Consider the following 142796-nt stretch of genomic DNA (forward strand, 5'->3'; position numbering starts at 1 on the left):
AAAAAAAACCTTGGTAACCTTCTTCGTCGTCTTCTATATTTCATTGATTGTTCACAAAAATTTCACAAAAATTTCACATTATTTCTACCATGATTCATGTATATGCTTCATGTGGTGTTTGGGAATTGGTTGTATCTTCAGGTTGGAGTTTTAATGTTGATAAAAAGAAAGGGGGAAGGTTACTTGCATTGGAATTGAAGTCCTCTCTGGAACAATTACAGAAAAACGTTATAGAGGATTTTGGTTTTGAAGAAACGGATGCCGATTTGGAGTTGAGTTACCTTCCTATTGGGTTGATCAATTCATCAGAATTTCCACCGGTGATCATTGGAAACTCATGGCAAGTTCAAAATTTTCTAGGATTTTGTAAGAAGCATCTGTCAACTCAATTGTGTGTTAGCTATAAAGCAAAGCAAGGAAATCCAAATAAGGTCGACATTGATCTTAATATGATGCCAACTGATGCAAGTACTAGTGAAGAGAACGAGCGAAATCCTTGTGACATTGGGGCCGCTTCAAGTATTGTTAAGGGGCCTAAGCTTAACGAGAAGAAGAAAGGGAAGATGAAGCAAAGTGAAGTTGATGGAGATGATTATGATGCTGACAAGCATAACGAGAAGAAGAAAGGAAAGATGAAGCAAGACGAGGTTGATGGAGATGATTATGATGCTGACAACATCAACTCTGAAAAAGAAAACAAAGAAAAATTGGCAAAGAGTCTGGTGGTCGAATTGGTTAAGACGAGAGATCTTTTCCTCAACAAAACAGTTTTGAAAGCGAGGTTTGAGTTATGTGCAATGAAGCATAACTTTCACTGCACAGTTACCAACTCCAATAAATCAGTTTGGTGTATTAGATGCGCTGATAAGGTGTGCTTTTCGGGTGCTCAAGCAGAGTGTTTGAAGGGCTCCACATATTTTATTATTAAGAAGTATGTCGGTGTACATTCCTGCGCACCTTCAAGCAAAACCAGTGCCGGAAAGACAGCTTCAGCGAAAACGATAGGCGGTCTGATCATGCATAAATATGAAGGTATCAAGGAAGGGCCTAAAGCGAAAGATATTGTTCAGATTATGCGTAATGATTATGGATGTGAGATCTCTGATTCTTTAGCATGGGATTCCCGTGAATATGCAGTCAATGCTGTAGAGGTATTCCAGAGGAAAGTTATGGGAAAATACCAAAATACTTGCACATGCTCCGAGAGGCCAATCCGGGTAGACATTCCTCTTATGCGACTGACGTCAATGGTAGATTTTGATATCTGTTTATAGCGTTTGGTCAATCGATCAGAGGCTTTAGCAAAGTCATGAGGCGTGTCATTGTTGTCGATGGAACATTCTTGAAGAGTAAATTCAAAGGGTGCTACTGGTTGCAACTGCTATAGATGGAAATTCAAATTTTTATCCTATTGCATTTGGGATAGTAGACTCTGAGAATGAACAGTCTTGGGAATGGTTTATGAGACAATTAAAAGTTGTTGTTGCTGATGATAATGGTTTGGCTTTTATTTCGGATAGACAAGTGTCAATAGCAAAGGCACTGGAGAAAGTGTATCCGCTAGTGAGACATGGTATTTGTATTCATCATTTGTTGAATAATGTGATATCATATTTCAAGGGGAAGGGATTAGCTGGGTTAATTTCTAAGGCTTCGAAGGCTTATAGAGTGGTTGATTTCAAGAAGACGTTTGCTCATGTTTGCAATATCAGTCCAGCAATTGGAAATTATCTTATGGAAGCGGATGTCAAAAAGTAGGCTAGATGTCAATTTCATGGATACAGGTATGATATTAGGACAAACAATCCTGCAGAGTCGATAAATTCTGCGTTGCGTTCGCCAAGAGAGTTTCCCGTAATTCCTTTGTTGGACAGTATTAGAGAAATGTTGACACCCTGGTTTTTTAAGCGTAAGAAGTTGATTTCAAAGCACACCCATCGTTTGACCATAGATGTGGAGGAAAATATCGATAGGAGAATCGAAAAGGGGAAAACTTTCGGATTTTACCCTGTAACCGATAGCCAGCTGCTTGTTAAAGGCGATACAATTGACTGCTTTGTTGATTTGGACAAACAGACTTGTTCTTGTGGGAAGTACGACCTCTTGAAGATCCCTTGTAGACACTCAATAAAAGCCGGTTTCTTTGTTGGTAGAGAACCATATACATTGACTGATTTTTTGTATACCACGGGAGCTTGGAGTGAAGCTTATCAAGAAAGCATAAATCCCATTCCAGTTCCTGAAGATGGTTGGTCCGTCCCACAAGTTGTGGAAAATTCTGAGGTGCTACCGCCTGAGACAAGAAGATCTCTTGGAAGAAATAGAAAACGCAGATATAAAACTGTTGAAGACATAATCCGATCATCACAAGGATAACAGGGGGGGGGGGGGGGGTCAGCTTCGCAAGTGCAGTAGATGTGGTGTTGGTGGTCATAATAGAGCAACTTGCAAGATGCCAATATAGTCGATTTGTTTGTTGTGTTCTTCACAATTTAGTGAAAGCTTTTCAGACTTCAATTGCTTGATTTCTAGTAACTTTGTTTCCGTTTGTGACAACTTTGTTTCAGTCTTTCAGACTATATTTGCTTGAATTTTAGTAACTTTGTTTCAGTTTGGGAGAACTTTGTTTAATTTTCATGATGTATTAACTTGGTTAGAAGATCTGAGTCAATCGATCCCTTTAACAAACTGTGATGTCCGATCCGTCGGGATCGATCAATCTATAGACTAACCGGTCGATCCTGATCAATATGCAGAACAAACAAAAAACACGGACTATCTTTTGATCGACCTGGTACAATTCTCTCGATCGGCAAAGCTCGATCTCGTACCGATCGATCGATCGACTATTTGGATCGATCGATCCCAGACTCTGATAAATCTCTACGACAGATTTCCCCACTTGATTTGAACCGAATTTAACTCATCAAAATAGAGAGAATAGGATAAAAACCTGCATTTATCTTCTCCTTCATGACTATACTTAATAGAATGGTAACTCACTATAGGTTATGTAATTAATAAAAGTTATAATCCAAACTGGGTATATAAAACATGAAAACAACCCAGATCCGAATTCGAAATGCGCAGAAAATTAAAAAAAAACGGTGGAATACAATGGCAAGATATAACTGATACTGATCATTGGTGGTCGTCAGGACTGCAGCTCCTACTCTGTCCTGGTGCTCGTCTGCTCCATGGAGGCGTGAACCTCGCTCTGCATCGGCTGCTCCATCAGATGGTTCATCTCATGCGTCGTCTCCAGTCATACCAGCAGCCTCTGAAGTCTGTGGAGCGCGGCAGCAGGAAGGAGTAGGTGGACATCTAATCTTTGCAAGTGCACCCCACACAGTCTGCATCATCGTCGAGAGCTTGACCGGTGTATCCGCAGTCCAGGCGAACTGCTGCTGCTGTGCACCATCTAATGGTGGTGCTCCAGAATCAAACTGACCAGTATATGATGGTAACAAATACTTCATGGAAGGGTCTGAAGTATGATCGACTGAGATATCCGGAATGGTGTCATTCTCACATTGTGTCTGCGCATGACCCGAAGAAGAGGAACCACGACGACGTTTTGAAGCTGGTGGAGGAGGCGTGTAAAGAACTTCAACAAGAGGCATGAACTCCATGTTCTCCACAGACGTCAGAGATGTAATAACGGGCTGTGGAAGCTTGCAATGAAGGATTGTCCCAACAGGCATGGTAAAACGGTAAATTTTACCAGAGTGGAGGATCTTGGTGTTTAGGAAGAACTGGGCATCAAATCTGTCAATTGTATCCACACAAGGAGTATCCGAAAGATCTATATCATGGTGTTTGTAGATCCGAGTAAGTAGACTGCCAATAGACTCATCCAAAGGGTTCTTGTCAAGAGGATGAAGACCCCTAAACTTCCTTTCAAACAACATCTGAGCAAACAACGCTCCCATGTTTACCGAAAGCTCTGCTGGAGGTTCATCTGTAACGTCATACGTCGGCCTGAGAGATAATGGCAGCCTATAGTGAATAAGCTGCACTTCATCCTTAGTATGTGATCCTGCTTCTGACTTTCCTAGTAGAAGATGACCCAGATATTTTGCTACCACTCGCAAGACCGGGTTTCTGAGCATTGCAAGTTTAAATTCCCAAGATACATAATAACTGTCTGCAATCTTGCCCCACAACAGGTAAGCACAAGGGAACTTGGGCAAAGAGCATGCCTCATGTCGGGTCTCAAATCCGAATAGTGTACGCAGCTCATGTATAGACATCTCATAAAGGAGTCCTCTGCATAGGAATGTAAGTTTACCTTCGCTAGCAACTTTGTTTACCTCGGATTTGTAGTGCAACTCAACTGAAGAGAGGAACTGTATAACCAAGTCTGGATATAAGGGTTAAGGATCGTAGCCAAGAGTCCCAAGTCCCATGTTTTCCCACATCTTTTTGACATCACGCAGAATTCCCAACTCCTTTGTAGTGTAATCACAGATGAACTTTGTTGGTTTCAATCTCATCCGCTGCAAACCATTGTAGAGAATACAGTGGTAATCACTCCAACCAGCATAGTAATCGCGGTTTGCGTAGGATGCAAGTTCTTTCAGCATCTTCTTACTTGAGATATGTCGGTTATGAATTGTAGGGAGTTTAGAGAATGGAGTCAATGGGTCATGAGGCCAAGGGGCTGCTTCGCGAGGCTCATCACTTTCGGGCTGAGCTGAGGTCAAAGCAGTTGTTGTGTCACGTGTCTGTGTTGCCGCTGGTGCTGCTTCCTTGGTCTTTTTCGGTGCTCCTTTTTTCACCATTTTCAGCAAACAACCTTTAACAAATGAGTTCTCAAAGGTAAAACCGAGTAAATTGGCATGGATAATGATTCAACACCAATGCAACTAAACAACTAACATTAAAGCCTCAGCAATCTCACTCTATTAATTCCAAAATTCGAAAAACTTTTTTAAGAAGTAACCTTAATTTCTTAAATCAAACTTAAAACTACGAATTAAGGCATGAGCTATATGGAAAATCGTCCCTAATCATCACCCTAACACACGGTTTAAGCCAAAACAACTTAAAAAACTAAATAATTTCACCTTTTGCTATTTGAATTTCGAACTATAGAAGTGGAGATAGAGTTTTATACCTTTGCAGATCGACCGAAAGACTGGTAGATTCGGAAATAGCTCACGAAATTGTGTGGGTTAGGCTCAAGAATCGTCCAAATCGGAGTTAAATCGAGAGAGATAGGGTTTTCATCCCATTTTCTCAAGAACAATTGGGGAAGGAGATAAAAGTGAGGGTTTAATCTAAGTCTCTCACGATTTTATTCATAAAATCGTGTTAGTCCGGTTCAAATTAAGTGGGTATCAAACCATATTTAACCGACGAAAACCATGAAATCGATTTGAGAGACTTATCTGGGTGCAGGATCGATCGATCTCAAAGACATATCGATCGATCTACACGCGATCGAGCTTTGCCGAACGAGCGTACTGGAACAGGTCGATCAGAATATACTGCGTGTTTTTTTTGTTTTTTCTGCATACTAATCACGATCGACCGACTGGATCGACCGGGTACTTTCAGAACGATCGATCTGTCTAGATCGAGCTTTTCCGGATCGACCAGTTAGTTTTGATCGATCGATCAAAACTAGGCAGACCGGTTTTGCAATTGTTTTTTGAGTTTAGGGAACGTTATGGTTTCTCAATTGATAATGTTGTCTTTCATTTTGTAAACTCAAGTACTGTATATAGCAAAAAAACCATTATAACATAAACTTTTTATGTTATAACATTAACTCCTAAAATCATTACAAAATAAGTCTAAAAAAGCATAATCAACAATAAATCATAAATCATAAATCATCAATCTCAACATACTCGGCAGGCTTACTACAGTTATTAGGCTCATACTTTGACATTCTCTCAATCAATTCTGGATCATTAGCTGCTTCCCATAGACCCCACACAATCTTTATCCGAGCTCCCCAGATGTTATCATCACTCACCAAAAATATCTTCAACCCAAGCACGTGGCATTCGATGTGTTTTATAGTGTACACACCACAATGACAATTAAGTCGGTTAAGACCACTCAAAGGTACATAGGAAACATTGTACGGAGTGATGGTGAGATGCTTCTGCACTGTCAATGACTGAACGGCCTTGACAATCCGAGGAATAAGCTGTGCGAAAGCTTCCACTTCCTTGATTTTTTTTCTACCCCCGCAATCAAACACCTGGATATTCCTAGTCTCAAACTGCTCAGTTTTCTCCGAAGCTGTCCAGAGTTGTGTAACCTCAGTCTCAATCTTACCCAACCTGTCCGAGAACTGCTGACAGAATTTCTCCCCAAAAGTAGTAAAAGAAGCTTGTACCAGACCCCCCAAGTTTTTCATATATGTGTCAATATTCCCTTTTGATGAAGCAGCTAGCTGGCACAAGACATTCTTCTTCCTTGACTCTGCTCCTCGGTCCTCATGCTTTCTCTTGTTTCTTCCCGAAACATCAGCTGTGCCATCAACATTCTCTGCAACATGACTATTCTCACCCCTCTCAGTATCAGCTGCTTGATTCTCTTCTTTTTTCTTCGCCAGCTTCCTCAAATTCGGAGCTCGTAGCTTCTTTTTACTCCCCAAACATGATTGTTCCAATCATGTTTTCTATTGATCATATCCAAAATGCGATCTACTCTTTCATCTTTCTTCTCATCCTTCTCTACAAAATCAGTTGCCAAAAGGATCACTCCATCTATGTGGGATTCCATGAATGAATGCAAAATCCCCTAAAAAAATCAAATCATTAGTAAAGTGAACAAGACAATAAACATTTTTATTAGAAAAATATATGCATACCTTTTCTGGGAATAAGTTCTCAACGCCAATGATATCTTCATAAGAACATTTTGCACATCCTCTCCAATTACCACACAGAGGACCTGTAAAATTTTTGCTGACTTTTGTGCTACAAATCTCTCCTAAAGCAGGAACAACTTCCATTATCCAAATCTGGAAACCAAACAAGAATCCTTCCATCATATACCTCTCCTTCTGCTCCAATTTATGCTTTGTTTTATCAATCTGCTTCAGAAGAAAATCAAACGAGTACAGACCCCATGGGTAATTCCGAAGCTTCTCCAAATCCATCGCCAACTTCATCTACATATGCGGGATATTCACTTTCTCATCCTTCCCCATCACCACACCTATAATAACGCAAAGATATATCAGTCTCACCCTATCAACCCAAGTCCAGGTTCCAAATGCTTCTTTTTTATGATCTGCAAGTTTATTTTTCCATTTGTCTTTATCTGTTTGCTCCGAAAACCATCATCATCTTTCCATGTCACTAACCCACTTTTCTTCTCTCGCTTCACTTTCAGACCAGTGACAGCATGATACTCTTGCAATCCAAAATGCAGAGGCCTCCTAGTGAAAGTGAACCACTTCTCATGTCTCTTGCTTGTCATCAACTCCTTACACAAAAAAGAGTGTACCAACCTCGCCGAAAACTTCAGATCATTCTTCTGGATAACCATAATATGCGAAAAATGGGATCTTTCATAACTTCATCGAATTCTGGCTCCATTTTTTCCTTCAGCAACTCGAGAAGTTTTAGTTGGCAGCTGTTATTAATCTTCTTAACTTGAGGTTCCAACCCCTCACCGTATAAACGACTAGGCAACTCCAACTCCATACCTAAAAATTGAATACAATACAACACAATAGTTATTAATAACAAATATCACAGCTCAGTTAAATAATGTCTCTTAATACTCTATCAATAACCAATGTCAACAAAACCTAAAAGAATTAGCATTCTCACTGTATCAATTCCAATTTTCGGGTGTTTTGATTTTTTTTTAAGAACAAAACCTAAAATTCCTAAATTTATCCAAAAAATATGATTTAAGCCATGGGTTGTGTACAAAATCGTCTCTAATCATCACCTTAACACATGATTGAAGCCTAAACATCCTAACAAACTCAAAAAATTAACCTTTTACCTTTCTATTTTCAAACTCTAGAAAGAAGTGGAGATAGAGTTTCATACCTTTGCAGAACGAACTAAAGAGTGATAGATTCGTAAAAAGCTCACGAAATCATATGGGTTAGGCCGAAGAATCGTCCAAATCAGAGTGAAATTGAGTGAGTTAGGGTTTATGAACTTGGGTGAGACTTTGATTTTCTCCCCCTTTGTTTGTGAATGGGAAATTATGGGTTTCATCCCAAAGAAATCGACTTTAAAGAGTTGAAATCATGCTTGGTCGGTTTAAATCAAATGGGAATCAATCCGAATATAATCGAAGAAAACCAAAAAATCGATTTGGGATACTTCCCTGGGCACGAGATCGATCGATCTGTATTGAGAGATCGGTCGATCTATATAAATCGAGCTTCGCCGATCGAGTGAAATATACCAAGTTTATCAGTATATACTCCGCGTTTTTGTTTTGCATAATGATCGATCGATTCGTTGGACCTTCTAAATTCGGATCGATCGGTCCCGCATGATCGAACTCATTATATATTTTATTTTAAAAATTACAATTTTAAGGATATTATTGTCATTTTGAAAAAAATTAGTCTAATGGGATATAAAGTAATAGATATTAGTATAAAAGGACGTAGTTAACATTTTTTTGCTCTGAAAAACAATTTTCCCTAAAACTTATTTGCTTATCATTTGTAGGACAGCGTCTCATGTTTGTTCGACTTATTAATTGTTTCTTTCTTTGGATAATGAAAACAGTATCAGATAGGATTGCCATGCTTTAATCTATTAGTTAACCATCTATATTTGTCTGAATAAATAAAATCTATCGAATCTTGTAAAGGTGGCAGATTTATTAGAGTTAAATAGTCATTCTGGTGGGAATTTTCTCATTCATTAGAAATATCCCTTTGATTGTGTTAAGAGGGTCACACACCAATAAACTCCCAACCAGTGGAAGAAAGTGACATTCCAACAATAAGGCCAATGCATTATGTTATTTTTTTTCCCTTTCTATGGCCAAGAAGGGTTCCGTGTTTTTTTAATTATTATTTAAGATTTAAAGAGTTATAGTTTTAGGCTTTTAGCCATTGGTGTCTCTGTCTCATTTAATTTCCACAATGTTTTTTTTTTCACATCATAGGCTAACATATTATCTCCATTGTATACACGTGGGAGGGGTCCCTTCCTAAAAATTGGAAGTCTCTTGTATTTATTCGACATAGATTCCTTCTTTCAACAACCAAGAACCAATGATATAGCTTGATCATAAACCTAGAAATATAGAAAATACTCTACAACATTAAAAGAAAAATATTAACTAGATATTCTCTTTTTTTTTTTTGTAACAAACTAGATACTCTCTATCTTTCACAAAGAATGTCATTTTAACACTTTTTGGTTACACAAAAATATCATTTTAAAAATTTAATTCAATTTATACATAATTTAGTCTTAATATTAGTTTTAAAATGCAGTATTTTTTGAATAAATTTATTTTTCAAACACTATTAGTTAAAGAGATATAATTATTAAAAATAACAATGTATTTAAATTAGTATCTTAATTGTAGGAAAATGTCAAAGTGACTATTTTTATGAAAAAGATAAAAGCATTTCTTATAACAAGTACTTTAAAGATTGTTAGGTTTAAGTAATCATTATTATTATTTTTGACCGAAGGCTTAGTAGTATCATTAATGTGAGCCAGTTGTATGGAGATCCTCATTTGTGTCAGAGGCCTTTCAAACTGAGAGGACTCCTCTTCATACTCCCCAGTCCCCACCATCAGCAATTCAAGAGCAGATTTAGCAGAGAACATGAACACATGCAGCAACTGACTCTGACAGACCTATTAATTTCCCCTACAAAGTCTTTACAGCCTTACTCAGAAACTAAACTGGCCCTATTAGACACTGTTGAGCTGTTTGCCGTGGTGACAAAGTGACAATAATTGAAGTTACTTAAAGGGTTCAAGTGATGGAACTAGTTGGTCTCAGCAACTGTAGTTGAGAATCTCAAGCCTTTCATTTAGAGTAACCCGGACAAAAAGCTTGTCTCCAAATAAGGAAAGTCTTTTATTTAGTGAAAACTGCCAAAACATTACACTTCAAATAGAAATTACATGCCCATTTTCATAATGCCAAATAAGTAGTATATTCTAATACACTTTTGACTTTGCTGCTAAATGGAACTATTCATCTTTAAAGGAATTGATGAAGTCGTCTAATGAGCTGCATGAGGAACCTCCACTTCTAACAGAGGATTCAAGCTTCTCTTTCAGTTCAATAGCTCTCTTCCTCATATATGCTCCTTCTTCATCCACAAGCAACCTCTTCACCGCTCTCTCCACATCTTCTTTCTCAAGCTCTCCTTCCAATTGAACCCCAATTCTCCAAACATTCTCCAAGTACCTAGCATTGACTTTCTGATCTCCAGTAAAAGGCCTACATATCATTGGAACACCTTCCCCAATGCTCTCCAACGTCGAGTTCCATCCACAGTGGCTCCAAAACCCTCCTACTGCAGGATGTTTGAGAACTTCCATCTGCGGGGCCCATTTAACAATGTAACCTCTCTCTGAGACCAGCTTGGTGAACTCCTCTGGTAAGGACTCTGTCCACTCCGAGGCAGGAATAGAACCGGGTCGGATCACCCACAAGAAAGATTGGTTGCTATTACTCAACCCCCAAGCCATCTCCAACGTGTCTTTGGATTCCATTAGAGCTAAGCTCCCTAAGCTTATGTATATAACTGATCTTGGTTTCTGCATGTTCAACCACTCGATGCAGCTCCTGTCCTCTTCAAGCAAACTAGAAGGTGCAGAAGCTGCAATGTGAAGCGGGCCTATAGGATAAACTGGAACTTGTAGTTCTCGTTGCAACCGTGCCAAAGAAGAGCTCTCTAGACAGTTTGCTGTATTAATGATAACAGCTGAAGCTGTTCCAGTGTTAACAGTTTCACTGTAAACACGTGGAATACTCTCTAATGGTCCAAAAGCAGAAGTTGGTAGGTCCTTGTACCTTAAAGGATGCAACCCTGGAAACAGCTTGTCTTGCAGTTCATGATCTGCATAGTAGGAAAACCGAACCGGTTTAATTAGTCTAAATAAATTTTGAAATCGAGTTAAGAACCTGGAGTACCTTTCATGTCGATCAAGAACTTATCTGCGTTGACTTTGGCAATAACAGAGCGGCAGAGAAAGGCAGTAGCACTTGTAGTACTGAAGACAACACTAGGAAGTTGAAACTCCTTAGCAGCAGCTTTTGAGAGAGACATGTACTCATCGTAGATGACACAAGCAATCTCATCATCGTCACCTTGTTCCTTCAATATCTGACCTAAACATTGCTTGAAGCTTGCCTCGCAGGCTTGATTGAGCTTCATCAAAAACTGGACTGGTCCGAGGTTTTTGAGATCAGAATCTGTTAAGCTACCAGGGATGGTGAGAAAGTTAAAGTCAGAGAAGTCTTTGGAAGAGCTAACTCGATTATACTGTGTCTGAATAACGGTGATGGAGAAGCCTTTAGAGTGAAGAGCTTTCCCAAGTTGCATAATAGGAGTGACATGTCCTTGTGCTGGTACTGGAACCAACACTATCCTTCTCTTCTTGACTAGCTTTTCATCCATATTGTGTAGGAATGGGAGACAGATATGAGGATACTATTACATAGAGAGATCTAGGATCTGAATCTGATATATAGTTAGGAGACTTAAGACACGTGAGATATACATTTACTGTTCCTGGTCTCAAGATTTTTAAATTTATTTTCTTAGTTGGAAAATTCAGATCTGATGGTTAGGGGAAGCTTTAAAAACTTTTCTTAATTGTGTGCAAGGACCAGCAGAAGCACAAGCACGTGGCTGGTGGCTGGACTATTAGTAGTAAAGATTCTGACTTATTATGGAATTGGCGAAAATATTAAAGGCTTTATACGCTTGTCTTCTTTCTGATAAAGTCTATCTTCTCTTTGGTGGATAATATCAACATAAAATGTTTATGATGAAATGGTTTTCCGTCATTGAGAAAGTTTTCGGCGTGATTGAAAGACTTGATGACAAAATGGTTCAATCACTGAAAAAAGTCGCGTTTCTCTTTCATCTATGTTTCCTCTCTTCCATCTTTCACAGGGAAGAGAGAAAACGACTTTCTTTAGATCGCCGGTTTTCTCCGGCTTAGCTTTCCGATCGTCGGGCTTAGGTCTCCGGGTAGTGGTGGCTTCTATAGCATCCTACGCCGGCTTTGTCTCCGGGAAGCGGTAGCTCCGGTAACACCGTCTTCGTCGGCTTCTCCCCGGGAGTTCCCGAGTTAGTGTTCCGATCTACGCTTCTTCTCTTCATCTGTCCAATCGACTTTTGGTCTGAGGTTCCATGTTCTTTTTCTTCTCCTTGGTTAGGGTCGACTCGTCTTCAAGCTTATTTGAATCAATAAAGATGGTGGTTCGCTCGCTTAAGGAAGTTGGAGCTCTGGATCGATTGTAGACGATTGTTATCTCTTTTTGAAGCGTAGATTCGTCGGTCAAGATCTTTCGACATGAGCTTTGGTGGATCGATCTTTTTATCGATTTATTATCGGGTTTGACTTCGTCGATGGCGGAGCTTGGTCGTGCCTCTTCTCTGACTCCGGAGGAAGATGTCGGCTTCTCGCTTGGACCCGTGTCTTATGGTTTGCTGACGCAACCGTACACGTGTGGTGTGGACGCGGTATTTTCTCCAACGGTTTTCTTCTTTGGACTTATGGGCCGAAAGTTGGTTTTGTATAGTTTGGGCTATTGCTCCTATGTTTTTCTTATGTTTGGGTCATGTATATTGGGCTTGGTTCTCTTAATAAAATACCAGTGAAGAGAAAAAAAAAAGACTTCATGACACATCGCTCAGTCTTGTTGGCGCTATCCAGACTTGTTTAGCTATATCTTGAAGCTTATCACAGTTGACAAAGTCATCTGTCGTTTACTTTGGTTATGTAAAATACAACAGTATATGAGTTGTGTAAGTTCCATAACTTTAGGTTTAGTTTTTGTCTTCTTTTCGTAGTTGGAGTAGCTAGTTTTGTCTTTTTCATAATTTTAGGTTTGGTTATAAAAGTGTAACTAGATTTTAATCCGCGCTTTCAAAATGCGAAATTGTTTTTCTTTTAAAATTTTATTTGTAAAAAGTAATATTTTTCAAAAATTTATTAATAATAAATTTGTAATTTTCCGCTTTCATCATTATTATTTTTATGCTGATTAATTTGATAAACTTTTGGGACTTTTATAGGTTTCTAGTACATTTTTCCGTAAATATTTTTGGAAATTTTTAAAAAATACAATCTAAAAGTTGGTGTAAACACAACTTTTTAGTTTTATAAAAAAATTGTTGATAATTTATAATAAGTCAATTTTTAGAAATGAATTAATATGGACGATATATTCGTAGGAATAAAATCTTTTGGTTTAGGAATAAATCGCCTAGTTGAGAAGTTCATATATTAATGGTTTTTCTCAAATCATATAAAATCTATTGAAGCGGATCCTAACTACTTTTGGTATTAAGTTACCGTAATATAAAATATAATATATTGTTTGAAATATGTTTCCATTAAATGCATATACTTATGCCCAATTTAGTATATGTAGTTTGTTAATACATATTGTCTACCCCAAGTTATATTTTTTTTTAATATATTGAAGTATAGATTTGAGTGTTGCCAATATTTTAGGAAATTTATTTCCGTAACAGTTATGAAACAATATATACATTTATCTATGATTGATAGTTTGAAAATTTGGATAAAAAGTAAATTTAATTGAATGATATCTAGATGATATAATTGCTTTCGTTATATAATTTTTGAATTTTTTTTTGTAGTGTCCAATGTTAGTTTCTGTTAAGTTTTCGTTATATGTTAGAGATTAAGACTTGTATTTAGTATTTTTTTTTAACGCTGATTTATTATGATATTACAATTATGAAAAAAATTACATATACGATCCGATAACCGACAATACTACCTGTCTTATAAGGATCTACGCCTAACTGCATCACCTGAGCCGTGCTACGAAGATCACGCCTGACCGAGTTTACTTGCACCATGTTGAAGATCCTCTCTAAGCCTTTTTTCCGTAGTCTCCATAATTGTTTAATAAATCGCTTTCTTCGAAAATTGAAACCTGAACCTACTGGTATAAAAGCATTAATGAACCCTTAGTCAAACCATTAGTTTTAAGGAAGCTTGCACAAATAGTATTTTTCTTTAGGATATAGAGTTTGTATAGTTAGAATTAATGGGTGGGTCATAGACAGTAATAATTACAATACCTTGTTTTGATGGGCTTTGAGATTATGATAAAATTTGGTTGCAATGCATTAGTCGTTTATTAATTAATTAGATGACTTTTGATTTTGAATGGTGGTAATAAATGTTCACTTTTTATTAAAAGAATATAGAAAAGGTAGTGGTAGTATATTGTAAATAACTTGAAAAGTAAGGGCAGAATCTTAGTAGAGATTGGTTTAATAAGATGAGTTTGGTTTTGTCGTTTCTTTTTGTAGTTGGAGATTACGTATTCGATTACGTATGTCTCTATTTATAGTAATATCCGAGTCGTTTTTTTTCACCAAATGAATCACATGGCATGTGATGAGTTTTATTTACCGAACCTAAGAACACCTCCATCCATTAGAGCCTCTAATGGGTTATTAAGATTAAATTAGTGGTTACTTTTGCGATTTGATAACTTTAGAACGTTTGGTAATCTATTTAATTTTTTTTAATTTTTTTAATTTTTTTTTAAGTTGAATGATTTAAAAGAAAAGCATACACAAAAATTTAAATAAAAATGACATAAAAACATATTAAAAATACAAATACAAATCGTAAACGAAAAAAAGCCGATTAGTTGAAATTTTGATTTATTTCAAATTTTTGCCATATATTCTCAACCAAATCAGCTTTCGATCGTTGATGTATTGTTCTATCACGAACTCGATTCCTAATGCTCATCATATTGCCGAGATTTGAAGGCATATCTTGTGTTTGGGTGAATGGGGTTTGATTTGAAGAAGAAGAGAGTATCTTCTTTGATCAAACTTGTGGTTACGGTTATTTGACTAGAAGCAGCTTAATATCTCTTTTGTTTTTTTTTTCCTTTTAAATATCTTCTGTGTGTATAAAAACTTAAAAAGTGTACATAGATCAAGAGAATCATATAAAATCACATGTGTAATGAATATTCAAAAACGAAAGCAAGAAAAAGAGTAAAAACAACTGATCTAGGGTCAAAAACAGAACAAGAGATTAGACTAACAAAATCACAACTCTTCAATTGAATCCACTTGAAATCTTTGTTACATTACAATGCTTGAAACCTCACAAATAATACATAAAAAAGGTAACAGCTGCTAGATGCGATGCAATGCAATGGTAAGGTTCCTATCTAAATAAGGTCAAGAACTATATAAGCTAATATACATCACAGGGATGATCCTAAATACAGAGATAGATAACTTGCAGATTTCTAAATCCCCTAAATATAACACAATCAGCCAATAACAAAATCAAATCTTATATGGCTCCAGAAGGTGGAGACTTTAACTTGGGTAGCCTAAAGGTGGAAGTGAACAGCTTTGGGATTACTGAAACTGTGGCTGGTGTGGTCTTGTTCTCTCTTTTCCTCTTTGAGCTTTTAATTTCCTGAAATCAAAGATTCAAAAAAAAGATAAGCTGCTTGAGTAAACCAAGACACGCATACTAAAGTAAAGATTCAAAACATCCAAACAGTATCCAAAACCTAGAGTATACCAATGAGTATGTTCACAGCTTGCACAAGATTGAAATTTGGTATGAAGAGAAAACAAAAGAGGTTTGTGTATATCAATTGAAGACCTAACCGTGGCAGCAACACATTCACGATCAGCCATCTCAATGCAATGTGAAGCCAGTAGCTCGGTGGCTGAGGCTAGAGCCAGCGTCATCATATTTACTGCAGCTTTCACTGGATGTCACAGACGATAACCCAGCTGCCAGGGCTGTGATGGACACAACTGAATGAACACGGGCTCTCTCCACTCGCTCTTTGTCTTTCCTCTTTGGGTTCCTCATGGTGTTTGGGTTGGTCTGTTGCTTTTGGTGAAACCACTTTGATAACCTCCCATTCTCTGGATCCAAACACCCTACAAAACCTAACAAAGTCACAAGCTTTACTCAATTCGAAACCCAGAGAAGAATGAATGAAAAGTTTTGAACTTTGGGATCAAACCTCTGCGTTTCTTCTTGGAGGATGAAAGATAATAAGCATCACCGGCACTGGCGGCTACTAAAGCGACGAAGACATTACCGGAGACGACCTACGGAGTCACAGCTTGCGCCTCCTCCGATGATGACGATTCAGGCCTTTGTTTCTCCAAGCGCAGCATCTTATCCAACAAACGGTTGATCTCGTGTTTGATCTTGGGTGATGATTTGGAGAGATTTCTCAAAACATCTGAACATCGACAAAGAAATTTCTCAGACAAAAAAAAAAAAGACATTGACGGAGAGGAAGGAAGAGAAGGTCAGATTTTCTCCTTTTTTGTTTTAGCCAATAACAAAGAGGCCATATGAGGTTTTTACTGATTCTAAAAGTGTTACATCAAGGAGTTAGTTATTGGTTTATATATTTTGATTGATTTAGAAATTCATACAGTATTTATAAATCCAGTATTTATAAATCCAAGTAAAATATACAAATTTTCAAATTCTCTCAGATTAGTATTTATAAATCTCGAAGTTTTTCCTCGGATTTGAGTCTTTGTATTTTTAACAAAGAAATCCATGCAAATCCATTCAAATACATTATGAAATCAAATCTATTAGTAAATTCGTATGATTGAATAACACTTGATTTGAATTAGAATTTATGAATCATTAAACGAATAACACATGATTTTAATATATATTTTAAAATCACAGAACCAATAACACTAGATATAGTTTGGATTTTCAAATCCATCAAAATACACTAACCAATAACCCCCACTAAAAACCGGTTTTGCTCATTTATCTCATTTTTTATTTATTTTTTTTGGTTTTTTTTAGAACCTCTAATTAGAGCCACCGTTGGAGGTTGTCTAATCATTGGAAATATGCCAGTCTTGACGTACATTCATTTTAATTACGGGAGCAGTTTCATTTCTTGCAACAAATTTGTTTCTTTTGGAAAAAATTTTAATCTGGCAGTTACACCAAGTTACTGTAACATGGTGAAAAACATCCCAACTATAAAAATATGTTAATAATTACACCAGTTTTATGTTAATCCATACCATATATACGAAGTAAATAATTATATGGTAAAAACATCAAAATCAAGTCTCTCTCTCTCAATTTTTTTTTCTTATGAACCCTAAAATGTTATTTCATACACAGATCGGGTTTAATGAGTCTGGTCAGGTCTTGCTTTAGTTAATCAGGTTTAAGTTTAATAAATGGTTGTGTATCTTCCTAAAACAATGAGATTTGTTCAATAAAGTGGATTTCAGAGTATTTTATGAAATGACAAGTTCGATAACACCGAATTTTAACAGTGGATTTGTCATTTTAATGCAAATCATTTCAAATTCCTAGTTAATACGCCCCTTAGTACATTTACATATATCAACTTCGACCGCTGATTTATTTTTAGCATAGAACTTCATATCTACCCAGAAGAAACAATAGGATCAAACAGTATTTACCCAGCTGCTGCCTGGAACCCTACTCAACTTCTTCTTCTTTATCATCTTCTTCATCCTAACAACACTTCCCCAACTACCAGCATTGGCATACAAACTGGACAGAAGCAATCTATTCCCTGAGTTCTCTGGTTCAAGTTCTGCTAAGCGCTCTGCTGCAATCCTTGCAAGCTCTATGTTCCCATGATTCCTACACGCACCCAACAAAGCACCCCATACAAACAAGTCCGGCTCCATTAGCATAGCCCTGATCATCTCATAGGCCTCAACAACCTTCCCTGCTCGCCCCAAAAGATCCACCATACAAGCGTAATGCTCCAACCTAGGCTCGATTCTGTATTTGTTCTGCATCAAAAGGAACAACTTCTGTCCAAGATCAGTTAACCCGCCGTGGCTGCAGGCTGTGAGGATGGCCGTGAACGTTAAGTGGTCGAGTCTCTCTCCCGTGGCTTCCATCTGTTCAAACAGTTCAACTGCTTTTTCCGAGAGCCCGTGATTTGCGTAGCAGAAGATCATCGAGTTGAAAGTAACCGTTGTCTTCTTAGTAGTTTTGTGAAACAAGATCATTGCTTCTGAAATGAAACCGCATTTCCCGTACATATCGAGCAAAGCACTTCTAACGAAACCGTGGTCTTCAAGTCCGCTGACTACCGAGTATCCATGAATCTCCTTCCCGTGCTTCACATTCGCGAGCGTGGTACAAGCAGGCAAAAGGGTAGTGATGGTAGCCGAGTTTGGATACAACCCGTGAGCTAACATCTGTTTAAAAGCATCTAAAGCCTTAGCGTTCTGAAAGTTATGTACAAGGCCTGATATAATAGAGGTCCATGACACAACGTCAGGCTTGTGACCATCCAAACACATCATCTCAAGCATCTCAGATACTTTTTCTTCATCTCCGATATGCGAGAATCCTGCAATCAGAGCATTCCAAGTGATAACATCAGGTTGTATCCCCGCAAGTTTCATATCTCCCACCAAGTTCAAAGCTTCATCTGCTTGGCTATTGTTAGCATAACCAGAGATCATAGCATTGAACACAACCAGATCTTGTCCAGACGATTCACTAAACACCTTCCTCGCATTCTCTACCTCCCCAAACTTCGAATACATATCAATAAGAGAGCTAACTATAAAACCATCAGACTCAAACGAACACTTGAGCACCACACAATGCATCATCTTTCCGAACTCTTGGTCAAGCAGATTGCGACTTGCTTTAAGAACACTAGGAACGATGTAAGCATCAAGCTTTAAACCTTCTCCATTCATTTCTCTGAAGATATTTAAAGACTCCTGGTAATACCCGTTTCGAGCACAAGCCCCAATCATGACAACCCATCCACTAATGTCTCTCTTGGGCATTTCATCGAACACCTTCTTAGCATCTGTAACTTCCCCACATTCCACGTAAAACGCCACAAGCTTAGCTGCAATTCTCGTTAAGCGAGCAATCCCGGATGTTACCAGATGAGCATGAAGCTTTCTTGCCTGGGACAAGAGTCGATCTCGACCGTTGAATTCGATGAGCTCAGCATAAGAAACGATTGAAGATAACCGTAAAGAACAAGGAATGATGGAGAATCTGTTCATGAATGAGGATGAAAGATTCAAACTTTATCAGAAACAGCATTACGATGTTACATTCCAGTGACGGAAGTAAAAAAAGAAATCAGAGAGTTTATCGGACAGAGAAGAACAGAGTTATACGGTACGAACCGGTTTAAATTTCACGGTTGATATATATAACCGGAAATGTAAGGATCGGTTAAACGAAAACCGGCATCGATTGTCCAAAACGGAGGAAACTCGATCCAGTGAACCAGAGAGAAGTATGTATGCAACATCTTCTTCGACTCTGTCTCCAACACCACAAAGTCTCTTCCTTTCTCCTCATCTTCCTCCAAGATCCTTCCTTTATCGGTTGAATTTTCTGGGTTTTCCTGTAAGAAGTTGCGGTTTTAGTGGCGGTTCGTTTTATGACCGTCGGAGTTATGGTCAAAGACGGAGGAAACGAATCATAGTACCGAAAGCTCGAGTCTCTCCTTACGAGATTCTTGGTGTGTCTCCGTCAGCTACACCTCAAGATATAAAGAGGGCGTACCGTAGACTTGCTCTCAAGTATCACCCAGATGTTAATAAAGAGGTACTTATTATTATTATTATGGTTTATGTTCCATTGTTAAATTTATGGAATTGGAACTCTGTGTGGATGCTTGCATATGCATTCAAAGTTATGGACCTGTGATTTTGTATGGTTTTTTCCATGTGTATACATGTTGGTGTTAGTTGTTGTTGTACTCCAATTTACATTAATACTGGTCTCTGTGTTTATGGAAGAAAGACCTCGTGGTTATTTGGTGTACAGGCAAATGCGCAGGAGAAGTTTCTGAGGATAAAACATGCCTACACCACTTTGATAAACTCTGAGTCACGGCGTAACTACGGCTCAGATCGTCCCGCGTCTGGTTATTCGGGTCAAACAAACCAAAAAGGCAACAGTCAAGTCGAGGAAGATTTCTATGGACTTGGTAATAAAACCCTAACTAAATCCTGTGATAACACCATGTACTTGTAATGAAGTCTGGTTACTTCAAGGATCCCGCTTTGTTTAAGTCTGGGAAACTTTTTCAAATGAAGCTTTACTGCTAAACTATGGTTTGCCTTCATTTGGCAATTTATTTAGCCATGAGCATTGTTTTGTTTGGCCATAGGTGTAGAAGTTTTCATGAAAGTTTTTATCAGTAAGTAATGCTAAATAGGGTTTGTGTAAATGTGCATAACTTTTGGAAATTTAATGTAAATTCGAGCCACCGTTTGATTGCGTTATCAGCTGCGGTTAGAAGTGTTATGTGTTGTCATCTTTTGGGGTGGGAGTTTGGTTGATTGAGGTCATTGTGATCTTATGCACATCACACTTGATCATGCAGGTGAAATCGTGAGGGATGTTCAAATAACAATAGGTAGACTCAACCTGTGACATCTTTTTTTTCTTTCTTGCACGTCTAGAAAGTTTTATGCACAGCACAGGAGATTGTATGATTGTTAGTTAATTATTCATTTTAGAGGCTCACTCTGTGTGGCATTTGATAGGGGATTTCTTTAAAGATCTTGAAGAAGAGTTCAAGAACTGGGAAGCTAGTGCGTCCTCCTCCTCACAAGGAACACCTAAAAGTCTTTGGGAGGAACTAGCGGTAAGCCCAATACTATCAAACTACTGATTACTCGTAGTCTCTCAAAGCTTTGATCTTCCCTCTGTTGAACGGTACTGGCTCCTATTGGCTATTGGTGATTCTCATGTTTCCTTTTCATTCTCTCAGGAAATTGGAGAGGAATTTGTGGAGTTTCTTGAGAAAGAACTTAACATAAACGATGAAGACAACGATGGATCAAGCAAAGGAGAGAGATTTGATTTTAACGAAAGCTCCTCAAAGGACACGAAGAACAGTATAGAAGTGAATATTGATGAGATAGAAGCAACCCTAGCTCAACTCAAAAAAGATCTTGGCTTGCAGTAACAATCTCAAAAGTTGCATGAAAGAAGTGATACATGTATTTCTTATAGAATATTCTTTCATGAAAGCAATATGTTTGTATAGATGTGAGATCATGAGTTACATAAATATAATTTGAAAGCAATATGTTTGTATAGATGTGAGATCATGAGTTACATAAATATAATTTGAAATAAGAAGAAAATCAAGATATGATTCATAACGAAAAAACACTCTGAAAAGTACTTTATAGTCCTATATAAATACGAATCCCTTCTCCACGTATCTCATTATTAGTTTCACTCGCAAGATTAATCTCATTCTGTAGAAGCAGCGCATATGGCAAACGCTGATCCCTTCTCAATGTCTACGCTACTCAGTTCTTTACAACATCTACCTTTCACCTTCGCAACAGAACCCATGATGACTCCGGCAGTTCCTCCTCCTCCACGTGGCATCATCTTCACCATTCCTCAACCAAGATACGACCCTAAGGAATTCTTAACTCCTCAGTACCTGGAGTACTCTCGTTTGCAGTCGCTGTTCAACCTCATGACTAGCAGCAAAGAAGAAGTTAACATTGCTCCGTTCAAAGAGATGATCTCAAGGTTGTCCAGAAGAGAGCTCCAAGAGATGGCGTATTTGCTGACCTCAGATCCCGACTACTTCTTGGCGATCGCAAGAAACAAGAACGGCTCTCACCGCCTACAGAAACTCATCGGAAAATCAGGCGACGCGGACAAGTTGTTCTTCCTCGCGATCTTGCGCCGCTTCCTCCACGTCATGACAGATAAGTACGCGTCCTACGTGGCGGTACGAGGAATGCAAGTTTTTGACGACAAGAAGAAAGAGTTGATGTACGAGCACATTCTCCCCCACGCGCTTCGAGTGGCATGTGACAAACACGGCTACATCGCCCTCAACGAGGTAATAACCGACTTGGACCATCCTTTCTACAGAGACCAGCTCTTGGACATTGTCGCGCTCAACGCTCTCTTGCTAAGCTACGATGCTTATGGGAACTATGTGGTTCAACACGTGCTTACATTGAATGACTTGCGTTGCACGTATAACATTGCGGTTAGTCTCGTTGGCTATTGCGTTGAGCTCTCGTTAGACAAGTGTGGAAGCTACATCGTGGAGAAGCTTCTGGAGGCGGAGGAGTCGATGGTTCTTGTGGTGGAAGAGCTTTTGGAGTGCGAAGGAGGCAGTTTGATGAGGCTGGCGAGGAATGAGTATGGGAGTTTCGTGGTGATCAAGGCACTGAGAGTCATGCAGGAGATGAATAGGGTTGATCTGTTTAGGGGTTTGGTGCAGAAGCTGATGCCTTTTCGCCATCTCTTGCGTAGGCCTTGTGGAAACACTACTATAGCAGCAATCATTGAGTCGGTTTGTTAGTTCTGTGTCAAACTAGTTAATTATGTTTATCTGTTTTAGGGTTTAGATTTGGTTCATGTACTTACTACGATGCATGCTTGAAAGTTGTCGATTTTATGGTTGGTTAGTGAGGTTTGTCACTAGTGATGTAAACAGTTCACTTGCTTACTGAAATCTATGGTTTGACGACCAAAACAAGTTTTCAGTTAATCATGTTCCTCTTTAACTATCCAATTCTGATTCAGTTATTCAACTGAATGCTTATATAAAACGTACAAGAAGAGTTGTCACACAAAACAGAACTTGCACTGTTCAAGAGTTGAGAAAACACAGAGAAGAAACTAAACAGAGGTCAATAGCATCTAGTATTCTCTCATTAATTTATGTGATAAGAAGATGATTGAAAGCTGAAGCACTCACAGCAGTTTCCATAACGAGGCTTTGCCTTCTCAGCTTCTACATTTCATCTGAAATTTCAAAACAACCATGAAAAAGTGCAGAAAATGTTTAGTGTTTTTGATCAAAACACTTTTATCTTCACCTGAATGAAGTAGAAAAATTCCTTTATGGCTCATAATAAATCAAGCAATACCATCTACGGAATGTGGCTCAAGTAATAGATGCAGAGAGATTATTAAGTTGTTATTTTCACTTCATACAACATATTTTCTATACGCTCTAGAAGAGAAATATCAGCTATCCAATCATGAATTAACATTTGATGACAGTTACAATATAACAAAAAAAAATTTGTAGTAAATCTGAATTAACAAATGCAGAGAAATCATATTCATTTTCTAATTCAGCCCCAAATGTAAGACCATGATTATCGCGAGTCTTTAATGGGGTCCTTAACTAAAATTGGTGATTTAATTAGATCAAAACAAAATAAAAGGCTTGTTATGGATCCTTCTTGGGGTACTTTGGTGACAGATTTTAAGTGTAGTTCAAAAAACCACATGTTAGCACCACATGTTTTTTTTTTTCTTTTTTTCTCTTTTTTTTTTCTTTCTTTCCTTTTCTCACCGCTTCTCGTCTTCTTGTTTTCTCCGTCAGATGCGAAGGATCCAAACCGACGACGGACCACAACTCTGTCGGTCCACTTGACGTTTCCTCTGTCTTCTCCGTGAGAAGAAGAATCGAAACCCACCACGGACGACGACTCTCTCGGTCCTCACTGCTCTCCTCCGTATTGTCTCGTCTTCTCCGTCAGAAAAAGGATCGAAATCCACCGCAATCGACGACTCTCTCGGTCCTGATGGCGTCTACTCCCGTCTACTCTCGTCTTCTCCATCAGAAGAAGGATCTAAATCCACCACAATCGACGACTCTCTCGGTTCTGATTGTGTCACCTGCGTCATCTCTTGTTTTCTCTCAGTACTCACGGCGTCTCCTCCGTTGATTTTCGTCTTCTTCGAGTGAAGAATGATGCAAACCCATCATGGACGAGGACTCTACCATTGTAGCTCAAAAATTAGGTGATTCTTAATTAAGCTTCTTAGCTAACATTCTTAACAACTATTCATTAAAGTGTATTTAAGAAACCCAAAACGTGTACTCGACGTCGCTATGCATATATATATATATATTTACTTTCCTATAAATAGATAGGCATTACCACTCCACGTACGTATCTTTTAACAATTACTTTAGAATTAACGAATACAATGGCAGAAGGCGACGATTCCTTTTCGAAGTCCATCGAACAAGAGAACCCGACGGTTCCTCCTCCTCGTCCTCCTCCTCCACGTGAAACTCCCACCGCCAGTCATCCACCAAGAGAAACAAATCTTACAGATGAGAGGAAGCAATCTTTAATCAACTCACTTCGCCCCACCTACTTAACTGAACAAGAAATGGAGACTCGTTTGCAACCTCTCTTCAACATAATGACTAGCAGCGAAGAAGAAGACGTGGCTCTGTTTCAAGAAGTGATCTCGAAACTCACCGGAAGCGAGCTTTGGTGGATGGCCTATTTGCTGAATTCAAACTTCGATCACTACTTCTTGGAGATCGCAAGAAACAGGATCGGCTCCATCCGCCTACGAACGCTCTTCGGAAAATCAGACGACGCCGACAGCTTCTTCCTCGGCCCTATCTTGCGCCACTTCTTCCACGTCATGACCGATAAGGAAGCGTCCTACGCTGCGATTCACGGGATGCGAGTTTTCAACCAGAGGAATAAAATGCAAATGTACGACCAAATTCTCCACCACGCGATTCCCCTGGCGCGTGACCGATACGGCAGCATCAAGCTCAGAGCAATCATAAGCGACGATGACTTTGCACACTGCAGAAACCGCCTCCTCGGTGTAGTCGCTTTCAACGCTCTCTTGCTAAGCTACGATGCTTACGGGAACTTTGTGGTCCAACACGTGCTTAACCTGAATAACTTGCGTTGCACGTGTGACATTGCGCTTAGCCTCCGTGGCCATTACGTTGAGCTTTCATTTACGCATGGTGGAAGATACATAGCGGAAAAGCTTCTGGAGAGGGAGGAGACAGGGGTTTTGGTGGTGGCAGAGCTTTTGGAGTGCGAAAGGGACAAGTTGTTGAGGCTGGCGAGGAGTGTGTACGGGAATTTCGTGGTGGTCACGGCACTGAAAGTCACGCGGGAAGATTTGTTTAGGGGTTTAGTGAATAAGCTCAAGCCTCTTCTCCCTCTATTGCGTAGGTCTCATCAAAGCATCACCATTGCAGAGATATTGGAGTCGGTACCTTAATTAGCTTTCTCACAAATTAAACTAGTAAATGCCATGGTTCCTACTACTATGATATATGCTGATTGTATGGTAGCTTAGTTAAGTATTGTAACGAGTTTTGCCACTAATGATGGTAAAGAACGGTCGACAGTATCTAGAATTGTCTCTTCTATGTGCTCAATTAAACCAGGAATGTGAAGCCAGGAACCAAAAAGCTTCTGGTGGATTCAGTCATTCCGGACTGTTGAGCATTATTTAAATGTATGGGAACAGCAACAGAAAGGGATGAATAAAATCCACTTCAAACATAGATTGAATCAACAAAAGTACAACTTAGACTGTTTCAATAGGTTTGAAAGCCGATAACACTGAGAAGAAAATTCTCTTTCTCAGCTTCTACATCAGTAGATCACCTGAAAACAATCATGCACAAAAACAAGTGCAGAGAATGGTTGGTATTTATATAAACAATCATGACTGTTTAGTAGACCTGTATGTATATATAAAGTTTAGATAATATGGAAAATTCATGTATGGTTCATAAATGCATCAGGCAAAACACATATACATGACCAAGACAGCTCAAGAATCAGATCATGCAGACAAAGCAAACATTAGGCATTGAGAATTAGGATTAGGACAAATGCTAGTTATAAGCTAATAGGCTAATTGAGAGATCAATAGTATTCTCTCATTATGTTATAACAACAGGATTGAAAGCTGAAGCACTCACATCAGTTTCCATAAGGACGCTTTGCCTTCTCAGTTTCTACATTTCAACTGAAAATTCAAAACATGAATTAACATTTTAAATTGCTATTTTCACTTCATACAACATCTTTTCCACAGGCCTTAGTCTACAGAAAAGACCCAGCTAACAAATCATGAATTAACATTTGGTGCCACTTGCAGTATGACAAAATTCTAAGAAATCTGAATGTAGTGGACTTAATATAGTTCAATTAACAAATGTAGAAAAATCTGTAAGATAACATTAAAACATAAAAATAATGATTAAAAGGAGTACTCGACGTCGCCATGCATATATATTTACTTTCCTATATATATATATAGGCATGATCACTCCACAGATCTTTTAACAATTACTTTAGAATTAACGAATACAATGGCAAACAGCGACGATTCCTTCTCCTTGTCCATCAAACAAGAGAACCCGACGGTTCCTCCTCCTCCTCCTCCTCCCCCCACCGCCACTCCTCCACCAAGAGAAACCGATCTTGCTGATGAGAAGAACCAATCTTTACTCAACTCACTTCGTTCCACCTCCTTGACTCCTCAAGAAGCTCAGACGTGTTTGCGATCCCTGACCAACGTCATGACTAGCGGCGAAGACGAAGACGCGGCTCTGTTTCAAGAAGTGATCTCAAAGCTAAACGAAAGCGAGCTTAAGAGGATGGCCTCGTTGCTGACGTCAAAATACGATCACTACTTCTTGAAGATCGCAAGAAACAAGAACGGCTCCATCCACCTACAGAAACTCCTCGGAAAATCAGACGACGCCGACACCTTCTTCCTCGCCGCTATTTTCCGCAACTTCTTCAACGTCATGGCGGACGAGCACGCGCCCTACGTTGCCATCCAAGGGATGCGAGTTTTCAGCCGCGAGAAGAAAAGGGCAATGCGCGACAAAATTCTCACCTACGCGGTTCCCCTAGGGTGTGACCAATACGGTAGCATCGCGCTCAATGCAATCATAAGGGACGTGTCCTTTCTCTACTGCAGTGTTGCCCTCTTTGATGTAGTTGCGTCCAAAGCTCGCTTTCTAAGCTACAGTAGATATGGGAACATTGTGGTCCAACAAGTGCTTAAACATTGTAGCTTGCATAGCACGCGTAACATTGGGGTTAGCCTCCGTGGCCATTACGTCGAGCTCTCATTTACGGAGGGTGGAAGATACATCGTGGAGAAGATTTTGGAGAGGGATGAGACGGGTGTTTTGGTGGTGACAGAGCTTTTGGAGTGCGGAAGTGACAACTTGGTGAGTCTGGCGACAAGTGAGTACGGGCATTTCGTGGTGGAAACGGCACTGAAAGTCACGCGGGGGGTTTTGTTTAGGGGTTTGGTGAATAAGCTCAAGCCTTTTCTCCCTCTCTTGCGTACGTCTCCTCAAAGCACCACCATTGCACAAATCTTGGAGTCGGTTCCTTAGCTTTGTCACTAACTAGTTAACGCCATGGTTCCTATTAGGCTATTATGGTTGCTTGATTAGTTAACTCTTGCAATGAGGTCTGTCGCTACTTATGGTAATAAAGAGAGATTGACAGTATCTAGAATTGTCTCTTCTATGTTTACAGGAATAGGTTAGAAAGCTGAAGCATTCGCAATAGTTTTCATAAGTACCTTCTCTTTCTCAGCCTCTACACTTATTTCACACAAGTAGATCACCTCAAGTTCGAAACAAATGCAGAGAATGGCTAGTGTTTAAGGAAACCATATCTCATCATTCTTTTTATTGCTAGAATCTATTGTTGGTGGATTCAATCATTCAGGACTGTAAGATTTATTTAAATGTATGGGGAGAAAGGGAGGAATCAAAATCCACTTCAAACATACGGGGAGAACAAAAGTAGAAAAAAAAGGAAAAGAGAGACGAACAGTATCAAGAATCCTCTCTTCTATGTTATTAGAATAGTTTTGAAAGCCGACTTTCCCTTTCTCATGTTCACCTGAAAAAAAAACCATAAACAAGTGCAGAGAATGGTTAGTTTTTAGCAAACCAACCTTTAAAATAATCTGAACAAAGCTGGAAGATTTATGTATAGTTCATAAAATGCATCAGACAAAACACATAATTGGCTCAAGAAACAGATCACGCAGACAAATCAACATCAGATTAGTGATTTAGGACAAAATGCTAGTTCAGTTTGATAATAACATCATTGATCGAAAGTTTAAGACATTACCGCCTGTGTTGTTGGACGAACTTGGAGTTCTTGGTGTCTTCCTCTGCAAAAATAAATAATAAAAAAAAAAATTAGGGTTTCCACAACCATCGATTCAACAATCAATCACGATACATAACAGAAAGCCTTGGTTATATCCCATTTGATTCCACAGATTAATTAAGGATTAGTTATATTATTTCCATAGAAGATCGGTCAGATCTGAAAGACTTACCGGTGAATCCAGCCGTGAGCTTGGTGATGAGGACGCCGGTAACGGCGAATCCGGTGAGAAACGGCCAGCAACGTTTCCACTCCCTCTTGAAGAACACTGGCCACGGATCGAACAACCTCATCTCTCTTCTGTCTTCGGTGACTGATTCGCGTTGACGATGAAAGTGACGACAGATTACTGATAGGTGATAAATTATTGGATCTGAAATTCGTTATGGATCAAAAAGTTATGGTTCTAATGGGCCATCTAACATCGGCCCAAAATAAATTTTCCCGCTATTTGTAAATCAATATATATGACTGCGTTTCAAGCACTCTTTTGTCTGAAAATGTTAGTTTCTTCACGTTGACCCCACTTGTCTTTGGATACAATCATCGTTGATAATTGTGATCCTTGTGTCTGTTGTTTTCATGGATTCAACGCTGTGTTTTAAAAAATGAAGATATTGAAGGTTGTTTTCATTTATATGTCGCTCATTGCAGATTTTTCTTTGTTAAGACAGGGACAACTACACCAATGATCCCAGCCTAGAAATTTATGTCGTTGGAAAATAATTCTTATTTTATGACACAGTAGGATTTTCGTTTAGATGTACCTTCAAAAGGCAGATGACTTTCTAAGGCAAGTCAACCTAAATTGTCCTTTTGTTCTGCTTTGCTTTGTTTATTTTCCTGTGGTTCCAAAACGGTAGTTGGACTTGGACCTATACCGTAAGAGCATCATTTTTCAGAGTTTCTTAGGCTGAGATTCTTAGGGGAATATAAGAAACAGTTTCTTGATTTTTTAGTTAAAAATTAAGAAATAATTTTTTAACTTTTTAGTTAAAAATTAAAAACAGTTTCTTATATTCCCCAAAAAACCCCGCCCTAAGAAATTTTGGATAATGATACTCTAATGTCTCTTGCTGTTTGGGTTGTTAATGAGCTTCTCTCGCCTGTTATTCGACTCGTAGATCTCATTTCGTGCTGTAGCCAGCGAGTCATTTTCGAAAGCTCAAAAAACTTTGATTACATATTTTACAATCATCATGTGATTTATCATTGTGATTTGACCTCATTTACACAGTATTACGAATCACTTATAATCAACCATTATTTTTTTATTTTTTCAGCTTAAATACGATTAAATTTGTAATTCTTTATGGATAAATAACTAAAAGTTAAATCAGTTTTTTTTTTAAAACTTTTTAACATACAACATTATATACCATAAACTCAAATGTTACAATTACTTCACCAAAAAGCATAATTTTTTCGTCGCACACCAAGAACAATTTCTAAATTGCCTTTGGGATCAGAACTAAAATAGCTAATTATCTCTTATACAACTTGCAACGCCTCTAACCACTCACGATTAATGTCTTTCTCCACATGTTTACATTGGCATGTGGATCCCATCCCATATGATGATCGTTCATTATTTCTGAAGAATTGGTTATTGATCTTGCATTCCACATGATATTTTCATGTATTTTGGTCTTAATTGCATAATATAACAAATCACTTTTGTTAGGTCATCCATCATCTCGTTATTCCATCTCAAACATATTATATTTTAAATTTTTATGGACAATTGACTGCAGAATAAAATAGCTGAAGAAGTACATATACTTTATCTACTAATAATAGTAATTCCAATTAATTCCAAAAGTTGTGAATTTCAATTATGTTGAAAGGTTGTAACTATTGAAAAGTTGTGACCAATCATATAAGTATTTTTTTAAAATTGAAAAGTTGTGACTATTCATGTAAGTATATTTTCAAGATAACTATCTTTAAACTGAAAGGATGTGACCATTTAAATTGAACAGATGTGACTATTCAAAAAATATTGTAAAAATATCATTTAATAACTATTTATAATCTAAAAAGTTGTGACTATTCATGCATAGCTTTGAAAAACTATATATATTCCATGTTATTGAGTTTCTTATTGTAATCTTTCACAATTAATTAAAATGTGTTTCTAAAGCGAGTGTTTATAATTATTTATCTGATCTATTACAATAGTCAAATGAAGAATTGTAACTTCTCAAATGTAATGCTGCAACTATTGATGCTTGGAAATATTGTTGATTAACCATACTGATGATAGCAACCTTTGGTTAAAAACTATATTATCTAGTGTGTATGTATTTTCATTCTATATATATAAAAGTATAGATAGAAGTTAAAATCTTTTAACTAATAAACACATAAACTTATATCAATTTTATTAATTATTTTTATATTTGTAATATTTTATAAATATAATTTAACTGACTTAACTTAATTTTTCAGAGATGCAACTGTTAATTTAAAAATACAGAATTTTCATCACCAAAAGCTGCATCTAATAGTTATGAAGATTAATATGAAAAGTTGTATCTATTGGTTTTGTGAATCATTCTATCTATATAATGTGTCTATACAACACGTTTTTCCTTAAATCCCATTCTTTCGGAAGTCATATTATATTTTCTGTTAATTAAATGGGTAAACATTCAGTAAACGTAATACACAATTGCAAGACTTTAATCGTTCAATTCAATCATTTCCCTTCAGGAGTACGAAGAATATTGTCTTATACATATCCGTATAATCAAAGATCCAGTACTGAAGTATTCAGTAAAGACAAAGGTTATCTTGCATTTCATAAAAAAATTAATATATTAATTAACAATCTATTTTTCTAACTGTATTTGAGTTTATAAATTTATATATTAATTTAATTTTCCTCATTATTTTTAAACATATAACTAAAGGAGTTAAAAAACAACAATGATACTGAAGAAAAACAAAAAAAAACTATTGCAAAAGATGAAAATGGTGAAAACAATACGGATGTAGTGCCTGAGATGGATTATTTTTTAGATTGTAGGTATGTATCAGCCTATGAGATTATGCAACGGTTCTTCAAATTTAAAATTCCTCACCAAAGAGTTCCTATTACAAGGTCAAGTATTCATTTGCCCCTTGAACATCAAATAATTGTACAAGACAATGACAGTTTACAAAAGTTAGTCTTTAACACGGAGTAGGATAACATGTTTACTGTTTGGTTTAAAAAAATAAACATGATTTTGTGGCACGTGAGCTAAGTTACGTTCAAATTCCATCAAAACGTTTATGGAAGACAATGCCTCATTTTAAAAAAATATTTTAAAAATACCATTTTAAGATAACTACCCATAATCTGAAAAATTGTGACTATTTATATATAGCTTTAAAAATTTATAAATAGTCCATGTCCATGAGTTTTTTACCGTAAATATTTCACAAATTCTTAAAACGTTGATGAAGAAACTTCTGTATAGTTACCTGGTTTTAAATATTTAGAAGATTAGCTGACAAAAAAATATTTAGAAGATATTCAAATGAAACATTGTTAATAAAAAATTGTAAGAAGAGTCATTCGTGTTTGGCTTGCAACAAATCTTAAACGAAACAATGAATTCATTAGTCTAAATTTTCTTCTACTAGATGAAAGGAGCTTTTTAAAGTGTGTTTTTCTTTTTTTATAATTTTTTTCATTTGTGATCACGTCACAAAAGCCTGTAAATTTTGGGAACAAAATATCCTTTTTAACGAATTTGTGGAAGCGTAAGTGGATTGGCATACCTGCCTGAATGAATGCATGCATGCTGTTTAATGCGGTCAAACGTTTAGTGTTTGTTGGTTTAGTGATCAAGAAGAAAATTAAAAAGCCGTGACCATTATTTGTGTGATGAAAGGTCACACCGGTTCATGTGAATATGTGCATCCAATGAACGTAACATGCATAAGCGCTTGTGTGTATTTATATTTGTTTTTGGTAATAATTGAAAGATTATTAGATTAATTTATAAAAGATCATAACTCGAAATAGTGAAAGGTGGCAAACAAAAGAATGGTCATATAATTAATTTTTAAAATTACTAATTATGATTTATATGAAAGAATTCAAATGATAAATCAATAATTAATTATATTATTAAGAGTGTTCCGTGTAGTTTTTGAAACTCATTATTTTACATATTTAAATATATAATAGGTGTATAATTTAAAATGCTTCTGCTGTATTTTAATAATATATAAATTTTATGTTATGAAATATTACCACAATTTAAACCTGTTATGAAATATTAACATATAATTAGGATAAATTTACCTATTAATCATTAATGTTTATATAGTAGTCACCAAAGTGATCATATTATTTACATATGATTCCTAAAATTAATAATAGTATGATTGATCATGATTAAAGAAATGTTATAAATAACATTTGTAAATGCATACAACACAATGAAAAATCTACAAGTTTGTAGAAAAATAGATCAAAATCAAAATCTGGGGATAAAATAAAGTAACATTTCACAATTTTGAATCTGGCGATTGCGATGGCGACAAACTAGGGTTATCATGGTTTGCGGCTATGGAATCCAGGAATCATTCGGGGTTTTCAAAAATGGATGGAGCATCATCAAGTGGGTCCTTATGGGAAGATCGGGACAGCAGGTTTTTTTTTTGATTTGGCGTTTCCGCAATCAGATCAAAAAAACTTTAGAAGATTGGGGAAATCGTCACATGGGCAGTTTCAAGTCTCTGGTTTGCATTTTGTTCAAGTTTCAATAAGCTCTCTGAGCACCCTTGATTCGATTGTCAAGCCTTGCGATAAGACTATCTTGTGGAATAAAACTGTTAGTTTCGTTTGGTGTTACTGGTGTTGCCTGTTTTCCATAAGGATTGGAGTCTTGTTCACGGTTTCAGGACTGGGTATATCTTTTTGTATATCCTTTTGTGTATGGATTTTATTTTGTTTGGACATTACAATTGGGTGTGGTCATATATATGTTAAAGTGGGGGCAAAGGATAAAGCTGCTCCCATCATTGCGATTCCAAATGTGTTTGGCCTCTTTAAACCATGCACAGACAATGACAGTTTGCATAGGAAAAGACTGGGAATGTTGGGTTATGAGGATTAATTACTTGGGTGGAGTTCAATGCTCATGGTTATACAAAATTGGTCTAATGAGTCCCAGTGATCTCATTATGATGGTATTAAGGTTTTTATCCTTTATGGTTGGGAATATTGGTATCCTTGCACCGGGTCCTGTTTGTTTCAGTGTTTGGTTTATGATAGTACTATGGTACGTATCTAATATTATTTGGAATATGATTGGTACTATTGGTGGAAGGGGGAGCTTGGCTGATCATCTAAAGAGTAACAGGAAGAGATGTTCTTTAACGAAGGAATGGGGCCGAGAAGCAGAGATCATGGGGTGGCAAATGTGGAAGCAGGGATGTCGCTGCTTGGTTTGCAGACATACTCTAGGAATCGTCTTAAAGATATATGGGTGGGTCCCAAGTTGGACTGCTCAATGGATGGTCTTTTGGAGTCGGTGTTTGGAGTTGTTAACAGGGAAACGAGTTCTCTGGTTGGACTCATTAAACCAACCACAGAAAACAAAGTTAACCATAGCAATGGATCTTAAGAGGAGCCACAGATTGGCAAGAACTGATGCAAGGAGGATTATATGGCACGTTGATGAGTTCTACATTTTATCTATAACTTCATTACTGCTGTTCCTTTTTCACAAAGGTATAAATTCAAGTAACAGAGGAACTTTCGAAGGGATATGTGGCATGGGAGGGAAAGAGAGCTTACGTTTTTTGAATTTAGATTGGATAGTAAATGACCGTGTTGGCAATTTTGGGTTGACTATGGTTATTTTTAGGGCAAATCTCCAAAATAACACTTTTCTAAGTTTATGTTACAAAAATAGTCATCAAAAACTAAAATGACAAAAATAGCATTTTATCTTTTTATCTTTTGAAAAATTTAATTTTTTTTTATTTTTCAAAATTTGAAATCTTATCCCAAAATCCCACTCCCCAACTCTAAACCCTAAAACCTAAACTCTAAACCCTAAACCCTAAATCCTAAACCCTAAATCCTAAACCCCACCCCTTAACTCTAAACCCTAGAGTTTAGACCCCACCCCTAAACTCTAAACCCTAAACCCTAAACCTTAAACCCTAAATCCTAAATCCTAAACTCCACCCTTTAACTCTAAACCCTAATGTCTAAATTAATTTACCATTGGGGTATAAGTGTATATTTATCTCTTTTGATAAAACATTAAGTGCTATTTTGGTCATTTTTATTCTTATAGGCTATATTTGTGACAAAAACTTTTTTAGTGTTATTCTAGTCATTTTCTCTTATTTTTATGGGGCATTGGAGCCATATAGAAAACATTTACATTTTTATTGAGTGTATGTTAAAGTTACAACACAGCGTTAATCCATGTTTGGGTACAGAGATTGACATATCTTTCAAGGTTTTTGTTGGAATATGGGATTCCTTGGAGTGGAGGTTATGTAAGCTTTACGTATGGAACATAATCTTATCTTCTATGTTGATAGCTCAAAGGGATGGTTATTATTTTCTGTACAAGTAGCTCTAATCCATGCATTCTACGTGAATAAAGAAAGCGGCAAACATGGGAGTTTTAAACGAGTAGTGGCATTGTGTTCTTTTATAAATTGGTTAATGCCCCGGAGAAAGAATAATAGGTGGGTTATGGTAATAGGGTATCATTACACCCGGCAATTCGGCTTTTCGGAGCAAATTAAAAAACAATATTTTTAAATGAAAGTGTTAAGTTGGAATTGTCGAAGAATGAGAAGTAAGTGGACCATAAGCTATTTGAAGGAGATAAGGCATAAACATAAACCAGATTTTTTGTTTTTAGCAGAAACAAAGCAAGATTTTGAGTTTGTTCAAAACTTTCAATCTCATATTGGTTATGATAATCTGGTCACAGTAGATCCAGTTGGGAGAAGTGGGGGATTAGCGCTTTTTTACAATAATGAATATCAGGTTAAGGTATTATATTCTAGTAACCGAATGATTGATGTGGAAGCAGAGGTTCTTGGCAAAACGGTTTATCTTACTTTTGTATATGTAGATCCAGTTCAAAAGATGAGAGAACAAGTGTGGGAGAGCTTAACTAGATATGGACTATCGCGATCCGAACCCTGGTTCATCATTGGTGACCTTAATGAAATTACTGGTAATCAAGAAAAAGAAGGAGGGTCAATCAGGAGTGCAAACCCGTTTATTCCTTTTAATAACATGATAAGAAATAGTGGTTTACTAGAATTTCCGGCACGGGGAAATAAAATGTCATGGCAAGGCAGAAGAGGAAAAGGGAAAGGGGCAGTGCTGGTTAAATGTCGACTAGATCGCGCTTTAGCAAATGAAGAGTGACATACTCTATTCCCATGTTCTTTTACAGAGTATCTACGAATGGTGGCTTCCGATCATCGACCGGTGGTGACTTATTTAGAAGATAAAATTCCCAGGAGGAAAGGACAATTTCGGTTTGATAAGAGATAGATTGGACATGAAGGATTTATGGAATCAATTACAATGGGTTGGCTAGATCATAGCGATGGAAGAGTAGAAGGGAGAACTGAGAGTATAGTGGCAAAAATTAGTAATTGTCGTCATGAAATTGCTAAATGGCGGAAAAATAATCCACCTTATGGAAAAGAAAAAATAAATGAGCTACAACAAGCACTTGAAGAGGTACAAACAGATAATACCAGGTCTCAGGAGAATATTTTTGAGGTGTCTAGGAAATTACAAGATGCATATAAGGATGAAGAAGAGTATTGGCACCAGAAAAGTAGGAACATGTGGTATTCCTCTGGGGATCTTAACACGAAATTTTATCATGCTTTAACCAAGCAACGAAGGGTTCGCAACAAAATTGTTGGATTACATGATACTGATGGGAATTGGATTACAGAGGATACTGGTGTGGAAAAGGTAGCAATCGACTATTTTGAAAATCTATTTAGTACCACTTCCCCATCGGAATTCGATAGCTTTCTGGCAGAGGTTACACCGGGTATCACTCCCCATATGAATCAACGTTTGTTGAGACTAGCGACGGAGGAGGAAGTCAAAGAGGCTTTGTTTATGATGCATCCAGAGAAAGCGCCAGGACCGGATGGCATGACTGCTCTTTTTTTCCAACACTCCTGGCATATTATTAAGAATGATTTGGTAGAGATGGTGAATAATTTCTTGGTTTCGGGAGAAATGGATGCAAGATTAAATATCACTAATATCTGTATGATTCTAAAAACGGAAAGACCTACAAGAATGACGGAATTGAGGTCAATCAGTCTTTGTAATGTAGGTTATAAGATTATTTCCAAGGTGTTGTGTCAGCGATTGAGAATCTATCTTCCCTCACTCATATCTGGAACTCAATCGGCATTCGTGGCAGGAAGGTTGATTTCTGATAATATTCTTATCGCCCAGGAAATGTTCCACGGATTGCGAACAAATAAAGCATGTCAGGGAAAGTATATGGCTATTAAAACGGATATGAGCAAAGCATATGATAGAGTGGAATGACACTTTATCAAGGCCCTACTACAGAAAATGGGTTTTGACATCCATTGGATTAAATTGATGATGGAATGTATATCGTCGGTTCAATATCGGATTCTTATAAATGGTCAACCACGTGGCCTCATTATTCCACATAGGGGCTTACGTCAAGGAGATCCTAATTGCAAATATAAAAAGGGCAGAGAGGGGGCAACAACTAACGGGAATGAAGATTGCTAGAGCTTGTCCATCGATATCTCATTTGCTTTTTGCGGATGATAGCCTATTTTTTTGTAAAGCTCAAAAGGAAGAGTGTCAAACCATTCTTAGGATTTTAAAGGAATATGAGACAGTTTTAGGGCAGCTAATAAATTTTGAAAAGTCATCAATTCAATTTGGACATAAGATTGAAGAATCTGTAAGACAAGAATTAAGGGATATTTTGGGCATCCAGAATCTTGGAGGAATGAGATCTTACCTTGGTTTACCAGAAAATATGGGGGGGGGGGTTCAAAGATCCAAGTTTTTACCTTTGTTCAGGAACAATTAAATAATAGAGTCAATGGGTGGACTTTCAAGTTTTTCACAAAAGGAGGAAAGGAAGTGATCATTAAATCAGTGATCACGGCATTACCAAATCATAAGATGTCGTGCTATCGTTTACCTAAGGCAACCGTGAAAAACTGACGAGTGCGGTATCACAATTCTGGTGGAGTTCAGGTGGAAGTACAAGAGGCATGCACTGAGAATCATGGGACAAAGTATGTATGGAGAAAGATGAAGGAGGTTTGGGGTTTAAGGACAACACTGATTTCAACACAGCGATGCTTGGTAAACAGTTATGGCGCCTAATAGAGAAGCCAAACACATTATTCTCTCGAGTTTTCAAAAGTCGGTATTACAGGAATGCTTCACCTCTGGAACCGATTCGATCATGTTCTCCGTCATATGGCTGGCGGAGTATCATCTCTGCTAGATGTCTGGTAAGCAAACGACTAATCAAAAGGGTGAGATCAGGTTCTTCCATATCTGTATGGAATGATCCATGGCTCCCAACCACTCGTCCGAGACTAGCAAATAAAAATCAACACAATTTATATCCGGACCTTACAGTGGAGTCTCTCATTGACTCTACCTCACGTACTTGGAATTCACAGACAATTCGTTTTTTGGTGGATCCACAGGATGCAAAACTTATAGAAAGCATACCACTGAGCAGAACTCAGAGGGCAGATAGAGATGGATGGCACTTCAAAAAAAATAGGAAATATACGGTCAAATCAGGATATCAGGTAGAACGGATTTATCCAGATAGGGAGAGATCACCACTACTGATTGGCCCTACAGTGAATGTTCTGAAGGCTTTCTGTTGGAAAATACGGTGCCCGCCAAAGTTAAAACATTTTCTATGGCAATTGGTGACAAGATGTATAGCAGCGAGGAAGAATTTACAAGCAAGGGGAATTCAAGGGGATCTTTGTTGTGCAAGATGTGGAGCCCAAGAGGAATCAATAAACCATGTGTTTTTTGAATGTCCTCCAGCACTCCAGGTTTGGGCTCTTTCAAAGATACCATCAAATCCGGATATTTTTCCAACAAGGACTCTCTTCACAAACATGGATCATCTATTCTGGAGAGTGACTCCGCCGCTGGAAGATCATCAATTTGCATGGATACTATGGTACATCTGGAAAGCTAGGAATAATAAAGTCTTCAATAATTTGGATATGGATTCCAGGGATACACTTAAATTAGCAGAAACAGAATCAACACTGTGGGCTGCGGCACAAATATTGAATGAACAGAGGACAACACCACAAATAGTGGATACGATTTTTCCGTCAATTCCAGGAAGATGGTGTTTCACAGATGGCTCATGGAAAGAGGGCGATATTTTTTCAGGACAAGGTTGGTTCAGCACCTTAGAAGGATTTGAAGGATTGTTGGGGGCGAGGAATGCTAGGGGTAGTAACTCTCCTCTTCATGCGGAGATGGAAGCGCTTCTATGGGCAATGGAATGTATGAAGAATTTATGTCAGTTTCAGGTTACGTTTGCAACGGATTGTTCTCAATTGGTGAAGATGGTTTCGGAACCAGATGAATGGCCAGCTTTTGCAAATTATTTGGATGATGTCAAGATCCTAAAAGAGAGCTTCACCTGATCAGCGATTATCTATGTACCATAGACGCAAAATTCAACGGCGGATAGACTAGCACGCGGTGTTAGGAAGCAACCGTCTTTTATCGTTCACATGGATGCATATCACCCGGTTTGGTTTACAGAGTCAGTATGAGTCATTAAAAGTTGATGACAAAAAAAAAATAAAAAAAAATAAAGTAACATTTATAATATACATTCTATGGTTTGTGGATCACATGTTTTTTCATTTAGAATATTTTTTTATTGATATGGTTTGTGGTTATTTCTCATTTTACTTATATTATACATTTTTAAAGTTCATGAAACATCAAAAGATATGTATTTTTTTCTTTATTTTAGTATACTTTGATGACGAATGAACTTCTTTGATAACAAAATAAGATGCTTTATATAAAAGTAAGTTCTACAAAATGACATATGTTTTTTAATAAAATTAGTTCACGGTAATAGCTTAAATGCATAGATACTTAAATGTGTGTGCATTTACTAATTGGTACTGACATATTTGTAATTTATTACAAGTAGCCTATAAAAATCTCTAAAAATGCATGTATATTTTGTAACACATGTATTTTTTCAAAAGAAATTGTATAAAATGTGGCATATTTTTTTATAAATGAGTTTCTCTGCGATATCGCACGGATTCCTTGCCTAGTTGACATAACTGCCAAATAAATTATATTAACTTTCAACATATACCACTATATATCTATGAGACTATCCATTTATTTATTCAAGGCTAATACAACATTTGTTTCACATAGGTTAGAAGTATTTGACTAATTCCACTAAACTTGCTTACATGTTTTGATTTTCTGAGCTAGTAACAATCGCTTTTTTTCTCTGGATCTTGATTTACCCACGTCCTTTGGATATAGTAATCGGTGTGATCATTGTGTCTCGTTCCCCTTCTTTGATCGGTTTTATGCATTTATTTGACTCTAGTTTCTGGGACTATTCATCACAGAAAATTGAAAAGGACCAAATAATATGTTTGCTAGAAAGATGACTATGTTATAACAGCTTAGATCAATTGAAATGGTCTTTCGAAAATAAGTTTGCCTATTGTATGACCAAGATTAATATATACTTCTTTAGTTCTTTGGATAATGTAAATAATCAAGTTCTTTATTGTGTGTCGAAAACTTACTTTTCGTAGTGATCTTCGTGTACTTTATTTTTGAAATATTATAGTACATTTACTTCGAATGATTGAATTTCTATTTTATATTTGCATACTGAAGACCATTTCTCATGTAGCCACAGCTTGGTTTGACGTCAATGTGTGATTGAGTTTGTTTATATATACGCTGGTTACCAGCGGCTGGTAGTCTCACAAAACTTGGGGGCATTTGTAGTGTTTTGATATTTCTTTAGAAGTAATTAATTATGGAGGCTGCGTGTCGGGTTACTGTGGTGGTATTAGGAACTTTGGCTTTTATTCATCTTGTTCAGGCTCAGGATCAACAAGGTATCACTTTTCACATCTTTACTTGTTATATATACTTGTAAACTGGCTAAGGAGTGGGACAAAGCGAAGCTCCTGAACCTTTTTATAGAATAGGTGATCTGTTCCGCTGATGAACAATTTCTTAATATGTAACAGCTTGATTAGTTTTTTTTTTTTCCTTCAAATTGAAATTATATTGATCAAATGGGCGTAGCCCACGGCCGAAGCTCAAATTCACCGGCTTACAACCCCCAAAACCCAAATATGAGATGGGCAACAAAAAAACGGCCGAAGCCCAAATAAGAACCATGGCCCAAGGCCCCTCTGGACGCGCGGGAAGGAGGCAGAGCAGAACACGTGTAAGAATCTGGTTCATCCGTCCGCCACGTGTCGCCCGCCTCAACTTAGTTGTCCCATCCTCGCACAGCCACCGACGCTTTCCACCGTCGATTTCCACCGGAATTCCGAGCCTACAAAGCCTCCGCGCCATCGGACTTCTGCGACGCCTTGTCTTCTCGTCGGAGAGTTCAATCGTTGAACGAGATCTCTTCCGCCTATGAACCACCGGAAACCCTAGACAAGCACGACGAGAACCACCGCTAACCTCCTCTTCAAACAAACGTAACCGTCGCCGGAGATCTTCTTCTTCTTGAGATCTCAACCGCTGCGACCCACGGGTCCAAATCTGATCCACGACCCACCTCAACCTTCAAAACCCGAAACCATCACCTCAACCCAAAAGACCTGGGATTCCACAACGGCAGCGCGGAGCTTTGTTAGCCTCCACCCTCCGTGACCAAAAGCCGGCGAAGAAGGAGCTGATTGAGCCTCCTCTTCCCGGAAGCTAGAGCGGCGTTGGTAGAACTGAGAAAGCCTCCACCCTACCCCGCGACAAGACCGGCGATGATGGATCTAGGTTAGCCTCCATCTCCCGGGTAGAACGATTACAACATGCAAGCCGCTCCATCTCCACCGCAAGCCTTCAAAACGGCCGCACCGTTACTCCAAAGCCGACTCTCCTCTGATGAAAAACCTCGGCGTCAGAGCTCCGACAAGGCAACCGTTGACGGATCTGTGAAGAGGAAACGGTAAGGACCAAAAACCAAGAAGGAAAACAAAGCTCCGGCGACGGCACAGACGCTCACGCGCCGGCCGTATGCCGGAGTAGATCTCTCTTCTCTCTCTTTTCTCTCCCTATTTGTTTTCTTCCCTTCTAATTATACGTTTTAGCTTGATTAGTTTATCTGATAGTTTTTTTTTCGTAATTATCTGAATCTGGTAGTTGACAAAAGGAAGATAAATAATCTGATATTCGTTAAAATATCTATATTATTAAAAAAGAAATACAAAAATAAAACACCCTTTGTCTTTTACTTTTTAATTAATGCATTTCCAAAATCATATTCTACAAAATAATTATGGCAAAAATAATTAATAAACTAGATTTTAGTATTCTTTATCTTTTCTTATTTAATTATATATATATGTGTGTTTGAAAATAATTAATAAACCTAGATTTAAATAGTTAATGAGCAATATTGTTTAAAAGCTATATTATTATATTTTAATTATTTATTAGTAATAACTAAAATAAAGTCACATAAAAGAATCATTTATATAATATATAGATATATTATGTTACGTATGTTTTCATAAAATTATAGTCCTATGTAAATTCAGTATATTAGTGTTGAAAAATATAAAATAATAGCACCATATATTTTAAATAGTATATACAACAATTTTGATATATATTATCATAAAATTTTGATATATAAAATAAAAATAAAAATACATTTCTGCGGATATACAGATCATATTCTAAAAATATGGATGATATAATTGATGGTTTACAAGGTAAAATAAAATTACTCAATATAAACTATAAAATTATTATATTTAGAAATGTCATATTAAATAATTATTTAAACGAATTAATTTTAAAATATATATTACCAGTTTACCACTTATAAAAATAAATTTTTATTTATAAAAAAATTAAAACAAATATCTGCGCGGGTGCGCGGATCAAAATCTAGTATTCATGTTATTTGCCATGAGTATAATATTCAAGAAAAGAACAGTGGTAATATTTCATATAAAGCCGATTTTATTTTTCGTAATCTGCAATAATAATGAAAATAATGGACACAAAATTCAAATCAATAACACTTATACAGTTTTATATATCGTTGATCAAATACACTTGCTAGAGTAGTGGAGCATATTGGTGATCTCAAATTTTAGTATTTGTGTGCAAATGGATGTCATATTTTATAAATGATGTATAAAAAATTATTCATAAATATTTTTGTGTTAAAATTTTGATATTTATTTCGGATGGAATGGATAATTAATTATTAATTATAAACATATTTGTCAGCGATTTTGATGAAAAAACGTGGTAAATTTATTTTATTTCTTATATCCACTCATGTTTATTTCATAAACTTTATTTTATGTTTATCATTTATTTAGACCCTTTGTGATTTATTCCATTTATAGCGAATATTATTTTTATTTGCTCCTTTAAGTTATAGGCTTATCCTGATTAATCCAGATAAAAGTGAAACAAATATAACGCACTGTTCATCACAACTCTTGTCCATGTGTGTTAGCAGGGTTCATCAGTTTGGATTGCGGGCTATCCGCGGAAGAACTTTCTTCTCCCTATGATGAGCCAAGCACTGGTTTGCGGTTCTCTTCGGACGCAGCGTACATCCAGAGTGGGCAAACTGGAAGTATCCAACCAAACCGTGAGAGCCAATACTTGAAACCGTACAGAACGCTGAGATATTTTCCAAATGGATCACGAAACTGTTACAATCTGAATGTGGAAAAGGGAAGTAAATATTTGGTCAGAGCTTTCTCTGTGTATGAAAATTATGATGGTCTTAACATTAAGCCCAAGTTTGATCTGTATCTGGGACCTAATCTTTGGAGCACGGTAGAATGGCAAGAACGAGATGATGTTAGACGAGTGGAGATGTTGCACATTCCAACGTCAAACTCGTTGCAGATTTGTCTCGTTAAGAACGGAACAACTATTCCGCTAATATCCACCTTGGAGATACGGCCTGTGTGGGAAACACGATATATGAGACTGTGTCTGGTTCCCTCAATCTTTACTTTCGGACGTTTTTCAACAAATCAGATACTTACATAAGGTAACTCAACTTCAAGTCAATGTTTTCTGCTATGTAATGTAACTAAGTTTTGCAAGTAATCCCTTTATCAAAAGAAAAAAAAAACTATATTTTGCTCTGTTTCCTGTGGTTCTTCTGTTCACCTCTGTCTTTTCCAAGGTCGTACACTGTTTGCAACATAAGGGGTTTGTTTCAAGAATTATACCCTGCATGGTTCATGAAAAATGAAATGTTCCATCTTAATTTTATTGATTTCACTTCTAAACCCCATTTCCAGGTACCCGAGCGATAGATATGACCGTGTATGGACTTGGTACTTCAGAAATGAATGGACCCAGATTTCCACCACTCTCCAAGTGGAAGTGAACAATTTAGAAAATGATTATGATCCACCAAATGCCGCACTCACAAGTGCTGCAATACCTACTAATTCCAATTTGCCATTGATGATCAACTGGACTTCGAGTATTGTTGATAACCAATATTACTTCTACGTACACACACTTCGCTGAGATCCAAGAGTTGCAGACCAACGATACCAGGGAGTTCAGCATAGTTTGGAATGGAGAAGTCCTACACAGACAATTCATTCCTCCAAAATTTAGTGCATTTACTATCTATAACCCGTCGCCTATAATTTGCGAAGGAAGGGAATGCAGTCTCCAGCTGATAAGAACTAACAGATCAACTCTTCCACCTCTGATTAATGCTCATGAGGTCTACACAGTTATCCATTTTCCGCAGTCTGAAACAAATGAAAATGACGGTATGTTGTGCTTATAAGGTCGCAACTATTGATATATGTTTAGTAATACATAAATCATAATTAACTCCAATAGAATAGTCAACTCATTTCATATACTAATTCAATTATCATCAAAACATATTTTGTCAGTGGTTTCTGTTCAAAACATCAAAACCACCTATAGAATAAGTAAAAATAGCTGGCAAGGAGACCCATGCGTCCCTCAACAGCTTATGTGGGAAGGCTTAAACTGCAGAATCACGGATAAGTCTACACCACCAAGAATCACTTATTTGTAAGTCATAAGATCAATAGTCACACACATTCTTCAAGATCTGTTAGTAATGGTGATCATTTACACTTCTGAATGCATGTGTTTTTGGACATATCACCAGAAACTTGTCTTCGAGTGGTCTAACTGGAACCATTGCGGATTACATTCAGAATCTCACACAACTAGAAACTCTGTAAGTATGTTCAGCTTTGATAGGAAGAAATATAATTATATCTGGATGAATTCTAAATTTTTTACTCAATCTTGAAACACACTAGGGACTTGTCTAATAATAATTTGACTGGAGAAGTGCCAGAGTTTCTAGGCAACATGAAATCGTTGGTGTTCATGTAAGTCTCTCTTTTCTACATATTTTTGTAATGCTTTTCAGATTCCAGCTCAATTCATTTTTTTTTGGTACTGCTTTTTAGATTCCACCTAGATCATGTCCGAAGTTTGTTCTTGTTATATTTATTTAACTTTTATTTTGAACAGAAACTTAAGCAGGAACGATCTTAGTGGTTTGATTCCTCAGGCTCTTCTGAGGAAAGGACTGTTAGAGTGAGAACCTTATGATGCAGATTTTGATAATTTCTCAGTTATTTGTGTAACTAATGTCTTGAAACAAAACATTGCCTTCTTGTAGTCCTCAAGGGAACCCAAGACTTTGTCTCTCTGATTCATGCATACCTCCCAAATCCAAGCCATTTCCAGTGGCAATTGTGGCATCACTTGCGTCTGTGGCCATTATCCTTGTTGTTTTGGTACTTGCTTTTGTTTTAAAGAAGAAAACGCGGTCAATTTTAGGAGGTAATTTGCAAGAAAATAAATTGAACAACTGTACATAGCTTATAAATAGTTTAGTTTATATCCCTCAACATTTCTTTTGCACAGCTCTACAACGGCCACCTTCTATATCGTCAGCTGTGAACGTCACAAATGCTAATCCACCAGTTTCACCAATCCAAATGAATAAGAAAAGGTTTACTTATTCAGAGGTCATTAATATGACAAATAACTTTCAAAGAGTTGTTGGGGAAGGAGGATTCGGTATTGTCTATCACGGTACTCTAAATGTGTATGAACAAGTAGCTGTTAAACTGCTTTCCCAATCATCGACACAAGGCTATAAGCAATTCAAGGCAGAAGTATGCATACCTGCTTTTTTCTTTTCTTGAAAAGTTTACAGTATCCTTCGCATCACAAGCTTATGGATTACGTATGTGTTTTCTCTATGTATGATTAGGTTGATCTTCTTATGAGAGTTCACCATACAAATTTGGTAAACTTAGTAGGATACTGTAATGAAGGAGATCACTTGGCTCTAATACACGAGTATGTGCCCAATGGAGACTTAAGACACCATCTGTCTGGTAAACTTTTTCAAAATTCATATGTAACAAAAGCTCATGAAACCATTATGTAAATGCATCTACATATTTGAGATACAGGGAAAGGAGGTAGATCCATTATCAACTGGGGTATTCGACTACGAATAGCCTTGGAGGCTGCGTCAGGTTTGTTTACATTTAAGCCATAAAATGTAATTAATTCTTTCTTCCATTTTTAAAGCTATGATAGATGAATCCATTCCACAGGTTTGGAGTACTTACACATTGGGTGCATACCAGCAATGGTTCATAGAGATGTAAAAACTACGAACATATTGTTGGAGGAGCAGTTCAAGGCTAGACTTGCTGATTTTGGGCTATCGAGATCTTTCCCAGTTGGAGGTGAGTCTCATGTTTCGACGATGATTGCTGGCACTCCTGGATATCTTGATCCCGAGTAAGTATTGTTGATTAATATCACAATGTTGATGTTTTCTTTTCCTTCTTGTTGAAGAATGCATGTCGATAATAATATATTACTTTCTTCACCTGGCAGATATTACCGTACAAGTCGGTTGACCGAGAAGAGCGATGTGTACAGTTTCGGGATTGTGTTATTGGAGATGATCACAAACCAACCCGTGATTGACCAATCTCGTAAAAATTCTCACATAACACAATGGGTTGAGTTTGAGCTAATTAGCGGAGATATTAGGACTACATGGATCCAAACCTTCAAGGAGACTATGACTCTCACTCTGCCTGGAGAGTTCTTGATTTGGCAATGTCATGTGCAAATCCTTCTTCCACAAAACGTCCAAGCATGTCTCAGGTTGTTGTCGAACTAAAGGAGTGTCTTGCGTCTGAAAACTCGAGGAGAAATATGAAGAGAGGCAGGATGGACTCTCATGGTCAGGCTAAAGTGAGCATGCTCATTGACACTGGGATATTTCCTGAGGCGAGATAGTTTGAGCTGCTACAAGTCAGATGTAAAAAAAGTCATAGCACTAAACAAACCTGGTCAATTTACTTCGATCATCGACATGTAGCATATTTTATGTTTGTTTTGTGATTGTTTTTGTTTATTAATGAACCATGAACGTGTGTTGTGTAACTCTTGAGTGCCATGCTGTGAATGTTACTGTGATGATTACTAGTTTGAATAAATAAACTATGGCTTGAACATAAGATTCAAATTAATAAGAGCCGTTACAAAAAAAGAAAGGAAATTCATCTTGGAATTAGCTTAGATAAATGATTCATAAGTGTTGTATAGGTGGGGTTTTCAGTGGGAGTTGTGGGGTGTCCCTTCCCAATATCTCTGAATCTCACTGTCACGTATCATCAGCTCTAATGGCTGAAGCCATTGCTGTCCATCGAGCGGTAGCTCTTGCGGTCTATTCAAACGTCCGATCTCTGGCGGTTCTATCTGATTCCTTATCCCTGATCAAGCTATTGAAGAAGGGAGAGTACCAATCTGAACTGTTCGGTATCATGTTTGATATCTATCGCTTCATCTCTTTCTTTGATGTCATTTCTTTTGATTTTATTTCTCGAAACTTTAACTGTGAGGCTGATTCGGTGGCAAAATCAGTTCTTGCTTTGTCTGTAAGAAACCCCCCTAGAGCATCTCCAATGTATTACTCCATTTTCTACTCCAAAATAGAGTAACTCCAAAATGAAGTTGAGTTTTGCTCCAATGTATTACTCCATTTCCTACTCCAAAATAGAATATTTTTAATATATTATGTTTTATGTTAATAAAAAATTAGTAATATCATCTTTCATTTATACTATTTGCAAAATAGTCCATTTTCATATGTATGATCTTTTATATTTTATATCATATATCTTTTGTATGGTGCTTATCTTTTATTTTTTATATGTATGGTCTTTTATGTTTTATATTATATATATTTTGTTGCATAAAATAGTTGATTAGATGGATATTTATATAATTAAGAAATAGTAACAGTAATTTTTATAATATATATAGTAAAATAATATTTATATATTTATTTAAAATAATATTTTATTAAAAACGAAAATATTTAAATATGGAAGACCACTTTATAAATAAAAAATTCCAACTCCATTTTGGAGGAATGAGGGCATCTCCAACCCTACTCCAAACTCCATTTTGCAGTAAAATCATCTCCAACCCCACTCCAAAACCCACTCCAAAACCCACTCCAAAATGGAGTAATAGATATGATTACTCCAAATATGGAGTAAACCAACTCATTACTCCAAAATGGAGTTGAAATTTTTTATTTATAAAATGGTCTTCCATATTTAAATATTTTCGTTTTTAATAAAATATTATTTTAAATAAATATATAAATATTATTTTACTATATATATTATAAAAATTACTGTTAATATTTCTTAATTATATAAATATCCATCTAATCAACTATTTTATGCAACAAAATATATATAATATAAAGCATAAAAGACCATACATATAAAAAATAAAAGATAAGCACCATACAAAAGATATATGATATAAAATATAAAAGATCATACATATGAAAATGGACTATTTTGCAAATAGTATAAATGAAAGATGATATTACTAATTTTTTATTAACATAAAACATAATATATTAAAAATATTCTATTCTGGAGTAGGAAATGGAGTAATACATTGAAGCAAAACTCAACTTCATTTTGGAGTTACTCTATTTTGGAGTAGAAAATTGAGTAATACACTGGAGATGCTCTGAGTTGGTTTACTCCATATTTGGAGTAATCATATCTATTACTCCATTTTGGAATGAGTTTTGGAGTGGGGTTGGAGATGGTTTTACTGCAAAATGGAGTTTGGAGTGGGTTTTGGAGTAGGGTTGGAGATGGCCTTAGTGGCGGGTAGAACTCCCCTTTTAAATTAATGCAATGCTTGGTTTGATAAAAAAAAATGATTCTCATTTAATGTAAGATTTTATTTCTTACGTGCTTCTTGGTCTGCTCCTTTTTTTCCATATACTAATGTTAAAGCATTGTTGTCTTCTTATGCCTCTTCCGTTTCCCTTGGTGCAGCTGCACTAGAAATCATATTTACTCAATTTCACCATTGACTCCAATGAGTATTTCTTCTACCGTCCTTCATGGTAAAGAAAACACATTAACTTGCCAAGTCTTTCATTTAGTGTATGATTTGGGTTTGCTTATGTAATATTCTGACTGTCCATGGCTAATGGCCTCTACGTGCGCTCATTCAACCCATGGTCCCACCCGTGCGACCAGTAGTGTGTTAACTTTACAAAGACTCATAAGATTTACTTACTAATCCTACAATTGATTTTTTTCATGTATTTTGACATCACTTATGCAGTATATCACAAATCATATATGGATAGTTTACTCATCTTTCCAATATTCCATTTAAACACGCTTAATTTTGGAGTTTTTTTAGAATAAGTGATTACAAATAAATACATTTTGGTGACACTTGTATCTAAATAAATTTTTAAAACATCTCAACATACACCACTATATACCAAAAATAGGATCATAAATCGGGGTGTTACAGCTTATTTATTTGTTGTTTATCTTCAACAGCATAGCCAATAGTTTCTTGATTTTCATAGGGAGTTGAGGGAACATGGATAGTTCGCTTGGGCTTCGGTTGGTCACGATAACATTGGCCTTCATTCATATTGGTCATGCTCAAGACCAAAAAGGTATCTGATATTTTATCTGTTCTATATACATCCTTACTTCATGACAAACGTTGTATAGCAGAACACTGGTTTTAATGGTTAATGTTAACCATGTCTGTTAACAGGGTTTATCAGTTTGGATTGTGGGCTACCTGCAAATGAACTGTCTCCTTATAGCGAGACTTATACTAGACTGTCGTTCTCTTCCGACGAAAATTTCATACAGAGCGGAAAAATTGGTCGAATCCAAGCAAACCGAGAGAGCAAATTCGGGAAGCCATACAGAACGCTGAGATATTTTCCCAATGGAACACGAAACGGTTACAATCTAAGTGTGGAGAAAGGCAGAAATCATTTGATCAGGGCTTATTTTATATATGCAAATTATGATGGTTTTGATATTAACCCAATGTTTGATCTGTATCTTGGACCTAATTTGTGGGACACGATAGATTTGCAAGGACAAGTGAATGGTACACGGGCGGAGATGTTGCACATTCCAATATCAAACTCGTTGCAGATTTGTCTGGTTAAGACAGGGACTACTACTCCGTTCATATCCACCTTGGAGATACAGCCAATGGGAAATGATAGTTATATCACTGATTCTGGTTCCCTCAAACTTTTCTTTCGGAGATATTTTAGTGCGTCGAAGAATTTCATAAGGTACCTCAACGTCAATCGAATTCTTTCTCTCTTTTTTTTTCTCTCTCTCTCTCTCTCTCTCTCTCTCTCTCTCTCTCTCCTATGTTCCGTCTCTTGTACTGTGTTTCTTGCGGTTCAGTTCACCTGTCTTTCGCGGGTAATGTACACTTTTGTTCGCAACATAGGGTTTGTTTCAAGGAAATAACTTAAATAGGATTTTAAACTTAGGGACATGGACCTACATGCATTCAACTTTTTTCACAGCATTTTTAATTTCAATTTTTCTAAAATATAGTTGTTGTAAATTTTATAAAATTTTCTTAATTGTAATATTTTTCTATTTAAATTTTAAAATAATATAATTTATTTTTTATTAAAATAATATAATTTAAAAACAGATATTTAAGAGAATTGTCCCGATATATATTGGCACTTTACTTTTTTGTTATTAAAATAATCAATATATAATCCCAATTTATACTGTCACGTTACTTTCGCATCATTATGTCAAATCATCATTATTCGAGATTAATATGCTAAACTTCGTTATATAAAGATTTGAAATGGTAGTGAAAAAGTTGAAAATGCGTGTAGGTGTCAATCTGATGATTTAAATAATATTTCCCCCTTATAAGACAAAAGACAAAAGATTCAACGAAGCATGTTCTTTTTTTTTTTCTTTTGTCACGAAGCATGTTCATACTTCAAATTTACAATCAAACTAATAAAGCTACAACTACCCAAGCGCAAAAAAAACGTTATATTTTACCTTTTTAACTAAATTTGATTCATTATATTTAAAGAGTTAACAAATTTTACGACTGAGAACCGTTGAATAATGCCATGAATCTGTTGGGCCTTAGTCTTTTGAGGCCCACTAGTGCTAGGGTTTTTCGGGATACAACTATATATATTTTATGCCTTCTCTAAACCTAGTTATCAGCCGTAGAGAAACTAGATCTGATCTTCTTGTAGACAGATCTCTGTAATTCCTCCATCAATAAAATCTCTCTTTGCCCGTGGACGTAGCCGTTAGGGGTGAACCACGTTAAATCTCTGTGTCTTTTTTTATTGTTTATCCATCTGTTAATCTCTATCTTCTGATGAGCAGCCTCAATCTTCCAATTCCGAAAATCAACGTATTGGGTCTGAAAAACGCAGTATTGCTAAAGACAGACCAAGGAGAATTGATGTTAGGCCACTAGAGAGATATCGGTTTGAAGATATGGTGGGTTATGCACTACAGGTTGCAGAGGAAGTGGACACTTACGAGCCGTCTACTTACAGAGAAGTCATTTCAAGTTATGCATCTGAGAAATGGTTTTGCTTCAATGGGAGATGAGATGGAATCTCATGAAAAGAATCACACATGGGATCTGGTCACACTACCACCTGGGAGAAAAGTTGTGACTTGCAAGTGGATTTATAAGCTAAAAGAAGGCCAGTCAGTAGAAGAGGGAGTCAAGTATAAATCTCGAGTTGTTGCTAGAGGTTTCAGTCAAAGAGAAGGCGTGGACTACAATGAGATATTCTCACCCGTGGTCAGACACACCTCTATCAGAATGCTATTGGCGATAGTAGCACGTCAGGATCTGGAGTTGGAGCAACTTGATGTGAAGACTGCTTTTCTTCATGGAGAGCTTGAGGAGGAGATCTATATGACTCAGCCTGAGGGTTTTCTATTTCCTGGTAAAGAAGATCATGTGTGCAAGTTGAGGAAGTCACTGTATGGACTTAAGCAGTCTCCTAGACAGTGGTACAAGAGGTTTGACAGCTATATGGTCAAGTTGGGCTACGACAGGAGTCCTTATGACTGTTGTGTCTACATGAGCAAGGTGGAGGATGAGTCGTATATCTACCTGGTGCTGTATGTAGACGACATGCTGATAGCTGCCAAGAAGAAGCGTTATGTTCAGAAGCTGAAAGAACTACTGAGTTCTGAATTTGAGATGAAAGATTTGGGTGCTGCGAGGAAGATTCTAGGAATGGAGATCTTCAGGAATAGGAGAAAGAAGAAGCTGTTCTTGTCACAAAAGGCCTACATTGAAAAGGTCTTGACAAGATTCGGGATGCTTAATGTTAAGCCTATCGATACTCCATGTGTTGCAAATTTTCATCCTACCATGAGTGATGAAATGTCTGAAGGGGAAATCGATTATATGTCACCTGTTCCTTATGCTAGTGCTGTAGGAAGTTTGATGTATGCTATGGTTTGTACAAGACCAGATCTTGCACACGCAGTCAGTGTTGTGAGTAGGTTCATGGTTCAGCCGCGAAAGAAGCACTGGATCGCTGTGAAGAGGATTTTCCGGTACCTTAAGGGTACATCTAATATTGGTCTTGTCTATGGAGACAAGGATCCGAGACTGGTTACTGGGTATTCTGATTCGGATTATGCAGGAGATGTGGACAACAGGAGATCTATGACTGGTTACGTATTTACTTTGGGCGGTTATGTTGTGAGCTGGAAGGCGACTTTGCAGTCGACAATGACTTTGTCTACAACTGAGGCAGAGTATATGGCATTGACATAAGCTGCTAAGGAGGCAATATGGTTGAGAGGATTGGTCAGTGATCTTGGTCTTCATCATGATCAGGCTACTGTGTTTTGTGATAGCTTAAGTGCTATCTTCTTAGCCAAGGATCAGGTTCATCATGAGAGAACCAAGCATATCGATGTAAGATACCATTTTCTAAGAGATGAGAAGAGGATTGAAGTGAAGAAGGTAGGAACAGCTGATAATCCTGCGGATATGTTCACTAAGCTGGTTCCTCATAGCAAGTTCAAGCATTGTCTTGATTTGCTAAACATCTCAAGCTGTTAAATCTGGCCCTGATGGGCGTTTGGCCCTGAGGGGCATCTGGCTCGAAGAGAGCATCTGGCCCAAGTGAGGGCATCTGGCCCAAGTGAGGGCATCTGGCTCTGAGGAGCATCTGGCTCTGAGGAGCATCTGGTCTGACGGGACATCTGACATCTGAGTTCGACGGAACATCTGAGCAAAGAGAGAGTCTAGTACATCTGTATTCTGAGCACGAAGAAGTGCATTCTGGTACATCTGATTATAGAGGATTCAAGTCAAAGTGGAGATTTGTTGAATAATGCATTGAATCTGTTGGGCCTTAGTCTTTTGAGGCCTACTAGTGCTAGGGTTCCTCTAAACCTAGTTAGCCGCCGTAGAGAAACTAGATACGATCTTCTTGTAGACAGATCTCTGTAATTCATCCATCAATAAAATTTCTCTTTGCCTGTCGACGTAGCCGTTAGGAGTGAACAAGCTATCAATCACAACAAAGAACAATATATTACATCCTAGTTATTGACTCCACTTCCAAAACCCATCTTCAATGTCTATGATCGCGTATGGGATTCGTACTTTAGAAACGAATGGACCCAGATTTCCACCACTCTCCAAGTGAACAATTCAAACAATTATTCTCCACCAAAGGCAGCACTCACGACTGCTGCAACATCTACTAATGCCTATGCGCCACTGACGATAAAATGGAATTCGAGTAACGTTTTTAGCCAATATTACTTGTATACACACTTCGCTGAGATCCAAGAGTTGCAGACCAACGATACCAGGGAATTCAACCTGAATTGGAATGGAAATCACTACTATGACCTTCTAGTTCCTCCAAAATTTAAAGTATTTACTGTTTTTAGCGAGTCTGGGGGTAGCTGCAAAGGAGGGGAATGCAGTTTTCAGCTGACGAGAACCAACAGATCAACTCTTCCTCCTCTGGTTAACGCTCTTGAGGTCTTCACAGTTATCCACTTTCCGCAGCCTGAAACAAATGAAACCGATGGTATGTTATGCACATAAGGTCGAAAATTTGCTGTATGTTTGTTTAGTAAATAAGAAATATAAACCCACAATAGAGTAGTCAAGTCATTTTATATAACTTTTCACTATTAAGTACTTTTTAAAAACAAATGTCAGTGTTTGCTGTCCAAAACATCAAAACCACATATGGAATAAGTAGAATTAGCTGGCAAGGAGATCCATGCGTCCCTCAACAGTTTATATGGGATGGCTTAAGCTGTAGCAACACGGATATGGCTACACCACCAAGAATCACTCATTTGTAAGTCATAAGTTCACTAGTACACACGCTCTTTTAGTATCTGTTAGTAGTCCTGATCAATGATCATTTACACTGTTCATTGTGTTTTGGACATATCACCAGAAACTTGTCTTCAAGTGGTCTAACAGGAAACATAACGGATGGCATTCAGAATCTTACATTACTAGAAACTCTGTAAGTATGTTCGGTGTTAATATATAGGAGGCAGCAAATTGTTATATGGATTCAATTTTTTTTACTAATCTTGAAAACATTAGGGACCTGTCCAATAATAATTTGATTGGAGAGGTGCCAGAGTTTTTAGGCAATATGAAATCGTTGGTGTTCATGTAAGTTTGTCTTTACATTATTTGGTAGTAGTTTTCAAATTTCCACCTCAGTTTTTTTCATGTATATAAGTATGTCCAAGTTTGATCTCTCTTTTTTTTTAAAAAATAAACAGAAACATAAGCATGAACAATCTTAGTGGTTTGATTCCTCAGGCTCTTCAAAGGAAAGGACTAGAGTTATTGTGAGAAACTTCCCACCTAGAATCTAATTTTTTCAGTTATTGTCCAAAACCCATGTGTGCAACTAATGTCTTGGAAAAAACTGTCTATTTGTAGTTGTCAAGGGAACCCAAGACTTTGAATCTCTGGTTCATGCCTACCTGCCAAACCCAAGCCATTTCCAGTGGCAACTTTCGCATCAGTAGCATCTGTAGCTATTATCATTGCTGTTTTGGTACTTACTTTTGTTGTAAGGAAGAAAAAGCCGTCAATTGTGGGAGGTAACTTGCAAGAAAAGAATTCCAACTAGATTTTAGTTTTTATCCCATAAAGTATTTCTTATTCACAGCTCAACAACGGCCGCCTAGTATATCATCAGCTGTGAATGTTACGTATGCAAATTCACCGGTTTCATCAATCCAAACCAATAAGAGAAGTTTTACATATTCAGAGGTCATTAATATGACAAACAACTTCCAAAGGGTTGTTGGGGAAGGAGGATTTGGAATTGTCTACCACGGTACTCTAAATGATTATGAACAAGTAGCTGTTAAGCTCCTTTCTCAATCATCAACTCGAGGCTATAGACAATTCAAGGCTGAAGTATGCATACCTTAATTTTCTTTCTCAAAAAAATTGTGATTATACTTAGCATCATAAGCTTATGGATTTTTTTGGATGGATGATTAGGTTGATCTTCTTATGAGAGTTCACCACACAAATTTGGTAAACCTAGTAGGATATTGTAATGAAGGAGATCACTTGGCTCTGATATACGAGTTTGTGCCCAATGGGGACTTAAGACAACATCTGTCTGGTAAACTTAAAAGATTTGCATATGTAACAATAGCTCGTGAAACCATTATATCAATGGATCTAACTATTTAAAATACAGGGAAAGGAGGAAGATCCATCATCAATTGGGGTATTCGGCTACGAATAGCTGTGGAGGCTGCATCAGGTTTGTTCTAAGTTCTAAGCTAAGCCAGACCAAGAAATAATTATTTCTGCCCTTTTTCAAACTGTTACCCCATAGATGAATCCATTCTTTATTTAGGTTTGGAGTACTTACACATTGGCTGCATACCACCAATGGTTCATAGAGATGTCAAAACCACAAACATATTGTTGGACGAGCAGTTTAAGGCCAAGCTTGCTGATTTTTGGCTGTCAAGATCTTTTCCAGTTGTAGATGAATCTCATGTTTCGACGATGGTTGCTGGTACTCCTGGATACCTTGATCCCGAGTAAGGATTGTTAATTAACATCACAACTTGCTGGAAAAAAAAATTCTTCTTCAGTGGTTGAATAATATGTTTAGATAACAGTATACCATTTTCATTGCCTTGCAGATATTACCGTACAAATCGGTTGACCGAGAAGAGCGATGTGTACAGTTTCGGCATTGTGTTATTGGAGATGATCACAAACCAACCCGTGATTGACCAATCCCGTGAAAAGTCTCACATAACAGAGTGGGCTGGGTTTGAGGTAAATAGTGGAGATATTAGGAGTATCATGGATCCAAACCTTCAAGAAGACTACGACTCTGATTCTGCATGGAGAACTTTTGACTTGGCAATGTCATGTGCAAACCCTTCTTCCAAAAGACGCCCAAGCATGTTTCAGGTTGTTGTGGAACTGAAAGAGTGTCTTGCGTCTGAAAAATCGAGTAGAAATATGAGTAGAGGCATAATGGACTCTCATAGATCGGATGAAGTGACTGTGCTCGTTGATACTGAGATGTTTCTTGTAGCGAGATAGAATGACTCTTTAGGATCTGAAGAACCTACATGTGTTTGTGTAATACGCTTTTGGATATAGAAGTATTGCCCAAAAGGAAAAAATAAATATTCTATTTTCACTATTTATGAGTAAGATTTTATGAAAATTTTGAACATGAGTTTGGCCACTTGGATGGTTCCTGGTGGAAAAGGGATCGCGTCCTCTGTATTAGCTTTCAAGTGTTGTCTTATTGTAATTCTAATATGGAATCAAATGATTTGATCGTAAAATAGTTTTTTTTTGTGCTAAATACGTAAAATAGTTTTAAGAAACCTATTAATTAAACTTGTAAATGTATAATTTGACTCGGCAAAGTCTCTCTTTTAGCCTATACATTCTACTTTTATCCTTCGCAGCCTGGTCAATGGTTTTCTTGTTGCCCGTAACTTCCATCATTCATATTGTTCAAGCGCAAGACCAACAAGGTTTTCAGAAGTATTTTTGGTTTTCGGAAGTGCATTCTCTCGAGAAAAACATGTTGCCCATTTTTTTTTTAACCAAGAAAGTTATAAACAGACGTATTGGCAGGACAATGTCCCTACTCAAGTTCGTTGCAACAGAAAACCTATTTACTTTTTGTTTCCAGACTCATGACATCTTGCCATGTACGCCCTGGAGATCGATAGGATGGCTCTTTTGGATCTGAAACGCATGCATATGATGCTTATAATCACTTAAATCCTAGTGTCATGCCGTGGATAATAATCACCTTTGTTAAACCTACAAGAGTCACAAATTAGTGAGAGCTGTCAAACAAACAGAATTCTTCATTAACGTGTTTTAACTAATTGGTTTCTTTTTCTTTTTTTTGCTAAACGATTAACTAATTGGTTTCTTTGCATGTGTTTACTCTTGAGTCACGCCATGAAAGATCACAAATCAAGTATTCTAGAATTTCGAAGGAAAAGAATATGGATTGTGAGTTCTTATTCATTAGGGATGCTATTCTTGGGAAAAGGACTCACAAACGATATATAATGCAAATTTGGCTACGTAATGAGTAGCATGTTTTAAGCTTAACGCTTCTATGGAGACCCAACCTTTTTTTTAAACTTTTTTTGCCTTGGTTTACTCTTCCTTGTTCATCAACTTTTGTAAATTTACAAGGGAAAATTGCCAAATATGACTCACAACGTGATTTCAAATGCAAAAGTAAACCTAAACTTGAATCAAATGTAAAAGTAACCTAAAAAACTATTGAAATTACAACCAACCCTTTGTGAACAAACAAAAAACCGATTTTTTTTTACGTTTCTAACCCCCGTAAGTCGTCTGGACTAGTTCTACTTAGAAATAATTTAAAAATTTTGTAAAAAATATTTTGATAAGTGAAAAATTGAAATCATGTAATTAACATATGTTTTAAGAGATATAAATTAAGATATAACAACAGTTAATTGTTTTCAACATATATGAGTGAAAATAGTGAGTCATGATATTCTTTGGTTTAGGTTTTGCCAACATATGTTGTAGTATTGTATGTGTTCTGAGGATTAGATTTTGGAATGCATAAATGTTTTTTTGAAAACATTAAAATTTAACTAAGTGTGTTTATTTCTGTGTATAGTAAACACTATTTAAGTATAACTACGGCTTTATAACGTGGTTAGTTAGTTAATTTAGTCAATTTAGTTTAGGGGTTAAATTTAGGGTCTGGGACGACTTACTAGTAAGTCGTCTGATGTAAAGTATTCAACAGTCGACTTACAAACCGGACCGAACCTTTAATTTTTCAATGTACTTTTAAACATAACCGGATTATTTACCGGACATATATAAGGTGTTTTTCTTTTATTCACTGTTTCGCGAAATACAGAAAACCCTAATGTCGTTTCTCTCAAAAGCGATTTCGAAGGCGATTTCCGTCGATTCTCTCTAATCCATCGTTCTCACCGCCGGTTATCTCTCCGCCGTTATCACCGTCGTTCTCACCACCGTTCTCACAGCCGCTTCCTCTATTTAAGATCTGAGAAGAAACCCTAGCGCACATTCTCTCAGAGGCGTCTCATTGAACTCTGCCGCCGGTAAATTATATCTCTTACTGTCGAGTGATTGATTGAGGAAAAGATGAACATAAAACGTTGTCTCTATCAATTTATACACTCGTTCTTTTTTCACGTCTATTTTTGCAGATATATAACCTCTATGTCGAAGGTGACTATATCTTCTCCGAATTTTCAGGTCGGCTTTAGAATGTTCTACTGGAAGTCTTGGAAGACTTATAATTAAATCGCCTGCAAAGTCTTCCAGGAAGACTTTGCAGACGACTTAATTATAAGTCTTTCAGCTGGAAAACTTGCCAGACGACTTAATTATAAGTCTTTGATTGTTTTGAGATGGTTGACTTAATTATAAGTCTTTGATTGTTTTGAGATGGTTGTCTTTGATTGTTTTGCAGGAAAAAAAATGGATATACCAGAACTCCCCCGTAGGAGACATACATTAGGGGAAGAGCCTCCCGCAGTGCATAGCATTTCGTATCATACTTGTTGGACGTTGCATACTGCTTTAAAGAAAGCTCTTCATGATGACGAATATGAAGAGCTGAAGGAGTCGAAGTTGGGAGTTTTCATCAAGTTCCAAGAGCTGGGATTTGATTGGGCTTCAAGGCTGGTTCACTACATGCTCGGTTTCCAGCTGGACATAAAGAAGAAGTATGAGCTGTGGAGTCTCGTTGGTCCAGAACCTGTGAGGTTTTCACTGTTAGAGTTTGAAAACCTCACTGGTCTAAACTGCGAGTACATCGAGGACCTTGAGAGACCTCACTGTGTTGTTACAAAGGAGTTGACTTCTTTCTGGGAGATGTTGGGAGTTCATGTCGAAGTTAGGCCATCTACTCAGGAGATAATAGCAGCATTTGAGTGATACGAAGGGTGGTCTCGGTATGATCGCAAGCGGCTCGCGTACCTTGCCATCTTCACTGGATACATTGAAGGGAGAAAGTATTCAACCCATACACGGGTTAGTCTGGCAAGGCTAGTGATGGAGCTAGAACGGTTTGAGAATTATCCATAAGGGAGAGTCGCGTTTAAGGTGCTGATGGACTCTGTAAGGGCAGAGATATTTCGGGTTGTTACACTATTAATGGGTTTGTGCAAGCTCTCTAGGTCTGGGTGTACACAGCTCTGTCGGAATTGGGTGCTAATTATGGTAATCCTCTTCCAAACAATCCGTCTCCACCGATACTGGCTTACAAGGGTCGCAAAGGACGCAAACAGTTTAAAGAGGCTATCCTTAGTCAGGTATTTACTTCAATCTGGACGACTTCGCAGAAAACTTATAATTAAGTCGTCTGATAAGTCTTCCAACTGGACGACTTAGTAGAAGACTTATAATTAAGTCGTCTGGAAAGTCTTCCAGCTGGATGACTTAGTAGAAGACTTATAATTAAGTCGTCTAGGAAGACTATCCAGACTACTTAATTATAAGTCTTCTACTAAGTCTTCCAGCTGGAAGACTTTTCAGATGGCTTAATTATAAGTCGTCCAGCTGGAAGACTTTCCAGACGACTTAATTATAAGTCGTCTGCGAAGTCTTTTCTTTCCATCTTTCTTAATCCGTCAAATATCTAAGTTCATATCTTCTATTTACTGCAGACTAGGGTGATCAACTTTGTTCAGAAGGACATTGGTGAAATGTTTCCAAATTGGGAGTTTGATGTTGAGGAAACGCCCGCAGAAAACATAATTAAACTCATGTTTGTGAAGAAACCGTGGAAGTGGACCATGGATTGCTGGGAAGTCACTGGTACTGGGGTCAATACAAAGACGGCGGTTGTGAGTCTAGCGAAGAAAAAGGTAGTAAGGGAAGACAGTCCAAGACCTCGGAAGAAAGCTCGTAAAGAGGCTAGTGAAGAGGCTAATGAAGAGGCAGCTGCAGTGGCTAGTGAAGAGGCAGCTGCAGAGGCTAGTGAAGAGGTTCATACGACTGTTGGTGGGTTCACCAAAGAGGATATTAAAACCATGTTAAAGTGATGTGCCCCAGTCCATGGACCAGACTGATCAGAACCCTCCAGACGTCCCAGTTGAGGTTCATCCTACCGATCAGATCAGACAGACCAATCGGGCCGTGTACCATCTCGATCCACTTACATCCGGAATGAAGCTTCGACCAAGTCCACGTCCTGAAGACCAATCGGACCGAACCAGTACGCGACCTTCCCAGCCATCTCGACAAGCCAAAGCCAACAGCCGAGCCAGACTTGACGTGGATCATGCCAGACTTGACTATGATCATCCCAGACTTGAGAAGGATCATGCCAGACTTGAGAAAGATCATGCCAGACTTGAGAAAGATCATGCCAGACTTGAGAAAATTCATGTCAGACTTGACTTGGATCATGAGGTTTCACAAAATGATCGAGACTTCTCTCTTTTGGCTCGTACCGCATGTACCAACGACCGTGCTGATGATCTCTCTACCTTGTTCGATCCGATCATGGACTTTTCCTTTGAAAATTTCTCTAAGGCAAGGATCCTTAAGCTATCAGAAGACTTGGGCTTTGTTGGAACGCAACTTGTCCGATCAGAACGTCCCGCGGCCCTTGCTGATCGTCCCGCCTATGTGCTGATCCTTACCGCTTTGGACTTAGCCGGTTCGGATGCATCTGGACAGAAGCCGAACGGTCACTTTGACTAGCTTTCTCTCTTTATTTCCGTGTATTGACTAGATCTAGATCTAAATCTAGTTTTCTAGTTTTCTATTTAACTCCTAGATCTACAAAACTCTATAAGTATGAAACTCTTTCATTTTAATAAATCAGAAATCGATTTTTTCAAAAGCTTTTGAGTTAAACTCTTTGTTCTTCGTTTAAGAACTTGTCTTGTTTCTTGGTGAGTCATATCCAAGTAAACACTTCCTCAAATCGTTGGCCTTGTGAGTCATATCAAGCAACGACGAGAGATCCTTCACTTGGTGGTCTTGTGAGTCATATCAAGCACCATTTGGAGTCGGGAATATCGAAGGCCTTTCCGCAACCTTCGTGCGACCCTTCAATCCATTCAGTTCTCCATCCGGAGTTCATATCCAAATCTGATCCACTCGAGTGAACCGATCTTAGGGTCCTTCAAGTGGTATCAGAGCCACTCGTTTGGTATCTTCTAAATCTTTCATCTTTCTCATCTTCCATTTCTTCATAAACACTCTTCATCTATCTATCTTGAATCCGGGCCCCTCATTACCATTCTCAATCTATCAAAAAAAAAAATGAAAGATCTATCAAAACAAAAAAAAAGAAGGGAAATTCGAAAAGTTTTTCATTTGGGGATTGGTGGTGGAAGAGAAAGCCTGCTGGCTGAGGAGAAATCCAGCCTTTGAGGTGGTTAAAACGGATTCCCAAAACCAAAAATCTCTTATCTTTCTCTCTTTTAAAAATTCTCTTGTGTTTACTTGGATTTTGTCCATTAAGTTTCTTTGATTTGTTCTTCTTAGAACTTTGAGTGAAAACTTGTTGTGTGACCATCAAAATTCTGAGAGAAACACGTGTGTGGGTGAGGATCAAACACTTGAGAGAGTGAGAATTTTTATCTTACGTTTTGTGTTAAAGAAATTTCAGGAACCATGAGTAGTGATGATGAACGGAACCGTCCCGAAAACTCAGTTGCTGGATTGTCTAACCTTCAAATGCGTGCCTTGAATGATTCTATGTCTAACATGTTGAACGCAGGTTTAGATCAGATCCACCAGAGGCTTGATGAGATTCAGGCCAGCCAAGCTCCTTCTAGAGCCGGAGCAAGAAGAGACCGTCCGCGTAGGAACACTCGGTCCGACAATGAGATCCGAGAGGAGGATGATCAAGAGGACGAGGCCAGATCAGCATACCGTCCAAGAAGAGGTCCTAGAACCCGAGATCCAGTTGTGACCCACAGGAGGAGAACAGGTGAGAGACCGATTGAGACATGGGATGAGTTTTCCATGCTGATGAGGAGACGATTTGTTCCTGCTCATTATCACCGAGACCTCCACCAGAAACTCAGACGCTTGCTTCAAGGCACTAAGTCCGTGGAAGACTACCACCAGGAGATGGAAACTTTGATGATCAAGGCTGATGTAGACGAGCCCATGGACGCCACTATGGCTAGGTTCCTCTCTGGCCTTAACCGAGACATCCAAGACCGCATGGAGCTTCAAGAGTATGGTAGTGTGGAACAGATGCTACACAAGGCCATCTTGATTGAGCAACAAGTTAAGAGGAAGAGTTTCTCAAAGTCGGCCATTACCTCTAAACCAACCTACTCTCCCAAACCGGTTTTTGCTCCTAAGCCAAGCTACCAAGACAACGGTAAGTCTTCTTCCACAACACATAATGCTTTTAAAACTGATGCCCTTGCTCGTGATGACAAAGGAAAGGCAGTAGATGCTTCTGGCCGAGCAAGAGACATTAGGTGCTTCAAATGTCAAGGTCTAGGACACTTTGCCAAAAACTGTCCCAACCAACGAGTGATGATTCTCATGGAGAATAGAGAAGTTGAATCTGAGGATGAGCAGGAGAACAAAGAAGATCTTGGTCCGATCTTTGATGAAGAGGACGAGTCCTTTGGATATCCGCATCACGGGCCACTACTCGTTGCTAGGAAAGGCATGGTCGAGTCTATTTTCGATGAAACGGACGGCCGCTTGGTCGATGGTTCCGTCCCAGCCTTTGATGATGAGTCCGACCCGATCTATGATGACGAGCCTTGCTTCGACTATCCAGCTCATGGTCCTCTACTTGTCACAAGAAGAACTCTGAGTGTCCAACCCAAAAACAATGAAAAGGAACAAAGGGAGAATCTCTTTCATTCTCGATGTTTAGTTTCTGAAAAGGTTTGCTCTTTGATTATTGATTAATCTCTTCTCTAGGACTTGCTACTCGGCCTCTCTCTCGTCCTTTCAGGTTGGAATGGCTAAACGAGGCTGGAGAACAGTATGTGAAAGAGCAAGTCACTGTTTCTATTAACATTGGCCGATATGAGGACGAGGTCGTTTGCAACGTTCTTCCTATGGACGCATGCCATATTCTCTTGGGCCGGCCATGGCAATTTGATAAGAGAGCCGTGCATGATGGCTTCACCAACCGACACTCCTTTGATCATAAAGGGAAGAAGATCACGCTTGTTCCTTTGACACCTTTGGAGGTTCATCAAGATCAGATCCAGCTCAAGAGGAACCGTGACAAGGAACTCAAGCCAGATGAACCTGAATCATCCCAACGGAACTCCAATTTCTATATCAAACAAAGTCAGGTCAAGAGATCTCTTTACTCTCAAAAGCCATTTCTTTTACTTGTGTACAAAGAATCTCTTATGGCTTCTTCTGACCTTGCACCGGAGATTCCGAGTGAACTTTTAGATGTTTTGCAGAAGTATTCTGATGTTTTTCCAGATGAGAATCCTAAGGGATTGCCACTAGTACGAGGCATTGAGCATCAGATCTACCTTGTTCCTGGCACGTCTCTACCAAACCGGCGAGCTTACCGTACCAATCCGGTGGAGACCAAGGAACTTCAGAAACAGATTGGTGACCTTCTTGAGAAAGGCTACATCCGGGAAAGCCTCAGTCCTTGTGCCGTTCCTGTCCTTCTCGTGCCCAAAAAGGATGGTTCTTGGCGCATGTGTGTGGACTGCCGTGCCATCAACAACATCACGGTAAAGTATAGGCATCCCATCCCTAGGCTAGACGACATGCTTGATGAGTTGCATGGATCATGTGTCTTTTCTAAAATTGATTTGAAAAGTGGCTATCACGAGATTAGGATGAAGGAAGGTGATGAGTGGAAAACCGGATTTAAAACCAAGTTAGGATTGTATGAATGGCTTGTTATGCCATTTGGTCTTACTAATGCACCTAGCACTTTCATGCGCTTGATGAATCATGTCTTGAGATCATTCATAGGTCATTTTGTTGCTGTCTACTTTGATGACATTCTTGTCTATAGCAAAAACCTTGAAGATCATAAGATGCATCTAAAATCTGTTCTTGAAGTTCTTAGAAAAGAAAAACTCTTTGCCAATCTTGGTAAATGCTCTTTTGGAACAGATCACGTGGTGTTCTTAGGTTTTGTTGTAGGTGCTGATGGACTTAGAGTGGACGAGGAGAAAATCAAAGCTATCCGAGACTGGCCGAGTCCTTCGACCGTGGGCGAGGTAATAAGCTTTCATGGTCTGCCCGGTTTCTATAGACGGTTTGTTCCGGACTTCAGTTCCATTGCTGCTCCGCTGACTGAAGTGATCAAGAAGAACGTCGGTTTCAAATGGGAACAAGCCCAAGAAAAAGCTTTTCAGATGTTAAAAGTGAAGTTGACTCATGCTCCTTTACTTGTACTTCATGATTTTTCTAAAACTTTTGAGATTGAATGTGATGCTTCCGGAGTTGGGATTGGTGCTGTCTTGATGCAGGATAGGAAACCCATTGCTTACTTCAGTGAGAAGCTTGGAGGCGCCACACTCAACTACCCCACCTATGACCAGGAGCTATATGCTTTGGTGAGAGCTCTCCAAACGTGGCAACACTATCTTTGGCCTAAGGAGTTTGTTATCCACACGGACCACCAATCCTTGAGACATCTTAAGGGTCAACAGAAGCTGAACAAGAGACACGCACGTTGGGTTGAGTTCATTGAGACATTTCCTTATGTTATCAAGTACAAGCAAGGTAAGGAAAATGTTGTGGCTGATGCTTTGTTCCGAAGGGAGTTGTTTCTCAGGGAATCTCACGGAGGAGGTCTTATGGGACACTTTGGAGTCAAGAAGACATACAAGACAGTTTTTGATCACTTCTACTGGCCAAGCTTGATGAAGGACGTTGAGAGGATTTGTACCTGATGTGTGATCTGCAAGAAATCCAAAACCAAGACATCTAATCACGGTTTGTATTCGGCTCTACCCATTCCTTCTCATCCTTGGGTAGATATTTCTATCGATTTTGTTCTTGGTTTGCCTAGGACTAAAACTGGCCGAGACTCCATCTTTGTGATTGTGGATAGGTTTTCGAAAATGGCTCACTTCATTCTATGTCATAAAACTGATGATGCTGTGCAAGTTGCTGAATTGTTCTTTAGGGAAATTGTTAGATTGCATGGAATGCCTAAGACCATTGTCTCTTACCGTGATGCTAAGTTCCTTAGCTATTTTTGGAAAACTTTGTGGTCTAAATTACGAACCAGATTGATGTTCTCTACGACTTGTCACCCACAAACTGATGGCCAAACTGAAGTAGTGAATAGAACTTTGTCCGCTTTGCTTAGATCATTGGTTAAGAAAAAACTCAAGCATTGGGAAGAATGTTTGCCTCATGTTGAGTTTGCTTATAACGATGCTATGCATTCTGCTACTAAGTTCTCACCTTTTGAAGTCGTTTATGGCTTTAATCCTTTATCTCCACTTGATCTTTTGCCTTTGCCTTTAAGTGAAAGAGTTAGCACAGATAGTAAGAGGAAAGCAGACACTATCAAGAAGCTACATGAGCAGGTTCGTTCAAACATTGAAGCCAAAACCGAAGGATACAAAAGATATGCCAACAAGAAGAGAAAGGAGGTGATCTTTAAAGAGGGTGATCTTGTTTGGGTTCACTTGAGGAAAGAACGGTTTCCAGAAGAAAGAAAGTCGAAACTTATGCCTCGGGTTGATGGTCCTTTCCAGATTCTTAGGAAGATCAATGACAATGCTTATCAGCTTGACTTACAAGGTAAGTATGATATTTCTTCGAGTTTTAATGTGTCTAATCTTTCTCCTTTTCTTGTAGACGATCAAGATTTGTGGACAAATCCTTTTAAAGGAGGAGGGAATGATGTGCCCCAGTCCATGGACCAGACTGATCAGAAACCTCCAGACGTCCCAGTTGAGGTTCATCCTACCGATCAGATCAGACAGACCAATCGGGCCGTGTACTGTCTCGATCCACTTACATCCGGAATGAAGCTTCGACCAAGTCCACGTCCTGAAGACCAATCGGAACGAACCAGTACGCGACCTTCCCAGCCATCTCGACAAGCCAAAGCCAACAGCCGAGCCATACTTGACGTGGATCATGCCAGACTTGATTATGATCATCCCAGACTTGAGAAGGATCATGCTAGACTTGAGAAAGATCATGCCAGACTTGAGAAAGTTCATGTCAGACTTGACTTGGATCATGAGGTTTCACAAAATGATCGAGACTTCTCTCTTTTGGCTCGATTGGCTCGTACTTCATGTACCAACGACCGTGCTGATGATCTCTCTACCTTGTTCGGTCCGATCATGGACTTTTCCTTTGGAAATTTCTCTAAGGCAAGGATCCTTAAGCTATCAGAAGACTTGGGCTTTGTTGGAACGCAACTTGTCCAATCAGAACGTCCCGCGGCCCTTGCTGATCGTCCCGCCTATGTGCTGATCCTTACCGCTTTGGACTTAGCCGGTTCGGATGCATCTGGACAGAAGCCGAACGGTCACTTTGACTAGCTTTCTCTCTTTATTTCCGTGTATTGACTAGATCTAGATCTAAATCTAGTTTTCTATTTAATTCCTAGATCTACAAAACTCTATAAGTATGAAACTCTTTCATTTTAATAAATCAGAAATCGATTTTGTCAAAAGCTTTTGAGTTAAACTCTTTGTTCTTCGTTTAAGAACTTGTCTTGTTTCTTGGTGAGTCATATCCAAGTAAACACTTCCTCAAATCGTTGGCCTTGTGAGTCATATCAAGCAACGACGAGAGATCCTTCACTTGGTGGTCTTGTGAGTCATATCAAGCACCATTTGGAGTCGGGAATATCGAAGGCCTTTCCGCAACCTTCGTGCGACCCTTCAATCCATTCAGTTCTCCATCCGGAGTTCATATCCAAATCTGATCCATTCGAGTGAACCGATCTTAGGGTCCTTCATAAAGGACATAGTTGATGCCATGAGGGAAGGGTTTGGGACGTGCCTTAAGGAGATCAAGTATCTGTCGGAAAGGTTGGAAGCTGTGGAGAAGAAGGTTGATATCAACACAAAACGGAAAGGGACATCAGCTCAAAACACTACCCCTCCACCTAAACCGACGCTCGAACCCGGGGTTAGTAACGAATCCTCTCCCAACAAGAGATTGACTAGACAAAGTCTTAAGAATAAGAACTGAAAAGTTGCATTTGCTTTGTTTCTTTTATGTCATAACATGTATGCTTTGTTTATAGTGTATGAAATGGATCTTTGGACAAAGTCATTGGTTATTATTGTTTGAAATGGATCTTTGGTTATTATTGTATAAACCCATCTTGTATATTGCAGAGTGAAAGTGTTAATGGGACGAACGCGGGAAGGAAGAGCTTGCCGGAGGATAAAGATCCAGATGTGCCCGCAGATGCTAGTTCCTCAAAAGATAAAGCTCCAGAACCGAGCCTTGTTCTATTGGACAAAAATCAATCCACTGTTTCGGATTTACAGAAGGACGATGCTAGATATCTGGAAAAGAGGGATGCTGCTTTGGCACTTTGTCTTGCAAAGAGTGACCGAACAAGGAAACTTGCTGCCTCACATCAATCTCCTTATACGGCAAACATCACGGCCAAAGTGATCATTCCAAACAAAAATCTTTATCCAGGCTATAATCCTTTTGCACCTATTGACAAGAAGAAGTTGAAGGAGCTCGCTGATTGGTTGAAAACTTGTCCGTAAGTGTTTGTTTTTCCCATAATAGCTTGTTTTAGTCAACAAAAACTGATTGCTTTTCAACATTTTGTGTTTGCAGTCATTATAGAACACCTCTCGATAAAAAACCACGTACATGTAGAGCTTGGTGGTATCAAATCCTCTGGACCTCCTTAGAGTGGCTGGAGGACTGTGTAAGTCTTCTGCTATGACTTAGATGACTTACTGATAAGTCTTCTTTGTAGACGACTTACCAAAATGTCGTCTGATATCTTCTGACTTGTACCCTATTTTATATGCAGGATATTGATGTTTGGATTAATGTGTTGAGGAAGAGGTACGACGCTAACCCACAACATTTCAGGAGCGAGAGAATGTGCTTTCTTGATCATCTCTTTGCTCAGCAATGGAGATTCAACTACAAGGATTTTAAGGACTCGGAGCCCGATCAGAACGGTTTAGGAAGAAGACTCCCTGGTGGGGCGTGGAATTATTATGCAGGCACTATACCATCATTTTGCCAATCGAACAAGGTTTGGGGGATGGATATTGATGATGTCTATGCGCCAGTGAACTACAATGACACTCATTGGATTGCTATGTGGATATCGATCCCTAAGAGGCACATAGTCGTATGGGACAGCATTTGTTCTAGTATCTCCCTAGAAGAACTCGATGTGATAATGGAGCCTTTTCTCTACATGGTCCCTTATCTGCTTGTTGAGTGCGCTTCCTCAGACGAGCAACGTGCCGAATACAGCCTGGAGCCATTCACATATGAGAGACCGACCAATATACCTCCGGCCCGAGCTGGTGATTGTGGCGTGTACTCTCTAAAGTACATTGAATATCATGCTCTTGGGATAGAGTTTAGTAAAAAAGACTTTCCTAAGCCCAACGGGAAGACTATGAGGGATAAGATGGCGGTGGATATATTTCAAGAGCTTCCTGACGCGCATGAGTTCGAAAACAAGGACAATGATGCCAACCTGGGTGCGTATGAGGGGTGATAAATAGGCTACGTTAGATTATTTGTATGATAGATTAGGCTGATGTGTGTATTTGAACTTGATCCCTATTTTGTAACCTACAAGTAGTCTGGAAAGTCTTCTGTGCAGTGACCTTTTGTAACCTTTCGGATAATATAAAGGGCAAGACTTTCTTAAATTTGTTTGGTAGTGCAATTTGACAAATAAGTTGACACATATAAGTTCATAACACAAATTTTTAATACATAGACTAAACACTGGATGACTAACTGGACGAACTTCTGGACGACTTACTTGAAGATCTTCTGGAAGACTAAACACTGGACGACTAACTTGAAGGTTTTCTGAAAGAAAAAACTCTGGACGACTAACTTGAAGGTCTTCAGGAAGAAAAAACCCTGGACGACTAACTTTAAGGTCTTTTGGACGACTTACTTGAAGGTCTTCTGAAAGACTAAACACTAGACGACTAACTTGAAGGTCATCTGGAAGAAAAAACCCTGGACGACTAACTGGACGACCTTCTGGACGACTTATTTTAAGGTCTTCCACGTCATTTCTTACATTGTGGTTTCGTATAGCCAGTTTCCTTGCATTTTGAGCATCTATAAACCATGTGTTGCTTCCGGGGTTTGCGTCCTCTCATCCTAGATAGCTCCAACCAAGATTGCCATCTTGATTTCTTCCATCTTCCCGGACCACACTTTACATCTGGAGGAAAGCATGTGAGTTCCTCAACTTGTTGTCCAACACAAGGATATATATTCTCTGAGTATCCTGCAAACAGAAAATCTTTTGAGTACACTGGACATACAAGTGTGGAGATATGCAAACCAACAGATGTTCCAGCAGCTATAACATGAGAGCAAGGTATTTTCTCCACTGCATAGACACCACAATCACACTTTCCATGTTCCAAATCAACCACACAGTCCATTTTGCCACCTTTCACAAAGAATCGCCATCCATCAATTGGTTGTACCATCATCATATCCGCTATCTCCGATCGAACAACAAGCAAGTATTCAACACCTAGACTATGTTGAGTTGGGAGACTCAAAACATCTTCTCTCCTCTTCCAAAACCACTTTCCTAGCTTCTCCCTTATGAACTCCAACAGGAACTGAACCAGAAATCTTCTAGCTCGTTTCAGAGCGGAATTAATAGATTCAGCGATGTTGCTTGTCTTTATGTTGTACCTGTCCCCCTGACAATAAAACCTTGACCATAGGCTGACGTCGGCATTCTCCAAATACGTTGCAAGTTCCGGGTTTGCACTCCGTATCTCAGCCATGTACCGGTCAAAATCTGAAACCATATGAGCATAAGCAGCACCTTTCACCAAGTACAAGAGATGTTTCCCTTTATACTTTTTGACAATGTTATCTTGAAGGTGATAATAACATATTCCTCGGGTTGCCCAAGGAAACACCTTATCACACGCACTTTTAATGGCCGTGTGCCAGTCGGAGACTATCACCAGAGGCTGCTCATCAGATACACAACTAGCCAATTTTGTGAAAAACCATTCCCAAGAAGGTTCATCTTCAGCATCTACGATCCCAAAAGCCGATGGAAATATCTGAAAATTCCCATCTTGTGCGGCTGTAACTAACATAACACCTCCATACTTCCCACTTAGGTGAGTCCCATCCACCACAATGACCCTTCTCTGATACTTAAAACCTTTGATGGAAGCTCCAAAAGAGAGAAATATATACTTAAATCTATTGATAGAATCAAGTTCTATAGCCGTGATAGAATCGGGATTTGCTAAGGAGATTTGCTCGAGATATGATGGCAGACGCGAATACCCATCTTATGCTGATCCTCTCACCAATGTTTGTGCATATAAAAGTGCTTTGTATGAAGTGGTGTAATAAAGCTTCATGCCAAACATGTTCTTCATTGCATCAGTGATATGATGCGGATTCAACCCATCAATGATTCCAACACGATCAATGAAAAGCCTACCAACATACTTCGGAGTACAGTGTCTCCGCTGAGCGAATCGGTCTCGCACTGAGCATGTATGTTTTTCCACATACTTTGTTACCCAAAACGTGTTTGTCCCATGTTTCACACTCGCTCTGATCTTCCATTGTCAACCACTAACCGGACATGTTGTCACAAGGAGAGTTTTTGTTAACTTGTATATTCTGAAGGAGAACCTAAACCTCACTGCTGTCACCCGCAGCTCTGAAAGAGTGCATCCTTGCTAACAAAACTCTGGTTGACATAGATACTGTTACCATTCGATCTTACTCCTTCAATCTTTTTGAAATCTTCAAAACACATATCATCATCTTCCTCATCCTCATCTTCAACCTTTCCATAAACACTGTAATCTTCACCATTCTCGTCCGCTTCAGCAACAATAGAGATATCAGCATCCTCCTCCCCATCGTCCTCCTCCCCATCATCCTCCTCCCCATCATGATTTTCATCTTCAACCAAATCATCATCATCATTCAAAACATTCATCAGCTTCATCATCTTCTTACCTGAACTCTGAAACTGTTTCCACCTTGCTACGACTTAATACACAAAGCCGTACTCCATGCGTTTTGGTTATCTCGAGCAAGTTTCGAACTTGTCTATCACTTGTAACATGAATAGGAAGGGTGTCTGGAGCCAGCATCATTTCTGCTGGTACTGAGTAGGTTATCTCCACTGATTCCGTGCTCATGTCTAGGTTATAATCTTCTTGAGCCATTGCAAGAAGTTCAGCATGTGTCGAACCTTCCCCCCCAAAAAATGATTCTCGCTCCTTTGACATTATCAACCACAAAATCCCAACGGCAATCTTTCAACAACCATTCTCCATACACTGCATGTAACTGACGCATCATCTACAAAAATTCAAAATAAAACACATTAGTAAACATAGAGAAAATAAAAGTTTACTAAACATTGACGCAAACGACATATCAGTAAGTCGTCTGGAAGACTTGCCAGTAAGTCGTCCAAACAGGTCATTTTTGCAATTGAATTTTAAATTGGACGACTTACTTGTAAGTCGTCCAGCTTTGTTTGTTAAAAAAAACTCTAAACGACTTACTGGTAAGTCGTCTAGGATAAAACAAGTTAGTTTTGCATTTGACCGAATTTTGTCAGATATTTGACTTTTCATGGAAGACTTACGAGTAAGTCGTCTCTGGGTAAACAAAAATTTCAATATTTTATTAAAGCTAGACGACTTATTTGTAAGTCTTCTCAGGTTAGTTTGCAATTTGAAAAAGAAACTTAAATATTTAACTTTACCCAGACAACTTACTTGAAAGTCGTCCAGGTAGACGACTTACTTGAAAGTCGTCCAGGTAGACGACTTACGAGAAAGTCATCCGAGATAAGCAAGGTTTGACCAGAATCTAGGAAATAAATCTGGACGACTTTGCTTATCCTGGACGACTTTCAAGTAAGTTGGACGACTTTCAAGTAAGTTGGACGACTTTCAAGTAAGTCGTCTTACTTGACGACTTCCACGTAAGTCGTCTGGGAAAAGTTAAATATTTAGGTTTTATTTTCCAATTGCAAAAGTAACCTGAGACGGCTTATGTCTAGCTTTAATAAAATATTGAAATTTTTGTTTTCCCGGAGACGACTTGCTGATAAGTCGTCCAGGAAAAGTCAAATATCTGACACAATTCGGTCAAATGCAAAACTAATCCGTTTATCCTAGACGACTTACCAGTAAGTCGTCTAGGGTATTCTCTAGATTTTTTTTTAACAAACAAAGATAACGACTTACAAGTAAGTCGTCCATTTGACCAGAAGACTTACCCGTAAGTCTTCTACAGCCAGACTACTTACGGATAAGTCTTATACGCGAACAGATCTGGAAAAAAATTTCAATTTCATACCTTAAACTAGTGAGATGACTTCCTTAGCACAGAGAGTCTTCTCCAACCACCCAGAACCTCAAACGAAAGTAATCCACCAAGAATAGTATGCTTGAATGGCTCTATCAACCATAAAAAAATTTGAATCAAAAGCTTGAGTTTTTTGGATGAATATGGAGGCAAAGTGAAAGAGATGTTGTTTTTAGTTCATAACAAGTGAGAAAGAGAGAGTGTGAATCGATTTGAGGTGCATTAAGAGCTTCAAATTGGTTGTTCATGGTGGTTGGTGTATTGATTGTAATGACAATCTTGTAAATACTCGAAGATGATGAGGTTGAGAGAGTAAAAATGTTATTTTCGAAAAAAAAGAAAAAAAAAAACTAATGGCATTTTCGTGAATAATATGAATTTGTGGGGTGAATAGAACTTGTGGGGTGAATCGGACAAAAGAAAAATTCAAGAAAAACATGGATTACTTTTAGGTTTGACTTTGAGTTTTGAGTCAATTTTGCAAAAAGCCCAATTTACAAACCCTTCTCACTTTATATGATACTAGGATTCAGACCCTCCGCGTACGGCGGGGGAGGGGAACAATATTAAATTTTCAATATGATTTTTAGTGATAATTATAAATAAAAAAATATTTAGAATGAAAATGATAATTTACAAAAAAGAATATTTCAATTTATAAATTATTTCTGAATTAAAGCTAAATAGATGTATTATAAAATACATAATTGTATAGACGAAATAAAGTGTTGCTAATGCAATGTGGAATCGCCAAGGGTTATTTTCCAGGTATAATAAACGAAATAAACTCAACACAGTGTTGGTACATATATAGTATGGATCCCCAACAAATAAGCATTATAAGTAAATTATCGAACGTAGCATTATAAGTAATCTCTATGTATTTATAATTTATTATGTTTATTAAATAAAACAAACTCTAACCATTTTTAAAAATGGAAGGCTTGAGTGCACTGGTTAACCTACGGGTGTTGGACGTGTCGAACAACAAGCTCACATCAGTTGATGACATTCAGAGCCTCACAAAGTATGTCACTTTCCGTGCTTCAGGACTGTTTTTTTTTTGTCTTTTGGTGATTTTTGGTTTACATCCTGACTTTACCTTAACCTGTAGGCTGGAAGATTTATGGCTTAATTAGTGACAACCAGATAGAATCACTTGAAGCAATCACAGAAGCTGTTGAAGGCTCTAAAGAGAAGCTTACCACTATCTACCTGGAAAATAACCCTTGTGTAAGTTTTAGATATGGCATGTCTGTTTAGTGATACGCATTTGATCCCATTGCTATGATAATCTTCTAGTGCATTACGGAACATAACTTGAAGATCACAACTTGTTTGTGGTCTTCTGCATCTGTCTGTTCATTTATTTGGTTGAGACCCAATATCTTGTTTAGATTATTAGTTTCTCTAGCTGGGGAAGTTGTGAAAAGGTGTCATTTCACTTTGGATCCATCTAACTATATCTAGTTCAAGTATATTCATTTATGTGTGTTTGTATCTCTTCTCAGGCCAAGTCTTCTGATTACGTTGCTGTGCTCAGAAAAATCTTCCCCAACGTGGAGCAAATAGACTCTAACTTATTTTCTTAAGAAGTTGAATATTTCTTGTGTTCTCGTTTTTAGAGAGCCTGCTTCCTCATGGTTTAGACTTTAGAGCATGTGTATCGACTCCAAGAGATCAGGTGAAACGCAGTCATCTTCTGTTTATCATAAAGAAGTGCAAACGAGCAAATCATACCACCGTTCACTGGAGCGATATTTTATCAAAAAACGTATCTAGTATTCGCTTGCAAGCAAAATCAATACTTGTTTTTGGTCTGTAAGCAGTAGTATTTGGACTCTGTCTGTAACAAGTAATCCCGAGTAGTCTGAGGTTGTCTTTGTTTCGACCAACAGTAACTTGATTACTTTGACTTTCCCCTGGCATTCTTATCTTTCTACTTTGTTTCATGTGATTGTTTAGTATTGAAAAGTTGCTATGTTACTACTTTTTGGTTACTGGTTATATAAGTTTTTGGCTTCTAATTTATATTTGTCGAGAAAAGCACTTTGTATGTTCTTCCATTACCAGTGTGAAGTAAATGAACAGAACCAAAAAAAAATGATCATTTCTAGATTTGGATAGCATTTAAATGGTACTAAACCGGCTTGATTTGAACCGAGATAACATGGTTGGCGAGATTTTTACCGGTCTGGAAAGTCTACTGCGGTTTGGTTTGATTACTAAATTAAAGAGAACCTTTATTAGATGAATGTAGCGAATCAACACTTGACATGTGTTAAATCCACGAAGGCGCTAGTTTGGTGGTGAGTTTAGTTTGAGTGCGTTTCACTATGGGACACATTTTTTACTTTTGACAGAGGGCCTGCTTAAACATTTAGTAGGCCCTGGGGCAAAAAAAAAAGAAGACCCCTAATATTTCTTTGTCACAAATTTATGTGAAACACTTTGCTGTGTGACCGAAAAAACAGTTAAGTAAAAAGAAAAAATAAGATATGATTCAGGAATTGACAAAAAAAAAAGGAACCTAAACATCAAAAGATAAATGCAAACCTAAAAAGATTAGTAAATAAAAATGTAACTACGAAAAAATGTCTTAAAATAACAGAACCTGTTAACAAATACATTCACAAAAACTTGTGATTTTATAGTCTGTTCTAATGGGCGTCCTATTGATCAAATAACAATAATGATATCATAATATTGTTCTGGTTCCTATAGTCAACAACAGAATATAACTTGAAATGTTAAAAAATTGCAAACACGGAACTTGTGTTCAAACCGGTTTCTGATTTTTCAGTCACACACAAAGTTACAAGATGCATGAAGGGTTTGAACTGAATTGATTATCTTATCGAAAGTAAAATCCATACTCGGTCATAGTTGAAGGTGAAAAAAATTATTGGGGAAGAGTTCCACGTAGCAAAACAAGATAATAGATCTATAAAACTATTTTTTTAACATCATCAAAAAACTAAGAAAAAATTGTGGGCCCCCTTTTGTCTATGGGCCCTGGGCAATCGCCCTGCCCGTCCTTGCTACTAAGCTGTCTCTGATTAAGATACATATTGCTGGAGGTATACTTTTTCTCATGACTCAGCAGATTTCGGACCAATTTGCCCCTCATTGGGTGAATAAAGACAAGAAGTTTGTGTGGATGAGGACACTTATTTTAGTTGCAAATGATTTTTAGAAGAGAATGAGTGTGTTTACAGGACGTGTTGTTGTCTTGTTTCCTTTACCAAAAAATATTGTTGCCGACAACGTCCGATGTAAGTGGTAGTGGTACAAGAATGAGTGATGATCCTAGACACAGAATTAAATGCCATTTTGCAAAGTGGAACAAAGTTATCACTTGAATCATAGTGGAGTTCGTGGTAAGGAGGTTGCACGCTAACTAGTGTTGGAGTCGGTTGTAGATCGTCTGAAGGCTGATTGTTTGGTTAATTCTAGTTAGTAGTGATCATCGGAGTGTCCTCCGGTGGGTGATGTACGGTTGTTATATAAACCGGAGAAACCTGAACACTCTCAGAACTGTGGTCAGGAGATGTGTAGACAATGTGGGAATTCTGGTCAGGTGATTCATGGACAGTTGGTGTGTGGATGATGGGGTTGAGAGCAGGGGAGCTGACCGTAGGAGGAGTGGAAGGTGGCGAGTCGTCCATGAATGAGCTTACACGATACTAGGTATTTCCGGGCAAGGAGGTCAAAAAGCTTTCCGAAACAAGACTGACGAATTGTTTCAAATTTGGGAGTATCTAGAACATGCCGTATGAATGGTATAATCTCCGGCGAGGAGTAGATGTTCAAACTCCTAGTGGGGAATCTATCAGTTACAAATAGTCTCGGCGGGAGACGAAAGTCGTGTTCCTGTATTCAGAAGAAGGTTCTCAAATTAATTAGCGATGTGAACCAAAATCTGGGAGGGATCTGGAAAAACTCTAATTTCTAACAAAAATAACGAGTACGGAGTGGAAGAAAGCCTAACCTCCGATTTCCTTTTGCGGTGGGTTTGGTTGCCTAGTACTCTTCTCTTTCTTCTTCAACTTTGGTTTCATCATGGTTGATTACAGAGAGGAAAAGGGTATTGTTCAATAAGATGAGAAATGATGAGGAATTTTGTGTAGAGGAAATTACATAATCAAAACAAGCGGTGAGTATTCTGGGTGAAGAAGAAAGAGAGGGTGGGTCGCGAAATTAGGGTAAGCGAATTGAGAAAGTAGATCTGGAATTCAAAAGTCATGTTGGAGAGAAAGGGTGGTTCGATTATTGAATTACTTTCTGACATATTATTTTATGATATATCGCTTAGTTAGAGTTGGGACAGTGACTGGTTAGTTAGAGTTAGAAGATAATATAGTTGAGTGTTATTTGAGGACATGAAGGACATTGCTTATTAAGAAAGTGTGCCTCCAGCCACATGTGTCTTTATGCGCAATTCATAAGTGAGAAAGTGTCATAAAAAGTAAAAATTTCGTTTAGTTTCACTGATGTCAGTAATGATTTGAAATACTTGTACGGGTAGTTTAAAGTTTTGATATTTACATCTGTCTGCCACAGGGTCTTGAATTCATTAAACATTCCTCTGTCAGTGGAGACTATTTGTGTCTTCACTGCACCCGTATTCTCAGCTTTTGCGTCATGGGCAACTTACCTTTTGACCAAGGATTGTCTTTCGCCTAACATGACCTCTCTAGTGTTAGCAAATGTCTTTCAAGGTGAATACACATAACCTTTACACACATTGTTATTTCTTCATTGGCGTAAAGTATGATAAGGTTAGGGATGTGTATACTTGCTTCACGTTGTGTTTTTTCATAAAAAGAAATTCAATGCTTCTTAATATTTTAAAAAGGTTTTAAAGTTGTGTTTTATCATTCTAAAAATATCTCTTTCCATTCTTAAAATAAAATATAATTTTTGAATTTGTATCTTATTTAATCATAAAATATTCAGTGGTAGTTTGCAATGGTAAATTTATTTAACTATTTATACTAATAACAAACTGTAAAGGAACTTATATATTTTATTTGGTCCTTAGTAAGATAATAGACGAAATCTAATAACCAGTGTTAGCATATTGTTGTTTTAAAAACTATAATAATTATAAATAACTAAATAACTAAATAAGGAAATGAAAAAAGAACCATCATTAGAATATATGCAATTTAGGTTAGGAAAAGGGCCATCCTTCTACGTTTATTACTAACTAGGGGGTTTTCCGGGCTACGCCCGGATTTTTTCCTATAATATTAGTTTAATTTTTATATTTATATTTAAAAAACAAACAAATATGATAAATGCAAATTTGAAATATATTTATATTTATACACTGAAACTTGTTATAGAATTATAAACATAAATGCAAATTTGAAATAATTTGTTGTGTTTTATTGAAGTTTTATGTAGGATATTAGTAAGATTAATAAAAAGTTAACTAAATTATAAGTTAAGATCTATATATATTCTTTATCTTGGTTATTTATTTTTATGTAAAACAATTGTAAAGCTTATAATTAGTACTGTATAAATTTTGATTGGTTTTAAAATTATTAAGTTTCATTTTTGATCTTGTCTTTAAAAGAAAGTACCACCGACTTGTGTACCGGTTCTTTATTTGTTGTCTTCAATTTATCGTTTTAACCAAAATAATTTTGTCAACCTTTTAACCAAAATTTAAATTTAACATTTATTGTTGCTATTTAATTTCTGTGTTTTTTTAAGTTTGTTTGTGATAGAAAGGAAATTTTGCTTCATGATTTGAAATATTTTTAGTTGTAAATTTATAGAAGGTTTACTTTCTTACCGTTGTTGATGTAATATTAATTTTACAGTTTCTTATTTTAATTATTTAATTAATCAGATTTTTTGGAAATAATTTTGAATATTGATACTATTATTTGATGTTCTAGTTTTTTTATGTTTGCTGGGTAGTGTTTGTGTGCTCGGTCATCCCTTTATGCAAGGTTGAGATACTTGCTCAAACATGGTCTTGAATGACCTCTCGAAAACAGGTATGAGGGAGGACTTCAAACCCAACTAAAAAGCTTTCTGAAATTTATAAATGGTAGATATATACAAAAATTATCACTGTCTGAGGTCTGGAATTAGGTTTTTAATCAAAAATTCTGAAGAACTCTTAACTTAAATCTGATTACACACATTGCATAGACGTTTTGTGTGTTTTTGAAAATAATTTATATACAAAATGGTTTAAGAATTCTAACTCCTACGGTTTGATCCTGCCCTACAATCTGAGTTGCAAACTTAGAAACTACATTATTATTATTCTCGTATTTGCCTCATTTATTCTTTTGTGTTTCATGACCTTTTTTTTAGGTTCCATGACCTTTGTCTATGATGCTTTGATAGTATTGTGTACAAACTCATTATTAAATTTTACTTTAGTTATACACATTCTAAGTTAGTATCCAGGCTATACATGTTTATATTAATAATTTTTTTTATATTTATAATAATTTTAAAATTATCAAAATAGAAGATCGTTTTTAAAATTGTAACCTTTAAATTAACTACCATTTTCTATTTTTTGATATATATATACATAAATTTTGTTTTAAATGTACTTTTCATGTGTAATACACATTATGTAAATATATTTTTTGTATATGTAATCTCATGATATAATATTTTATAATCACATTTAATATGAGTAACATATACTAATTATTGAATAAATTTAAATTGCATCTTTTTCCCCAAAAAAATCACTGTTTAAATAAAATATGTTCTATAAATATTGAATAATTTGAACACTAATTGTTTTTGTTACAGGATATTATTATTAGCATATTGTTTATAGTTCCATAATCTTAAAATATGACTGCTGCTGTTTAGAAGGACTATGCTTTTGATTTCGAATTGCCTAATTCTTGATGCATTGGTTATAACAAATTTGGTTTAGTGTCCTAAACTTTTGAGAGTTCCAAAGATGCTTCTTAAATCTTTATTACAACATTTACTTTTACATGAAAGCTTCCACATTTGGTTAGCATATTACACAGTATAATGTATACCAGCGTGTAATATCCTTTTCTCTCTTCTTCACCCAACGCACAAACCAGAAGGGGAGAGCGGCTAGGGTGTTGCCAGTATTTTCTTTGGCCTATGGAGGCAAAGTGTTGATACTAACCTCTAATATGAGGGGAGGGGGGAGGGGAAATAAATCTAAAGGTCTCTTAAATGTAAGAAGAGAAAGGTTTGTTGTTTGAGGGTTTTGTCATGAAACCAATTGGGATGACCGGAGCAAGGCATTCTTATGGGAGAGAAAAAAAACTGTAAGCCTCTCTTTATCTGAGAGAAAGTAAGTTTCTAGCTACACTCCTTCCTCCACTTCAGAAAGAAATAATGATGTGTTCTTGACACTGAAACCAATTGTTTGTTCTTGGTTACCATTTGCTTCTATGTCCTCATTCAGTAACGGTACTTGAAACTGTTTTAGACTGTTTCCATCAAAGTCAGCTTGAATCCACAGATCATTAATGTCTTTTGTCATGAGTCCACTGTGATAGAAACCTATGTCCATCAATGTCCGTCAAATCGAGTTGTATTGGGGAAGAGAAGCAAATTAGGATAGAGAAACTTATGTGAACACTCTCAGATGAATAAGAAGGTTCATAAATTGGGTCACCATCATTGTCGTTATTTTCAAAAAGGCAAAAGCATCCTCAGCGGTTAATGAAGCTCTTCTCAATAGATACTGCAAAGCAAAATCGTCACATGTTAATGGAGGTAGACAATAAAACTGTCCCATAAAAGCTTTACACAAATAATTCTGATGCAAGAAACATTCTTCTACATAAGAGAAACTTGAAGAGATCTGCCATAAACATCCCTTATTCCAACTTGTTTGTAGAAACTTTCTATACCGATTTGGATTTAGAAGCAATATGAAATCAACAGCGCATGTTACCCCAGTGATTCATGTGGTATACCCACTGTGAAGCCAAAATGACAAAAAAAATACAGCATACCCAAAGTTTTATCATAATAAAGAAAAACAGTGACCTTGTACACTTCTGAATCTATGTACCGATAAGCAGTGTCGTAAGGACAAAGCCTTGTGGTTTGAGAAACTGGTAGACAGGCCCTCGTTTATTGTTCAATCTCTGCCACAAAAGTAGAAAAAAAAACTGAGCAGTAAAAAAAATCAGTATCTTCGTTCTTTAATGTAACACATGAAAATTCCTAAAACCTAGACTTGGTGGTGGTTACCAGCAAAGTATATTATGCACTTGGACTGAGATTGACGTCCTTCGGATATGTTCAGCATACTGGAGAATCTAACAAACCTGTTAAAAAAATTTCTTGTTCAAAAAGATGCAAATCATCAACAGTGATAGTGAAGGGATTGATATAACAAAGATTTAGAGATTGAAACATTGTACATGCTGCAATCTCTTACCAGTTACCATAGACAGTGTTGGATCATGATGAAAGAGAATGAGTGTTGATGATTAAAACTTGTTGGTGAGCATCGTACTTTAAGGAAGAACTGATTTTACATGTAGCAACAGCACGGCTCAGTCTAAAGTACTCCTTATGTACAGCCGTGGGAAAACCTAATTGCCAATTAGAAGAAGAGAAGGAAACACACATTGATCCATCTGTTGATTGAAAAATTGAAGAATGAAGCTAGAAAGAACATGAAGCAGCTTCACAAAAATTGAAAGACACTAATATCACAAAATGAGCAAAATTATCGGGTTAGAACATGATTTCATACATGATCATATATAAGAAGAAGCTCTAGACCAATAACGAAACTACCTTTAGTTGTGGTCCTCGGTTGCCAGAAGTTGATTAACCGAAACCGTAGCTCCGAGTGTCTTTGGACATGAGCAACATCATTTTAGAGCAGAGATGTACGGGCTTTGCCGGTTGATTTCCTCATTCTGTCATTGGTTTCTCTGAAAATTTGGTTAGCTTAAATAGGGTGAAGGGGAGAAGCAAAGAAGAAGGGAGATATATAATTGTGGAGCTGATGGAAGGGAACAGATTCATGTCGTTTGGGTTATGATAAGCACATGAACTTTATGAGACTTAGATGCGGAGGCGAAGGAGAATCGGAAGTGGTGTAACGGCGTGCTTTGGAGGAAGACGAAATGGAGAGGTCCGAGTCAATTTTGTGTTGTGTGAATGAACGAATGACGTGGTAAATTAGAGACATTTGATTGGTTGATTTAATATGTGGACGTGGACACTCTAGATGCTATAGCTCAATCCCTTTTCTATATTGGATTATTATCGAGCAGATTAGCTAACATTAAACTCTCGAGCTTTCAATTGTAATTAATTTCCAGGTCAATTCATGATTGCACTGCTTAAACTCTTAATTTGCACATGATTGTATATATAAGAATAAGATCATCAAGAGCAGAATCGAAGGAGTATAAGCAGCATAAGATTGTGTAAACCTTATAAATGCAGCACCCATGTGACCTGAGATAAAGGAACATAGACGAGAACGGGTTAACCAAGTTCCTTAAATGGCACATGCCTTAATTTTTTAATCAGAACCATTAACATCAGTCGGTAAATCTACGTTGAAGTTTGCATCCTCTTGTCTTCTACTATCAGGAAGAATTGTTCACGTACATGATGGAAGAATGGCTGTTTAGAGTAGATTTCTGACAATATATTTTAGAAACTCTCAGGAGTCTAACCTTCTAGTAAGCTTTGACCATAACTTCTCTCATTTCTTTCAAGGGTTTTACTTGATTCTGCAGAGACCAGACCACAGTCACATAATTTATATAAAGTGATTACTACATAATTATTAAAAATGATATTTACTCATGCAACTGCACATGTATATCAGTAATAGCATGATTAGCTTGAAGCTGAAAGAAAGAATTGCTGAGAAGATTCTTAGTATTACCATTTTCACTCCACAACTGATTTAGAAGCATGTTATTATAGCTCAAATGGAAGACCCTTAAGAAAATAAGAAACAAAACAGTCTAGGTCGATCAGTGGGTTAATCTTTTTACATCTTATGGATATAATATATACTATCAGATACTTACTAATGAACATAAACAAAAAAATTATCACTTCCTTTGAGAATCGTAGCAACAGTGGGTTCCATCTTCTCATTATCAGGATTATAATACTACACAAACAAATTGAGAGTCATTTTTTCTACAATTTTGATAGAATAAGCAAAACGTGTTTTGGACAGGAAGCTAAAACCTTCGTTCTTAAAAATGAGATGTGGCTTTTAGCCTTGCCTCAATCTTGTTCCACTTTTGAAGAACCCCGTGAGCACCCTGTTAATTTGTATTGATAAAAGCTATTGAGCCAACCAATCCAAACAAAAGTCAGAGAAAAAGAGTTACATAAAGAGCAAGAAAGTGTTTGTGAATGTACTTCTTACACTTTCTTCGATGATGACAGAGCCTTCTAAGTTTTTTTTCTCGAGAAAGGGACGGCTCTGCATAAATATCCATGCTCCTGTAGCACAAAGCTCCTTGAAGTGTTTCATGATCATATGGTGAGATATGACGCTAAGCCGAGGGAAATCACATAGCAGCGCAAGCTGGAACGCATCAAGTACATTATCAGCGTTACGCAAACCATGTTGTAAAAGACATCCACAGAGCGTTTCAGCTGACGAACCACGTACGCGTGAGATGGAAGCAGCAAATTCATCAAAAAAAAGTCAGCTTTAATCTTTACTAAGAGAATGTTAGAAGAAGTGAAGCAATATTTTGTACTAAGAGTAATGGAAACAAATAAAAACGTGTACCACATGCAGATTGATTGAGACTGTATGCAACTTGCCATGTCTTTTGGCTTACTTTTGGTATCACAGTCAATCCCTGTTAATTTAAAAACATAAAAGAGACAAATTTAGTTTGTATTCGGTTAATTAAAGATCTGAACTACACAACGAATAAGTTTTATAAGTAGAGAGCTTTACAATAGTATTTGCACGAGTTTTTGAAGACGAAGATAGCAATAGGAATTTGAAGAGGTATTCCAAAGGCTGTACGAACTTGAATAAGGGATGAAGAAGGTGGGTTATAAGCTGAAATTAAGATATGAATAAATAGGGTGTGATCATACCAGCACTAATGCACCGGATCCCATCAGAACTCCGCAGTTAAGCGTGCTTGGGCGAGAGTAGTACTAGGATGGGTGACCTCCCGGGAAGTCCTCGTGTTGCACCTCTTTTTAAAAAGTGTTTCAAAAAAAAAAAAAAAGAATAAATAAAGGATTGGATGATTGAGGGTAAATACTTAATAGTTACAACTTCAACGAAACGGAGAGTTGCAGAAATCAATCAGCAACACCATGGAGAAATGGAAGAGGCTAAACAATATCGACGGTCATTGGGTGAAGGAGAGTTGGGCTTATGGCTACAACAAAATATTAACAGGCCATACTCAGCCCGTGTAAATTCTATGCTGCGTAAAAGAACGTATATGTGGCAAATAAAGCTTTTTCATTGGCTGGAATTAATAATCCTATGTGGACACCCTATATGTTGAGCATATTACTACTTTAGTTAACAGTAGTTATAGCAAAGAAGAAAATGAAAAGTCACGCCTGTTTAATTTAAAAGAAAAGTCATACCTTTTCATACTTTGCTGAAGGCTTCACGATCATATATATATATATATATATATATATATATATATAATATATATCTATAAAAACCACCGCCTGCAATTTTCAAGTGTATCGATCGTATAGTCAAAGTCTCAGAGACATGATCCTGGCCAAAAGGAAGACAAGGTCATTCCAACACTTGATGCAGTCCTGGTTTCGAAATGAATAACTCTTTTTCAGATATCAGAGTTTTTTGGGTCTGATTCTAACCTTGTTATATTTCTTTTTGCCAAGGTTAATACCAGTTAGAAATTACCTTTTGTAAATCTTACAAACAAGCTTCATTTAATGGAAATCCATTTTGGAAATAAAAAAGAGGCAAAAATCAAATAGACAACATTCCTTCGGGAAAAAAAGGATAGAAGAATGAGGTGCAGACAAAAGGATATATATATATGGTTAAGAGAGGCATCACCAAAAGGTTGTGTTGTTTGGAAAGGAAACTATTTGTGGAAAGATGTCTTTATATTAACGTAAATCACTTAAAGCATGGAAAATCAGTTCAAAAAAAAAAAATTACTTAAAGCATGAATTTTTATATCGGTTTGATAAAACAAAATCTAACCATTAATTATATAAAAGGGAAATTGGAGCCTGTAACCACAAAAAAAAAACCGTAATTCACCATATAGCTATTTTCCCTAACGATCCTATACACGCTCTTACATATATATAATAATACTGTAATACCCCTAAAAATCAACCAGCCCAACCTGCTACGAAAATTAATTAAATATTTTAATTATTCACCGCACAAAAATAACTCGTGTATTACCCTTATTCACATATTCCCCTTTTCACTTCTCTGGTAATTTTGCTGCAGTCGAACGGTCTCCGGCACCACTTTCCTCCAACGCCTCCACTCTGCATGCAATCTTTTCCATCTCATGCGTCCTCCCTTTTCAATCGTCTTTGGCGTTACGGTTCTTCGTTAGGGTTTCAGCGGCGGTTAGTAAGAAACCCTTTCTACCCAACTTCACCATCTCGCTTCTTCTCAGATCTTTGAACCTCCCGTAAGTTCTCCTTCTCTTCCGTAGATTCTCTTCACTGTCTCGTCCTCTGTGCTTATTTTCTTCCAATTTGGGGCTCGTCTCAGAATCAGGGTGTTATAATTTCTAGGTCTGTATCATCGTCCGATGTGAATCCCGTCGTCCCCGATACGGAATTAGTCTCTCCCACTTCCCAATTTGATTTAGAGTTTGGTGTTTCCCAGGTTGTGTGAGGTTCCTTAAATTTGAATTTTCTTTGTAGAGGATATGCAACATACTTAGTTTAGTATTTATGTCTTTCGTGTGGAATATCATTGCTTACAAAGGTTTTGTCGTCAACACATAGTATGTTATTTCGATTCTCCATTCCATTTGGAATGTAATAGTACACTTATCCAATTACTCTATTCCAATTGTTAACGCATCAATTAATATCCTGCTTCGCTTGGCGGACGTTCCGTTGTTCGTAATGTATTTATGGAGTTGGTCATTCTGATTTATGGTTCCCCTTTATGTTCTTCTTCTTTCTTAATCTTGAATTATGTTTCTGTATCAGTGATCTATAAATCATAGTGTACGAATATTGATTATCGTGTGGAATACCATCTCTAGTACATGGTCTAGAAATTATGATTTAGTGTATGGAATAGCATCTTTATGGCATAGTTGTTTCGTGGTTTATTTATAACATTACATTTGGTTTATCTACATCATGTCACGTGGAATAAAATGAAAATATAAGGTTGTTGTATTCTACTTTACATGGAATTTTAACTTTATATCTCATGAGCATTCCATTCCTCTTCGTTCTTGTTCTGTTTTTAAGTGACACTTCATTTCTATATTCCATATTTTAGCTTCCATCGTCTTCACTCTTTGCAATTCTTACTTTGATTCTTCAGGTTTGGTATGGACGACTTAGGCCTTCCAAGTAGATTGTTTGAGACCTGCTGTGAACCAATTGGCAAGAAAAGGGTTAACAACTTTTTCAATCTCCGGTGGATTGAAGTGATAAAGAGTGCATTAGAGGATGAGGACCTAGCGATGTTGAATGCGTCACAGTTTGGGCGAGTCTTGCAGATGGGGACCCATACCTTCACAGTTATGTTTCTTCACTTTATTCTATCCCGCCAGCTGGTCACTGTGAAGGAATTCGAGCTTTGGTGGCTCTTTGTGGGGAAACCCAGTGGGTTTATATTTCTCTACTTTGGGATTAGTTTTTACTTTCACATGTTATCTTATCATTCCCATTAGATTTGTATTTCATATTGGTCAATCCTTGCTGAACTATGGCAACAGTAGCATTGAAATTATGAATTTGTATATCGACTACAACTGCCCTCGTTCCGGTCGGGGCAAATATGTACGTAACACTATACCACATATCTAGTAATGAATTGGGTTTTATGTTTTCGTAACTTGGGTTTAGTGTTTACTTTCAAGTGTTCTCTTACCATTTATATTTTATGTAAAACAATCCTCGGTGGAATATGAAAAATAGCAAATATCATAGTTTATATTATATGGAATAGAACATTGTACGTTAGATTGTCCCTACATTTCCTATATATTGCCAACGAATTTGGGTTTGCTTTGCCAATGGATTGGGGTTTATATTTCCCTAACTTAGGTTTAGTGTTTACTCCCAAATGATAGTCTACTCATTCCCCTTAGCTTTGTATTTCATGTTGCCCAATTGTGGATGTACTATTCCTAGAGTAGCATTTTAAATAGCACTGTAGCTGTAGAAAATTAATTGTCCTCGTAATGGACAGTGCAAATGTGTACGTAACACTATAACACATATCTAGTAATGGATTGGGGTTTATATTTCCCTAACCATTAACTACGTCACGGCCTCTCCCCAACCGTAGAAGTGATCGTCTTTGTATGTGATTATATTGGTAAATTACATTCCCAGTCTATATTCTATACTGTTCATGTGGCATGGAACGTACACTCATGTAAATTTGATGGTCTGTATCATGTTGTTGCATCCAAAGGGTTTTGGTTGCCGAGGCCCAAGCCTCACGTCCACGTTGTTATATTACACGTACCCCACGCTATATGTACTCGCCTCTTCATCCAACCCCATGTACCGTACTTCTAACTCCCACACAACTCTAGCTATGATATTGTTGTATACCATATGGAATAGTTCGATTATAAAATAAATAGTATCTTCTGATTTTGCCTATCTGAAGCTGGCAACAGAAGTATTTGCCTTTCTAACTACGTATTTTCCTTGCGTCATGCACATTTCAATTGTTGCCAAAGTATGTAGATGCTCTTTCAATTGGAACTACATTTACAGGGATACTATTCGCCTTATACTACGTAGTATGGAACTTCTGTAACCGGTATAGAATACACTTGTTTCATTGTCGTCAACTCGCCGTTTGTTTCTGGTAAACTTATGATTCTTATCTACACCTATATCTGGATCCCCTTTCATCAGGTGTTGAATACATCTCCGCCATGCACTCCGTAAGTTTTTGTGATTGTTACGGTGCGACACAAACCCACCACGTCATTTACTTTGTAATATGGAATCGGTAACCTATTACTTTAAGGGGTATAACCGGGTGGGAAGAAGCACAAAAGCCTGACAATGAATTATGTCAAAATCATAGTTACTTCCTTAATTTATCACCAGAAAATGGCCATTTGGCCAATAAGCCCTATATTAAAAGGTTATTTTCATATAAAATGATGTCATAACCAATCACTACACTCTGGTTAACAGTTCATATTTTGAAAAGGTATAATGGTAAAACTTCTGAAACGATGCAACTTTTCTTTTATGAAAAGGTTCAAAGGTTAAATATTTTGAAAATATAAATTTTCTAAAATGAAAAGGTTTAATTGTTAATTTTTTAAAAAATGCAACTTTTCTAAAATTAAAGAGTTTAATTTCCAAAAGATGCAACTCTTGATGGAATGAACACACCCTTTGCTTAAGTTAATATATGATGTCATACTCAAGATCTTAACTAAAACCGTAGCCATTAGATTAGATATTAGGTACAAACTCTACCGTTAGATTTGAATTTGTTTTCCTATAAAAAATGATGATGTCATCGGTAACGAAAATTGGGTTTGCTATTATATATAGATTCACATATTTGGCAAAAAAAATATTTAACTCTAAATGATTCTCAAATGAAGAAAACTTAGGTTCACCCCCTAGTGTGAACTTTTAAATTCACCTCTCATTCTAGGACCAATCAAAGTGCCACGTAAATAATTAATTAAAAAATATTAAATTTATTTAAAAATAACTAAAAAAAGGAATAACGCTAATTTTAACGACGATGACGCCACTAGCTAAACCGTAAATCCTAAATCTTAGATTCTAAACCCTAAACCTTAAATCCTAAACCCAAACCCTATACCCTAAACCCAAATCCTAAACCCTAAACCTAAATTGTATACCCTAAACCCAAACCATAAACCCTAAACCCAAACCATATACCCTAAACCTAAATCCTAGACCCTAAACCCAAACCTTATAGCGTCTAGGTTTAAGGTTTGAGTTTAGGGTTTACGGTTTGAGTTTTAAGTCTAAGATTTGGGTTTAGGGTATACGGTTTGGGTTTTACGTCTAAGATTTGGGTTTAGGGTATACGGTTTGGGTTTAGGGTCTAGGATTTGGTTTATGGTATAGGGTTTGGATTTAAGGTTTACAGTTTGGGTTTAGGGTCTAGGATTTGGGTTTAGGGTCTAGGATTTGGGTTTAGGGTCTAGGATTTGGGTTTAGGGTCTATGATTTGGGTTTAGGGTATAGAGATTAGGTTTAAAATTTACGGTTTAGGGTTAAGATTTTAAGATTTCGAATTTACGGTTTAGCTGTCGGCGTCAACGTTGTTAAAATTAGCTTTTTAGTTATTTTAAAATAAATTTAATATTTTTAATTAATTATTTACGTGACAGTTTGATTGATCTCAATGAGTGGTGAATTTAAAGGTTCACCCTAGGGGGTGGGTGAACCGAAGTTTTGTTGTTCTCAAATTAGAGAGAAAGAATGGAAATTACTCTTTGAACCTAAGTTTTGTAGCTTAAATTTCGTTTCCGAGAGGATGTTTGATTCTCTTTTGTCTATGTAATCTTTAAATCTTCGTTTAATGAAAGTTGTTTTTCGAAAAAAAAAGAACGGAGATTAATTATTACTCTACGACTTGTCTACGATATATAACCGATTCTCCTTTGATGTAGCAATTTGTTCCATAACGTGCATGGGTCTGCTCCATATATTCCATTGGTAAGTTGGACAGTGATGTTGGATGTTAACCCTTAATTACCTTCTTCCCTGGGTGAAGCTGGCCTGAAAAGTCTTTCTTTTTAGTGTATGATTTGGGTTTGCTTGTTTATTGGCTACTCTTTTCATTCTTCTTGTTGCATTGTGGGAACAAATTATTGACTTGTAAAGATTCAGTCTTTTCTTTTAGTGTAAAATTTGGTTTTATTTTCTTTATTCACTATTTATCCCTCACTTGTTTTCCTGATTATTTCTATTGGGCCTATGGCCCATACATTGTACGTTCCGTATTGAGTCGTGTAACTAGGTAAAACATGTAAGCTCTCGAGTCTGTATATAAGGCGTGGCCTCACATGTTAACAGAATAAGAAAACCTTTAACCTCATTCTAGGTTTATTATCATGGTATCAGAGCTTTGAAAATCTAAACTACCACAAGATTTTCTAGCGGTTTCGATTCTTTAAACCTCGTGTCTCTGCAACTTCTGCGATGACTGGAACAGAATCATCCCTTGTGTCTTCTGTCTCGAAACCTAGACGTACGATATCTCCGTATGATTTGACGTCTGGAGATAACCGTGGAAACTTGATCTCCAAGCCTTCGTTGCGTGGCCCTAACTACGATGAATGGGCGACCAATATCCGTTTGGCGTTGAAAGCAAGAAAGAAATTCGTCTTTGCTGATGGAGGTATACCTCAACCTCTCGAGGATTCTCCAGATTATGAAGACTGGTCAGCGAACAACGCCCTTGTTGTTTCATGGATGAAACTAACCGTCGATGAAAATTTGTCCTCGTTGATGTCGCACATTGATGATTCTCAAGAGCTTTGGACACATATCCAGAAGCGATTTGGAGTGAAGAACGGACAGAGAGTCCAACGACTCAAAACAGAGTTGGCAACATGTCGACAGAAAGGGTTGGCAATCGATGCTTACTATGGGAAACTCACTCAGCTGTGGAGAAGTCTGGCTGATTATCAGAAAGCCAAAACAATGGAAGAAGTACGAAAGGAGAGAGAAGAAGACAAGCTGCACCAGTTTCTTATGGGACTGGATGAAACAGAGTACGGAGCTGTAAAATCTGCACTTCTGTCTCGGGTTCCCTTGCCTTCTCTCGAAGAAGCGTATAACACGCTGACTCAAGATGAAGAGTCTAAGTCACTGGGTCGAATGAATACTGAGAAAATTGAGGGTGTTAGTTTCGCGGTGCAAACTACATCCAGATCGCGAAGTGTTCAACAAAACAGAGGACATGGAGCTGTGTGTACTGACTGCGGCAAGAGTGGGCATACTGCAGAGACCTGCTTTCGTCGCATTGGGTATCCTGATTGGTGGGAAGAGAGATCACGTCAGAAACAGTCCTCCTCATCGCGATACACAGGACCCAGTCGGGGTAATGTTCCTGCAGCGGGAAACACTTCTAAAGCCAATCACGCTGCAGTCATAAGTCCGAACGCTCATAGTCTGACTGTCTCGGCTTCTCCCGTGCTGTCCCACACACTGACGAATGCAGACAGAATTGGTATCAGTGGTTTAAGTGATGCTCAGTGGAAGACATTGGTGCACATGCTTGACGAACGCAAAAACACATCTGATGAACGTCCTTCTGGTAAGCAATTCTTTGAATCTTGGATCATTGACTCTGGAGCTTCTAATCACATGACAGGTACTCTGGAATTTCTAATAAACATATCTGAGATGTCTCCGGTCATGATTAAACTACCTGATGGCCGTTTCACTACTTCTACAAAATCTCGAATGTTTTTTTATAAACGGATCGATCGATGGATTTATGTCCAATAACGCATCGATCGATCACTAAGATGGACCAAAGCGTAACAATGTGATCGATCGATGGGTATATGTCCAAAAACGCATCGATCAATCACTAGTTCGTCGGAATTTCCTCGGAATTTTGTAAAATCCCTATACTATTTCCTCGGAATTCATCGGTCTTTATCGGTCTTTTCCGAGGAACACACTTTTCCTCGGAATTTCCTCGGAATATTCCGACGGATTGATATTTCCTCGGAATTCCGTCGGTATATTCCGAGGAAATTCCGAGGATTTCATTTTCCGTCGGAATGTCCGTCAGAATACCGATGTTTTCTTGTAGTGATTTGTCTTCGATCTCTATCTTGGACCTAATCTATGGGCCACGATAGATTCAGGAACATGGGTGGATGGTAGTATACGGGAAGATATTTTACACATCCCAACATCAAACTTGTTGCAGATTTGTCTTGTTAAGACTGGCGATACCACACCGCTAATATCGGCTCTGGAATTACGGCCCATGGGAAATGACTCTTACATCACTAAATCTGGCTCCCTTAAACTGCATGAGCGCTATTATCTTAGCAAGTCAGGTTCTCCTATAAGGCAAGTCAATTTTTTTTGAATGAATGTTAAATTAATTCAGATAAAAAATCGTTTTTATTATAGTTTTAACTTTGGCACTTTAACTCTCAAGAGCAACATGATTTTTATCGTTTTAAGCTCTGGAGGTTGGGCTTGTCAAATTCAACTGAACATATTAATGAAATTGTTTCTTGACATAATTAATCCATTGCTAAAACAACATTGTTCCCACCCTCCAGGTACTCAAGCGATATCTATGATCGCATATGGGAATCGTACTTTAAGACGGAATGGAGTCAGATTTCCACGGATCTCGACGTGGTCAATTCCAACAAATATGATCCACCGAAAGATGTACTAAAAAATGCTGCCACGCCTACTAATGCCAGTGAGCCATTGACGATGGAATGGATTCCCATAAAACCTGATGATCAATACTGCTATTACGCACACTTTGCTGAGATCCAAGACTTGCAGGCCAATGAAACTAGGGAATTCAACGTGCTATGGAATGGAGTACAGCAGTTTGGCCCATTTATTCCAAGAATGCGAATCATAGATACTATCTCTAGCATGTCACCGCAAATTTGCAGTGGCGGGAAATGCATTTTCCAGTTGATAAGAACCAATAGATCAACTCTTCCACCTCTACTTAATGCTTTGGAAGTCTACACAGTTGTTCAGTTTCCAACGTCTGAAACAGATGAAAGCGATGGTATGTGACTTTCTTCCCCCAGGTTATGCATATAAGGTCTATGCTTTGTTATGTTAGTAAAATAAAAATAAACCATAAATATAGCAGAGTACTCAATAGTTCAAAACCTTTTTAATGTCAGTGGGTGCTATTAAAAACATAGCAGCCACCTATGCATTGAATCGAATCAGCTGGCAAGGTGATCCATGCGTCCCTCAACAGTTTAGGTGGGACGGTTTAAACTGCAACAACACGGATATGTCCATGCCCCCAAGAATCACTACTTTGTAAGTCATAAGTTCACTAGCTAGTACACATGCACGCACCTCATTCTTCAAGATCTCTTAGTAATCGTGATCATTAACACTTTTGAATGTGGTTTTGAACATTGCACTAGAAACTTGTCTTCAAGTGGTTTAACTGGAACCATAGCCGCTGCCATTCAAAATCTTACGCAACTAGAAACGATGCAAGTATTGACATTTTAAACTGAGGGCGAGAGATTAGTATTATATGGATTGGAATAAATTGTACAAACTTTCTCAACATTAGGGACTTGTCCAATAATAATTTGACTGGAGGGCTGTGATGCAGGACTTTTCAAGGGTCCAAGATCAAATGTTGTAGTATAAAAGATTGTCGAACCAATCCTAGGTGATTCTAAAGCAAATGGAATGCAAGTTCATGCTTAATCTAAGTGCAATCCGGTTTTAAAGATGGTATGAACTAAGAACTAATAAGCTAATGCAATAAAGTAATGATCTTTCTTTCTCAATATGAAGCAAGAGGACTCATGGGGTTAGGCATTTGATCTCGGGTGATGTAGATCCAATTTAAGGGTGGCAAGGTATCAATCAAACACTTTCCTTATGCCTAGACACTATGCTAAACAAGCCCTATCTCTAGATGAATGTTCTTTTGGTAAAGCAACTCAAGCATCTAATCTCTTAGGTTGAATGTTACTAAAGAAAACATGGAGAACAAGTCCAATAGCAATCTTAACTCCTTTAGCAACTAATCTCTTAGGTAAAGCAAGCTAAAAGCATTGAAGAGTTGGTTCAGGCATTTCATCATACACCTTGTGGGCAGGAAATGCCTAGAGATCTATTTTAGTATGATCAAGACAAAAATAGCATTGAGAACCCTCAACAAGCAAGGAAACAAGTAAATCTAACACTAAACACCCTAGATCTTCTCTAATCACCCGTAATCACCCTAGCCCATGAATCCAAGATTAGTCTACTCACTAATAGACATGATTAACCCCAAAACCATGGATGATTCAAGGTTAAACATGATTAGAGAACAAGATAATCAAGCAAAGATAAGAAATTATGATCAAGATTATATATTTTTCCCAAAAGTGGTTTTGATTAGATAGAAAACAAGATATGATCCTAACTTTAGGATTACAAGAGTATTTATATGTGTTTGGAAAACCTAATGATTTCCATTAAAAAGTCTAAAAAGCCCCTTTAAAACATTAAAATTCGACTAAGATAAAGAATGCTCGGAGCGGGGTCGTGACGTAGCTCCCGTAGGTCGCTCCAAAGATCACCTCCACTTCTTCAAATTGCGCGCAGGGTCATGACCTTGCTGCACCAGGTCGCTCCACATATAGAGCGGGTTAGTCACCCCGCTGCGAGACGTCGCTCCACATCTGGAAAGTTGTCGACGACATGTTGAGATCAGAGCGGGTGCACTACCCCGGTGCGAGAGGTCGCTCTGGTACAGAGCGGGTGTCATACCTCGCTCCAGTGGGTCGCTCTACACTTCACTCATCCAGAGCGGGTGAATGACCTCGCTCCAGTAGGTCGCTCCAGCTCCTCTACTCGCCCAATGATCCTTTTCTACTTCTTTTTGAATCACAATGCTCCCAAACATCTCCAATCACTCCATAGCACTCTCCAACACCTAATAAGGACAATGCATGCAATATCGACTCTAAAGATACTTAATTCCTAATCTATATGATCAAAATGTACAACATATGAAGGCTAAAAACATGTAAATATGCAAGATATCAACTCCCCCACACTAGTCTTTTACTTGTCCTCAAGTAAACTTTTCAAAACACAAGGAGGAGAGATACAAAGATACTAGCTTAGCAAAAAGAAACACTCAGTGCACTCAACTTGACATCCTAAAGAAATATAGCAAATAGCATGAGCAAACTCTCTTATTATACTCTAGCTTCTCTAGGCCTATCCATACTCTTATGCCTCTACACAAGTTGCAATACTCATCAACTAACAAGTTCTTTAAACCAGCTCTCACATTGATTCACACACACACACAAGGTGAATTCTCACAAATGGGCACATGATCTCAATCATTTGGTTAGGTAAGCAATTGTCTAATTTGAATGAAGAGAAGGATTCAAATGTTGTCATTTTAAGGTGGCAATCACTCAAGAATAAAGGAGCTTGATCATTATGCAAAATTTATCTAAGACTAGGAGCAATTCATGCATACATGGATCCATCCTCATCATTCTACCCCATTCCTAAGTGATTACAAATTCTACACCCATTTCATTCATCCCATAACCCAAAATAAAAAACACTCACATCACTGACCCAATGAACAACATTCTTTTCTTAAGACTCAACCACTAAGGACCTCTTATTCACTTTTCACATTTCTAAGCTCTAACACTTTTTATTATCTCTTTTCTACTATCTTATTGAATCTTTCTTTTTCTTTTCTTTTCTTTTTTTTTTCTTTTTCTTTTTCTTCTTTTTTTTATAGAGGGGGAAGGTCTCAAACAATACAATCAAGAGCTTTCTTATTTTTCTATTCTAGGTCCCTAGGGCTTTTCTTTCTCATGACAATCTTTTGTTCATCAATCTCAACTTTATCACTTCCCAAACCCAAGATATAAACCTTTAAGAAACAAAGACCCCACTCACCATCCTAGAAGCTAGCTCAAATGATGAACCTATGCTAGCAAGAGATGAGAACAAATCCATGTCGCTCCCAATACTCTCAAGATTTTGCACATGACAAACTATCAAAAGAGGTCTCACTCATGCAAATCAATGTAGGCTTCAAAGAATGGCCAGGGTTCAAGGGTAAGGAAGTGCCATTTGGGTTAACAAAGAGTGGTACAATGGGGAAAGATAACCCAAATGTGTATGAGACCCATGATCAAGTATGCAAAGGCCCATATGCAAGAGAGATTAAGTTCATTCAAGCCAAGTTCAGATTGAAGCTGATCTTAAGAACAATGTCAATATCAAGCAAGCAAACAAGTTTCAAGAAGAGTTTTCAAGGCTCGAAGCATGCAAGTCTTTCAAAAGATGCTTAAGCTACTTGATATGTTTAACTAGGGTGTCAAATTCAGTGAAAACCAGTGTTCTATACAAGACAATATCAATCAGCTGCTCCATATGCAAGTGAATGCATCCTATATGCTCTAGACTCAATCCTAAGAATGCAAGTGATGCAACTACATGATTCAAAAATTTCAATTTTTTTTGGTTTTTCTATGCATATATGTATTTACAATGCAATGCATGAGACTCAAAATCATCAAAGCAAACATGATCAAATACTTGGTACCTCCCCCACACAGTCTCTGTGTGAGTAAGGGAGAGATACCCAAAGGAAATCAATATGCAAAGATAAACTGGTATGTACAAGATTAAGGTGAAGGAGTACCTCTGATGGAGTACCTCTGATGGAGTGTTGGAAAACGCAGTGGTGTCTAGGGAGCAATGTCTGGCCGCTTTCCTCCTCAGCCCAAGGGTCTTAAAAACGAAGATCCTACTGATATGTACAGGGATAGTCATGGGACTTCCTCCCAAGTGAGCTTGTTTTAAGTCTCTAGCTTGACTTTCCTTCGTTTGGCTAGTGAGAAGGAGGGTCCTTCCCACCTTCAAGAGTGATGGTGAGGACGTGGGAGAGAAGCTCTTGAAGCTTGATTGAATCATTTTGCAGCTGAAGAGTGATGATGGCCCTTGCACTTGAGAATGGCTTAGACCTTCCCTTGCACTTGATTTTGTACTCAATGGCCCCATCCTGAAGTTTCATTGGGTGGAGAGTGAGAGTGTGAGGAGTCTTGTCAAGAGGTGGAGGATGAGGTTCTTTCACAATCTTCTTCTTGTCATGAGCAGCCTTTGTGGCTCTACTCACCTCATCCTTCTTAGCACTTTCCAAGTGCTCATCACACAGCTCTTTAGAGGACTCTCTAGCAAGACCTTCTTTCTCAATACCAACCCCTTCAGCCTTGGTCTTCTCAATGGAGGATGCTCCACAAGTGATTGTTCCACAATACTCAGCATTCATCTTTGGGGATTGTAGTGGATATGAGACAGCTTTATTCACATTTAAGAGTGTGACCTTCTTGTTGGCAAAGTCTATGCATGCTCCCACTGTTGTGAGGAATGGAGTGCCAAGGATCAATGGGACTCTCTTCTTAGTTGCCATCTTCAGAACAGTGAGGTCTATAGAAATGGTGCATGCTGCAATCTTCAAAGGGAAGTCCTTGATGAGACCAATAGGGGTTGTAGAAGAGGAATCTCCAAACTGTAGGGAAGATGTGTTTGGCTCCATGCTCTCAATCCCTAGACTCTTCATCATCTCCATTGAGATCACATTCACACTTGCACCAGAATCAACAAGAGCATCATCAAAAGTGAGCTTACCAAGGTAGCAAGGCAAGGTGAACATCCCTTGAAACTCAAGCTTAGGGAGGTACTTTGGAGGGATTTGTGGATCAATCTTCAGAATGGAGATGTCCAAAAGCTCGGCCACTTCAGCTTGGTGGTCTAGAATGTCCTTGATGAGCATCATTTGGACATGAGCTTCACGCATACCCGAGATTTCTGGAAGCCTGACCCCAACATCACTAAGATCTTTCCTGAACTTGGAGAGCACCTTCTTCTGAGCTTTGGTGAGAACTCTTTGGGGGGAAAGGGAGATGATCATAGGGTGATAGCACAACATTAGTTGCTTCCTCTAGCTCAACCTTTTTCAGCTTGTTGTCAGCTCTCTTCTCAACTTGTTTCTCAGCCTTGTGCTCAGCTCTTTGCAGATTCGTTGCTTCAACCTTCGTGGCAGCGTCCTTCACAATCTGTACTTCAGCTGTGGCCACAACAAATCTCTCAACTTCCCCAAACTCAGTTCCAAATACCAGTCTTTCAATCTCATCCTCCTCTTTCTCATGATCATTCGTTGATTATATGTGCTTTATATTTTTGTTAATGATTTTAATTGAAACATTAACATACTTTCATTTATTTGATAGTATATATAAAAATAATATTCTCATTGTCCATTTTATATATTTTGTTTTCTGATACTTATTTTTAATCTAATATATGTTTAGTTAAAAATATAGATCGTATTTGAAAGATTGTTATCTTTTTTAGTTAATATGATAACAATAAGTTAAGGATACAGTAAGTATGTTAGAATGTCACTGATATTATGAACAAGATATGAGCCCGTTGCGTTGCAACGGATTTTGTGTGATGTTTTAATTTAATAAAAACCATAAAATAATAAATAATTTTATTATAGTTTTATGATTGTTTTTTCATATATTATTTGAGATTTATTTTATAATTAAAACCCATTTTTACACATAAGTTTAAGTTAATATTTGTATTTTATATCATGGTGCATAGATGAATTGTTATAAACTTTGTACTTAGGATTATAGAAAATGTATTATCTAAACGTTTAAACTGAACACAACCCAAAATAAAAAATTGAATGAAAAGTAAAAAAAAATGAAAGTCAAATACACCAATCGAGTCAATGGCAATATTATACATTTTCTTATGTATTAATTTAATGTTTTATTAAATAAGTCTTTAATTTTTTTTGTTAGGATTTTTTAAAAAAATGAAAACATTCTATTTTATAAAATCTCCTTTTTATTTACAATTAAAAAAATAAAAATAAAATATTAAATACACTTTTACAATTTTGTTTACTATTTTAGAAAAGAAAAAATACTGTCATATAACCTATTACAATTATCTTCTATGTAGAATTTCAGAAAAAAATAAATGGCTATCAAATAATTATTTTTAGTTATTAATAAAAAATTTAAAATTACTATTTTCACAATTCTTATCAATAATAATTTTACACTTCTTTTGTTAAATAAATAATTTTTAGTATCATGTTCATCATCAAATACTCTCTTAAAAATATTATCAAATAAATTTTTACAATTCTCTTTTAGTAAGGACTTAAAAATATGATACAAATTTTTTTGTTTACGATTTGTTTTATAAAAAAACAACTGTCAAATATTCTTTTACAGTTTTTGAGGATTTTAGAAAAAGAAATTTAATATTAAATACGCTTTTACAATTATATTTTGTCTAGGATTTATAAAAATATTTTGTTTATCAAATAATTATTTCCAGTTAATATTAACTATTTTTAAAAGTTGTCATCTTCAAAATTCGTTCTTTTTGATATCACTAATATTTTTACGAATTTTCTTGTTAATTAAATAATTTTACTATCATGTTTATCATTAATTTTTAAGTACAAATTACTATTAAATAAAATTTTACAATTCTCTCTGGTCAGAATTTTTTTTTAAAAAAGAAAAAAATCTTAATTGGTTAAGATTAGAAAATAATTTTTTTTTTTTTAGAAATCTATTTTATTTAGCATTTTAAGAAAATAATAAGTTATTTTTACATAATGGCAGTTTTTATTCACACATTCACAATCTATTTTTTTTCTTAATTGACACATGTCACAATCATATCAGGTGAAATATTTGAAGTTAATTTTAGTTTATATTTTTTAACACAAAATTATTAAAAATTAAAGTTAGTTAATTATAAGGAAAAATAAGATTAGTTTTACATTTTTTTATTTAGACTTTTGAAAATGAACTTAATTATTTTATAATTAATTTTTCTTTTAGATTTGATACAACTATTTTATTTTTAATAGAAAAAATTCTGTTTATTATTTATATTTTTTATTATTATACATACAAAGACATATTCATCAATATTCACACATACTCATGTACGACAACAACATTAAAATTAAAAATTATGTTAGCCATAAGATGTAATAAGGATAATAAAAAGTTGAATTGTATCAAGAATCTCAAGTAATACTTTTCATGTAAATACTATTGTGTTTTGTAAATCTAATATGTGCAAGCTTAAACCAAAACATAAATGTGAAATATTTGTAGTTATTTTTGGTCATAACTTTTAAACATATAATTATCAATTAAAAAAGGAAAATTAGTTACTTATAAGACAATAATAAGAGTACTTTTACATTTTTTTTTAATTAGGGTTTTAAAAAAGTAATACTATTTATTTAAAAGTTAGTTTTTCTTCATATTTTTACTAAATAATTTATTGTACTTGTAGGATTTTACAATTTTTTTTGTTTAACATTTTTTTCTTAAAAGTTAATATTTATCTTTTATAATTCTCTATCTTTAGTATCTTTTAAAACAAACATTATAATAAATAATAATAATATTAATAAAAGACTATTAAATAATATTTATAATTAATTTTTAAGAAAAATCATTTTTATTATTTTAGTATATATATTTTTGATTATGGGAAATTTTAACACATATCACATTTTCAAATATATAACTAATATTGTCACAATCATGTTAATTATCAACTTTGAAGAACTAAGATTTTTATGAAAATAATAAAATAATAATAAGACTATTAAATAATATTTATAATTAATTTTTAAGAAAAATCATTTTCATTATTTTAGTATATATATTTATGATTATGAGATAGTTTAGCACATATCACATTTAAATATATAACTGACATGTGTTACAATCATATTAATTAGCAATTTTGAAGAACCAAGATCAATATAATCTTTTATAATAATATTTTCATTAAAATTTTAGAAAAGAAAAATTATATTAAATAATTTTTTTAAATATTTTTTAGGATTTTGAAAAAATAAATTTCTAAAATAATTACTACTAAATATAAAAAAAACATTTTTACTATTAAATAATTTTTAAAGTGTTTTTTTCAAAATTCGTTTTTATTAGGGACAATTTAAAAATACCCTATTTATAATTCAAAATTTGAAATATACACTTCTATTTTTAATTTTTGAAAACTACAATTCAGTAAATGTGATAAGACATTTTTATCCATATTTTAACAAAAACTATTTGTTTAAATAACTAAAGTACAAATTCAATAATACTATTATCACTATTATAAAATAACACTTGAAAATCGTAAGAAATATTTTAAACTTCTGCAAATAATTTTCAAACAAAAGTTTCACAATAACTCTCATTCCTCATATAAAAAAATTCTCGTTCACCCAAAATATACAATTTTGTTAAAATTCATTCTCTATCAAGCCATATTAATGACTACCCAGATTTAGATTGAGTCAAAGCTGGATTGTTATTTATTTTTTGAAGACTTTTTATTTCTTTACTTTTCTTTTGCATATATAGAAAATCTAGAACAACACTAACAGTTATGAAATTTAACTTAATTGTATCAAAGTCAGAGAAATTTAAGTTCAATCAGTAATATATGATAATCACTAAAATTCTTATTTAATACACACCAGCAAACAAAAACGCTGTAAATTAAAAACCAAAGAGATGATTTTTTCCATCTTTAAATAAAGATAACTGCGGTAATGTAACAATAATAACCACATTTACAGAATTCAAAACCCCTTGATACAATTACAAAACCATACCAACATAACAAAAGAATCTAAGGAATAAACACATCGGTGACACTTTTACAAAAAGAAAAAAAAAAAAAAAAACACATCGGTGACAAGGGAAATCACTAGAAGAATTATCCAACATGTCCACCAAGTGGCGGAAGAGACATAGGCGAAGATATTCTTTTTTTAGATATTAAAAATCACTAGAATAATTATAAATCTCAAGATTGGATAATTTAGTCATTTTATCTACACAAAAGTGTAGTTTTCAAAAATAAATAAATAGAAGTGTAATTTTCAAAATAAAATGTCATTCAAATGTAGTTATCCAAAATTTCCCTTTTTATTATCTTATTATATATATTTTAATCATTATATATTTAAACACATGTCACAATATTATAAGGAAAATTATTATCAAATAGTCTTTTGTAATTATCTTTTGATTAGGATTTTAAAAAAGAAAAATTACTATCAAATAATATTTATAATTACTTTTTAATAAAATTTATTTTTGTTTATATCTTAGTATATATTTTTTAATTATAAGATATATTAACACGTGTCGCGATCATGTTAATTAGCAACTTTGAAGAACTAAGCTTTATATAATAAGATATTTTGTGGAGCTGATGAAGACAAAGTGTATCCAAAAGTGTAATTAATATGCATAATATATACATGTCAATTAATTCCTAATTTACTTAAATTGTAATCAGTTTTTGAAAACTGTGTTATTATAGGAACATTTTGGGCAATAAATTTTTAAAATCTTGTGTATCTGAAAATCGTTAAGTATATTTACTATCAAAAAGTGGTTATAACAAAAAAAAAATGATTTTTTTATTGATATGGTTTAGTTTATATAATAATTTATAAAAGAAATAGTAATATATTCAAGGGGTTTTTGCCAAAACTAACTCACAACTTGATTTTAACCCCAAACTTATACCCAAACTTGAATCAAATGCAAAACTAACCTAAAAGCCTAGTGAAATTACAGCTCAGCCCCTTGTGACCAAACAAAAAAACAGAAGCCATTTTTACGAATATAGCCCTAGTAAATCGTTTGAGTCGTCTGAGATGTTGGAAGTCGTCTGGACGACTGAAGTGTAAGTCGTCTGGTACCGGTTTATTTTAAAAATAAATTATAAATCTTGTAAAAAAATATTTTGATGCGTGAAAAATAAAAATCAAGTAATTATAAACAGTTTTAAGTGATATAAATTAAGATATGATAAAATTGATTTGTTTTGAAGATAGATGAGTGGAAGTAGTGAATCATGAAATACTTTGGTTTAGGAGTTTGGCAAACATATGTTGTAGTATTGTATGTATTGTTAGGGTTAGATTTTGGAAAACTAAAATGTTTTTTTCAAAAATTAGTTTTCACCTATATGTGTTTATTTATGTGTATAGTAAACACTTTTCAAGTTTGATTTGATTTTATGAAGTCTTTAATTAGATAATTAAGTTTAGGAGTTATGTTTAGGGTGTGGACGACTTATATTTCAGTCGTCTGTTGAATAATTTACTCGGACGACGTATATTTTAGTCGTCTGTTGAATAATTTACTCGGACGACTTACATTTCAGTCGTCTGGTGAAGAAATTAAAACAGATGACTTACATGTAAGTCGTCCAAATATTCCCGCCTAAAATTTTTTAAAAAAATTATTTTCCCGCTTAAATAATTTAAACCAGACGACTTACTTGTAAGTCGTCTGGAAAGTCTTCTATTTTAGTTTCCCGCTAAAAATATTTAATTTCCCGCTAAAAATATTAAACTCTTCTGGACGACTTACATGTAAGTCGTCTGTTTTAATTTCTTCACCAGATGACTGAAATGTAAATCGTCCAGGAAGTCGTCTGAGTAAAAAATATTTAAGCTAATTGGATTTTTTGTCTCCCTATATAAAGAAAAATTTACACATTCTCTCTCCTCCTCTCAAATGGCTGCAACAAAAATGTAATGTTCATCATTTTAAAACTCTCCAACCTCTCTCTAATCTCTTTGACTTGAAAACACCAAACTTTATATGAATTTTTCAGTTTTGTATCATGTATTTCTTACTAATCTATCTCTTTTACAGGTTTTTAATCAAATGGTACTCATCTTCCATTAATTTAAAGGTAAATCTATTAATTTTAGATATATAATTTTGTGTGTTCTATAAATGTAGATTTATCTAATCTTCCATTCATTTTCTCTATTTTTAAGTCATTTGAACGTTTTTGGATATGCAGGTTTTTCAGATCTGGATTTGATATGCAGGTTTTTCAGATCTGGAAGACTTCTTGGACGACTTACCTGTTAGTCGTCTGGAAGTCGTCTGGAAGTCGTCTGGAAGTCGTCTGGACTTCTTGGAAGTCTTCTGACAAAGTCGTCTGGACTTCCAGGAAGTCGTCTGGACTTCCAGGAAGTCGTCTGGACTTCCAGGAAGTCGTCTGGACTTCCAGGAAGTCGTCTGGACTTCCAGGAAGTCGTCTGGACTTCCAGGAAGTCGTCTGGACTTCCAGGAAGTCGTCTGAACTTCATGGAAGTCTTCTGACGAAGTCTCCCTTTCATAATAGATCTGAGCGTTTTGGTAAGTTCTTATGTCTGATTTTTCTTCATTTGGGAACTTCTTGTTGTATAAAGTTCTTACTTTTTTCCCAAACTAAAACTCTTCAAACTCACTCTAATCTCTTTGACTTGAAAACACCAAACTTTATATGAATTTTCCAGTTTTGTCTCATGTCTTTCTTACTAATCTATCTTTTTTGCAGGTTTTTAATTAGATGGTACTCATCTTCTACTAATTTAAAGGTAGATCTATTATTTTTAGATATGTGTTTTTGTGTGTTCTGTAAAGGTAGATTTATCTAATCTTTCACTCATTTTTTCTGTTTTTAAGCCATTTGAACGTTTTTGGATATGCAGGTTTTTCAGATCTGGATTTAATATGCAGGTTTTTCAGATCTGGAAGACTTCTGGGACGACTTACCTGTTAGTCGTCTGGAAGTCGTCTGGACTTCTTGGAAGTCCTCTGACAAAGTCGTCTGGACTTCCTGTAAAGTCGTCTGGACTTCCTGTAAAGTCGTCTGGAAGTCGTCTGAACTTCCTAAAAGTCTTCTGACAAAGTCGTCTGAACTTCTTGGAAGTCGTCTGGACTTCTTAGAAGTCGTCTGGACTTCTTAAAAGTCGTGTGGTCTTGTCTACTCAAGTGGAATCCAAGCTTGTCTTTGTAGAGGAATGATCTATAATAGTTTTGTTTGTGGTCTGTTTTGAGAATTGCATGTCTACTCTTTTAGTTGTGAATTTTTTGTAAAATCAGTAATAATGTTTTCCAAGATGTATTAAATGTGCTAACAATGTGTTTACACATTTACAAATCAATGAAATAATAGACTTCAGTAGCCTTTTTCTTATCTTTGGATCTCTCATATGCAATAATAAACTCCAATGGCCTTTTTCTCATCTTAATAAACAAGAATGTTGGTAGCTTTATATTGATACAACATTTTAAGAAGTATTTTAACCCTTCTTCCAACTCATAACAATAGTCATCATTATTGTCTATAACAATAATACTTAAGAGATGGAAACAAACAATAGTAACTAGTCAAAGCATATCATATTTTATTATAAGTTTGCGTTGAAAAACTTAGTCAAATTTAGTAAAACTAAGGGAGAGAACATATTTTGTAAATATGAGTTTTACATATCTTGAAGTTACTTATCACTCTTAAAAATACAAGTTATTCAAAAACTAACCTAGAAGACTTAAAAACTAACGGAGAAGACGCGGACGACTTCAATCTAAGTTGTCCAGACGACTAAACTATACGTCTTCTGGTCAACACAGAGGTTATTTTTGCAATTGACTTTGAAATCTGTTATTTCGGACGACTGAAAAATAAGTCGTCTACTATTGTTTGGCTAAAAAAACTCCAAAAAAGCTAGACGACTTACATTTCAGTCGTCATAGGTTAGTTTTGCATTTGACTGGATAATTTCAGAAGTTTGACTTCCCCAGACGACTTACATTTCAGTCGTCTGGCAAAAATTAAAATAATAATATATTTTTAAAAGTAGACGACTTACAGTTAAGTCGTCATAGGTTAGTTTTGCAATTGAAAAAAAAACTTCAAGATTTAATTATATACAGACGACTTATAATTCAGTCGTCCACGAGACGACTGAAATGTAAGTCGTCCAGGATTTACGAGGTTTGACCAGAATCTCAGAAAAAAATCCTGGACGACTTACAAGTAAGTCGTCTCGTGGACGACTGAAGTATAAGTCGTCTGTGTATAATTAAATTTTGAAGTTTTTTTTTTCAATTGCAAAACTAACCTATGACGACTTAACTGTAAGTCGTCTACTTTTAAAAATATATTATTATTTTAATTTTTGCCAGACGACTGAAATGTAAGTCGTCTGGGGAAGTCAAACTTCTGAAATTATCCAGTCAAATGCAAAACTAACCTATGACGACTGAAATGTAAGTCGTCTAGGTTCTTTGGAAATTTTTTTGAAACCAAACAAAAACAGACGACTTAACTTTCAGTCGTCTCAGGTTACAGATTTCAAAGTCAATCGCAAAAATAACCTCTGCGTTGACCAGACGACTTCCAGGTAAGTTGTCTACAGCCAGACGACTTCCCAAGTAAGTCGTCTGACGAACAGATCTGGAAAAAAACTCGATGTCATACCTTAAATTGGTGAGATAAGTTCCTTAGCATACATAAGGCTTCTCCAAGCACACAGAATCACAAACGAAAGTAACCCACCCAGAATCGTTAGCTTCTATGACTCTATGAACCATAAAAAATTTAGAATCAAAATCTTGGGTTTTTTTAGCTCGTTGTGGAGAGAAAGTGAGAGATATGTTGTGTTTAGTTCACAAGAATGAAAAAAGAAGAAGGGTAAATCGATTTTGGGAGCATTAAGAGCTTCAAATTGGTTGTTCATGGTGGTTGTGGTATTGATGACAATGGCAATCTTGTAATTACTTGAAGATGATGAGGGTGAGAGAGTAAAAATGTCATTTTCGAAAAAAAAAAGAAAAAAAAAATTGATGGCATTTTCGTAAATTATATGAACTTGTGGGGTGAATAGGGCAAAACCAATTTTAAAAAAAAAGGAGGTTAGTTTTGTGTTTGACTTTAAGTTATAGGTCAATTCTGCAAAAAGCCCTATATTCAATTTAACAAATATTTAAACATTAAATATATAAACTATATCGAAAACACAGAGTTCTTGAAGTGATCACACACAAAGTCTTTGATGTGCAATTGAGTTCGTGTACGTATAACAGTGTTGATCTCAAACCATATGTTTGTATGTTTAATCTGGTCAAATTTATTTGAAATAAGTTGGATTATCAATCAGCTATTTTCACCTAAATTGAAAAATGTAGATAGTACACATGCCATTATTGTTTTGATCACTGATTAATCGGCTGGCTATTAAATAATAATAATAATGGTTGTGTTAAATTATTAATTATTACTTGAGTGGCATTTTTGTGTTTAAGTTTTGTCCATTAGTTTATGTTTGTTGTAGTGTATATAGATATCCCAAAAGGGCATATAGGTTCAAGACTAATACGTTATTTGTTTCACATATAGGTACCCCGATGATGTTTACGATCGTAGTTGGTTTAACTTTCTTTCCACGAGTTGGTCTCAGATTTTCACCACCCTCGAAGTTAGCAATGATAACAATTATGCTCCACCAAAAAAGGCTCTTGCAACCGCCAACCGCTGCTATACCTTCCAATCTCAGTGCGCCATTGACAGTCAGTTGGACGCCGGAAAAACATGGTGACCAATATTACTTGTATAGCCACTTCGCTGAGATACAAGATTTACATGCCAACGATACCAGGGAATTTGACGTGTTATGGAATGGAGCTGTTATTGTTGAAGCTTTTGTTCCTTCAAAGTTACTGATTGATACTTTCATGAATAAGTCTCCAGAGACTTGCGATGGAGGGAAATGTAGCTACCAGCTAATAAAAACCTCGAAATCAACTCTTCCTCCTCTACTAAATGCTCTTGAGATCTACACGGTTATCCAATTCCCACAATCGGAAACAGATGAAAACGATGGTACGTTATTTATTATAAAGATGTAAGATCAATTTATTATATATGTTAATCCTCGCATATTAAACTTTCACATCAGTGGTTGCTATCAAAGATATCGAAACTGCCTATGGATTGAGTAGAATCAAGTGGCAAGGAGATCCTTGCGTCCCTCAAATGTATGCATGGGACGGTTTGAATTGTAGCTACACCGCTATTTCTACACCTCCAAGAATAACGTCCTTGTAAGTCGTAAGATATCACGCATGCATGCACAAACATACTTACTCTAGATTATGTTAATAGTCATGCTTTTGAATCACCAGAAACTTGTCTTCAAGCGGGTTAACTGGAACCATAGCGGCTGCTATTCAAAACCTTACACTACTACAAAAACTGTAAGCGTCTTCTATTGTTGATCGAGTGCAAAATAGTGGTTGTGTCCTTGGAAGTAAACTAGTTGACATTTACTTCAATTTGAATCTAAACTTTAGAGACTTGTCAAATAACAAATTGACTGGAGTGGTGCCTGAGTTTCTAGCCCAGATGACATCGTTGGTGATCATGTAAGTTCCTCAGCATGTTTTCTATTACTTATTCAATTTCTATTTGACTTCATGTGTCCTTTATGCATGATGATTGCTCCTTTTAATAGAAACCTAAGAGGGAACGATCTTACTGGTCACGTTCCTCAAGCTCTTCAAAGAAATGGACTAGAGTTACTGTAAGAAACTTTAACTCCCACATATATTTTTTTAATATTCATCTGGTATTACTGCCTTTTGTGATTTGATGTCTTGAACAACACTCTTCTACTTGCAGAGTTGAAGGAAACCCGAGGCTTTGTCTCTCTGGTTCGTGCACAAAAGACTCCAAGAAGAAATTTCCACTGATAATTGTTGCATCAGTTGCTTCTGTAGCCATAATCGTTATTGTGTTGGTTCTTGTTTTTGTTCTCAAAAAGAAGAAGCCATCATCCGTGGAAGGTAATTTCCAGGAGATATCTCATCAAATCAAGGAACTACATAAATTAATTGTATTTTTTTTCTTACATCCCTACTTGTTTCTTCTATAGCTGCACAACTTCCACCAATTACGCCAAACATTAAATCATCAATTGAGACGAAAAAGAGAAGGTTTACTTATTCAGAGGTTATGAAAATGACAAATAATTTCCAAACAGTAGTAGGCGAAGGTGGATTCGGTGTCGTGTGCCACGGTACTCTAAATGATTCCGAACAAGTAGCTGTTAAATTGCTCTCTCAATCATCAAGTCAAGGCTATAAGCATTTTAAGGCAGAGGTATATGCCTAATCTTCTTAAAAGATATTATGATCATCTTAATTAGCATCATACCCTTATGTTATCTCTTGTTTTTCATTTCCATGGATGATTAGGTTGTTCTTCTTCTAAGAGTTCACTATACAAATTTGGTGAACCTCGCTGGATATTGCGATGAAGGAGATCATTTGGCTCTTATCTATGAGTTTATGCCAAATGGAGATTTAAAACAACATCTATCTGGTAAACGCCTGAACTTATGATTCCAGAATTTAGTTTGACTATGTATATAACTTACAAGGATCTAAAGTGATAAACCATTCAGGAAAACGTGGTGAATCCATTTTCAAATGGGGCAGTCGGCTGCAAATAGCTCTGGAGGCTACACTAGGTTAGTACTAAGCTCAAACAATGGAAGTAGATTAGAATAACTTTTCTTCTGACGGTTTAACAATATAACCACTCCTTTGAATAGGTTTGGAATATCTACATGTTGGATGCACACCGCCAATTGTACATAGAGATATCAAAACGACAAACATATTGTTGGACCAACAGTTAAAGGCTAAGATCGCCGATTTTGGCCTTTCAAGATCTTTCCCTGTTGGAGGTGAAACCCATGTTTCAACTGTTGTTGCTGGTACACCTGGATATCTTGATCCAGAGTAAGTATCATTAGTCAACAATTACAATATGCTAATAATAAGTTTTTATTTTCTTCTGCGATGATTAAAGAGTATATATAATAACCATTTAATTTGCCTTGAAGGTATTACCATACAAGTCGGCTGGGTGAGAAGAGCGATGTGTACAGCTTTGGAATTGTGTTATTGGAAATGATCACAAACCAACCAGTGATTGACCAATCCCGTGAAAGGTCTCACATAGCGCAGTGGGTTGGGTTTGAGCTCAACCGAGGAGATATTACTAGGATTATAGATCCAAACTTGCACAGGGATTACGAGTCTCGTTCTGTATGGAGAGTTCTTGAACTGGCGATGTCGTGCGTGAATCCTTCTTCACTAAACCGACCAAATATGTCCCAGGTTGCTAATGAACTGAAAGAGTGTCTTGCGTCTGAAAAATCGAGGAGAAATATGAATATGGACTCTCAGAGTTCTCCTGAAGTGAGCATAAGCTTTGACACTGGGATGTTTCCGAGGGCAAGATAGTTTGTTTGTGCTGCAAAGTAAGACGACCAATGACCTGTGACGAGCATATGAGGCTTATAGTGAACTGTTTTGAATCACAATTAACTGTTTACGCCTTTTCTTTATTATATGAATTTTGGGTGACAAAAAAAAGAATTGAGAATTTCTGAAGAACTTTTGAACATGAACTTGGAAAAGTTAGTTTGTGGAGTAATTAACACTAAATTAAGATCCGCGCTCTGGGCGAAATAAATATTTTATATAAAAATTATTTTATATATTATATGTTTTATGTGAAATAATAAATATATATTGAATAATTAAAAGTTAATAATTATTACATATATAATTAAATTGGTGTGAGCATATAAATTAATTTTATTAATCCAAACAATAAAAAAAATATTTGATAGAATATATAATTAAATTTAAATGATATTAACATACATAGTATATTTTTTTAATATTAATATTTAATGATGTTTTCCATTAATGATGACACATGACAGCAGCCTATCAGTACACTGTTTTGTGGTTACGGTTACAAACAGGAATCAATGAATATAAAATCTGCCAGTTTATGTGCAAATCAAGTTCTCTATAACACGGTAGAAAAAATGGATTGCGACTTATTCACTACCCTTAAACATAATACTTAGACTGACTTACAAGAGTCACGAACTAGTGTGAACTGTCAAACAAAGAAATAAAATCCTCCATTGACTTAACTAAATGATTCGCAAATCAGTGAGAAAGAATGGAAAGTGCTCTAGGACTTGTCTTAGATAATTGATCCTCCAGGCACCTTATGCAACTTGACCATGTAACCTGACTTGTTATCATACTGTTGCTGGAAATGAACGAGAAGAAGGGCTGTATATAGAGTTTCTCCCCTGGTGAAAATTCATTGGACCCATATTACTTGTCTTAGATAATTGATCCTCAATCGTTTGCATTTCTTTTTTTTCAAATAGTCACCAATAGTTAGTGGCACAAAAATTGAATAAAATGATAAATATATTACTTTTGTCTAGTTAAGAAGATTATGATTGTTTCCAAAATTTTAGTTCTTGTTTTTCTGCAGTGTCCACATCAGTTTTTCTTGACAAAATTTCCACCAAGCCACCATAAAATACGTCCACATACAATTAGAACAGGCAAATACTGTGTATCTTAAAATACGTACTATGAGGTTGTGATTTAACAAACATTATTTTTTTTGGTCTAAATGTTAAAATTTATACCGCTTTTTAAAGTTTACATTGTTGTGAAACACAACTTATTACAAAGAAAGATAAAAGAGCAAGAGAGCAATGGAACAAGAGAGAACATTAACTATAAGGGGATAGAAACCAAAAGTACAACTCAAGCAACGACGGAGAGGGAGCGGACACCGTGGGTCGAGACAAGGACAGTAGCCTATCTCGCATTGCACGATCCACCACTCGGAAGAACGCCTATTGAGTCGAAGATTCGCCTTTGAAGATGCGGGAATTCCTCTCACGCCAAAGGGAGTAGATGATGACTTGATTCAGGAGCTTCAGTACTGCTACTGCACGAGGAGCATGAGTTCCCTGCAGTTGCTGACAGAGATGAACGATCGCTGCTAACGAAGTCGGAGGAGACGCCATGTACCTGCCACAAAAACAAGTCCAAGTAGAAGCTGCAAAGGAACATTGAAAGAATAGATGGCTAATGGATTCATCAGATTCAGAGCAGAGAACACAGCCTGGTTGGACAGATAATCCCATGAAATCAGACGGTCTCGAGTTGGTAGCCTTCCGAGGAAAGCAGTCAAGGAGATAAACGAACATCAAGGAATTTCCTCTTTGAACCATACCACCGAATGCCAGTCAACTAAAGGACTGCGATCTCTGATCCTCTCCCATGTCACACGGGAGGAGAATGATGGTCCGAAACCACCAGAATGATTCCTCCACAAGTAAACATCACCACTGTTTGCTGCAGAGGGAACCGACATTGTTGACAGAATTATCTGAAGGGTCTAGCTATTTCTGATCGCGCCGGGGGAAGATTCCAGTGTCCGTTGCTTACAGCTTGAGACACAGTAGCAGTGATAGGGATCCTTAGAGACCGGGGCCCCGACGAACCAAAGAGAAGGTGTAGAGGTCCTACCTCGGTCCGATAGTCATACCAGAAAAAGGCCATGTTTCCATCCCCAACGTTGCATCGTAGAAAGAGCTGAAGTTCTTGCTTCAGCTGGAGCATGCTCCTAACAGTCCTTGAGAATCTAGGCGAATCATTTATAAGCCAAAAACTTCTTCCGCTGAACCTATTATTTGTTAACCAAGGAACCCACAGAGACCCGAAACCATAGAAGAACAACCATAATCTCTTCAATCTGAAGACCATCTCAAAGTCTTCAAGCTTCCTTAGACCAAGACCGCCCTCAGATTTGGGCTTACATATATTAATCCAAGAAACCCTTGCCCCTGCAGCCGAAGTAGTGCTATTCTTCCAAAGGAACCTAGAGCAAAGAGAGTCAACTTTGGCATAAAACCATTTGGGTAGCACAAAAGCCGAACTCCAAAAATTAACCATGGCGTAGATCACAGAGTATATCAACGTGACTTTACCAGCAAAGGATAAGAATTTAACTGTCCATGAGTGAAGTTTCGATGTTATACGATCAAGGAAAGGCTGAAGGGTGGCCGCAGAAATCCTTTTTGGACTTAGGGGCAGCCCAAGATATCTTGTTGGAAATCCCCACACCGAAAGCCCGAGAGATCACTCAGAACCGAGGCTTGGATGTCTGAATATCCTCCATAGAAAATCTCTGTTTTAGACTGATTAGTATCCAGACGTGACCACTCTTTGAATTGGTTCATAACTGCTTTGATCCCTGATGTAGATGCACTGGTCCCATCAGAAAAAACTAATAGGTCATCCACAAACAACAGATGGGTAAGCTTTAGGGAAGAACAAAGTGGGTGCAGCCTATAGGTGCCATCAGATTCGGCTTTGTCCAGTAAGCGAGAGAGCACCTCAATGAGCATAATGAAAAGATAGGGAAAGATATAGTCACCTTGTCTGAGACCCTTTTTACCCTCAAAAAAACCCACAAGCTCACCATTGATAGCAACTGAGAATCTAGGTGAGGAGCTGCATTCGGAAATCCAATTGATAAACATAGGAGGGAACTGTTGTGCTTCCAAAACCTTGATCACAAAGTCCCAACACATAGTGTTAAAAGCTTTACGAATATCAATTTTGAGTATGGCACTTTTAAGACATGAAGACTTGTTGTAGTCTTTGATGAGCTCAGTCGCCAGCAGTACGTTTTCTCCAAGACTGCGACCATTTAAGAAAGCTACTTGGTTAGGGCTTACGCATTCAGTCAAGATAGGTTTGAGACGGTTCGCGATTATTTTGGAGATGAGCTTGTACACAATGTTACAGCAACTGATTGGCCTATAATCAGTAAGGCAGCAAGCTTCCGGCTTTTTTTGGTATTAGCGCGATTGCTGTTATGTTCATATCCTTGAGTAATTTTCCATTGCGGAAGAATTCCTTAACGGCACAGGTAATATCCTCCCTTACTATGTCCCAAGAAGCTCGAAGAAACTCAACGGAATAGCCATCTGGTCCCGGGCTCTTATTCAATGGCATGGCGAATAGTGTAGCTTTGATCTCAGCTGCAGTGACTTCTCGCTTCAAATAATTCTGTTGCAGTTCAGAGCAACAAAAAGGAAGCAGGGACCTCAATTCCTCAGGAGAGGTTGGCGATGCGGGGAGGTCTGTAGTACCCAGAATACCTTGAAATAATCTGCAGCGTGGGTTTTGATATCATCCATCGAGTAAAACAATCTATCATCAGCATCTTTAAGGTAGTGGATATATATGATTTCGTGAGGCATGACTCGAGACTGTCCGAAGATAAAATGGGGTATTGCGATCACCCACATCTGCCCATCTAACTCTTGACATTTGTCTATAGAACTTCTCTGCCTTAAGAAGAACATTCAGTTTTTCCCTCTCAACGTGCTCCTCCCGAGCTGTTGAAACATCAGGTGTGGTAAGTAAGGATCTCTGGAGTGTATCCACCTTCTCTCTCTGCTCCTTAACTCTTTGGGATACACCACTGTAATGTCTTTTATTGAGCTTACGCAGGGGCCTCTTCAACGACTTAAGAGAGCGTACCAACTTAAACTGATCTGTGCCTGTAAATTGACTACAGTTCCAAGCTTCTCGTACAGTCCACGCATACTCCGGATGGTCAATGACGTGGAAGGTTTTAATAATCTGACGTCTAATAGAAGGCATCCGAAAGAGGCAAGGGGCATGATCCGACTGAGAAGGGTCCAAGAAATCAGCATAAGAGTCTGGAAACGCTGTTGACCAAGCCTGATTAATGAAAGCATGATCAATCCTAGTGGAGATAGGGCTGTCATCTTGACTATTTCTCCAAGTGTAAGGTAAGCTTTTGGCCTGCGCCTCAAGCAGCTGAGCATCTTGTAAGCAAATGTTTGCCTCGTCCATTCCCGACACATCAACCCGAGAAGTAAGGTGGTTGGAGTGATGAGAAGTATGCAGCATCTGATTAAAGTCACCTAGGACCGACCAAGGATAAGAAGAAACTGGAGAGGAAGTCTGTAAATCAACGAGATTGTTCCACAAGCTCCTCCTATCTTCCACCAAGTTAAACCCGTAAACAAAGGTAACCGTTAGGGAGATATTTTCCTATAAAATAAAAACCCCGCAAGTAACTGATTGAGCTGTTGCTTCATAGATAACCAGAATAACCCTCAGGTCCCAAACGACAACAGTACGTTGCTGCATAATTTCCAAAAAACTTCCATCCCTTTGGAATAGCTCCAAATACTCTCTCTTTATTACTCTCCAAAATATGAGTCTCTGTGGGAACCAAAATTCACACTGTCGATTTCCGTTTAAATTAGGAAAGTAGGAGAACCCTAGTTTCCCAGAGGTCCCGGATATCTGCTAATACCACACGCTAACCAATCAGAACACGAAATAACAACGATAAATTATATGAAATCGTAAAAAGAGAGCAAAGAGAAGTCTTATTCCGAATTTGCGTATGAGCGTTTACAACAAGGTATAAGCCTGGGCTCGAGAGCTGTCGGCGAGATTCCTAGTTCTAACAACCCTAAGACGGCTAAACCTAATTGAGTCGCAGCTCTAATAACAAAAACGGAAAGTTGCCTAATTGCCCTAAGTGCTAAGTTTGCTCTGAAAAAGTCTCCCTCCATGCCTCTCGCCTAGGACTCCTTATATAATGGCTCCTAGGTCGGTTTACGCTTTTCCTCTTTTGCCCTTAAGCCGTCATAGCATAAAAATGGAGATATTCCATTTTTTCCGATCTTCGTAATTATCTTCAAAATTTCGTATTTATCCGCGGAAACTTGACATTTATCTTTCCTTGCGAACCAAGCGTAAACCGCCATGCGGCTTACGGGCTGTTGGTTAAGAAATCGTAAGTTGGGCCTCGAGTCATGTCTTAGGTCCCTTTGGGCCGTCTTCTGACTCGAAGCGTTTATTACGGCTTCTTTCAGTAAAGAACGAACTTTCCGCGGTTTTTACCGTAAAGTTTGATCGATGACTTAGAATGGCGGGAAACATGAAATGGGTTCGCTACGATCTTCGGGAGATAGCATCGAAGGGTAGACGAGAATGCATGGACTAATGTCGTATCAACGTTTCGGAAGAGCTCGGTCGATAACGCTCGGTCTCTACGTAGCGACCGAGCTTGGCTCGAGCTCGGTCGCTACGTAGCGACCGAGCGGAACACGCGTTCAGTCGTTGCGTAGCGACCTTTTTCGAGCTGTTGTCCGATGTTTCGTGAATGTGTTTTCTCCGCAAGATTCTTCGATTTTTCGTAAAAACGTTCATGCCGATTTTTACGGACTTTCAGACATTGATTCCGTCGTGACCGATTTTGACCCCAACAGTTAGCCCCCCAGCTCGTTAGAACCATGAGCTTATAGCGTGAGGTTCTAGCGAGTGGCTTGGCAAGTTAGGCAAGTTAGGTGAGTTAGGCGGAATTAATGGTCGAGAAAGTCAGTGGTAAGTGGTCTTCTAGCTTTTCTAAAAGTAGAACGCGATAAGATTGGGGCTGCACCTTATGACGGCTGCCTACGTACCCTTGTTGAAGGGATCAAGCCTTTCATAGTACGTCTTGGAGTTAAGGTTCTTATGACTTGTTTTCCAGAGAGACCTTTACGGTCTAGTTTTTATGTAGCGGTTATCAGGCGTGTTGCTGCCGATGGCATTTTATATGGGTGTAGAAGGAAGACTACGAGTTGTCATCTCGTAATCAAACTCTGTGTGAACTGTTATATCCGTGATCTGTTTCGAGAGTTTTCCGCAGTGTGTAAATCTTGCGGGATTTCTGAAGACGCTCGTATATTGGCAAAGAGGCAAATTTTGGGATCTCGTATCAAGGTTTTTGATACTATGCCTAGAGATGTTAGAGACCAGTGCGTTGGGTTTAGGGCAAGACCTAGGTTTACTCCAGGTTTTAGAGGGTGCGATGACTAATTCGACTTACGTATCCCATTTCAGTTTCATCCTGATTCCATACCGATTTAAAGTCCGCGATAGGTTCTCGGCTTATACGACTTATATGGTTGGAACCGAGCATCTCTCCAAGGACAATTTTTAAGCCTCCTGGAAGTGCTGACCAAAAATTTTGGGTTTCTTTTATAGCGCTATTATCCTTGTGTCGGATGTACGAGAGTAATCTCCACGAGATGGCTAAGTCTGTTTAGGACGTTACAGTTCGTTGTGATCAGCAACAAACTTAATGGTAAAAAATACCGTTTTGAGTCTTCGCGAAGGATATGTCTTGAGAAGATGTTAGTGCGTATGACTGTCTGGTCTTCCAAGAAAGTGTTTTTATCGAGGAAGGTAATTTCGTCGAAGAACAAATCTTCAGGCGTCTGCGACGTCTCGCGAGGCTGAAGATTTGTTATTCTTTCGTATGCCGCATTTCGTTCTTGAAATGTTCGCGGGCTTGAAGATGTTTTGCGATGTTGCAAGGGTTTAGTCTTAGCCCTGTGTTTGAGAAACGTTCTTGTTTGACTACGGATGTTCGCTGCCAAAATTGTTGTTCCTGTTTGGATGCTAATAATTTGATTTGCGATCGAGGAATTAGGACTGAGGTGTCGCGTAAATTTTTCCATGGGAAGAAGCGTTTTCCTTCATAGTGCTTTGTGATGTGTTGGCTTTCCGAGATCTATTTCGTGCATTTTTGAGGATGTTTCGTATAGCTCTAGAAGCTTTGTTACGAATTTTTCCTTACATGCCGCATATTATGGGTAAAACTTTGCGGGCTTAAAGTGAATTGTGGAGCGTATTGAACTCGGTCAATTTTCGAAAATTTTAGATCTTCCTTTAACCCTTTGGTTGTTAGGACTGAGTTTTGTTACGAAGAATTTATCATATGACTTCCGACTGTAGGCTATACGATAATTATTCTCTTAATAGTCACACGACGTTTTTAGACAAATCGTAGATTGTCGTTTAGCCGTTAAGTGATGGAGCTATGGTTTCTCAAATAGTTTGGCTTGGCGTGAGGGATGTGTTCACTCAGATAGCCAAGGATGTTGTAGGTCAAGGATTAGACCATGGTGCTTTAACATTTAAGGTCATGTTAGTTTACGATCGTCCTTAAAGGGGATGACAAATATTAGTTTGGACCTTTAGTGGAAGGCGAAATTGACCGAGGGCCAAAGAGCGCTTGTCGAGATTGATAGGCCAAGTTTGCCGGGGTTATCCATGCTAATATGGCCGATAGTCGTAGAAAACGATTCTCCGCTCTAGGTTTCAGTTATACGACGAATATTTCGTATAATGTGACCTATAGTCTTATGAAAATCGAATTTTTTTTGCCTGAGGAAGACGAAGCCCAAGAGGCTTGCTACATAACCAGTGTGGAGTCAGTGGCGGGACGACTCGGATGTGACCGAAGGAAAAGAAAAGCAGAAGCCAGCGAGCCGCATGGTTCTTCATAAAGCCTGTTATGTTAAGTTTAGAAAGTTTCTTCGTAAGACTTGGTTTGATTTTACGAAGGATTTTTCGCGTAAGTAACGGGGACCGGTTTTACGAAGGTTGTAGATCGGTGATATGTAAACATATGTTAAAGTAGCGTTCTTTCTGTGGGTTTCACGAGAAACGTTTCTGCTGTGATTTCGATCCTAGGTGAAAGTTGCTTGGAGTTACTCATGGAGTGTTACCGAAGTTTATTTCATTACGATCTAGTCGCAGAACGTTTTTCATAGGTCTTTTGAAAGGATTCTCATGGCTACATCTATTCTCGAGATTTCTTCATCACAAACTTGCTACATAGCGACCGAACTTGGCTCGAGTTTGGTCGCTACGTATTGACCGAGCGGAACACACGTTCGGTCGTTGCGTAGCGACCTTTTTCGAGCTGTTGTCCGATGTCTCGTGAATGTGTTTTCTCCGCAAGATTCTTCGTAAAAATAAATCTTTTTCGAAGATTTATTTTTCGTAAAAACGCTCATGCCGATTTTTACGGACTTTCACACATTGATTCCGTCGTGACCGATTTTGACCCCAAAAATGTCTTGAGATGTCTAAGACAAATGCGATGGGTTTAGGGCAAGACCTAGGTTTACTCTAGGTTTTAAGGTTTGTGCGGTGACTAGCCGGCTATCGATTTTCCTATTGCGATTTCTACCTGATTCGTACCGATTTAAAGTCCGCGATAGGTTCTCGGCTTATATGACTTGTATTGTATGAATCGAGCATCTTTCCAGAGACGATTTTTAAGCCAAGTGGAAGTGCTAGACCAAAATATCAGATTTTTTTTGTAGCGCGCTTTCGTCCTTGTGTTGAACGTTCGAAGATCAAAAGAGTGATCACGTTGCGTTTGTTTAAGACGGCTGATGTGTTCGTCAGGGCCAATAGACGAACGGAGTGTAAGGTTTTTGTGGTCGCATTCGGAAAATTTGTTCGCATCGTCTCGACTTTTAACCTGGCGACGTCTCGCAGTTATTTCGAAGACCATACGTATATTTTCGGTGCTGAAGAGAGATTGTTTTGCGCTTTTGGGCCGTATGAGGCCGCTGACAAGAGTCTTAATCGTTTGTAGATTTTCTAAGCGTGTTCTGAGAATTTTGCATTAATTGAAGCGCATGTGTCTTAATAAAAAGGAGCGACGCATATTGTAGTAAAAAATTTTGAAATCTCTAAAAAACTCGATTACATTAACGCATCTTTTCCTATGTGGGAGTATATGAGTATACGCACCCACTCCCCCCCCCCCTTTTTTAGAGAGGGGGATAGCTGAACTCGTCTTTTGACGAGCTGCCTACGTACCTCTTTAGAGGATCAAGCCATCTCGTAGTTTTATTTTACGCTGCGAGCGTTTTTACTCGGCGGTTGTCGCCGTGCTGACCGCCTTGATCGTGATGACCGTGGTCGGGTCAGCGTTCTCTTCCGGATGTTCCGGTTGAGTTGTAGTGTCGGCTTCGGACTCGTGTTGAGTTTCGACGCCCGAAGCGTTTGCGTCAGCAGATGATGTTAAATCGTCTTTTCTTGAAACTTTTTTGGCCGAAGATTGATCTATCTTCGTGCGCTTGTGATTTGCCGTTGCAGAAGTCGCCATTTGCCTTAAATTGTGCTCCGCGAGGAAGCATAGTCGCGACTGTTTCTGACATCCCCAGATAGATGCGAGCCCGTTTGGGGTCGGGAATTTGACATCCAGGTGGTACGTCGATGGAACGGCTTGCATGGCGTTGAGCCATGGGGTTCCCATGATCACGTTGTAGATGGCAGGATGATCGACTACCGCGAATTCGACGATTTTCGTGATCTTCTTGGCCATGACTGGTAGCCGAATCGACCCGAGGGTCATCGATACTTCGCCTGAAAAACCTGTGAGCGGCTTCGGCGTTGGAATTACTTCTCCGAGTTTGATGCTCATCCGATTGAGAGTGTCGCGGAAGATTACATTGACCGTGCTTCCCGTGTCAATGAGTACTCTTCCGACTTCCAGATCTCGTATGACGAGATCTATGACGAGCGGGTCCAGTGAGGTTGATCGATCCCGCCGGCTTCCTCCTTCGTGAAGGTGATTGAGCAATTTTGACCATCTCGGGAAGGAGACCATGGAGGCCAGTTTGCGCTCGACTCCGCCTTCCGCTGGTAAGCCTTGATGGCTGAAACCGTATCGTTTGCAGAATTGCGATCCTCCAATGATCATGTTGACTCTGCGACGATTGTTATTGTTCCCCTTGTCGTCCGGCCTTCTGCCGGGTTTATCCCCGGATTGGTTTCTTTGAGGAGATTTCTCCGTTGGCGGATTTCTGTCCGACTTCGGGGGGCGATCAGTCTCGAGGATGAGATCATTCATGCTGGTCACTTCCGAGAGCTCTCCAGCTAGTAGCTTCGCGGCCAGCTTTGCTCCCAAGACTTTGCAGTTAGTCGTGGAGTGTCCTTGGGACTGGTGGAACTCGCAGAAGGTATTTTCATCATATCCTTGATTGCGAGTCCACGTATTACCTGTAGTTCGGCCCTGGTCTGAGCTGATCGCGTAATTGTGTGCTCCTTGGAGATCTTCCCCCTCGTGATGGACATACTTGTCGTTACGAGGGTTCTTCTTCTTCGTTTTTGGATCTACATCTTTCGAGGATGGTCTTGCCGACTTAGGTTTTTGGGATAAGACTTTCGTTTCTTCCTCGATTATGATGTAGTCCGTCGCCTTGTGGAGGGCGTCCTGGATCGTCTGCGGTTTGTCGAGGGTTATCCATTTTCTGAATTTCGATTTGTACCAGAGCGTCTTTCTAAGCGCATCGATGGCCACTTTGTCACTTATCCCGCTGACCCTAGACATTACCAGCTTGAATCGGCTGATGAACTCGCGGAGGGGTTCGTCTTCCCTCTGGGACAGACTCCAGAGATCGACATCGGAAGTTTCTCTATCTATGAACATAGAGTATTGCTTGAGAAATTCCGATGCGAGCTGTCGGAAACTCCCGATAGAGTTTCGCTTAAGGCGCGCGAACCATTCGAGGGCTGCTCCTTCCAGATTCTCGACGAACAGGCGGCAGTAGCCGGCGTCTTTTTTGCCGGCCTTCAGTCTCGCTCTTCCGATCCCCTTCCAGCAGCCTGTCGATCTCGGGTGCGGCGCTGGTAGCGTGATGGATTTGGGATTTCACGGCTCTTACTTCCACCGCAGTCTTGGTGATATAGTCACGAAGATCGCGGATATCCGACGTCTCGCCAGCAGATATTCAAGTCTGTCGGCGTTTACTGCGAGTGAGCTCGGTTTGCTTTTCAACCAATAGAGGATTTCCTCTTCTTGTGTCATTGGTTTGTCGAACGGAGAGCTTTCTCGAGCAAATCGGATTCTTGTCCTCCTTGGATGTCTGTCGACGTCCTCATCAGTATCGTTGCAGACATCGCTAGGATCCAAGTCGATGTGCTCGACTTTGTTATCCTCCGAATCCTTCGTGGGAGGCGGAGGACTTTCAGGGTTTCCCTTTTCGATGGGAGATTTTTCGCTAGGGTTTTGACCCGAAGGTCGTTCCTGCGCGGCTCCAGGCCTGTCGAGTGGGGTCGAGAAGTCGAGTCTTTTCCCGTGGAGTTTAGTGGTTCCGTGGGGGCGGATTGCTCGAGTCATTGCCGTTAAAGTTTCAACTTGTTTGGTCAAGGTGCTCACGAACTTATCCTGTTCTTTCGACCTTTTTCCGTAGGTGGCGAACTTCTTTTTAAACTCCTCGAGCGCCGCGGCGTTGGCTGGTGCGTTGGCCGCGGATATGTCCGCTGCGGGAGTGTGGAGATCAGTGCCACTGCTTCCGTTAAGAGGAGTCTGCACGTTATCCGCGTCGTCAGTTGACATGTCTGGTTGAGCATGATGTGGTTGAGAGTTAGATTGATCCTTTTGCCCCATCCTTCTAGCGCCAAACTGATGAAACCAAAATTCGCACTGTCGATTTCTGTTTAAATTAGGAAAGTAGGAGAACCCTAGTTTCCCAGAGGTCTCGGATATCTGCTAATACCACACGCTAAGCAATCAGAACACGAAATAACAACGATAAATTATATGAAATCGTAAAAAGAGAGCAAAGAGAAGTCTTATTCCGAATTTGCGTATGAGCGTTTACAACAAGGTATAAGCCTGGGCTCGAGAGCTGTCGGCGAGATTCCTAGTTCTAACAACCCTAAGACGGCTAAACCTAATTTAGTCGCAGCTCTAATAATAAAAACGGAAAGTTGCCTAATTGCCCTAAGTGCTAAGTTTGCTCTGAAAAGGTCTCCCTCCATGCCTCTCGCCTAGGACTCCTTATATACTGGCTCCTAGGTCGGCTTAAGCTTTTCCTCTTCTGCCCTTAAGCCGTCATAGCATAAAAATGGAGATATTCTATTTTTTCCGATCTTCGTAATTATCTTCAAAATTACGTATTTATCCGCGGAAACTTGACATTTATCTTTCCTTGCGAACCAAGCGTAAACCGCCATACGGCTTACGGGATGTTTGTTAAGAAATCATAAGTTGGGCCTCGAGTCATGTCTTAGGTCCCTTTGGGCCGTCTTCTGACTCGAAGCGTTTATTACGGCTTCTTTCGATAAAGAACGAACTTTCCGCGGTTTTTACCGTAAAGTTTGATCGATGACTTAGAATGGCAGGAAACATGAAATGGGTTCGCTATGGTCTTCGGGAGATAGCATCGAAGGGTAGACGAGAATGCATGGACTAATGTCGTATCGACGTTTGGAGGAGCTCAGTCGCTAACGCTCGGTCTCTACGTAGCGACCGAGCTTGGCTCGAGCTCGGTCGCTACGTAGCGACCGAGCGGGACGAAAGCTCGGTCGTTACGTAGCAACCGAGCTTGGCTCGAGCTCGGTCGGTACGTAGCGACCAAGCGGAACGGACACTCGGTCGCTACGTAGCGACCGAGCTTGGCTCGAGCTCGGTCGCTACGTAGCAACCGAGTGGGAAGGATGCTCGGTCGCTACGTAGTGACCGAGCTTGGCTCGAGCTCGGTCGCTACGTAGCGACCGAGCGGAACACGCTTTCGGTCGTTGCGTAGCGACCTTTTTCGAGCTGTTGTCCGATGTCTTGTGAATGTGTTTTCTCCGCAAGATTCTTCGTAAAAATAAATCCTCTTCGAAGATTTATTTTTCGTAAAAATGTTCATGCTAATTTTTACTGACTTTCAGACATTGATTCCGTCGTGACCGATTTTGACCCCAACAGTTAGCCTCCCAGCTGGTTAGAACCATGAGGTTCTAGCGAGTGGCTTCGCAAGTTAGGCAAGTTAGGTGAGTTAGGCGGAATTAATGGTCGAGAAAGTCAGTGGTAAGTGGTCTTCTAGCACTTCTAAAAGTAGAACGCGATAAGATTGGGGTTGCACCTTATGACGGCTGCCTACGTACCCTTGTTGAAGGGATCAAGCCTTTCGTAGTTCGTCTTGGAGTTAAGGTTCTTATGACTTGTTTTCCAGCGAGACCTTTACGGTCAAGTTTTTATGAAGCGGTTATCAGGCGTGTTGTTGCCGATGGCATTTTATATGGGTGTAGAAGGAAGACTACGAGTTGTCATCTCGTAATCTAACTCTGTGTGAACTGCTATATCCGTGATCTGTTTCGAGAGTTTTCCGCAGTGTGTAAATCTTGCGGGATTTCTGAAGACGCTCGAATATTGGCAAAGAGGCAAATTTTGGGATCTCGTATCAAGGTTTTTGATACTATGCCTAGAGATGTTAGAGACCAGTGCGTTGGGTTTAGGGCAAGACCTAGGTTTACTCCAGGTTTTAGAGGGTGCGATGACTAATTCGACTTACGTATCCCATTTCAGTTTCATCCTGATTCCATACCGATTTAAAGTCCGCGATAGGTTCTCGGCTTATACGACTTATATGGTTGGAACCGAGCATCTCTCCAAGGACAATTTTTAAGCCTCCTGGAAGTGCTGACCAAAAATTTTGGGTTTCTTTTATAGCGCTATTATCCTTGTGTCGGATGTACGAGAGTAATCTCCACGAGATGGCTAAGTCTGTTTAGGACGTTACAGTTCGTTGTGATCAGCAACAAACTTAATGGTAAAAAATACCGTTTCGAGTCTTCGCGAAGGATATGTCTTGAGAAGATGTTAGTGCGTATGACTGTCTGGTCTTCCAAGAAAGTGTTTTTATCGAGGAAGGTAATTTCGTCGAAGAACAAATCTTCAGGCGTCTGCGACGTCTCGCGAGGCTGAAGATTTGTTATTCTTTCGTATGCCGCATTTCGTTCTTGAAATGTTCGCGGGCTTGAAGATGTTTTGCGATGTTGCAAGGGTTTAGTCTTAGCCCTGCGTTTGAGAAACGTTCTTGTTTGACTACGGATGTTCGCAGCCAAAATTGTTGTTCCTGTTTGGATGCTAATAATTTGATTTGCGATCGAGGAATTAGGACTGAGGTGTCGCGTAAATTTTTCCATGGGAAGAAGCGTTTTCCTTCATAGTGCTTTGTGAAGTGTTGGCTTTCCGAGATCAATTTCGTGCATTTTTTAGGATGTTTCGTATAGCTCTAGAAGCTTTGTTACGAATTTTTCCTTACATGCCGCGTATTATGGGTAAAACGTTGCGGGCTTAAAGTGAATTGTGGAGCGTATTGAACTCGGTCAATTTTCCAAAAGTTTAGATCTTCCTTTAACCATTTGGTTGTTAGGACTGAGTTTCGTTACGAAGAATTTATCATATGCCTTCCGACTGTAGGCTATACGATAATTATTCTCTTAATAGTCACACGACGTTTTTAGACAAATCGTAGATTGTCGTTTAGCCGTTAAGTTATGGAGCTATGGTTTCTCAAATAGTTTGGCTTGGCGTGAGGGATGTGTTCACTCAGATAGCCAAGGATGTTGTAGGTCAAGGATTAGACCATGGTACTTTAACATTTAAGGTCATGTTAGTTTACAATCGTCCTTAAAGGGGATGGCAAATATTGGTTTGGACCTTTAGTGGAAGGCGTAATTGAGTGAGGGCCAAAGAGCGCTTGTCGAGATTGATAGGCCAAGTTTGTCGGGGTTATCCATGCTAATATGGCCGATAGTCATAGAAAACGATTCTCCGCTCTAGTGAAAATCGAATCTTTTTTGCCTGAGGAAGATGAAGCCCAAGAGGTTTGCTACATAACCAGTGTGGAGTCAGTGGCGGGACGACTGCCTTCTCGGATGTGATCGAGGGAAAAGAAAAGCAGAAGCCAGCGAGTCGCATGGTTCGTCATAAAGCCTGTTATGTTAACTTTAGAAAGTTTCTTCGTAAGACTTGGTCTGATTGTACGAAGGATTTTTCGCGTAAGTAACGGGGACCGGTTTTACGAAGGTTGTAGATCGGTGATATGTAAACATATGTTAAAGTAGCGTTGTTTCTGTGGGTTTCACGAGAAACGTTTCTGCTGTGATTTTGATCCTAGGTGAAAGTTGCTTGGAGTTACTCATAGAGTGTTACCGAAGTTTATTTCATTACGATCTAGTCGCAGAACGTTTTTCATAGGTTTTATGAAAGGATTCTCATGACACATTCGTTTCTGTAACGAATTGGTCAACCAGAGGTGGATCTAGCCACCATCGGGAGGAAAGCGTCTCTTTGTGCACGATGCTACATCTATTCTCGAGTTTTCTTCGTCACAAACTTGCTACGTAGCGACCGAGCTTGGCTCAAGCTCGGTCGCTACGTAACGACCGAGCGGAACACGCGTTCGGTCGTTGCGTAGCGACCTTTTTCGAGCTGTTGTCCGATGTCTCGTGAATGTGTTTTCTCCGCAAGATTCTTCGTAAAAATAAATCTTTTTCGAAGATTTATTTTTCGTAAAAACGTTCTTCCCGATTTTTACGAACTTTCAGACATTGATTCCGTCGTGACCGATTTTGACCCCAACAATGTCTTGAGATGTCTGAGACCAATGCGATGGGTTTAGGGCAAGACCTAGATTTACTCTCGGTTTTAAGGTTTGTGCGGTGACTAGCCGGCAATCGATTTCCCGATTGCGATTTCTACCTGATTCGTACCGATTAAAAGTCTGCGATAGGTTCTCGGCTTATATGACTTGTATGGTATGAATTGAGCATCTTTTCAGAGACAATTTTTAAGCCAACTGGAAGTGCTAGACCAAAATTTCAGAATTTTTGTTGCGCGCTTTCGTCCTTGTGTTGGACGTTCGAAGATCAAAAGAGTGATCAAGTTGCGTTTGTTTAAGACGGCTGATGTGTTCGTCGGGGCCAATCGACGAACGGAGTGTAAGGTTTTTATGGTAGCATTTGGACAATTTGTTCGCATCGTCTCGACTTTTAACCTGGCGACATCTCGCAGTTATTTCGAAGACCATACGTATATTTTCGGTGCTGAAGAGAGATTGTCTTGCGATTTTGGGCCGTATGAGGCCGCTGATAAGAGTCTTAATCGTTTGTAGATTTTCTAAGCGTGTTCTGAGACTTTGGCGTTAATTGAAGCGCATGTGTCTTAATAAAAAGGAGCGATGCATATTGTAGTAAAATTATTTGAAATCTCTAAAAAACTCGATTACAGTAACACATCTTTTCCTATGTGGGAGTATACGGGTATACGCACCCACTCCCCCCCCCCCTTTTTTTAGAGAGGGGGATAGCTGAACTCGTCTTTCGGCGAGCTGCCTACGTACCTCTTTAGAGGATCAAGCCATCTCGTAGTTCTATTTTACGCCGCGAGCGTTTTTACTCGGCGGTTGTCGCCGTGCTGACCGTCTTGATCGTGATGACCGTGGCCGGGTCAGCGTTCTCTTCCGGATGTTCCGGTTGAGTTGTAGTGTCGGCTTCGGACTCGTGTTGAGTTTCGACGCCCGAAGCGTTTGCGTCAGCAGACGATGTTAAATCGTCTTTTTTTGAAACGTTTTTGGCCGAAGATTGATCTATCTTCGTGCGCTTCCGATTTGCCGTTGCAGAAGTCGCCATTTGCCTTAACTTGTGCTCCGCGAGGAAGCATAGTCGCGACTGTTTCTAACATCCCCAGATAGCTGCGAGTCTGTTTGGGGTCGGGAATTTGACACCCAGGTGGTACGTCGATGGAACGGCTTGCATGGCGTTGAGCCATGGGGTTCTCATGATCACGTTGTAGATGGCAGGATGATCGACTACCGCGAATTCAACGATTTTCGTGATCTCCTTGGCCATGACTGGTAGCCGAATCGACCCGAGGGTCATCGATACTTCGCCTGAAAAACCTGTGAGCGGCTTCGGCGTTGGAATTACTTCTCCGAGTTTGATGCTCATCCGATTGAGAGTGTCGCGGAAGATTACATTGACCGTGCTTCCCGTGTCAATGAGTACTCTTCCGACTTCCAGATCTCGTATGACGAGATCTATGACGAGCGGGTCGCAGTGAGGTTGACCGATCCCGCCGGCTTCCTCCTTCGTGAAGGTGATTGAGCAATTTTGACCATCTCGGGAAGGAGACCATGGAGGCCAGTTTACGCTCGACTCCGCCTTCCGCTGGTAAGCCTTGATGGCTGAAACCGTATCGTTTGCAGAATTGCGATCCTCCAATGATCATGTTGACTCTGCGACGATTGTTATTGTTACCCTTGTCATCCGGCCTTCTGTCGGGTTTATCCCCGGATTGGTTTCTTTGAGGAGATTTCTCCGCGGGCGGATTTCTGTCCGTCTTCGGGGGGCGATCGGTCTCGCGGATGAGATCTTTCACGCTGGTCACTTCTGAGAGCTCTCCAGCTAGTAGCTTCGCGGCCAGCCTTGCTCCCAAGACTTTGCAGTTAGTCGTGGAGTGTCCTCGGGACTGGTGGAACTCGCAGAAGGTGTTTTCATCATATCCTTGATTGCGAGTCCACGTATTACCTGTAGTTTGGCCCTGGTCCGAGCTGATCGCATAATTGTGCACTCCTTGGAGATCTTCCCCCTTGTGATGGACATACTTGTCGTTACGAGGGTTCTTCTTCTTCGTTTTTGGATCTACATCTTTTGAGGATGGTCTGGCCGACTTATGTTTTTGCGATAAGACTTTCGTTTCTTCCTCGATTATGATGAAGTCTGTCGCCTTGTGGAGGGCGTCCTGGATCGTCTACGGTTTGTCGAGGGTTATCCATTTTCTGAATTTCGATTTGCACCAGAGCGTCTTTCTGAGCGCATCGATGGCCACTTTGTCGCTTATCCCGCTGACCCTAGACATTACCAGCTTGAATCGGCTGATGAACTCACGGAGTGGTTCGTCTTCCCTCTGGGACAGACTCCAGAGATCGACTTTGGAAGTTTCTCTATCTATGAACATAGAGTATTGCTTGAGAAATTCCAATGCGAGCTGTCGGAAACTCCCGATAGAGTTTCGCTTAAGGCACGCGAACCATTCGAGGGCTGCTCCTTCCAGATTCTCGACGAACAGGCGGTAGTAGCCGGCGTCTTTTTCACCGTCCTTCAGTCTCGCTCTTCCCACCGTAATGTGGAAAGCCAGAAGGTGCGCCTTTGGATCGGTCGTACCATCATACTCTGGTACTTTGATTTTTCCCGGATCGGATACCCTCATATCTGAGATGCGGGTGGTGAAGGGGGTCTTCCGAGCCCCTTCCAGCAGCCTGTCGATCTCGGGTGCGGCGCTGGTAGCGTGATGGATTTGGGATTTCACGGCTCTTACTTCTGCCGCAGTCTTGGTGATATAGTCGCGAAGATCGCGGATATCCGACGTCTCGCCAGCAGATATTCAAGCCTGTCGGCGTTTACTGCGAGTGAGCTCGGTTTGCTTTTCAGCCAGCTCTTCTTGTTCGTTCCAATAGAGGATTTCCTCCTCTTCTGTTATTGGTTTGTCGAATGGAGAGCTTTCCCGAGCGAATCGGATTCTGGTCCTCCTTGGATGTCTTTCGACGTCCTCATCAGTATCGTTGGAGACAACGCTAGGATCCAGGTCGACGTGCTCGACTTCGTTATCCTCCGAATCCTTCGCGGGAGGCGGAGGACTTTCAGGGTTTCCCTTTTCGATGGGAGATTTCTCGCTAGGGTTTTGACCCAAAGGTCGTTCCTGCGCAGCTCCAGGCCTGTCGAGTGGGGTCGCGAAGTCGAGTCTTTTCCGGCGGACTTTAGTGGTTCCGCGGGGGCGGATTGCTCTAGTCGTTGCCGTTAAAGTTTCAACTCGTTTGGTCAAGGTGCTCACTAGCTTATCCTGTTCTTCCGACCTTTTTCTGTAGGTGGCGAACTTCTTTTTAAACTCCTCAAGCGCTGCGGCGTTGGCTGGTGCGTTGGCCGCGGATACGTCCGCTGCGGGAGTGTGGAGATCAGTGCCACTGCTTCCGTTAAGAGGAGTCTGCACGTTATCCACTTCGTCAGTTGGCATGTCTGGTTGAGCGTGATGTGGTTGAGAGTTAGATTGATCCGTATGCCCCCTCCTTCTAGCGCCAAACTGTGGGAACCGAAATTCGCACTGTCGATTTTTGTTTAAATTAGGAAAGTAGGAGAACCCTAGTTTCCCAGAGGTTTGGATATCTGCTAATACCACACGCTAACCAATCAGAACACGAAATAACAACGATAAATTATATGAAATCGTAAAATGAGAGCAAAGAGAAGTCTTATTCCAAATTTGCATATGAGCGTTTGCAACAAGGTATAAGCCTGGGCTCGAGAACTGTCAGCGAGATTCCTAGTTCTAACAACCCTAAGACGGCTAAACCTAATTGAGTCGCAGCTCTAATAACAAAAACGGAAAGTTGCCTAATTGCCCTAAGTGCTAAGTTTGCTCTGAAAAAGTCTCCCTCCATGCCTCTCGCCTAGGACTCCTTATATACTGGCTCCTAGGTCGGTTTACGCTTTTCCTCGTCTGCCCTTAAGCCGTCATTGCATAAAAATAGAGATATTCCATTTTTTCCGATCTTCGTAATTATCTTCAAAATTTCGTATTTATCCGCGGAAACTTAACATTTATCTTTCCTTGCGAACCAAGCGTAAACCGCCATGCGGCTTACAGGCTGTTGGTTAAGAAATCGTAAGTTGGGCCTCGAGTCATGTCTTAGGTCCCTTTTGGCTGTCTTATGATTCGAAGCGTTTATTACGGCTTCTTTCGATAAAGAACAAACTTTCCGCGGTTTTTACCGTAAAGTTTGATCGATGACTTAGAATGGCGGGAAACATGAAATGGGTTCGCTACGGTCTTCGGGAGATAGCATCGAAGGGTAAACATGAATGCATGGACTAATGGGTTTGCTACGGTCTTCGGAAGAGCTCGGTCGCTAACGCTCGGTCTCTACGTAGCGACCGAGCTTGGCTCGAGCTCGGTCACTACGTAGTGACCAAGCGGAACGGACATTCGGTCGCTACGTAGCGAACGAGCTTGGCTCGAGCTCTCGGTCGCTACGTAACGACCGAGCGGGACGGACGCTCGGTCGCTGCGTAGCGACCGAGCTTGGCTCGAGCTCGGTCGCTACGTAGCGACCGAGTGGAACACGCGTTCGGTCGTTGCGTAGCGACCTTTTTCAATCTGTTGTTCAATGTCTCGTGAATGTGTTTTCTCCATAAGATTCTTCGTAAAAATAAATCTTTTTCGAAGATTTATTTTTCGTAATAACGTTCATGCCGATTTTTACGGACTTTCAGAAATTGATTCCGTCGTGACCGATTTTGACCCCAACAGTCTCCAAAAAAAGCTCCAAATAGAGGCCTATGGATATTAATCCAATCTTTGGTCATAGTGTGGCGTCTTTCACTATTCAGTCCACATACATTCAACGCAAAAAACATATGTGAAATTTTTAAAGGTGTTTTGCGGCCTTCCGGCCACTCTTCCTGTTTCTAACCAGGAAAAAAGGGTTTTCTCGCTCATGTTCTTCAACAGGATGATTGGTGTTGTGTTCTTCAGAGTTCCCAGCACCGTGTGTCTCGACAGAAACCACAGCAGAACCGGTATCAGTCAGTGTAGACAGAGTAGTAATAACATTCCCCGAATCTTTCTCAGAATCATTTAAAAGAATCCCTGAGTGCCCTCCATCAGCAGCAGCAGATACCAAGCCATCCTCCACAGAACCTGTTGACACTTCAGCCAGATCAATAACTCCAGTAGCTGTACTTTCTGAAGGAGCAGCAGGGTTTGATTCTTTAGAGTCATCTTCAAAAGCTGCAGACTGAGCTTCATTCTTGTCATGTTTCTGTTCCTCCGCAGTGGGACTAACAAATTCAATATCTAAAGGAGGCTGAGATAGTTTAGTGTCCTTCAAAGTTTTTTGACATATTTCACCCTCTTCTAGATCACCGTCCGGAGGTTGCAGTAGCGGTGTTATGGTTGGGACCAAACAACCAGCACCCTCAGGAGGGACTTAGATTTAGTATTTGTAGGCGTCACTTGAGAATCTTGGATCACTGGAACGTAACAGAAGATCCCTTCCTTCAATTTCTTCTCAATAGAACGACTTGGCCTTGACTTTGACCGTCTTCTTGAAGTCTCTGGGGGAGATTTCCTTGCACCCGTTTTCTCAGGCCCTACTTCAGACACTCCAACTGCGCACTTTACTGAGCTATGGCCAAACTTTTTGCATACATCATATTTAACTGGTAGCCATGTATAGGAAACATCAATCTCAACCTCCCTACCATTAAAAAAACCAGATATTATCTTGTTTGGCAGAGGCGCTGTAAGGTCAACCCTCACATACAGTTTCGCCACCTCGAAGTTTTCCTTACGCTCCGTTTCCGGAGCAAGTGAGTCTGGTTTGCCAACCGCAGTCGCAATACGGCTCAAACTCTCCCTGTTGAAGATCAGATAAGGAACATTTCGCATCTCAACCGGAACAATAGCGGTAGTGAGAGGTGGTTCATCCGGAGAGTAGTCTGGAGACCATGGAGCAACAAACATTGGAAGACCACCAATGTTCCAGCAGGTACGAGACAGAAGCACCTCACGAGTTCTTGGATTATAACTCGAAGAAGATACATACATTGTCCAATGTTGTGGACAAAGATCCTTGGGCCAGTTCATGCCCAAACCGCATTTACGACACCAATGATTTTCCCCCATTAAAGGGTAGTCACCATGAAATCGAGCGTAAATAAAATCTTTGAATTTCAACTTTGCAGCTTCAATGTTCTCATCTGGAATAAGGACGAAAGGGGCGCCTGAAACATGTTCCACCGGGATTCCCAGTTCCTGTAACTGAGCAGAGCTTTTGAGCAGAGCAGCATAATTCTTTGATGGAGAGGCCACAGCCTCCGCAAGATTAGATCCGAGCTTAGCAGATCCAGAACCACCGAGAGGAGAACGAACTCCGAAATCGGAGGAGAATCAGAATGAAGAGTCGACGGAGAAACCACCACTAATGGCAAAACCGGACCGACAGGAGACCCATGACCAGATACTAGACTAGATTGAGTAGGAACCAAAAACCCAGACGCAGCAGTAGCAGAGCCGAAAGGTAGATTAGCCAAAGAAGAGAGGTTTATCCCCAGGGTCGAAGACCCAGATGCAGCTACATCGATTTCAGGGAGATCGACGAGAGAGATGGACTTGTTCTTTTTCTTAGCCATCGAAGGCTTCCTGACATATCGAATCAGACGACGGGCTTTAAACGAGAGAGCGAAAGATGGACGATACTTCTTTTCGAGAGGAGCATCGCGACATGAGGAGGCTGAGTAGAAGAGAGGTGGCGGAGAGAAACGCCGGCGAGCAGAGCCCTCCGACGGCAGAGCAACGGTCGAAAAACCTAATCCCCTTTTCTTTCTCCCAGAGAGAGAAAATAGAGCCGTTTTGATTAAGTGAAAGTTAGTTTCATTCACATGCTAAAACATTTGATCTCTTCCTTGACAAACATTGTTAATAATGATATAGGGGTCTGTTAGGTTTTTGAATTAGGAGTTAACGGATGACCTTTTTGACAATAACTGTTAAAATGATGAATTTATTGGCTATGTATTTGGTAAAAACATTTTATCTGTGTGTGTTACCTTTTTGTTTGTTTTTCCCATTGCGCTTTATCATACGAACTTGGATGTTATGATTGACCCATGTTTAGAACGTTCGTATTTCTATGTTTCTTTGTCACCAATTTTTCTTTATTTTTACATTTTTTTTATAGTCATTAGGATATAAACCAACTGATTTCTTTTATCTTTGTCTATTATTTTTAATAGATTTGTTATGTGATGTTGTTTCGAAGTTTGTGTGATTTATTAATATAAGTTTGTGTGATTTATTAATATAGATGGATGTGATGATGTAATTGGTATGTGCATATATCAGATTGGGTTTGGTAAAAAAGAATTTCTGGTAATTATATTGTATTTTAGGTGAGCAATTATAGCGGAAAATATTTGCTTATTAGCCAATTGTGGATGTATTTTATTTGTTTCTTTTTGTTCTTTTCCAGTGTTTAATGTGATATGTGATATGTGATATGTGTTATTAAGTTATTATATTTTTAATATTTCATCTTAAAATTATAGTTCTATATTTTGCGCTACGCAGAGGTGTTTTCGGTTTGTCGTGTCCCAGAACTTTATTTAGTTTTGAGTTTTGCAAACACGACGATTTAACTTGACTTAAACATAAGAGATGTTGTCCAAGATAGAGAGTCTCTTCGTCTATAGAATATACTCTTAGCAATATAAATGCTTGGCTTCTTTACAAAATGTTGTAGTGTTAGATTTGAGAATAAATAAAAATATTTAGTTTCAATATCAGATGCCATTTAACAATATAAAAATCTTTCATAAATATATATAGAAACAATTATTGACCTAAAATTTGCTTGCTTTCACTTGTCTCTCACAGTCACTGGTTAACGAAATTTATAGAGCAAATGAATTTTCTGAGAAAATTTGGTTACATTGGTTTACAAGAAAGACATTTCTTTGTTTTTCCTTTTGCCTCTTTAATTCACACACGTGAGCATGTTCTCTGTTTTGCTTTTCTCTCTTTGCTCCCAGGTGATTTGTTGATCGATTCTTTTCCCTTTATGTGATCTTTGTAGTGAATAAGATCTGTAATCTCATCATTGTTTGTTAGTTAGAAGTGTAGCATATCAGTAAGTCACGAAATGAATCATGTTCACCCTGACACAGTACAGTATTTGATATAAAGTTCTTTTGGTGATTAGAAATTGTGTTAGAAAGAACAAAAAATTTACTTCAACTACACTACAAACAAAAGAAATACCAGCCAAAAATTTAGTTTCTGAATAGTTAAACCAAGATGAAGGATCTCATTCTTGATCTCATTCTTGATCCTATCCTTGAAGGATTTCTTTTTCTCGATATTTAATTGAATTTGTACATATCGAAATCAATCTCAAAGTCGTTTGGTCCTGTCCAAATTATCAACACACACACAACAACGACGACATTAGCACAGAGCTCTGAAAATTAAATGTGCAATTATCGATTGAAAACTAAATGAAAGATTTGTAGTCCAGCCCGAATTAAATATCAAAATATCTATCGTTGGAAGCTGTGAAAAATATTGTTTTTAGTAGAACTTAGCTGAAGACCCTCAATATTCACCAAACCAGCCTTGATTTTTGACTCTTCATCCACGAAGGTTGAAATTTCAAGAAGGTCTCAGCTCTAAATGTTTTAAGCTCATCATAACATCAACATCACTTGAAATTTCGTAATGGAACTGTACATTCTCCTGTTAATCATTTTACTTTCTCCATTTCATCATCCATAAATCTCTGCAAAAAAAAAAAAGAATATGGCGAAAAGAATCATCTTATTTGGGTAAACGTTATGGCTCTGAAGTTGCCTAGAACTCTATTCCTCTCCACGCACATCAACAAACATCCTAAGCTCGTTCTCGGCCAGGTATTCGACAGATGTGTTGTCATCAGTGGTAAGCTTGGAACTTAAACATTTACACAGTCCCAAAATATGAGAACGCCCACACACAAAACAAATATATTAATCCGTTACGTACCGAATCTGATGTTGCCGGGACCAATGGGTAGTCCACCTTGCTGTTGATCTCCTCCTATAAGAGACCCTCCAATGAATACGCCCTAACTATATAACCATCAGTAATCAAAATAGTTACTTTAAGACATTCGGTGAAAAAAATAATCATATATGTACATACTTATACGAATAGACAGGTAGACTTTTTACTTGGGATCTGGCCCGTTGAATCTCTTGTTCTAGTTGGGTCAGCGTGATCCTACGTGACTCAAGTTTCTGAACATAAGCATGTAATAATTTACCAGAGTACATTTACTGACAACTTTTATGGGCTAAAATCATCGAACTGCTTTTTTCTGTCAAAAAGAAACAAAAATACATGAGGGTAGATTCGTAGATGATCCAGTTTACTGTTTACATACTGTTTACATATGTGTATTGCAAATGGATCATCGCGTGTGCAGTCCCTGTAAAGTTTTTGTTATCTCTGTATATAATAAAGGTAATAAGTTATATAATATGCCTTAACACTTAAACAGATAGATAGTTTAGCATCTACAAAATGGATCACAAGGTAGTAACAAATACTTGCAAGGGATGTGGCGGTTGGTGTTGGCATCACGATATCGTTTGGCACGTCACAAGTCAATTACATAAACCTAGTAACAGAGACTTATCAATGATACCATCCCCTTTTGGCAAAGTTCATAAAAATAAGAGAAATGGCAGAAACATACTTTGTTAGATATCCGGCCTAGGCCCATGGGAAATTCATCAGGATTTATATCTCTATGCAGATATCCTTTGGAGTGTCCTTTACTGCCCTTCGCGCAACAACAGCGAGTTGAGGATGCTTTGTTACACTGCATGTAAAAAAAGCACCATTTCAAAAGTTCAAAGCTTGCCTCACTGATTGATTTAGAGTTAATTCATATAACTAAACCAATGAACATGAATGATTTAAAACAGAACTGACCCAAATCAAGTCTCCAGAATGGATATAACCAATGCACATAAACTTACAATCTTAACAGCTACTACGGGGATAGTTTGGTTTGCAATGAATTAACGGAACTCGTAGCTCCCATTTGGCTGGTCCGGGTGATGAATCGTTGAAATACACGGCGACGGGAGATTTCCGGTGGTGAGGACAGATGGCCATATAGTTTCTTCAGAGTAGGTTTTTGATATTTGGGTGGAACGAAACAATGAAGAAAGAGATTTAAAGATCACCATTGAATGATCAAGAGTAGCTCAAGGCAACTGAAAATTCTGAGAACGGAGATGTCAGCGAAGTGGAAGAGTCGGAGAAGACCGGCTGTGAAAGCTTCACCCGAAAATAGGGAGAAAAAATGGTCCTTCTTTGGTCCGAATAAAAGTGTAAAATCAGCCCAAACTAAAGCCCGGTTCAGATAAAAAGAAATGATTGATGCGGTGATTTAAAGATCTCTTATTGGTTGATTTTATTAATCCTACATGGATAGCCTAACTGATGATTATATAGCCCTTTTAGTATTGTAAGATATTCTCATATTTTGCTTAAAAATTCTTATATTTTTCTTATATGTAAAAAGTATTATGCAAAAGTATTGATATAATTTAGTTATTTAATTGACACACATAACCGGACATGGAATTCTGATGTCAAACTCAAGTTATTTTCTTCTTTCGGAGACTCCAAAACCTCTCCAACCGCAACACAAGATCCTTATGTCCATGAGAGTTCCTTACATGACAGCTAGTCCTGGGAAGCGGGTCGGATGTAGTTGATAAGATAAACCAACGCGTATTTACAATTTACCTAAACAACTTTACAGCAGAAATGAAAGCCGATGTAGTTGGGTGGATGGGAAGGAATGGTGTTGCTTGGCACAAAGATTACATTGTGAATCTCCCTAGTGGCGAGGGTATATTTGTTGATCTTCATCCTAATGAAAAGGAACATCCGGAGTACTATGACTCCATACTTAATGGAGTTGAGATCTTCAAGATAAACGGTTCAGATGATAATCTTGCCGGTCCTAATCTTATACCTGGTCCACGGGTGATTCCATACATCAGAGAGATTGTCAAATTGTAGACAAGAATGAAATCAGAAACAATTTCAATACCTATCAATTCTACTTCTCTAGTTATATAAATTTCAGACTCTAATAATTAACCCATTCTTTACGGAGTGTAAGATCATATAAGATTCGTTTTGGAGTTCTTGTTTGGGCAATGTATTTGTATGTGCTTTCTTCTTAAAATTGATTTAGGCAAGATAAGGAGCAAGGTGTTACAAAGACTAATAAAATTAGACTAATTAACGGTGTGGTTTACGTATTCAACGTGGACTTTTCAGGTGTCTAATTTTGTTAAGTCAACACACACTTGAAGACTTATGTTGCCTAGTCATCATATTGTTAAGGAACTAAATGGTCATTTTTCCAGTTGTTATCACATATTTGCTTATGTTTTCTATGTAAAACATTATAGTATAAACTTTATAAATTAATATTCAATAGACTAATAGATTTCTTCAGTTTTCAGTTGTACCGGACACAAATCGATAAAATAATAAGATAATATTTTTTTTAGAATAACCTATATAAATATATGGTCCTATTAAAATCATAAAATTAATAATTATATATATATATATATATGTAATTTTTTGTATAAGTACAAAAAACCATGTTATGTTTGTTTATATTCAAATGAAATTATTTGGAAATTTTCTTAATATTTCAACATATTTTGATAATAATTATTAAAATTGTATCTAAAACACATTTAAATTATATGAATCATATTTTATATATGCCAAATAATATGATAAAAGCAATATGAATGTAGAATTTCTAAATTACGTTAATATAATAGTCAAATAAATTATTTTTAATCTTATAAAAAAATATTCTAGAATAGAAAAAAAATTAAAAAGAAACTTTGTAAATTAGTTACTCTATAAATTAATAAATTATCATAGTCCCAACATTATTAATTTAGAAATTTTTAGTGTAATATTCTTATATTTTGCTTAAAAATTCTTATATTTTGCTTATGTTTATTATGTAAAAGTATTATGCAAAAGTATTGATATAATTTAGTGATTTAACTGACACACATAACCAGACATGGAATTCTGATGTCAAACCCAAGTTATTGTCTTCTTTCGGAGACTCCAAAACCTCTCCAGCCGCAACACAAGATCATTATGTCCATAAAGTTCCTTACACGACAGCTAGTCTTGGGAAGCAAGTCGGATGTAGTTGATAAAATAAACCAGCGCGTATTTACAATTTACCTAAACAACTTTACAACAGAACTGAAAGCCGATGTAGTTGGGTGGACGGGAAGGAATGGTGTTGCTTGGCACAAAGATTACATTGTGAATCTCCCTAGTGGCGAGGGTATTTGGGTTTGCTCTTCATCCAAATGAGAAGGAACATCCGGAGTACTATGACTCCATACTTAATGGAGTTGAGATCTTCAAGATAAACGGTTCAGATGGTAATCTTGCCGGTCCTAATCCTATACCTGGTTCATGGGTGATTCCATACATCGAGTCCCACAAGTCTGACGTGGTCCGTCCAAGAACCAGCTGTATGTTGCAGGGGTGGTTGTTTTAGCTCTTATTGTTGGTTTATGTGTGATAGTTGCCTACAAATGTAAACATAAGGAGCATGCAAGTGATGTAAGAGGGTGTCGTCGCTTCTTTTTTCTGAGATCAAAGTGGCTACTAAGAACTTCGATGAGTCCTGGTTGCTTGGTCTTGGAGGTTTTGGGAAAGTGTATAGAGGAGATGTTGAGATGTTGATGGTGGTACAAATGTAGCTGTGCAGAGAGCTACCTCAAATTCCGACAAAGGCTTTCACTAGTTCCAAACAGAAATCGAGATGCTCTCCAAACTAAGACATCGGCACCTAGTCTCCTTAATTGGGTGGTGCGATGAAAATGGTGAAATTATATTAGTTTATGATTACGTGGCTCACGGGACAATGAGAGAGCATCTCTACAAGACTCAGAATGCTTCTCTTCCTTGGAAGAAACGTCTAGAAATGTGCATCGGGGCAGCAAGGGGGCTGCATTTTCTGCACACTGGCGCAAAGACCACAAACATGATGTTGGATGAGAAGTGGGTGGCTAAGTTTTCTGACATCAGACTTGCAAAGACTGATTTTATAGTTGACCACACACAGAAAATCTCGGCGGCCGTGAAAGGAACTATCGACCCAGAGTACTACAGACGTCGACAACTGACTGACAGTGACTATGTAAGATGCCCGGCCTGAAGTAGTCGCTGACGTAGTTTCTGAAGCAGACGTCGTGTTGAGTGGTGAATACCATGTGGAGTCAAGGTGCTGAGCTGGAGTCGTGTAGACTTAGAGAGCAAGAGAGTATCCTAGAGATATGGAAAGAGGAATAAACTTGAGGAGCAAGTTTATGACTTAAAAGAAGAGGAATAAGTGCATTCCAAGAAAAGGAAAGCTGCACTTAATTTTATGGAAGATGTTCATATCCATGTTGCCTTGGAGACCAGGGTTTCAGGAACGTGGAGAATAATATAAGATAGCTATGGGTCGTCTGTAAAGAGATAGAGACACAGAGGCTGATCTTATAGAGAGAAATATGCTCTTGGAAGTGTTGTGGGTCGTGCTGAAGCAGTGGCTGAAGTACTTGACGGAAGAGAGACACAAGCGGGTAGCTTAGGAATCTTTCAGTAGCCGTTGTTAGGGTGTAACAGACTGTGTAAAGCTGATTAAGCAGATCTTGTAATAGAGTGTACAAGGCGATTTCTAATAAAGCTTAAGTGTTGCTTGTAGTTGTTTTGTCTCCTTGATTTATCTTCTGCAGTACTATTGTGTTTGCATCTTGCACTTACAAGTGGTATCAGAGCGGGGCACCTAAGTTATCGGTGAAATCCTGAAGGTGAAGATGGACATGATTGTTTTGGTGCAGAAGGCGATCATGTTGAATGCGGACCAGTATGGTCATTGGAAGGCTCGCATGAAGCAGATGATTCGAGGAATCAATGAAGATGCGTGGGCAGCTGTGGAGATTGGTTAGGAGGAGCCTACCATAGTCACATGAGATTGGAAGAAGCCTAAGCCAAAAGAGGATTGGTCAGAGGCAGAACGCAATGCATCTAAGTTTAATGCAAAGGCGTTGTCGGTAATTTTTGGAGCGGTTGAAGCAGAACAGTTCCAGCTGATTCAGGGGAGTACTTCGGCTAAAGAGGCGTGGGAGATCCTGCTGAATTCGTTTGAAGGAGATGAGAGTGTCAAGAGGACACGTTTAGATCATCTTGGGTCGCAGTTTGAGAATCTCAGGTGGTGATAATGATTTTGTGGCGAGTTTTAGTGTCAAACTCAGTGGTATGGCGCATGAAGCATTTGTACTTGGGAAGAAGTACAAAGAGAAGAAGTTGGTAAAGAAGTTACTACGCTGTCTTCCAATGAAGTTGGGAGCTCAGAAGGCGGTCTTGAATATGACCACAAACACGGATGAGCTCAAGTTTGACAAGCTTGTGGGTATGATGAAGGCAGAAGAGATGGAGACATACAGTAGTTCAGTCTTTACATCAGGTGGTGCATCAAGGAGTATAGCTCTTGCTGCTGACAAAGATCTCCGAATGTTGAAGATGCCATGGGGATGTTGGCTAGGAATTTGGGTAAGATGATGAATTCCTCTGGTGGGAGGAATCAGTATGGTCGCCAGGGAGGTGATCGTGGCAATAGCAGAAGAAGAGAATGTCTAAGATGCTATGAGTGTGAAGGTGTTAGTCATATAAAGGCTGACTGTCCTGTAGCACAACAGAGAGAACTTAAGTGTTCTGAGTGCAGAGGTGTTGGACACACACGGCGTGAATGTCCAAACTCAAAGAAGGAAAAAGATGTTCCATTGCAGTCGTCTGATGATTCAGAGTCTGAAGAAGATTGAAAGGTGATGAAGAACCTTGTTGCATTTGGTGCACGCAAGGAGGAATCCAGTGAATCCTCGGATTCGGACGTTGATACAGACTCTGAGGATTATCACGTGCTGCTAAATAAGTGGTTGAATCTCAAGAATGGAAATCTGAGGTTGCAACACGATCTAGTGCAGAGCCGTGAAGAGAATGAAGAACTTGCTGAAGAACTTGCGGCTGTACATGAGAAAAATGAGTCTCTGGAACAGGAAGTTAGCAAGCTGAGAGAAGTTGCTACTGGTGAACAAGAGAGAGCAAGGATGCTTGAACGTGATTTGGCTGAGAGTCACAAGCGGGTCAGGATGCTCAATAGTGGGACCAAGGACTTGGATAAGATACTCTCAATGGGACAGCCAGCCAAGGTGAATTGGGGACTGGGATACCGAGGAGCTGAGAGTACTGGCGTACATCAGAAGGGGCTATCACATTTCGTGCAGGGGAGCACATCAAAAAATGGAGCAAAAGAAGCTTGTCAGGAAGTACGTCGGGACGTATGACAGGGAGTAACGCAGGAAGTTCTACAGCGCGCAGCTGTGAGTAACAAGCCGAAAGTAGTACATCAGTGCAACAACATGAAGCTCAGACAGGAGGTTCTGAAGCATGGTTGTGCAGCTGGTACAAGGAAGGAGACTGATCGGTGCATCATCAACTGTGTCAGACCAAGCAAGAAGCAACATCGGATGTGCTCTTGGTTCTGTGGGAAGGTTGGACACAAGAAGGTGAAGTGTTTTGCTCGTGAGAAGAGCAGAAACATGACCAAGAAGGTGAACAAGACGTTCATTAAACCCAAGAGGGTTGAAGAGGTGCTCTTAGTCAAGAGTGGCTTACTTGATGAGGTCAATGAAGAGACGTCAGGAGAAGGGTGCAGCTCTGTTGAGAGTGATCTTGAGGTTGATCAAGAAGCATCAAATCTGGAGCTAGGACACGAGGTTGTTTGTGGCACAAAGGAGAAAGAGATCGAAGTGCGTCAGGAAGTGATGCGAGATGATCTTTAGGAGGGTGATAGTGAAATCACTCCAAGACAATAGAAACGAGTGCAGAGAGCACTCGGTGTGGATGGGGAGGGGCTCATGGTCAAGAAGATGACACATGACGGAAGCCAGGTCCTCAACATAAGCTGGTCGAAGGGTAGTTTGACAGGTGCGTCAGGTCATGATGCAATACTTGTTCTTCCGCTGCAGCAGGGGTTGTGTCATGATTACACATGAAGAAACAGACGGTTGGGTCTGTAAGGCTTGACATCTAAGCATCTGTTTTAGCTTTGTATGCAATCAAACAGGGGAAGAATGGTGATGTTCTGGTACAGAGTATGCATATCTCATGGGGGAGAAAATCATGGTGTGGTGCACATCTCGTGGGGGAGAAAAGCACATTTTGTGTGGAACTTTCCAGGTGAGGAACATGGTTGCAACGTGGTTGCTGAACCAAGAGAATGTTGTGCTTGATCGGCACACAAAGCTAAAAGGGTTAGACTGAAGATGTAAGATGTCTGCCCTGAAGTAGTCGCTGACGTAGTTGCTAAAGCAGACGTCGTGTTGAATGGTGAAGACCATGTGGAGTGAAGGTGCTGAGCTGGAGTCGTGTAGACTTGGAGAGAAAGAGAGTATCTTAGAGATATGGAAAGAGGGATAAACTTGAGGAGCAAGTTTATGAATTAAAAGAAGAGGAATAAGCGCATTCCAAGAAAAAGAAAGTTGCACTTAATGTTATGGAAGACGTTCGTATCCATGTTGCCTTGGAGACTAGGATTTCGGGAACGTGGAGAATAATATAAGATAGCTATGGGTCGTCTGTAAAGAGACAGAGACACAGAGGGTGATCTTATAGAGAGAGATAAGCTCTTGGAAGTGTTGTGGATCGTGCTGAAGCAGTGGCTGAAGTACTTGACGGAAGAGAGACACAAGC

At 38.2% G+C, this 142796-nt stretch overlaps 13 protein-coding genes, 1 non-coding gene and 2 pseudogenes across 20 annotated transcripts in view; 12 read left to right on the forward strand and 4 right to left on the reverse strand.

Annotated features, from left to right (window-relative positions):
• Positions 1–10023: 10023 nt before the first annotated feature.
• On the reverse strand, positions 10024–11806 carry LOC106364354 (UDP-glycosyltransferase 76E2). Its single transcript, XM_013803947.3, has 2 exons — positions 11113–11806; positions 10024–11038 (listed from the first exon to the last, which is right to left on the reverse strand). The coding sequence occupies exons 1-2, from the start codon at positions 11597–11599 to the stop codon at positions 10164–10166; spliced, it is 1362 nt and encodes a 453-aa protein (XP_013659401.1). The 5' UTR covers positions 11600–11806; the 3' UTR covers positions 10024–10163.
• Positions 11807–15248: 3442 nt separating this feature from the next.
• On the reverse strand, positions 15249–19375 carry LOC106417721 (pentatricopeptide repeat-containing protein At5g59600-like). 4 transcript variants are annotated; one of them, XM_048768972.1, is made up of 3 exons: positions 16210–19375; positions 15842–16123; positions 15249–15644 (listed from the first exon to the last, which is right to left on the reverse strand). In XM_048768972.1, exon 1 carries the CDS (start codon positions 19253–19255, stop codon positions 17651–17653), a length of 1605 nt encoding a protein of 534 aa, XP_048624929.1. In that variant the 5' UTR covers positions 19256–19375; the 3' UTR covers positions 15249–15644; positions 15842–16123; positions 16210–17650. The 4 variants fall into 4 exon arrangements, with proteins under 4 accessions (XP_048624929.1, XP_048624928.1, XP_048624931.1 ...); XM_048768971.1 differs by having other exon boundaries at positions 15842–16132; XM_048768974.1 differs by having other exon boundaries at positions 15837–16132.
• An 81-nt stretch (positions 19376–19456) lies between these two features.
• LOC106366661 (chaperone protein DnaJ) lies at positions 19457–21313 on the forward strand. Of its 2 annotated transcripts, XM_013806316.3 has the most exons (5): positions 19457–19808; positions 20031–20193; positions 20593–20625; positions 20756–20856; positions 20983–21313. In XM_013806316.3, the coding sequence occupies exons 1-5, from the start codon at positions 19497–19499 to the stop codon at positions 21178–21180; spliced, it is 807 nt and encodes a 268-aa protein (XP_013661770.1). In that variant the 5' UTR covers positions 19457–19496; the 3' UTR covers positions 21181–21313. The 2 variants fall into 2 exon arrangements, with proteins under 2 accessions (XP_013661770.1, XP_013661771.1); XM_013806317.3 differs by lacking the exon at positions 20593–20625 and having other exon boundaries at positions 19467–19808.
• A 161-nt stretch (positions 21314–21474) lies between these two features.
• On the forward strand, positions 21475–22754 carry LOC106364351 (pumilio homolog 18-like). Its single transcript, XM_022710726.2, has one exon. The coding sequence runs from the start codon at positions 21496–21498 to the stop codon at positions 22552–22554; it is 1059 nt and encodes a 352-aa protein (XP_022566447.1). The 5' UTR covers positions 21475–21495; the 3' UTR covers positions 22555–22754.
• A 581-nt stretch (positions 22755–23335) lies between these two features.
• LOC106364350 (putative pumilio homolog 20) lies at positions 23336–25535 on the forward strand. The gene has a single exon (XM_048768975.1). The coding sequence runs from the start codon at positions 24201–24203 to the stop codon at positions 25254–25256; it is 1056 nt and encodes a 351-aa protein (XP_048624932.1). The 5' UTR covers positions 23336–24200; the 3' UTR covers positions 25257–25535.
• An 826-nt stretch (positions 25536–26361) lies between these two features.
• LOC106366659 (putative pumilio homolog 20) lies at positions 26362–27405 on the forward strand. The gene has a single exon (XM_013806314.3). It carries the CDS (start codon positions 26362–26364, stop codon positions 27403–27405), a length of 1044 nt encoding a protein of 347 aa, XP_013661768.2.
• Positions 27406–28155: 750 nt separating this feature from the next.
• LOC106366658 (ATP synthase small subunit 6-A, mitochondrial) lies at positions 28156–28616 on the reverse strand. The gene is made up of 2 exons (XM_013806312.3): positions 28374–28616; positions 28156–28202 (listed from the first exon to the last, which is right to left on the reverse strand). The coding sequence occupies exons 1-2, from the start codon at positions 28492–28494 to the stop codon at positions 28156–28158; spliced, it is 168 nt and encodes a 55-aa protein (XP_013661766.1). The 5' UTR covers positions 28495–28616.
• A 14322-nt stretch (positions 28617–42938) lies between these two features.
• Positions 42939–43528, forward strand: LOC125575208 (annotated as a pseudogene).
• A 91-nt stretch (positions 43529–43619) lies between these two features.
• On the forward strand, positions 43620–46967 carry LOC125593046 (annotated as a pseudogene).
• LOC106364349 (probable LRR receptor-like serine/threonine-protein kinase At5g59680) lies at positions 44482–46820 on the forward strand. The gene is made up of 11 exons (XM_048768085.1): positions 44482–44543; positions 44644–44715; positions 44801–44872; positions 45018–45077; positions 45169–45332; positions 45417–45670; positions 45769–45895; positions 45974–46039; positions 46121–46310; positions 46410–46494; positions 46569–46820. Exons 1-11 carry the CDS (start codon positions 44482–44484, stop codon positions 46818–46820), a joined length of 1404 nt encoding a protein of 467 aa, XP_048624042.1.
• A 5747-nt stretch (positions 46968–52714) lies between the features above and the next one.
• LOC125575424 (probable LRR receptor-like serine/threonine-protein kinase At5g59680) lies at positions 52715–54256 on the forward strand. Its single transcript, XM_048768086.1, has 4 exons — positions 52715–52730; positions 52801–52931; positions 53478–53973; positions 54108–54256. Exons 1-4 carry the CDS (start codon positions 52715–52717, stop codon positions 54254–54256), a joined length of 792 nt encoding a protein of 263 aa, XP_048624043.1.
• Positions 54117–57009, forward strand: LOC106362923 (probable LRR receptor-like serine/threonine-protein kinase At5g59680). 3 transcript variants are annotated; one of them, XM_048768976.1, is made up of 10 exons: positions 54117–54252; positions 54355–54426; positions 54510–54581; positions 54695–54763; positions 54858–55021; positions 55090–55343; positions 55431–55557; positions 55636–55701; positions 55798–55987; positions 56093–57009. In XM_048768976.1, exons 6-10 carry the CDS (start codon positions 55203–55205, stop codon positions 56502–56504), a joined length of 936 nt encoding a protein of 311 aa, XP_048624933.1. In that variant the 5' UTR covers positions 54117–54252; positions 54355–54426; positions 54510–54581; positions 54695–54763; positions 54858–55021; positions 55090–55202; the 3' UTR covers positions 56505–57009. The 3 variants fall into 3 exon arrangements, with proteins under 3 accessions (XP_048624933.1, XP_048624935.1, XP_048624934.1); XM_048768978.1 differs by having other exon boundaries at positions 54355–54581; XM_048768977.1 differs by having other exon boundaries at positions 54355–54763.
• Positions 57010–84051: 27042 nt separating this feature from the next.
• LOC125593493 lies at positions 84052–84170 on the forward strand. Its single transcript, XR_007329397.1, has one exon. It is a non-coding gene; the product is annotated as a 5S ribosomal RNA (ribosomal RNA).
• Positions 84171–107296: 23126 nt separating this feature from the next.
• On the forward strand, positions 107297–110769 carry LOC106366656 (probable LRR receptor-like serine/threonine-protein kinase PAM74). The gene is made up of 11 exons (XM_048768087.1): positions 107297–107693; positions 107770–107914; positions 107996–108067; positions 108164–108235; positions 108325–108393; positions 108492–108655; positions 108745–108971; positions 109067–109193; positions 109276–109341; positions 109426–109615; positions 109720–110769. The coding sequence occupies exons 1-11, from the start codon at positions 107297–107299 to the stop codon at positions 110120–110122; spliced, it is 1932 nt and encodes a 643-aa protein (XP_048624044.1). The 3' UTR covers positions 110123–110769.
• Positions 110770–113539: 2770 nt separating this feature from the next.
• On the reverse strand, positions 113540–132577 carry LOC106362919. The gene is made up of 6 exons (XM_013802745.2): positions 132302–132577; positions 131355–132260; positions 130858–131268; positions 114041–114802; positions 113878–113988; positions 113540–113785 (listed from the first exon to the last, which is right to left on the reverse strand). The coding sequence occupies exons 1-6, from the start codon at positions 132575–132577 to the stop codon at positions 113540–113542; spliced, it is 2712 nt and encodes a 903-aa protein (XP_013658199.2).
• Positions 132578–141338: 8761 nt separating this feature from the next.
• LOC106365044 (probable NOT transcription complex subunit VIP2) overlaps positions 141339–142796 on the forward strand; it is a 5186-nt gene continuing 3728 nt past the window's right edge. The window contains exon 1 of the mRNA XM_013804502.3: positions 141339–142796. This exon is cut by the window's right edge and continues 1403 nt beyond it. The gene's annotated coding sequence lies outside the window, so the exon portion shown is untranslated.

The sequence above is a fragment of the Brassica napus genome, chromosome C9 (assembly GCF_020379485.1).
Source record: "Brassica napus cultivar Da-Ae chromosome C9, Da-Ae, whole genome shotgun sequence".
Taxonomy (NCBI): domain Eukaryota; kingdom Viridiplantae; phylum Streptophyta; class Magnoliopsida; order Brassicales; family Brassicaceae; genus Brassica; species Brassica napus.

Coding starts and splice junctions, on each gene's coding strand:
- LOC106362919 (XM_013802745.2), bottom strand. CDS start 132,577: ATGGCTAAGAAAAAGAACAAGTCCATCTCTCTCGTCGATCTCCCTGAA. Junction 131,269..131,354: donor AGTCCCTCCTGAGGGTGCTG/GTTGTTTGGTCC, acceptor AAAACTTTGAAG/GACACTAAACTATCTCAGCC. Junction 113,786..113,877: donor ACGCTGCAGATTATTTCAAG/GTATTCTGGGTA, acceptor GAACTGCAACAG/AATTATTTGAAGCGAGAAGT.
- LOC106364354 (XM_013803947.3), bottom strand. CDS start 11,599: ATGGATGAAAAGCTAGTCAAGAAGAGAAGGATAGTGTTGGTTCCAGTA. Junction 11,039..11,112: donor GTTCTTGATCGACATGAAAG/GTACTCCAGGTT, acceptor CCTACTATGCAG/ATCATGAACTGCAAGACAAG.
- LOC106366658 (XM_013806312.3), bottom strand. CDS start 28,494: ATGAGGTTGTTCGATCCGTGGCCAGTGTTCTTCAAGAGGGAGTGGAAA. Junction 28,203..28,373: donor GCTCACGGCTGGATTCACCG/GTAAGTCTTTCA, acceptor TTATTTTTGCAG/AGGAAGACACCAAGAACTCC.
- LOC106364351 (XM_022710726.2), top strand. CDS start 21,496: ATGGCAAACGCTGATCCCTTCTCAATGTCTACGCTACTCAGTTCTTTA.
- LOC106417721 (XM_048768972.1), bottom strand. CDS start 19,255: ATGAACAGATTCTCCATCATTCCTTGTTCTTTACGGTTATCTTCAATC.
- LOC106362923 (XM_048768977.1), top strand. CDS start 55,203: ATGACAAACAACTTCCAAAGGGTTGTTGGGGAAGGAGGATTTGGAATT. Junction 55,344..55,430: donor ATAGACAATTCAAGGCTGAA/GTATGCATACCT, acceptor ATGGATGATTAG/GTTGATCTTCTTATGAGAGT. Junction 55,558..55,635: donor CTTAAGACAACATCTGTCTG/GTAAACTTAAAA, acceptor TTTAAAATACAG/GGAAAGGAGGAAGATCCATC.
- LOC125575424 (XM_048768086.1), top strand. Junction 52,932..53,477: donor CGGATATGTTCACTAAGCTG/GTTCCTCATAGC, acceptor ATTACATCCTAG/TTATTGACTCCACTTCCAAA. Junction 53,974..54,107: donor TGAAACAAATGAAACCGATG/GTATGTTATGCA, acceptor AACAAATGTCAG/TGTTTGCTGTCCAAAACATC.
- LOC106366661 (XM_013806316.3), top strand. CDS start 19,497: ATGTATGCAACATCTTCTTCGACTCTGTCTCCAACACCACAAAGTCTC. Junction 19,809..20,030: donor ACCCAGATGTTAATAAAGAG/GTACTTATTATT, acceptor TTTGGTGTACAG/GCAAATGCGCAGGAGAAGTT. Junction 20,626..20,755: donor GGATGTTCAAATAACAATAG/GTAGACTCAACC, acceptor GGCATTTGATAG/GGGATTTCTTTAAAGATCTT.
- LOC106364349 (XM_048768085.1), top strand. CDS start 44,482: ATGTGGGAAGGCTTAAACTGCAGAATCACGGATAAGTCTACACCACCA. Junction 45,078..45,168: donor GCTCTTCTGAGGAAAGGACT/GTTAGAGTGAGA, acceptor GCCTTCTTGTAG/TCCTCAAGGGAACCCAAGAC. Junction 46,495..46,568: donor AGATGATCACAAACCAACCC/GTGATTGACCAA, acceptor CGGAGATATTAG/GACTACATGGATCCAAACCT.
- LOC106366659 (XM_013806314.3), top strand. CDS start 26,362: ATGGCAAACAGCGACGATTCCTTCTCCTTGTCCATCAAACAAGAGAAC.
- LOC106366656 (XM_048768087.1), top strand. CDS start 107,297: ATGATAACAATTATGCTCCACCAAAAAAGGCTCTTGCAACCGCCAACC. Junction 107,915..107,995: donor CCTCCAAGAATAACGTCCTT/GTAAGTCGTAAG, acceptor TTGAATCACCAG/AAACTTGTCTTCAAGCGGGT. Junction 108,972..109,066: donor ATAAGCATTTTAAGGCAGAG/GTATATGCCTAA, acceptor ATGGATGATTAG/GTTGTTCTTCTTCTAAGAGT.
- LOC106364350 (XM_048768975.1), top strand. CDS start 24,201: ATGGCAGAAGGCGACGATTCCTTTTCGAAGTCCATCGAACAAGAGAAC.